We start from the raw sequence: 140,716 nt of genomic DNA on the forward strand, positions 1-140,716 counted from the left end.
GAATCAGGAATGCCTTAATTTGGTCATTTCGTGTGATTTGGCAGTTTATTATGGGAAGTTTGATATGCATAGAAGAGGCTTCTAATCAACTCCTAGAAGAACGATGAAGATGAAACATAAGTAATGAGTAGGAGTTAGCAACAGAACAGGAGCAAGTAGGGAAAAATGTGTTCTAGGCAGCAGGACTGGCCTGTGCAGAGGCCCAGAGGGGGAAGAGGGGATGAAGTATCTGGGGCGGCACAGGGTTTATGGGTGGTACAGAAATAGCGATGACAAGAGAAGCAACCCTTTCAAGAGTTTATCTGGAAGAAGGGTGAGAGCTAAGGCAGCAGCTGCAAAGACTGTGCTATCAGTGGGATGCTTTTATTTTCACTATACGTAGGAAGACACTAGTATTTAATGATTGGATGCCAATTAGAGATTAAAGAGTTAAGGATAAAAATATGAGAAAGATAAAATAAGCAGGGGCTACAGAAACAGACTGGAGAAAGGAGACTTTTTTTGTTGGACATTTATTTCAAAAAGGAAGGGATGGGGTGGATGTAGGATAGTTAGTAGGTTTGAAATTTGAAAGTTGGGGTACGAAATGTGTCTGATAGATTCTATTTTCAATTAGGGGGAGGGGTGAGGCACCTGTCAAGAGTGGAAACGAGGACTTCCCTGGTGGTCCAATGGCTAAGACTCTATGCTCCCAGTGCAAGGGGCCCAGGTTCAACCCCTGGTCAGGGAACTAGATCCCACAGACCACAATTAAGAGCTCATTGCCAAATAAATAAATATTTAAAACAAAAAGAGTGGAAACAAGGAGGTGGGCAAGAGGTTTAAAAAAAGAAAGAAAAAAGCAAGATAATGCACAGTGTAAATAAGAAAATAATATGAACCCATTTTTTTGTAAAACAATGACGTGTTTTGTAAAACACACATATATAAATATATTATAGATATACATGTGTGTATGTTTACATGTGACTTTACAAGCTGAGCCCTGAGAATGACTTGGAACGGCACATGATAAGATTATACACATGGGCTAGCTAGGGGTGGAAGCTGACACAGGTCAGGAAAGGTTTCGGTTCAGTTCAGTTCAGTTCAGTCGCTCAGTCGTGTCCGACTCTCTGCAACCTCATGAATCGCAGCACGCCAGGCCTCCCTGTCCATCACAAACTCCCGGAGTTTACTCAAACTCATGCCCATCAAGTCGGTGATGCCATCCAGCCATCTCATCCTCTGTCGTCCCCTTCTCCTCCTGCCCCCAACCCCTTCCAGCATCAGGGTCTTTTCCAATGAGTCAACTCTTCGCGTGAGGTGGCCAAAGTATTGGAGTTTCAGCTTCAGCATCAGTCCTTCCAATGAACACCCAGGACTTATCTCCTTCAGGATGGACTGGGTGGATCTCCTTGCAGTCCAAGGGTAGGTAAGGGCAAATAAAGAAAAAATATTTCGCTTAAAAAAAGGTATTATGATATGACCCAATGTATAGATTTTATGAAATGATTCAAATGCTTGTATTTCGCATGTATAAAGAAAATTGTTTTTAGTCTTAAAAATCAGCAAAAGTAGCTCACATTTCTGAAACTCGACTGTTTTCCTGGTAGCTGCAGTAAAGCTCTGCAAGGCTGCCTGTACAGTGAACAAGAGCAAACGAGGACCCTTAGTAACAACATATGTGAGCTGAGGCGAGGCAAATAGAAACGGGTGTATGGTAGGGTCTGGGAGATGCGGGGCTGGCTGGAAACCAGTATGTCCGAAATGCACTGAACACCGTGGGGTGGTCAGGGGTGGCAAAGAAACAAAAGGAAATGTCAGTTGAGCATATAAGAGAGAATGAGTATCTTTTTCAGACCCCAGGTATCAGGCAAAATGTACACAAGCACCAGGCAGTCGCGGGGCAGAGGAAAAGCGCTGATCCGGAATCAGAGGTCTGTGTACCAACCTCGGCCACCTACCAACTGTACGCATTACCTTGGAAAAGAAACATGACCTCCTGGCCTCGGTTTCTACAATGTAAAACGGACAAGAAAAAAATAACATCTCACTTATGATGATCAGGTGGGTAATACACATAGATTTTACCATGTGCTTTAAAAAGCACTTTATTTTCAAAATGCTGCACATAAGAAAATGTCAAAAGAGATCACTGACTGCCCCACACACATACATGCACACCTTACCATTCACATATACATTCATACATGGAAATATATACCATTAACATATAGAAATGCTGTATATATGCAAGTATACAACTCTTCTCCCAAATTATAGATGAGAAAACCAAGCCTTAAAGATCTTAAAAAGCTAATCCACACTGTAGTCCACTATAATTATTTTGAGATCCAGCAAAGACAGGTATTTTTAAAGTCTTATTCATAGCTGATAAATAATATTTCTGATCTGGAAAGGGATTTGTAATCCCTGATCTGGAAAACTTCTAAAACCAGGTGTTATGGCTGAATTATGTCCCACTAGAATTCATATGTTGAAGCCCTAACCTCCAATGTGATGGTATCTGGAGAAAGCACCTTTGGGAGGTAATCAGGTTTAGATGAGGTCATGAGGAGGAGGCCCTCATGGTGGGATTCGTGCCGTTAGAGGAAGAGACATGAGAGCGGTTGCCCTTTCTCTCCTACGTGGGGACACGAGAAGGCAGGCATCTACAAGCCAGAGGAGAACGTGCTCACTGGAAAACAAACTCTGGCCAAGCCTGATCTTGGACTGTCCAGCTGTTCCAGAACTTTGAGAAAATGAATCTCTGTTGTTTAACAACCACCCCCCAACCTATGCTGTTTTGTTATGGCAGCCTGAACAGACTAAGACATCAGGTCAGGAGTCTTTACATCATATCTTTACAATATCCTAAACTCCCTATATCTTGGACTTCCTGGTGGCTCAGTGGTAAAGAATTCACCTGCCAATGCAGGAGATACAAATTCAATCACTGGGTCAGGAAGATTCCCTAGAGAAGGAAATGGCAACCCATTCCAGTATTCTTGCCTGGGAAATCCCAGGGACAGAGAAGGCTGGCAAGCTAGTCCATGGGGTCACAAAAGAGTCCAACATGACTTAGTGACTAAAAAACAACAACAAACCCTGTATCTCATCACTTTGGATTGTTAGTGCCACTTCTGGCCATGTGACCTTGGATAAGTTTAGGACTTTCCCACATCTCAGTGTAATGATTAAGTGATTTAATATATGACCTCACCTAGAATAACATCTGGCAAATAGTAAGCATCTAATAAGTATGAAAAACTGATTTTGTCACTCACTGTATTGTCATGGGACTACCTGGCTAAATTATAAACTCCATAAGGGCCTATGGACTTTGATTATGCCTAAGAATGAACATAGTAACACAGCACGTAAATAAATATTTGCTAAATGAATGGCCAGATGATGAGAAAGGAGAGAGTGATTAGGAGAGAGGAAACATTTTCAGGTGGTATATACCACACCTATAAATAGAAACAAGAGCTCTTTTCTCAGAGATTTTAAGCAGAAATTTATAAGTTGCAATTTAATTGATTCATCACACAGCCAAAAAGATGAGGAAAGAATAGTATAATACTCTCAGAACAACTGTCTTGTGCATAATATAATACCCACTGTAGAATTGTTGAGGGTGTGCTCTATCCTAAAACCCATTTAGGCTGCTGGAACAACCATTGTGAAGGTTTTGGTTTTTCATTTAATTTTAATAAAATATTTTACTGGAGGAAAGTTTGGGGTGTGATAGCAATGAAGTGCGTCTACTGCTTTAGGTGACATGTCATTTCTGGACACCTGTGGAGATGAATACACTAATCCCAATGCCTGGGAATTTTGGTTGCTGGTAATCCAAAAATGAAATGTCATGTAACTTATTTTTTATTGTTTAATATCCAGCTGTCTGCCCAGCAAATCAGAATGACAAAAAATAATAGCTATTTCTGTGGCACTACATGCATTACAGAAAATACATCTCCTTTGGAACTTCAGTCCTATTCTTGATGAAAGATCTATGAAACATGAACTTTAAAATATTCCTCATTACCCCCTGAATAAGGGTGATTATGATCCTTTAATTTTGTTTTGACTGAAAGTAAAAAGCAAAAACATGGCTATATTGCACAGTTGCAGCCATACCATATGCATAAACAATCCATATCTCTAGGCAAACCTTTTATAGCCTAAATAAGTCTAGAAGACAATGAGAGCAGTAAGTTAGATTTAAATGCAAGATGTTGATCTGTAGCTCACGGAAGCCAGAGCAGACAGAGAGCCTATTCATTCCAGCATAATTCCCATCTTGGAGTAACTTGTCTGAACAAATTTAGCATTACTCTGCTCCTCTGAAGACCAAATAAGTTGCATAATTGCATAATTTAATGTCCCCAAAACAAGGAGAGAAGAAAATTCTCTTTTGGTCCATTCTCCAGCCTTCAGGGATAATGCCAAGACAAAGCTTCCCAGAGATTTCTAACCTAACTGTTTGTGTTGAATAAAATCCATGAGTCCTCTCTGTCAGAATACCCCACATCAATCCCTATGGGAAAGAAGGAAAGAATCAATATTCATGAAATCCTTGTGTACATTTGTTTGGGAAGGTCACATCATGTTTGGAGAGAGAGTCAAGAAAATCTATTTCTCCTCCTTTGGAAATCTACAGAGACCATCACTGTTTCCATGCACCAAACTACCCACTGACAAGAGCAAGAGGTAAGCTAATTAAAAAAAGTTTGGAACATGCTGCTTAATTTCTTCACGAAAAGGACCTCCCTTGTTTTGTGTATTCTTGTTCAAAGGAATTACCTTGCAGCTCTGACTATGCCACATTGGTAACTGCTTCAAAAGATGTATTTCTTTCTCTTGTCTAATGATTCTTCACTCTTTCCCTGGGCACTAGCATCTGGTCATGCGATTTTCAGTATTATTTGTATGCTGATGATGCCCAAGCTTATATCGCCATCCCTGATTTTTGTTTGAGTTTCAGACCTTTATATGCAACTTCCCACTTGATGTATTCATTAGGATGAAGAGTAGAAATCTCAAACATAAATCTTTTAATCATAACTCAATTTCCATCCCATACCTATTTCTCTCACAGGCATCTGCTCACTTGCTCAAACCCCAGATCTAGGATTCATCCTTGATTATTTCTTTCCTTCTTCATCAGCATCTCCTGTCAGACTGGCCTCCAAAATAAATAATGAACAAGTATAAACTTAAATTAATTAACAGTGATAAGTGTCATGAAGACTATGAATCAGGATGATATGAGAGGAAGTAGTGGGATGTACTTTTGGTAGGGTCGTCAGGGTAGGCCTTTTTAGGAAGGTGGCAATTCTGTCATCTGGACATCGGATGGAGACATTTCCAGGCAGAAACAACTACTCTTAAGAAAAAGAAAGAAGGCTGTCTTGACTGAGGGAGGAAGTACCATGATCTCTGGCTGCAAAGGGAGAAAGGGGTCAACTCATATAGGACACTTTAAGCCAAAATAAGGACTTTGAAGTATTTACCCAAGCACAATAGCAAGTCATCAGCAGGTTTTAACCTGGGGATAACAAGATATATTTTATTTTTAGAAGATCACTCAAGATCAAGATCCTTGGGCAACATGAACTGAATTCAGTTGCATCCTTCTACTACCATTGCCTCCACACAGAGATACTATTGATCCAACTGAATACAACAGGAATGCTGGGTAAAAGCACAGAGCAATAAAATAGAATACATACTCAATTCAGAAGAAGGGAAGGAGGGAGAGGAGGAAAGAAGGGAGAAAGGGAGAGAAAAACCTTAAGAAACCAAGATGAAAAAAGAACTCAAACACTGTGTGGTAATGCTGACACCTGTTGAGAGAGAAGCCCAAGATGGCCTGGGTATGCGTATCAGCCCTGAATGCTAGAGTGGGGAGCAGGGTCGGGGTGGGGGTTGGTGGGGTGGTGTATTCTACCTTGCAGGTGGAAAAGGGGGATAGGGCCTGGGGGCAGTGTGAGGCAGGAGAAGAATCCTGCAGAGGATGAAGTTCCTGAAAGGATTTCCCTGTCTAGATAAAGAAGATTAGAAAAAGCTTACCCATCAACTCCAGGAAGAGGAAAGGAAGGCTTGCAAATTGCTGGGAATCTTGAGTGGAAAACAAAGCCTTTCATGAAACTGAAACCCTATAACAGAAACGGCATCAGAAGTTACAATGCCCAGGGAGTGTAATAAACTCAAGTCAAGAGGATATTACGAAAACTCTTCTAGCACTAGTGAATCCCTGAAGTCCAAGCAAAAGTAAACGCAAAATTGAGCACCAGGGAGTGTCTGATTTACATGGAGAAAACAACAAGAGCTCACAACAAAAAAATTGCAAAACACACAAGAAATGAAACCATCTGAAGGAGAAGAGCAGATACAACCATTAACAGATGTAATACCAATATTCTACAGTAGTTGACAAAATCTGAAAGAGATTATAAAATAAGAATGGAAACTAAAATCAAAGAGCTTACTCTAAGGAAAAAGAAGACACAAGTTGAAAACAAAAACAAAACACATATTGCTTTAAACATTAAAAAAAGTATTTATTCCAAAATAATCTTAAGAACAAAGCTGGATGCCTCACACTTCCAGACTTCAAGACATGTTACAAAACTACAGTAATTGAAACAGTATGGTCCTGATAGAAAGACAGACATATAAACAGATGGAACAGAACAGCTCAGAAATAAACCTATGCATATATGGTCAAATGATCTTTGACAAGAGTGCCAAGACTACACAATGAGGAAAGGATAAGTTTCGTCAACAAATGTGCCTGGGGACTTCCCTGATGGTCCAGTGGCTAAGACTCTGCACTCCCAATGCATGGGGCCTAGGTTCAATCCCTGGTCAGCTAACTAGATCCCACCGGCCACAGCTAAAGATCCCACATGTCACAACAAAGATTGAAGATCCTATGTGCTGCAACTAAAATCCAGCAGAGCCAAATATTTTTAAAGGACCAAAAACAAAAAAACCCCAAAAACCCCACAAATATGCCTGGAAAACTAAATATCCATGGGCAAAAGAATAAAACTGGACCCTTACTCTATACCATGCCCCAAAATAAATTCAAAATAGAATAAAGATTTAAATGCATGACCCAAAAGTATAAAACTCTTAGAATAAAACAAGGGGAAGGCTTCATAACATTGGTCTTGGCAATGATTTCTTGGATATGGTAACAAAAGTAAAAATAGACAAGTGGAACTACATAACTAAAAAGCTTTTGTGCCGCAAAGGACCATCAACAGAGTATACAAAACAATCCACAGAATGAGAGAAAATATTTGTAAGCTATATATCTGAGGAGCTAATATCCAAAAATATATAAGAACTCCAACAAGTCAATAACAAAAAAATTTTTTTTTAATGGGCAAAGGACTTAAATAGACATGTCTCCAAAAAACACACACATGTACCCATAGGTACATAAAAAGATATTCAACATCACTCATCATCAAGGAAATGTAGATCAAAACCACAATGCAGTATCACCTGACACCTGCTTGTGTGGCCTTCCTCAAAAAACAAAACAACCAAAAAATTCCAAGTCTTGGTGAGGATGTGGAGAAAAGCTGAAATGTTGTGCACTGTTGGAGGGAATGTAAATTGGCAAGGCCACTAGGGAAAACAGAATGGAAGTTCCTCAAGAAATTAAAATACAACAGTGCATGATCAAGCAATCCCATTTAAAAAAAAAAAAAATGCAATTAGGATCTCAAAGAAGCATCTGCACTCCCAAGTTCACAGCAGTATTATCCACAATAGCCAAGAGGTAGTATCAACCTACCTATCTATGAACAAATGGATGAATAAAGAAAATATGGTATATACATACAATGGAGTATTAGACTAAAAAGAAAGAAATCTTATCATGTGCTACAACATGGATGAACTTTGAGGATATAATGTTAAAGTCACTGGCATTTTAACATAATGTTAAAGCCATTTGGGGACATAATGAAAAAGCCAATCAGCATGAAGGCAAATACTGCATAATTCCAACCATGTGACATATCTGAAGTAGTCAAACTCATGGAAGCAGAAAGTAGAATGGTGGTTGCCAGTGGTTGGGGGTGGGAAGGGGAGAAATGAGGAGTTATTGTTCAGTGGGTATAGAGTTTCAGTCTATAAGAAAGTTGATGAAAGATGAAAAAGTTCTAGAGATCTACTGTATAACATTGTACATAAAACTAAAATACTGTGCTGTATGCTTAAAAATTTGCTGAGGAGATTTCATATTATGTGTTTTTTTTAGCACAATAAAATATATGAGGGATATATCTTAATGAAGTATTTTATATTCAAGAAATTATTCATTAAATTTTTAAAACTCAATGAATATAGCAGATGAGAACCAGCTCAAGACAAAATTAGTTGACTCCAAGTATATTTGAGGAAATTACACGAAATTCAGCACAAATACAAAGGAATACACAATCTGTAGGAGGGAGTAAGAAAGGTAAAGACGAAGAAAAGTTTCAACATGTATCCACCAGGATAATAATAAAGAATACTGGAAAAGCAATATTTAGGTCGGGGTCATCACAGGACTCTAATCACCTGGGCATAAAGTCTGATCCAAGGGTGAACATATGTCCAAACATGCCCAAAGAGAATACCTCTTTACAAAAGATATACGATGCTGAGAGATTTAATAACTTGCCACTGGGTTGCAAGATATAATGTCAGAAGCAGTGTACTATGCTTTGGGTGGTGGACTTAGACATGGGATGGGGCAGCATGAGCCGGAAGACTTTTACAGTTCCTGGACTTTATTCCATACCTATTTTATTCTTTCTTTACACCAGCTACATCTGGGGTGGGGGGGACCGTAAAAACAAAGGCACACACCTGAGCATACACTGTGAACCCCACACTTTCCTAGGCAGTGGGAATGAGCAAGATCCGATCCATGGAGAACCAGAACGCCTGGGGCTGGAAGGGACAGAAGGTAGCCTCCTTGTGTCACGTCCAGAGCTCCTCTGCTGTGTCTTCCTCCCTCACAATTCTAGAGCACTGTGCACCAGGCAAGATAATGACTGAGAGCTAAATAAAGGTACTTTAACCTCCTCTCGACTCTGGTCTGAGTTCATAACGAAACAAAATGCACCAGCCTCCCTCACTCTTGCCACACTCTTCGGGCAGAAGCATCTCATTTGAAACAGCTTGGGCTCCCTGGGCTCTTTGCAAGGATTGGTGGGGATGAATTTCGATGTTTGACAATTGTTGTGAAAAATCCTCTGCTCACAGCCTGAGGGAGAGCAAGGCCATGCGTAGAGTGGGGACCAAATCGCCGGGCACCAGGCACGCTGGAACCTGAAACCAGATGACTCCAGATGGCAGTGGGGCCTGCTGAGTGATCAGGATGGGGAAGCAGGTAAGACCAAACAGGGGCTGCTGAAAATGAGGTAAGATACCGCAAACTACGAAGCACTGCGGTACTACACTCTAGCCAAAATGGATTAAATAATCAATGTAAATCCTTTTCCATTTGAGCGAAAATCCAAGTGAAAATTCCAGTAAGTCAGCTCAAAAGATTTCTGAATCAGCAGCTTACCTTCAAGGTGGTTAAAGGCAGTTTTCACTTATATCTGTTATGTCAGGTTTATCTCTTTCAGCATTGGTTCAGGATTTTTTTTTAACAAAGTATTATTATTATTATTATTATTATTATTATTATTATTGGGCTTCCCCTGTGGCTCAGCTGTAAAGAATCCGCCTGCAATGTGGGAGACTTGGGTTCGATCCCTGGGTTGGGAAGATCCCCAGGAGAAGGAAAAGGTTCCAGTATTCTGGCCTGGAGAATTCCATGGACCGTATAGGCCATGGGGTCGCAAAGAGCTATTAGTGGTAGTAGCAGTATCACTATAATTATTATTCACATTAAAGTCAGCCAGGGCTCAGTAGACTTGCAGTGAGACGCTCTAATGTGTCCCTCAGAATTCCTGGGTGTGCCAAGTTGTTTCAGTCGTATCTGACTCTGTGCTACTCTACGGACTGTAGCCCACCAGGCTCCTCTGTCCATGCGATTCTCCAGGCAAGAATACTGGCGTGAATTGCCATGCCCACCTTCAGGGGATCTTCCCAACCCAGGGATCGAACCCGCGTCTCCTGTGGCTCCTGCATTGCAGGCTGATTCTTTACCACTGAACCACCAGGGAAGCCCTCTCAGAAACCCCATCAGAACTGAAAGATTTCCACAACTGCCAAGAGGGCTTCTGGCAGAAATCCCCGTGAGGTGTCCTTCCCAGGACACTTATGCCCAATGGCTGATTTATGTGAAAGTATAAATGTCTGGTCCCCTCCACTAACTTCAGAGCTCCTTATGGGGCTGGTCTATGCTGAAGCTATCTCCCAAGCCAGCTTCTCCTACTGCCTAATCCTTTTGTCTTTTAGCTGGAGCTATGAATCCCGAGAACACTCCCTCACAAACTGCGGCACACTGATCTCCATCTCAGCAGGCCATGGCCTCTGACAATCACCATCTGGTGCTTTCACGTCCTACCATGGACTTGTCCAGTAGTGTATGAGATACAGATAGAGTGTTCTCACTCCGATGAGATCAAAGGATGCTGAAATAACATATCTCACTTTGCCCGATCTTATTCAGACACAACACTTGGTGGACAAAGTGATTGCCTGGATGCCTCTTCAAAGAAGGACTTGCTGCCCAGCTGTGGGCACTGCAGTGAGCAAGGTGGCCTTCAGCTGTCACCCTCTTCGGGGTGTGCCTCAACTGCAGAGAGTGGCCCCAGCAAACGTCATGCCCCTTCTAGGGACAGCCCAGACCTGGTGACCAGGTGATCTAGTGACCAGGTGAGTTTTAGTTGCTCAGTCTTGTCTGACTCTTTGCGACCCCATGGACTGTAGCCCGCCAGGCTCCTCTGTCCATGGGATTCTCCAGGCAAGAAAGCTGGAGTGGGTAGCCGTTCCCTTCTCCAGGGGATGTTCCCAACCCACGGATCGAACCCAGGTCTCTTTCATTGCAGACAGATTCTTTACAATCAGAGCCGCCAGGGAAGTCTGACCAGGTGAGGTGTGCATATGAATATCCAGCCCACTTGGACCCAACAGGGGACACTCTGATGGGCCACACTTGTTCCAGAACTCCCAATCAGGTGATCCAAGGCCTTGGCAAGCCTGCATTCCGGTTGGACAGCTCCCTCTACCCAGTCCTGCTTTCCCCTCGTCCTCTCATGGGTGCTGTTCCCAAATAAACATCTTGAGCCCCAAACTTCCTCTCAGCAGCTGCTTCTGGATAATACAACCTGCGATACAGCTTAACATTTCTCTTTCCAGGACAGCTTATGAGGTGTTCACTTAACAACAACAACAACAACAGAAAGTGTGTTAGGGAACTGGCAGATAGGAACAGCTCCTTCTCATCTAGGAAATGGAGAAATAATTGATGTTGCTGCCTCCCCTGGCCCCATGGGATACCAGCCAGTTGTGAGGTGACCTTTGTCTGAATTTGAGAGATGCCAGCTGTCAGCAGGCCACCATTTGTGCAGTCAGTGGAAAACAAGGCCAGGTGTATGTGAAATATTTATGGAAAATAAAGACTGAGTGGTCCTCTGTCACAGAGAAAACAGAAAGGACTCTAACTCCTCTTGCTATGGTGTTTTTATCAATAACATTAATGATACCCCGCATAAATCCGCAACTATTATGTGTTTACATGGTAATACTTTTAAAATTGGCAAAAAATATATTGCTATTAATGGGCTCTAAAAATGAAAAGGATTGCTTAATCAAAAATCAAATACTTCATTCATGAGAAAGTTGATGACAAACTTATAAATTTCAAAATATTTATCAAAATTGACCACCTCCCATGGGGACTATATGATAGCATTGATCCCACAAAAATCAGAAGATACAAATATGCTAAGGCATCAATATCAACTCCCAAAGATTTTGCCTGAAGACAATGACCCAACATATACAGTTGGGCAATATATGCAGCAAAACAAGAATTTTAGGTGAAAAAACTGCTCCTCTACATTAACTCTCTAACATTAACTTTCTTCCATTTTTCTTGTGCACATACCTAAAGTGAAGGTAGCTATTAATGCACTGGCTCCAATGCAGAAAAATGTTTCAAACAATTAAATGATGCAATTTTTACATGAGTATAATCAGATGCTATGGGGCTTCCCAGGTGGCTCAGTGATAAAGAATCTGCCTGCCAGTGCAGGAGACCAGGGTTCCATCCCTGGGTTGGAAAAAATCTCCTAGAGAAGGAAATGGCAACCCACTCCAGTATTCTTGCCTGAAAAATCCCATGGACAGAGGATGCTGATGGGCTACAGTGCACAGGGTGGCCAAAGAGTCAGACACAACTTAGCAACTAAACAACAATCAAACACTATATATTGGAAAATGACTGTTTTTTAATAACTATTTAATTTTCAAATGGAATTCACAGTACCAAAGTAAAACATTCGGAATTTCACCCTGTTGAGAGTAAAACATTTGACATTACTAGAGCAAGATGCCATTATAAACTCAGTTAAATGAATCACTGCTACTGTAAATTCAGTGTTTAAAAAGTTCATACTAACATTATCCTCACATAATAATATAAATACAGATTTTGATGGAGAACAATGCCATGGCAAAACCATGTTCTTTCTAAAGAAATTTATGGAGTAGAAATGTGCTTGGAATTAGGTGTGGTACAACATAATTTATCCTGCACTCAAGTTGTCAAACGGTAGCAGTAGCTCTAGAAATTTATAAATATTATATAATATACATAGTATACATAGTAAGAATAACTGAACCACACTTTTTTGTGAAAAATCTGATTTTGAATACAAAGCAGTATGTGTTTTTCTCTTTTCTGGCAGCCATAAGTAGGATTTTAGACATATTTAAGCCTTTGAAGAAATATTTTGTAAATCAATCTAAGTGCCTGACAATGGTGTTAAATTCTTTATAAGTGAGCCTTCTAAATTTGGTCCATATTTTTTCAAAATAGTTTTAGAAAATTTATCAACATCACCAATGAATGGAAGACCAAAAAGTTTCAGTTTTTCAGACTTCCAATTATTGATAACAAGGTATAAAGACAGCAAGACACTAAAATTTGTCCCCACAAAAGAACTAAACAAATTAAATGATTTGTTCTGAACAAATCAAATGATGCACAAGATTTAACTTTGAAATTATATAACTGCACTTCAGGATATCTCAAATTGCAGACACTTTTATTTAATAAAGCTCCTATTTTTTCTGTTTCAGACTAGAGTAAAATTGGGAACTGAAATTTGCAAAATATAAACTTGGCAAGATAAAGAGAACTAATTTGACAAGCTTCGCCTTGTAAAAATACTCTCTGAAGAAAGGTACTCAGAATGGAGGCAAAAAGTAGCCTTGAAAATACATAAGAATTGAGAATATCATCCACTTAGAATTTGTTTTGATCCTATTAAGTATGCTAGAGACAGTACATTCTGCAACATAATATGGTCTTTAGAGAAGCTCAATTGAAGGTTCATTTCAAATTTATTAGCCTTAAAATGCAACTTTAAAGAAAATTTCAAGTAATTTTCTTCAAAAAAGTAACACAGCAAGACCACATGGGGGAAAAACATATTCTTCAGAAAAATACAGTAGCATGTTATTTGAGATACATGTGTTTTAAGAAACTGATTAAAGGGGGTGAATTAAAGGGTTGGGGGTAGGAGTCTTTCAGTTCTGATGGGGATTCTGAGAGGGTTTCCCTACCAGCTCACCAGCAAAGAATCTGCTGCAATGCAGGAGCCTCAGGAGAACTGGGTTTGATCCTTGGGTCAGGAAGATCCCCTGGAGAAGGAAGGAATGTCAACCCACTCCAGTATTCTTGCCTCAAGAATCCCATGCACAGAGGAGCCTGGTGGGCTACAGTCTAAACGGTGGCAAAGAGTCAGACACAACTGAAGCAACTAACGCAATTACTCTGATTCTTTTCTGAAGTTTATTTTTCACTATAAAAAGTATTTTTTAATTAACTTTATTATAGTTGCTTTACAATGCTGTGTTGGTTTCTGCAGTAGAGAAAAGTGAATCAGCTATATGTTTACATACATCCCTTTTTTCCTTTTTGGATTTCCTTCCCATTTAGGCCACCATAGATCATTAGGTACAGTTCCTTGTGCTACACAGTAGGTTCTTATTAGTTATCTTTCTGATTTCACTCTGTACGACAGACTCTAGGTCCATCCACATCCCTACAGATGACCCAACTTTCTTCCCTTTTATGGCTGAGGAATATTCCACTGTATATATGTACCACGTCTTTATCTGTTCACCTCTTGATGGACATATAGGTGGCTTCCGTTCCCTGGCTACTGCGAAGAGTGCTGCAATTAGCATTGGCGGCGGGGGGCGGTGGGGGGAGCATGTATCTTTTCGAATTACGTTTTTTTTTCTGGGTATATATACTTCCTAACAGGATTGCTGGGTTATTGCAGTTTTTAAGTTTACCTTGAAGTCCATGGATGGATGGATGGAGTCGAAGTGATGTCCCACCAGAAAGGCCTAGGCCACGTCAGAGGACAGAGACAACCCCGAGGCTAACCCGGGCGCTCTTTTTCTGCGCGGGGCCAGATCCTCGCGCCTTGCGACCCCGACCCTCCCCGGGGTCCTCGGACACAGCGGACACTCTCGCGAGGCCTAGTCAGCATGTGTCTCGCGAGAAATCCTCCGCGAAGTGGGCTTTGGGGCTGGAGGTTTCTTTGGTGCGTGAGCACGTCCCGGCTGGCCCTGGGCGGTGACTGGGAGCGCTCCACGTCCGGCCTGAGGGGCTTGAGGCCGAGTAGGGCATTGTCCTCAGTTCCCAGCGAGGAGCCCCTCAGGTCCCCACAGCCACGATGCTTCCAGTGAGCAAGCTTTCTCAGGGGTCGAGAAGGTAAGGGAAGCGCGGCCGTCCCCCTGGGGTGGGGGCAGCGGGTAGCCGCCTCATGGGGTGGTCCTCACTGACTCCAGAGAGGGAGGGCGGCCTGAGTATGAGAGCCTCCACCTGCCTAGGTGAGGTAGCTGAGGAGACTCACGTGCACGTTTTCTCCAGAGTCCGGCACTGTCATCCTTCAGAACCAGCGACTTCGGCGCACTTGCAAGCCTCTGCCGGGCTCCAGAAATCCTAGAAGGATGCAGTCGCTTCCCCCCGCCAAGATCCCCGCTGCTCCCATGCTACCGTGGAAGTGAGGTGCAGGAGACAGGAGGACCAGGCAGTTCTCTGTGACAGTGGTCTCTTTAAGACACACCGAGGGGCCAGGTCAGCTGTGTGGCAATAATTTGAAAGTGGGCGATTGCTCGAGACATTGTGGAAGTCGAACTGATTAAGTCTTGGCAATGAGTCATGCCTGGATGAGAGAGAGGGGAAAAGACTCGCGAGTCCGTGGTGTCTGTAAGTCAAGGGTATCCTGTAGAATGGTGATAAGGTAAGGGAGGAAGAAGACTGAAAGTCTGAACCTTGAAAGCCTCTTTATGGTTAACACTAATTTAGCATCTGCCATTCCCTCACCTTATCCCCTTATTTACCTTTTAAGAGCATTTAGCCCACCAGGGTTGTGCAGAGACTATCCTGTGAGGTAAATATGGAGCTAAGACACTTGTCCAACATTAGCAGCTGACACAGCTAGACTCTCAGGTCTCCTGCAGCCCAGCAGTCCTCCTTTCTTTTTCCAGATGCTTCAGCTCATGGCTAATGATCTGTATGTAGACATTAAAAAACCGGCATCACCAGCAACCTTGCTGAATTACAAATAGACAAAGCCAGCACTGCTTTGTGCCAGCAGCTGCCAGTGGCAGGGGCTGAACTGACTAGCTTAGTCTGATAGCCTGGTCCCAAGAATCTTTCCAAACTTTGACTGCCACACCTGGGGTTGGTCAGTTAGCTATGAGACATCCCAAAACATCAAAAGAAACTCTCTTGAGAAGTTTTCTTCTCTCCTCATTCCGATCTTCCCACTTCCTTTCACACTGAGCAACAACTGTATGAACCCCCAAGGTAGCTCCCCTTCTCTCTCTCTCTCTCTCTCTCTCTGCACCCAATCCTCCACCAACCACCATGATATTTATTTCTCTTAATCTCTGAAAATCCTACTCCTCCATCAAATCCATTCATCTACCAAATTCTCCCTGTTATGTGCTAGGCACCTTTCAAGGCACTGGGAGTACAGCACTAAACAAGACAAAGTCCCTGAGCTCACCAAGTTTAAGTCTACAGTCTTTAAAACTCTTTATTGACTACATCAGGGCTCCCCATCTTCTGAAATACCATGCATTTTGTCTCTGTGGTTACATCACTACCAGCACATTTACCCAGGCTAGAAATATGTTCTTGGGTGGGAGATGAGCTCCATGTCCTCTTACTCTGCCATCTTCATCTCTCTCTCCTTAACTAGAGACCTAGGCTACAGATACAAAACTCATCTCTCACTTGTCATTCTCACGTCTACATTCGAGTCACTCACAAAGTGCTGGTTTTTTAAAAATTACAGATGCCTATCCTGTGCTCCCCATCTCTAGTCAGTGCTCTGGCTTAGGATTTTAATTATGGATCATTTGGACTCTAACTGATTGCTCTGCCTCTGGTCTTGCCTCCCTCAAATCTATCTTCCATGAGATCTCTCATGATTTATTTAAAACAAAGTCGAATCAGGTCCATTCCCTGCTCATAACCCTTCAAAAGCCTGAACCACTCGATATGGTACACAAAGCCCTCTGATATCCATCATGTCTTACACTTCTTGCCTCATTGCTTTACATAGTTGCTAACTCATTTTTTCTAAGTTCTCTGTATGTGTGTGTCTGTATCTTTGTACATTTTGTAGTTTCCATACCCAGCAAAGTGCTTGGCATATAGTAGTCCCTTAATCAATTTTGAACTGCACAGGGCTTCTGCCATCATTTTGCATTTATATGTATGTCTTAAGTTTTTATGGCTTCCCTGGTGGCTCAGAGGTTAAAGTGTCTGCCTGCAGTGTGGGAGACCTGGGTTCGATCCCTGGGTTGGGAAGATTCCCTGGAGAAGAAAATGGCAACCCACTCCAGTATTCTTGCCTGGAGAATCTCATGGACAAAGGAGCCTGGTGGGTTACAGTCCACAGGGTCACAAATCTTACAGTGCATTTTGAGGGGTATTCATTAGAATTATTTACAATGTTCCTGTTCTTTTCCTCCTTCTGGGAATATTGCAGAATTATATTTCCCACTCCCTTAAAAGTTGGGCATAGTCATGTGATTTGTTCTCTCCAATAACATATGAGCAATAATAGCGTGCACCACTTCCTGAGAAAGCATTTAATTACCCATGCAAGACACAGCTACTGTCTCTTTCTCTTACATGAGGAAATGGAAGCTTCATCAGCTTGGTTCCTTGAGGGACAAAGGTGAGCAGAGCCTCCTGCTGACCTATGCTTGAAATATAATGTAGTCAAGAAACATATTACCAGTCCACTAAGATGTGGGGATTTACTATGGTCACATAACCTTGTCTGTCCTCACCACTTCATTCCCTCAGGACAGGAACAGTACCATTTATCTTTGGGTCTTCATGGTGCCATAGTCAAATCAGACTAGAATGTAAGTATTATATTTAAACTCTGATTTCTGATTTTTTCTTAATTCACAGTGTCCCATTTTAAAGATTCCTCTCTCATCTGTTTCTGCCTTCTCATTACTTTAGTACTTTCTGCTCCATTTTAGCACCATTCTGGCTTCTAAAATGCGAAAGTTAAAAATTCTAATCAGCTCATAATTCGGTGTTGATCACCATGTAACATCTTGTAGAGAATAAGATGGCCACCCTCTGATGACTGAGTGAACAGTTTCTCCAGCTCAGCCGTAGCAGTGCTCTTCGGGGAAGGAAAGGAGTCTGGCACACAGGCATGCAGCTCTGAGGGATGAAAGTCATCAGCTTACAAGGGGATGTGAGTGTTATAGCACAGGTCGCCGTGTATCCTCTGCCCAAGCAGATGGCACAATGACATGGTGATACATGTAATAAAAGTTTTCCTCCATTTGCCTTTATATGCCTTTAAAAACCCTCAGCTTTGAGTATATGATTCTGTGAGGAAAAAAAAAATCCTCTTTCTATGATCCTTTTTAAATGCCACTGTTAAACAATGGACTATCCAAAAAGAAAAGGCTTCCAACACAGACAGTCTCTACCTGAAAGAAATGCCTAACATTTACTTATTCTCTCTATAATCCTTACAGTAACTTAAAAGGCATATTTTTTTCTTGCTCATGTAAGTGTATTATACATTACTCCAGTCATTTCCTGGACATCAGTACGGAGCTGCCTACTATATGCATTAGTTCATAGGGTTAAAAGCAAAAGACCCACAGCCTTCTTAATATTTTCTTCTATCTATTAACAGTTCTAACACAGTATCTATTACCTCCTCCAGCATCCACAGCTCCAAATATGCCCTTTCATAGGAAAAGGTCCAGCTCATTACAGACCATCTGTTGAATATTCTGGAAGTTAAAATTAAGCCTGTAGGCACTGTCTCTATGATTTATGTTTCCTAAAGTCAATTACAAATTTTCAGCCAGAGGTATCAAAACTTTGAATTTAACTTGAAGTTTTCATTTTTACAAATGCCAACTGCTTTATTTTAGAGGGAAATATTTCTATGTTTACTAAAACTATTCAGTTCAGTTGCTCAGTCGTGTCCGACTCTTTGCGACCCCGTGAATCGCAGCACGCTAGGCCTCCCTGTCCAACACCAAAACTAAAACTATTAATATAATGTAATTTCCTATAGATACTTTCTGAAAGACAAACAAATCTTCAGGTTTAAAAAACAGCTTAGAGAATTTTATCATGTTTAACAAAATCAATCTGTGGAAGGAATCTAGGTTTTTTCAAGCTAACAAAGTGTTTAGGGACCACAGGAAATATATCTTTAGTGTTAAAAATACATAAATCTGTGAGCTCAGGTCTGTGCTATGAATGGAATAAGATCTTCTGCCCCATATCACTCACAACCATACCCAGGAGAAGTCCTGCATTTTCTTATGATGGGTCATTGGGTGGGTTTCTGCCTTTAAAATCTATCAACATAACAGCAAGAAGAAGCCACAAAGGAAAAAGATTAATAGGTTCCCATACACAAATGTTTAAACTCCAATACTAAAATAATGATAAAATATTTATAAAAATTTAGGTATTTCCAACATAATATCTCAGCACAGAGAGATCTTTTATAAATCAACTATACACACACACAAGAAGATAAAAAATGACCAGTAGACCTAAGGAAAGAAAAGAGGGATTAAGCTCTCCAAATGAAATTTTTTACTCAGCTTATAAGCAAAGATTTTTTTTTAAATAGTAATAGGATTAAGGAGAGTATAGAGCATACTTTTGGTGCCAATAGATATTGAAGTCAACTTTTGGGAAAGTAATTTAACTACATATATTAAAATACCAGTAAATGTAGATTCCCTTAAATCACCAGTTCTAATTAAAAGTGTTTGTCCTCATCCAGTCACTAGACAAGTATCTGTAAGGATTTTTATTGCAGGGAGTTTGATACACATGTTGATAATATCTTGATGGATGCATACCAAAATATTAAGCTGTGAAGATCAACAAATTAAATCCGAAAAAGTCACTAGTTTTTTTTTCTTCTTCTTATAATTTACTCATCTGTATGTCTAAAGTTTCTGTAACAAATACCTATTACTTTTGTAACAGTCTGTCTCATTTTTATTCTCTTTTACAGAAATGTAATTTAAAAGCATAGAAAGGGTGATTGGAACTTTGGAATTCTCATCCAGGGTTACTCATAAGTCAAATTGTATTCCAATCAAGAGCAGATTAAGTGTGAAAAACAAAATAGTAGACTCCCTTACACAGCAACTCTTGTTTCTTTTCTGGTTACTTCTACCTGCATAGAGAATTGTTTAAGGAAGATGTTTATGATCCTATATGTAGTCTAGAAAATTTTGGCCATAAAGTCACAATCTTCTATACTTGCACAATAACTTTTTAACAAGACCAGATACCTGAACAAAATCTTTAGGAATGCAGGCTATGGCAGGCAGTAGAAGAGAAATTGACACCAATTTTCCTGAGAGTCCTTTTGGGGACTTTGGTGTGAAAGCCTCTCTTTCCCCTGTATTGAGTCCTGGCTACACATGGGAAAACAGAAGCAAATGAGAATGCCAAGCCTAGACAGAAGAACCAGAGCATGACCATGGACTGTGAGGTAGCCAGGCTGGCAGGTGTAGGCCTGAAATGGCTGCAGTAAAACGCCTGCAACAGTCACACATTTACAGTCAGTTTGGCGGTGTTTCCAGGCCAGGCCGAGGGATTTCATTGTCCCCATATTAGGCAATGACAAAGATTTCAAATGGACCGAACATTTTACATTACTGTCAACAGCACTAACGTAGATTTGGCTGGCAGAGGAGAGGGAAACCAAGAGTGTCTGCATTATTGACTCCAGAGGAACGCTGAGTACCATCTGCTCTCAACCACCGTCACCACCACCCAGCGCAGCTCTTTCTGCACCACACCCTCACCCCATTTCTGTGAGCCCTCCCCCACCAGTCCTGGTCCAAGAACCTGAAATCCCAGTGTTTCTCCAAATACACATTTGGAAAGTCATTTTCAATGCAGCAGTTGGTAACACAGGAGAGCTCTTAATGTTGCATGATATTGTCTGCTCTTGTCCAGTTCCAAAAATTATCTACTCTTCCAACTTTCATTCTAAGACTAAATGCAATGCTGCAGTGCTTCTCTTATATAATGTGGGAGGAGAGGAGTGGCCAGACCATACGGTGTGGAAAACCAGTAATTCCCACACCAGGGTCTATAAACTGGTTCAGGGTCATAAAAGAATAGGAAAGCCTACTGAATTAGTCATAGGATCTGGGTTGCATGAGCAAAGACAAGTTTCTAAAACACCTACAAACCACACGTGGTATCGACATTTGTGTCCAGCTGATTTTTTATGACCTTTCAGAAAATGAACTGTCCCACTCTCAAAAACTAGAGGAACAGTATTAATAAGTAAGTCAAAACCAAAGCCAAATCCAGTAGTGATTATAGTACTACATTTGATCTCTATGGACTATAAAGAATATAGAAACAAGAGAGAAAAACTCAAGAGCTTTTCATTGAAAACAAACACAAACCATTTATACAGAAGCAGTTCAAATTTTATTTATAGATTTGTTTAAAAGCATATAAAGGATTTTTCTTTTGCTCACATTTGTAGCCTGAATTAAGAAAACAGGGATAGAAATCTAAAGGTGCCAGAGCTTCCCCAAACCTGATCTGAGAAGCAGAAAAAAATTAGCTGTTTAGAGACAGGCAGGCAGCACCCACAGTTCTCACTAACCTGAAACAATCAAATGACTCCCTGCTATTCTAGCGTACTAACATGGCTGTAATTTTACTTCCAATAAGAGGCAAAAACAATTAGAAAAATAATGCAACATTTCACTAGCAGTAGAGATTAAATATGAGTTCAGTAATCTGTGCCTACAAATATGCATAAATAATGACAGGGAGAAGAAACCAGTCATCCTCAGCCGCTCAGCTGAGTGAGTGGGCAGTTGGAGTCAAGGTAAAACACAGTGAGGCTGAACAAAGCTGCAAGAAAGAAAAACATCTCGTGTGGTTTTTCAAGGTCAGTTGACAAAGGCCAGACATAAGCAAATATTTCTCATGTATCCTGGAAGAAAAAGAAAATGAAAATTAGCACCAGCAACAAAACAGAATTCAAAGCCTTTGCAAATCCAAAATGAAGTTCCTCCAAAAAACACTCTTGACTATATGACTATTTTTTTAATGATTTAAAGTCCCAGTGAAATGATTTAATTTTCAAGTTCCATTTCGACTCACTAAATGGTCTCTGTCAACAATGTATTGGCTTATTGAGTGACAGCTCATCAGCTGTGTTCTGAGAGATAGGCTAACACGGGTGACAACTAATAGTGTTCACAAATATTGTCACCCACCTCCATAGTTAGAGCAAGGACAGGGCAAATACCATATGGAGCAGAGCCACTTAAATGGAAATGTGTGGAGTAGAAGCACAGTGTATTATACAGCAGGAAGGTGGCGTCTAAGGGGGCCTTGAGGAAAGGAGATAGACTTAAATGAGTTCCCTCCCCCCACCACGTGCAAACAGTCATGTCACCTCGATCAAGCCTCCCAGACTACCAGGCCAAGGTACACCAAGGTTTCAGACTACTGGCTCTAACATTCTGGGAAACTAAAATATCGGGTTGCCTCATGGATCATGGCAAATGCTTAACTGCCCTTGAAGACACAGGATTCAGAGTTTCCACAGCATCTCAAAGGGTCTCACCTGCTAGTATCAGGGAAATTATCATTTGAACTGATTCTTTAAATATCCTACCTTAGATACATCTTATATGTGATTTCAAAGAAAAGCTTTGGATGTGCTTTTATTATAGATTTTTGATCCCTTGTATTAGATAAATTTATTTTCTATACCTAGTTTGCTAGAGACTTTTACCATAAATGAGTATTGAAATTTATCAAATGCTTTCTCTGTATCTATTGAGATGTTTCTTCTATAATCTATAGGTGTTTCTCCTATAATTTATGTGGTAAATTATCTTGGCTTTTTTTTTGGTTCTATTTATTTGTGATGAGCCAAACTTACATTTCTGAGATAAGTATATACTATGCTTTTTTAAAAAATTCATTGTTAAATCTGTCAAAACTTTGTTGTGATTTTTTTTATCTATGTTTATGAGTGAGACTGGCCTATGATTTTTTTTCTGTATAGTCTTTGATTTTGATTCTACATTTACCTGCTTAATCCTTTGGAAGAATACTCCCTTCTTTTCATTTATCTGGAAAACATTCTGGACATTTGGAATAATCTGTTTCTTGAACATTTAGTAAAACTTTTCTGTAATATGTGTAGGCCTGGTTTTTATTTTATGGGAAAACAGTACCTAATCTAGATATAATTTAAATCATTTTGAATCCTACCTACAAAGTGTAAAAGAAACTGTCTCCCCTGTCTTGAAAACAGAGCATGTTGTCAATCTCTTGTGTTTTGCCAAATAATAGATAAGAAGTGACATTTTGGTTTAGTTCAATTTGTATTCCTTTTGTTATAAATTCATTGGGTGCTTTAATTTCAAAGATTATAATTTTTTATTCCTAGAAGTTCTATTTTGCTCTCTTTCAGTCTTCCTTGTTGTCTTTGTCTCTTGTTTTTGCTTATCATTTTAAACTCAATATTTATTCCAAATGTTTTATACATAGATATCTTAAATTCAATATCTAATCATTTAAGTATATCAAATTATTTGGTTCTAAATTTTGTTTTGGTGACCCTCACCCACAGCTGTTTCCTGTCCTTGTGGTAAGTTCCAGTCACTGTGTTATACTTAGGATATATCAGTGAACAAAACAGTCAAAGAGCCCTGCTCTGATGGAATAGGGAACGCAAATTATCACAAGGAGAGAATAATAGTAATTGATCAACAAAACATCTAAGAAAATGATGTTAGAAAATTAGACCAGAGGTTGCAGAGTGTTATAGAAAAAAGAAATGGAGCCTGGAAAGAGAATTGCAGGAGTCTGGTGGCAGCATTAAATGGATGGCCAAGGAATCCTTGGAACTTAAGAAAATACTTAAAAGAGAACAAATCATTTGGATGTTTTGGAGGAGAGTATAGAGGGAGCAGCCAGTTCTTAAGTATTCAAAGACCAGCCAAAGACAGCTGGTGCGGCTGAGAGGAATGAGGAAGCGCGGCAGTCGGAGGAGAGTGCCCGAGAAGTAGCGTGGGCTCTAGGGCTTGAAGCACCTGTAGGATGAGTAATAGACATCTGTGCTTTTACTGTGAAGACTTTGGCTTTTACTCTGGAGAGTCGTCAGAGCCACTGGAGGGCTTTGGGCCAAGGAGTGACAGCAGATGACTTGTTTTTCAGTCTCATGTTGAGACCAGACCCTAGGTGGAAGTGTGGAAGCAAGGACACCATCTAGAAGATGGTTTCAAGAACTGAAATGAGCAATGATGGCGGTTGGAATCAGGATAATAGTGGTGAAGGTGGATGAAGCTGCGAGACTGGATACATTTTGAAGGAAGAGTCAAGGAGACTTGCTGATGCATCAGCGGTAGAGGTGTAAGAGTCAGTCATGCAAACATGAAAAAGTGCAGACAGAGAAGTGGGGTGAAGGGCATCAAAGGTGAAGTTTTAGACATGTTAAGGTTGAAATGTCTACCAGACACACAAGTAGTGATGTTGGGTAGAAAAATGGATCTGCAAGTTTAGAGGAAGAGATCGAGGCAAGAAGTTGAAATTTGGGACTAAAAAGTATATTGGTATTTAATTTCATGGGAATGAATGAGGCCATGAAGGTAATAAGTGAACGTAAAGAAGGTAGTCCAAGATGTATCCCTGAGGCACTCTAATGTCAGAGAGGACAGAAAGCTAGAGGGGATTCAGCAAAGGAGAATGGAAAGCAGTGGTTACTGAAATAAAACTCAGGAGAGTACAGAAGCCAAGTAAACAAAGAGTTTCAAAGAGGAGGCAGTGATTTACCATGACAAATGATGCTAATCAGTCAAAAGATGAAGACTGAGAAATAACCACTCGATTTTGCAATGTAGATAATGTTAGTGACCACGAGAAGAACTTTGTGGTTAGATGGTCTAAATTCTGATTAGAGGGGGTTTAAGAGAAAAGGGAATAAAGAAATTGGAGACAGGACAAATACCTCAAAGTTCTTCTCTAAAGGGAAACAAAGAAATAGGACATAGGCAAGAGGAAAATGGGCATCAATATAATTTAATATTTACATTTTCTGCGGATGAGAATTTTCTAGTCGAGATGACATGTGACAGTTTGGAAGAGAGGGAGGAGCATTGTTAGAACAAAGTCCCCCAGCAGATGGAGAAGACAGAATCTGTGCCATAATGAAAAGCAGACACAGAGGAAGGGATATCTGTAGTAAAGTGAGGTGGAGATGAGAACCTGGGCAAGTCTTTGCCTCTGTGTCACTGCTTCTTTCACACAAGTGAAAAGCCAGTGACCACGCTGGACTTGGGTATGCCTGTCTTAGTAAGGAATCATCAGTCATCCTCACTCACATCATATCCTGAGAAAGTGATGTTTCTCTCTTTCTATCTGTGAGGAACCCAAGTGGAGATTCATAGCTTATTACCTAAGACCTACCAACAGTCAGGGGTAAGCAAGACTCCCACATGAATACACATGAATGAGTATTCATTTAGTCTCTCCTGTCATCCTCTCTTCAACCCCAGGTATTTTTCTCTGTATGTGTGCTTAGTCTCTCAGTCGTGTCCAACTCTTTGCGACCCCATGGACTGTAGCCCGCCAGGCTCCTCTGTCCCCAGGATACTCCATGCCCTCCTCCAGGGGATCTTCCCAACCCAGGGATTAAACCCAGGTCTCCTGCACTGCAGGCAGATTCTTTACTATCAGAGCCACCAGGGAAGCCCTTTCTATGTATATGCACCTTCTAAATTGGGGTTATTAAGTACAGGAGAAAATGTACAGCAAGGTTCCAAGTCCTGTCCAAAATCTGAGTTTCAATCACATTTCACTACTTATAAATTCTATAAACTTGGATAGTGTCTTAAAATCACAATGCCCTATTTTCCACATGACTCCTACTCACATATTCTTTTAAGTCAATAATTTGTCAATTTCATACACAATGCAAAGATACTGTTTTGATTCTTTTCTATCTTTGTACATGGTCTCTACTCTGAATGCCTTAGTGATACACAGGAACATACATTATAAATAGACACATCCACTATGCATTCTCTACAATTTGCCTACATTTAATTATCTTCAATATATATTGAGAGAGATTGTGAGATCTCTCCATAAATTTTAACCACTAGATGCATTCCAAGAAATCATGCATAGCAAATCTCTAACAGATTATTTTCTCAAAAATGATCTTTTGTCCACCAAGTATTTATTAAGGGGTGATCTCCTCTGGAGTTACCAGGTCAGCAAGTACTTGATTATTTTCTCATATTTTACCAGTTTAAAGATTTCTGTCTGTTCCTTTTTTTTTTTTTAATAAGTACAGATACACTTGGGCTTCAATTGAATTGTAAAACCCACTGTGGTTAGTTTTAATTCTGTACACATTGCAAACCCCACAACCCCATACATTCCAAAGCTTTGGTGCTGTTTAAATAATCTACTGTGCACACAAAACACATTACATACATATTACAACATAGTCGCAAGGCTTTCTTCCCCAAAATCTGTAAGAACATTTCATTTTCAAAAAGTGCCTTTTGCCATAGGGTTTTTTTAAAAATCATTTTGTAGTGAAAAATTAAATACTGATTTCTTTGATGTGCTAGTTTCACTGAAAGAATATGTTACAAGAGAATGCTTACTATTTTTAGAACCATATTTCACTGAAAATCTTCCTGGAAAAAAAAATGTTCCTTGGTTTTTATTGTAGGCCTGGGCAAAGGGTGATTTAAAAAAAAAAAAAAAAAAGCCTTGCAGTCCAGGCAATCACACAGCAAACAAAGGGCAGGTGTCATTTTTTATTGTGATTGGCATTGGGCTAGAGCTGAAAGCCGGACTTTCTCCATCTCTCAGAAGCTATGGTGGAATTTACAGTAATCACCCCACCTGCCTGCCCACTACACAGCTGAATGGCACACACAAAAAATATTTATCTGGAGAGAAGGCCACAACATATTTTTTAAATTCTCTTTGTTTTTATTCTTCAACTTGGAAATATTTAGTTTTTGAGAAAAAAAAATAATAAAACTCACCCAGCTGTTACCACTATTCATATTCCAATAACCACCGAAGTGCTGGAGGCCACCTGGTTGACTTTCGCCTTGGAGTCGGTCCAGAAAAGCATTATTTACCCTTTAAAATAATGAAAAGTGTGGGTGAGTGGAAAGCTTGATGCAGGGCTGAGAGATTTCTGAGAACCTAATGTGCTGTCTGAATGGACTGTGGGGCTCTCTGCCCCCATTCAACTCAGAAGAAATCTACAGACACTTCTGTTCACATTAACCACATGACGTGTTGTGAACAGTCCTTTGGTGGAGTTGGTGGCGGTCTTGGCTCAGTCCCAAAGAGGCATAAATTCTTCCCTCCAGAGTTTCACTCACCCACCTCTACTAGTTCTACAAGAGTCGTGGTCACCCAAACAACCATACTCCTCAGGGCCATGCCAGGCGTGAACCCCAGAGGAGGTAGAAAGATGGAAGCTTCAGCAAGAACTAAAACATGAAGAGAAACCAAACACAGTTCTGCGGTGCCGTTAATAGTATTACAAGATAAATGTCTCTCCCATACACCCTGTACCCCATTGCCAGTCTTTCTAAGGTAAATCCCACTAGTGAAAAGTAGAAAGAAAACAGGAAGAGAGTGTGAGAAAAGGGAAACACCTGAAGAAGGAAGCCCAAGCTTTCAAAAGAAGGGGTACATCTTTCCCTGATGTCTGATCATACTGGCAGCAACCAATTTCAGAAATAAAGTCAAACATATAAGAGGTAAAACTAAAAAGAAAGGCAAGAAGTGATTATCCTAACAGTCAAGGTAGGGTTACCTGTAGGATGATGGTTATTTTGTGTCACTGGAGCTGGCTCCCTGGGTGTCCATTTTACAATTAATCACCCTAAATATCCTTTTCATGGACTTGTGTGTGTTATGTCTTAGAGTTTTTAAGTTTAAAAAGGAAAAAGGCCACAGCATGCTCTGAGTTGCCCGTGTGTGGCTGAGCAGAGTCAGAGACCTGGCAGCTGGAGAAATAGCATGGCAATAGGTTCCCTATGATGTGAATGGATTATTGAGGAACAGCAGTGTGAAGGCCATATGCTTCTCAACAGAGACACAGTGCCTGGAGCCCAGAAACCCTTCAATCCATGCTTGTGGGAGAGGGGTTAGGCAGGACCTAGTGAGGTGAGCCTCCTTTTCAGTCATGAGGTTTAGCGAATGTGGTCATCATGGGTGGCTCTAAGTCAACATCTGTGTAAGATTTGGGAACTTGGAGGATAATGACTGCTGAGTGGCAGAGTCAGAGGCTGGGGGTTTTGCCTATTGGTCTTACTCAGTGTGTTAAGCTAAAATGCCAACTGCATGTTGACTCAGGTTAGTCTCTGATTTATGGTTGCTGTTTTCAACTTCAAGCCCCATTTGGCAGTGGTTACATCTTAGTTATTAGAAAGCTTTTTCTTTTTTTTTAAAATCTCTCATCATAAAATCTACCAAGGTGTCATCTTCTGGTCCGCCTCGTGGTGGTAGTTTAGTTGCTAAGTCGTGTCTGACTCTTTCAATCCTGTGGACTGTAGCCTAGCAGGCTCCTCTGTCCATGGGATTATCCAGGCAAGAATACTGCAGTGGGTTGCCATTTCCTTCTCCACTGGTCAGCCTAGTTCACTTCAGGACTGAATGTTTACACTGCCTTTTCTAAACCTCTCAACATGCAGATTGAAATAAGATACCTGAGCTGGAAACTTGAATATTAAGGAAGAAGGAACTGGCCTTGATTCCCCTAAAACTATACAACCAATGGTATTGTACATACGCCTGTACTGTCCAACTATGTGTTGGACAGTCCATACACCTGGGGCTGTTTTTATCCAGTCTCTGTCCGTAACAAAGATGGACGTTCCCTCAATATCCCTCATCCCACCTCACATCCAATCCACTAGAATCCTTGTTGGCTCCACCCACTAAACACATCCTGAATTTACCTTTTATTTCCATGGCCACCATTCTAGTCCAAATCCCTATCTTCTCTCATTTGCCTCTCTTTCCACTCCTGCCCTCTGCAATCCATTCTCCACACAACCACTTGAATAAGTTATAAAAGGGACCAGGCCTTCCTTTTGTTTAAAACCCTCCCACGACTTATTAGTCTTAGAATAAAATAATTGACTTACAAAATCTTCTATTTCCTGTCTATCTTTCTTTTCTCATTTTGTAGTAGTCTCTTTCTCACCATCTATAAGCAAATCATTTGGGACTCAGGAAGTTCAAGCTTATTCCCGATTTAGGGCCTTTGTGTTTGTTGCTATGCTTGATAAGACGGGACATCCCATTGTAATGTCTTGCCCCCTTCCCACCTCTGTGTGACTGACCCTTGTTCTTGGATGTCACCTCTTCACTGAGGAACTATTGCCTGTAATCTCTCCCTTAGTGTCGCTTTGTGATGTGGTCCTCATGCTGTGCATTGCTATCTGAAATAACCTTGCTGCTAAATTGTTACCTTCTGTTCATCTCCTCCAGACTGCAAATCCCATGCGGCCAGGGACCTTCTCTGCCTTGTTTGCACCTATTCCTAGTGCCTAGAACAAAGCACAGGGTATGCCCTGATTCCTAAGAGGTGAATGGATGAATTGTCCAGGTGCATGGTCCATGCATTAGCCTCTTTCTGTGACTGCAGCTGCATTGTAAAATTAGCCATGGTAGTGAGAGTACTTCATTGCCCACTGCCCTCCATTCACTTAACACTTTGAAGATGGATGACTTTGTCATGTACACAAGGTGATGTGATTCACTTTTGAGCTTGTTACTAACAGGACAGCAGTCTGGGTCAACTAGAGATCACGGGTGGTAAAGAGATTACTTTTTCAATTTCTATCAAGAATTTGTAATAGGGAAGAATCTTTTGTATTCTATTACAAGTTAATCACCAGGGGGATGTTGCCTATAAGCTTAAATTATACATAATGGCCCATCTCTTAGAACCCTGCTTCTCAGATAATGAGCATTAAGCTAAAATACCTTTGTTTAGCTTGCAGGAAACATCCTGACCAGGCCCTCTATTAATGACTGCAGGAAAGAAGAAACTAACATATAAACCCCAGTGACTGACTGGAACCAGGAAATGTTTGACTTTACTCCTTCCCCTTTTAGTAGAAAAGAAGCCTGAATTCTAATTCAGGCAAGACTGGTTCTTTGAGACACACGTCTACCATCTTTTGCCGGCTGTCCAATAATGTTGCTATTCTTTGTCCCAACAACTCATCTCTCAATTTATTGGCCTGTCATGGGACGAAAAGTGCGAGCTTGGACTCAGTAACAAATTCAAATGGGGGGAAAAGTTCCAGTTTATATTTTTGTTTACTAGTTTTAGAAAATACATATATTTCATTGCTGTCAAGCTAATGCTTAGGGTTTTCTTCAAAGGCTTAACTTGGATAAAAACTGTTGTTCAAAGATGATTCATGTTTCAATAAATCAGTTCAGTTCATTCCAATTTCCAGATTGCAGCCCAGTTCTAGTCCTTCACCCCCAGTGCTCTGTTTTTTCCTTTGAAGTTTTAACTTTCTTCTCTTCCTCAGAAAGTTACACTGGGTCAGGTTCAGATGCCATTAGGTTCAATCGTTACAGGATTGGTTGTAAAGCTTGTTAGGAATCTGCATGATTTCTATTATAAAACTCAGGGCTGCATTTTCTGCTATGTGAACTTCCAAACAGTAGAAAACACATGGTCTTCTTGTCTGCAATAAAATTATGTCCTTGGAGAAAACATAACTTAACGACCCCTTTACCCAAACCACAAAGCTTGTATTGCAACCCTCAGCAGGAGTGGACAAAACTATTTTATTCATTAAGTGACAACTGAATGAGTATTTTCATATGAAAAGATCGAAAAGCTCACTGTAAACACCAAAGGACAATACAAACATGAGCTTTTATCAAAAACTGATAGTATAAATAAAATATGTGTAAAGACTTGATCAATTATTTCAAAACTGGTTACTGAGTTTATTATCCAGAGAGATTTCCTATTGGATTAAATTGGGATCTATATTTAACTAGAATCAATAGAAAGAATAGACGGTGGAGGAAAGAAATAGTGCCATCAGTATTTAGGTATTCAGCAATAAGGAAATAAAGGTCAAAGTTCCATAACAAAAAGTAATCTTTTTGACCTCTAATCAAATAATGCATTTTTATTGGGTGCCCACTGAAGATTAATTTCTTCGCAGTGAGCCCTATTAATGTGACATATCACTATCTTTAAAATGCCTAAAGCTTTATAATCCAATTAATCCTCAGAAATCCAGAGAAATACTGGCTACTAATAACTAGTGTTATAGAAATATCAGGTTTTTTAATAGACTTTTAAAGAGAAAAAGTGAAAGATTAATTTATGACCTAATTTATTAAAAAAAAAAAAAAGTAGCAGTAAATGTTATATGGCAGCCTGAATGGCGAGGGCAGTTTGGGGGAGAATCAGTTCGGTTCAGTTCAGTTGCTCAGTTGTGTCCGACTCTGCGACCCCATGGACTGCAGCACACCAGGCCTCCCTGTCCATCACCAGCTCCCACGGTTTATCCAAACTCATGTCCATTGAGTCAGTGATGCCATCCAACCACCTCATCCTCTGTCGTCCTCTTCTCCTCCAGCCTTCAATCTATCCCAGCATCAGGGTCTTTTCAGATGAATTAGTTCTTCGCATCAGGTGGCCAAAGTATTGAAGTTTCAACTTCACATCAGTCCTTCCAATGAATATTCAGGACTGATTTCCTTTAGGATGGACTGGTTGGATCTCCTTGCAGTCCAAGGGACTCTTAAGAGTCTTCTCCAATACCACAGTTCAAAAGCATCAATCCTTTGGCGCTCAGCTTTCTTTATAGTCCAACTCTCACATCCATACATGACTACTGGAAAAACCATAGCTTTGATAGACGGACCTTTGTTGGCAAAGGTCCAACTGTGGGGGAGAATGGATACATGTATATATGTGTGTGGCTGAGTCCCTTTCATGTTCAACTGAAACTATCACAGCATTGTTTGTTAACTGGCTATATTCCAATACAAATTAAAAAGTTTTTAAAATGAAAAATAAAAACAAAAGAAAAAATAGGTAGTAATAATGTTTCCCCTTTATCCAACAAAATAGTCTAACCAGTGTATCAGAATTTTGATGTTTCCTTACAACCAGAGAGGGGCTTCCCTGGTGGCTCAGACAGTAAAGAATCTGCCTGTAATGTAGCAGACCCAGATTCAATCCCTGGGTCAGGAAGATCCCCTGGAAAAAGAAATGGCAACCCACTCCAGTAATTTTTCCCAGAGAATCTCATGAACAGAGGACCCTGGTGGGCTATAGTCTATGGGGTCGCAAAGAGTCAGACATAATTGAGTGACTAACACTTTCACTTTTTCACTTTATAACCAGAGAAAAACATATAAATTTGCATTTAACATTTTAAAACTATCTTGACCATGGAAGCAGAATAATCCATTCAAAATAATATGAATGCACAGCCACAGTTGGCAGGTACAGCAGAATTAGGAACTTCCATTAACACTTTCTAAAGTCTCATTTACAAAATGAAACCACCACAATTTAAAAGTATGCCTTAGCGATAGTGGGAAGGTTAAACACATAAATGAAACCAGTCAGTTTTGAAAGAATTTTCTCCTTTAAATCATGAAAGCCTTTATATTAAATTCTTCTCCTGAGACACTCAATCACTTGGCAATAAACTCAAATAACCCAACTGCTCCCTAGGAAAATCTAGAATAATGATAGATAAGGTAATTATTAGCACTGACCCAATATCAACATGATATTCTGGGCACTCTTAATGTCTGACATTAGAAATAAGATAATGACTATTTCCACTATTAAAAATTACTTACTGATTCTAAAAATTTTTCCCTAATATATTAGTCAACATAAAATAACTAATGGTAGTTCTTGTCTGAGCTTTTATATTCAGGTATGAGCATCTAACCATCTATACTAGTTCAGTTATTATAAAGTAGTGTACAAATGGTAAGGATTATATAAAAGGATTACCACGCTTTGTCTTATGGGAGGGAGATTAAGTATAACCTAAACAAACATATAGCTTGACAGCTGAGTCCACTTTCTAGGGTCAATTTATGCTGCCAATTCAGAAAAATTAGATATTGTTTGTATGTATGTGTGTACATGTGCACATACCACACCCCAATAATATAATGATTAAAAAACTAATATAGATTCCAAAATCCTGTTCAGTATTACTGTGTTTTCCTAAAACATTGCAAAAACTTTATAGGTAATTGTTTTAACCAAGGATGCTTATTTTAGTGGTTTATACCTCCTGTGTTCAGCTTGGTGGCTTTTGGTTCTTTCTTCCTCCTGTTGCTGTCGTTTAAATTCCAGTAATTCACCCTAGAAACATTAAAATATGGTTTTCAGTTAACATGGTTGTACAGAAGACACCCAAATCAATTACATATTTAACCTTAGCTAGGACAATATTTCATTTTTGAAATTTTTACTTAAGTGCCATTTCCATGTGAAATTGTTTTCTTATATAACTAGGTAGCAAAAATAATTGTGCCTTAGCCAAATAATAACTGTGAGTGTAAAATTGTGAGATTAAAAAGGCAATGTGCATGTTCAAGCTATTAGACCACTAGGTACAACATACACAGGAGAAAACACAATGTGAGCCAAACTCACCTGTGTCTTACAAAGAAAAACAAATCAAATTAGTTTCCTTAAGGAATGTTACACAATGCTATTTCTTGGTAATTTCTTGAGCTTCTTTTTCCCAACAAGTTCACAGCTGCTTACAAATATATATTGGACTCAATTCTGTAGAGCAGTTCCATTAGAAACACATTTTGCATCCTGGAGAATAATCACACAGCTATCATTGACTAGTTATTTCTAAAACTAGCAGAACACGGGAGTGGATGCTTTGCTTCAAATAGGAGGTCATATTACTCCAACTAAATCTCCAGCTTCTGACATTCTACCTTCTTGGAAGAGTCAGCAACTTCCACATCCCGTTACTGTGCTCACAGTATCAAACCAAGCAACTAGGTTGCCAGAGAATCTCAACACTCAACTGCCTACACCTTAGGCAGACCAAGTTATAACCTCATGTCCCAGGCAGAAAAAGGCAGAGGGAAGTTATCAGGCCCCTGTCAGGGGTTAGTGCCGGAGTTAAAGAGGTTTTCTGAGAGAGAAACTACAGTCACCTCTTGATAAACACATAGCAGCTTGTGTATTTTTTTAACCCGCAAACTTCCATGATGAAAAGTATAAAATAAGTTCAAAATTCAGATTGACATTTTATTCTTTTAATTTTATTCTAAGGCCTTCCAACATTTTATAGCCTACAAAATAAGGACTGGTTTCTTATACTGTGATAATCCAAGTAAGCTACACATTAATCCCTAAAGCACAATATTTAATCCTAATTTCTCCTGAGCACCAATGACAAGGGAAAAAAAGTACTCATTCAGTCACTTCACAAGTATTAAATGCTGAGGCTTGTGCTAGAGACTTACTTTTTCACAGTGGCATAAAGTCTTTCACTTTAATTTCTGCCACTGTATAAGCATATATTAAAAATCTACCAAGCAACAGTACTACTTACACTAGGCTTATATTAAAATTAAGGAAGTCCCAGTCTTCCCCCACACCCATACAGTCATGTTCAGTTTTTGTGTGTGGTTTCATCTGTCAATTGCCTTGTTTAAAGCATGAATATTCTTCTGTTTCTTAATTAAAAAAAAAAAATAGCATTAACATTTGGCCTCCTACCATGGAGATGTACATCTCTATTACTACCTCCATCCCAATGCCCACTTCCCTTCCCGGTATACCACCATCCTCATCCTTCATCCTGACAACTTTGTTTAAGTTTCACTGTGGTGAGGGAAGAGTCCTAGGGGTCTTACCACTCCTCAGCTAGATTTCCAAGTCACCCTTTTATCAACTCTAGCCCTCCAAGGTACCAGGTGCGTCTAATTCCACATCTATATCAGGACTGCTTCAATATCAGTATTACGTGTCTTGAAAATGAGTTCTGCCTTCTCCTGCTCTTCCTACCAGCTTCCAAAATTGTGCTGATAACGTTTTTTGCTGCAGCCTCCTGGTCTGCACTTTTGTTCTACATACTGGCTTATGCCTTTTTAGAAAACATTTCCTTTGTTGTCTTTTTAGGGGATCTAGGGAAAGAGGGACTGGAGTTAAGCAAATGAAATGTTTTGAAAGTGCAGTGTTTAACCAGACCTTAATATGCTGAAGCAAAAATTATACCAGAATTCTGTTACCTGATCCTCACAACAATTCTCAAAGGTAGGCAGATAGCATTTTTTGATGAATGAATGGATAAACATTATTACACTTGTTTTATAGAAGAGGAAACAAAGGATCAGAGACTCAGTTTAAATGTTTTGTCAGGGGCTAAATGGCTCCTAAGTAACAAAATAAAGACGAGAGCTTAGACATTTTTGTATCTAATCTGTAAAAATGCATCCAGTATAGGCGGTGGAGATGAAGGATAACTTGTCACTAGTTAATCATACTCAAGAATAAACAGCCAGGCTGGATGCATGAGACAAGTGCTCGGGCCTGGTGCACCGGGAAGACCCAGAGGGATCAGGTAGAGAGGGAGGTTGGGGGGGGGGGGTTGTCGGGATGGGGAATACATGTAAATCCATGGCTGATTCATGTCAATGTATGACAAAAACCACTATAATATTATAAAGTAATTAGCCTCCAATTAATAAAAAAAGGGGGGGAAATAAACAGCCATATCTAGAACTGTAGAGCCCATTTACACTCAAAAATTCTAGCAGAATCTATCTAATCTAAGTTCAAACCTAAATCCCTCTTGTCAAAGGATGCTAATTCTTCCCACTTATATTAACGCATTTCTCCAAGGAGCAACTTCTATATCCAGCCATTCCAAGTTTGATAACATGAACCCTGGACAAACTAAATTAGGACATCAATCCTAGATATGAGACAAAAGAGTTTTTAAAAACCTTTGAAACATATATTTTATAGATGTGTATTACCACATATTTCCTTAAAATAATTTTTAAGATAATTTTTTCAGCCTTGGCAAAAATGATCCTGAAACTTATCTGGTAAAAGATATATTAGCAAATAGCAATAAAAAAATTCCTGAAAAAAAGAAATGAGTGAGAACCAGCTTTCCCAAATATTAAAACATATCATGAAACTGCAGTAATTAAAACAATTTGAGTTCAGGAAAAGACTTACTACATGGAAGCACAGCTTACCATAAGTTGTTTTGCTAAACCCTCACAGGAGAGAGAGTTCAGTGAATGATGATGGACTAGCTGACTACTGTGAGAAAAAAATCAGAACAAGATCCTTTATTTTTACATCAAAATAAATTATACAGAGCCCCAGGACTTGAACTTAAAAGATGGAACCATAGAAGTTTCCAAAGGAGGCATGGGTAAATGTATTTATAAACTTGGAATGAGGAAGCTACAGACTCATGAAATAAAAGGATTAATAAATTTGGCTACATCCAAATTCAAAACTTCAACTGGGATAAAAACTTAAAAAGATGTTTATGACACACATAGGCTAATTCACTTATTCTTCCATTCAGTCATTCAACAATATCTGAGTGCATATTGTGAGGCAGGCTTGCATCTATGTGATGGGGATACAATAACAAGACAGATGAGATCCTTGCTTCTTGAGAGTTTATATTCTAAAAAAAGAGAAGGCCATGAATAAGTGAGAAAAATATCCACTGATAATCCTATGCAGAGGATTAAACATGCTGTTGTGAGGCTCAGTGGCTCAGTCCTTATTTTAGGTGGAGGCTCAGGGAAGGCCTGAGGAGGAAGCTAAAGACCTTATATAAACCAATAAAGAAAACACAGCCACCAAACAGAAAAAGGGCCAAGCAAAGGAGGAGGAAGCTGGCAGCTAAACCATGGAATGCCTGTAAATTTAAAAATAGTCATCATTTTCACACATAGTCAAAAGAATATAATTCAAAACAATGAGATAAAGTTTTTCTTCTGTTGACAAAAACTAGAAAAGTTTGATAGAGAATCAGGTACATTCCAGCACTTCGGTGGAGTGTCTAATTTAATAAAAAATTAGTTTTTGGAGTGCAGTAACCATAAATATTTAAAATGTACACATCCTTTGCAGAATGTTCAAAGATGTGTAAAAGGAGAGGCACATCTGAATTACTGAAACAGTTAAAGAGGAAGACTTCATGCACATTTACAAGGACCTGGCACAGTAAAGTATGGCATCATCCATACAATGGAATATTATGTAACAGCTCCGAAGAATCAGATAGATGGCAGAGAGGGGGTGCCTATGATAAGATCTCTAAGATACATTAAATGATAAAAGTAATGTTCAGAGCAGTTTGGAGGGTATGAAAAGATACACATATATCCATTTTTAACTTTTATATGCTGGTATACATATCTTAGACATTTTTATGTAAAACACATACAAAAATGTTAACTGTAACTATCATTGGCGCTCAAAGCATGGCAGGTAGGTAGGCAGAGGAAGGAAACTTTAATATCATAAGTAGTGTTTGTTGTTTTAATCTTTGAACCATGTGAACATTGCTTCCTCAAACTATCCAGAAAGGTTTATATCTGTGTGGGAGACCATTTCTGTTTCTTTCTGCTTTCCTTTATTTAAAAATCCCAATGGATATCTAGTTTTTAATACACAAAAATGTAAAAGAGCAAAACAGTACATCATGAAGCCAAGAACTGTCAGGGAAGGCAAAAAAAGAGGACAGGGAGAGACTAGCACAAAGCGTCCTGTTACAGAGGCGAGGACAGGGGAGGGGGAGACACAGAGCAGGAGGGAGGCAGGAGGCGAGTAGACGCGCACGCCACGCAGAGCCACGACTCCAGGTGGCAGAAGAGGGTGCTCGAGTTCCGCTGCACTCAGGGTTTTTATTCTACAAGCAGCAGAGCGTGTTTACTAGGGAGAGGCTGGTTTTCCTTTGGTGCCACGAAGGATAATTTCAACTAATTAATTTCTTCTGCTGAGCTGACAGCCACTGCAGATGCATCTGCATGCTTTATAAGCCTATTCCTGGCTAATTGATGCGGTTCTCACCCAGAAGTGCAACACCTCCTTGGACAGATACAAAACAAGTCGTTCCTGTCCCAAGGACTGAGCTTTGGACACTAAGAAAATAAAAATGCTCTCCAAGTCGGAGGGACATGACACACAGCATCTGAGACACTGTCAAATCTCATCTCACTCAACACATATTTGTGAAGCACCAACCATTTTCCAGACACCTGGATTCAGGCTGAAGGTACAGATGCAAAGAAGACCCATCTCCAACCTGAAGGAAATCACAGAATAATGAGGAAGACAGACCTGGGAAACAACTGTGACACAAAACAGAAGGAAAGGCATCGCTGGACACAAGTTCAAGCAACATGACAAGAGAAGAAGAAGGAAGGGATGCAGACGAGAGACAAGGAGCAAATGTTCCAGGACACTCGACACTTTAAATGCACCCACGAAGGCTCCCAGGGGAGAGAGCATGTGTCTTCTCACCGCTCTGCTTGCCTCCCTGCGTTCAGATGGAGCTCCATACAGAGAAGGTACTTAAGTCCTCTGATAAACAAAATCTCATTTTGGAGGTGCCAAAGCAGAACCTCCTGTAAACACTGGCCAAGTCAGATATGTGTGTTAGTCGCCCAGTTGTGTCCGACTCTTTGTGACCCCATGGACTATACAGTCCATGGAATTTCCCAGGCAAGAACACTGGAGTGCCATTCCCTTCTCCAGGGGATTTTCCCGACCCAGGGATTGAACCCAGGTCTCCCGCATTGCAGGAAGATTCTTTACCAACTAAGCCACCAAGTAAGTGTTTAGTAAATGAGGACAGCACTGCAAATGGTGCCACAGTCTGTGCCCGTCCTGCTGGGACTGCTCTTGCTGGAGGAAGGGCTGTGATGGAGCAGTGCTGGGGGCCCAAGCTAATGGCAAGAAGTAAAAGGGTCACCATTTCCTGCCAGAGGTTACAGAAATCACTTCTCTGAGTTGCATTCTACCAAAGGCTCGACTAAACAAACAGGTGTGTACAAGGCTGGCTGCATGAGAAAGCTGATGAGTTCAAAGGCATGTTCCAAAGCAAGGCTGTGGTAATTGGAGACTAGGACAGGGTCATTTTAAAATCATGTTCGAATTCCAGTGGGGTGTGTTCTGACATGGTTCAGCTTGACTGCATTATATGTAAACATTAAAGTGTCATCACCAGGGCAGACATGCTGCTCCCAGGAGAGAATGTTCTCTCAACTCAACAAGGGAAAAAGGATAGTGGAAGTGGGAGAGTTGATGCCATGAACTTCAAGAACCCCTACTTTTGGATGTTTAAAAAAACAACAAAAATAAGGAGAAGAGTTTGGGGCTGGGGATAGCTTAGAGGAGCCTTTGTTCTGCAGCTCCCCACAATAATGCCTTTCCTCAGAATAAAGATGGCGTTGGCTATGAGAAAAAGTGGAAATGAGCTCAAATTATTGAGAGGAAACCAACCAAATCCAAGGAAATACATACTCATGGGTAAAGTAGGAGAGTGAAAAGATAGCATTAATAATGTGTACTCCTCTCTTACTGTGCTGTGCTAAATCGCTTCACTCATGTCTGACTCTACAATCCTATGGAACATAGCCCGCCAGGCTCCCCTGTCCATGGGATTCTCCAGGCAAGAATACTGGAGTGGGTTGCCATGCCCTTCTCCAGGAGATCTTGCCGACCCAGGGATCGAACCCAGGTCTCTTACATCTCCTCAGGTGGCAAGCGGGTTCTTTACCACTAGTGTCACCTGGGAAGCCCCCTCTCTTATTAGTTACTGTTAATCCTGTCATTATTTAATATAAAGAAATGGACTTTCAGCTACAATAGTCATTGAGTTCTCTATCTCCCACCCAGAAATACTTCCTATCAAATTTCTTCCAACTTACAAAAAATATTTTTTTATCATAAAACTTGCTTTTATATGGTGGAAAATGTAAGAAGTATAGAAATTACAAAGAAAATTATAATAATCACTCATAAAAACTCTCCACCCAGAGATAAGCTCCTTCAACATGTCAGTATATTTTCTTCATTTCTTGATTTACATGTATACAGAGGTTGTAACTGCTTCTCACCACCTCGGAGCACATTTGCAGGTTTACCACACGCCAGGCATTAAGCTAAATTCTCCATGTGCTCGCTCTCATGTAATCTCAGCAGTGTCATGAGGTAAACAGCATGACTATCATCTATAACAGAAGAGGTTTAGAAAGAGAAAGTAATCCGTACAAAGTACAACAAGAGAAGAGGTAGGCTTCAAGACTCACCCAGACTCTATTTTATAATCACTTTTTTTTTTCATTTTCACATAGATAAGCATATTCTTACATCATTGAAGCATAGTAGTAACTGTTGCATGGTATTCCAGACTTCAAAATCCTCAACTTCTCTACTGCTGAAAAATTATTTTAAACCTCCCATTAAGCTGATTTTAAATATAAACTATCCTATCCATACAGCTTGCATGCATTTCTGATTATTTCCTCAGAATAGATGTATACCTTTTAGATCTAAGACTTTTATTTTAGGAAACTCTTTAGAATTCGATATTGTCAGAGATTCCTTTGGTGCCCCTCTTATCAGCAGCAGTATGAGGGAGTCTGTAATTTTTTTAATAGCTAATAATGTAAACCCTCCTCACCCCAGCAAACGCACAAATTATTTCTTATTTAATCTTGTGATTATTCTCTCAGTTGAAGTGTAGATATGGTTTTTCAAACTACCTCAAATTCCACTGAAATTTTTACTGGAATTGCATTAAACTCATTAATTCATTTGGACAGAACTGAAGTTATTACAGTATTGAATTTTACTACTCAGGAGCATCAGCCCTCCCTACTTTATTCAAATTGATGTTAGTGGATTACAGGAAAGTTCTCAGGTATTCTGGGGCTTTTTTAGGTTTGGGGGTTTTGGATGTGTTTTTTTTTTAGGGATTGAGCAATTTTTTATATTGTTGCTTTTCCATGAAATCTTTCTATCCCCTATTTTCTCATTAATTTTTACTAATATTTGAGGGTGTTATTGATTCTTACATATGTTTTATGCTATGCTTAGTTGCTCAGTCGTGTCCGACTCTTTTTGACCCCATGGACTGGAGCCCACCAGGCTCCTCTGTCCAAGGGGGATTCTCCAGGCAAGAATACTTGAGTGGGTTGACATGCCCTCCTCCAGGGAATCGTCCCAACCCAGGGACTGAGCCCAGGTCACCCGCACTGCAGGCGAATTCTTTACCATCTGAGCAAAAGGGAAGCCCAAGAATACTAGAGTAGGTAGCCTATCCCATTCATTCTGCAGGGGATCTTCCTGACCCAGGAATCAAAACAGGGTCTCCTACATTGCAGGTGGATTCTTTACCAGCTGAGCTACCAGAGAAGCCCTAAAAAATATGCAACACTTCATGAATTTGCACGTCATATATATATGAAGTGAAGTGAAGTGAAAGTCACTCAGTTGTGTCCAACTCTTTGCGACCCCATGGACGATACAGTTCATGGAATTCTCCAGGTCAGTATACTGGAGTGGGTTGGCCTTTCCCTTCTCCAGGGGATCTTCCCAACCCAGGGATTGAACCCAGGTCTCCTGCATTGCAGGCGGATTCTTTACCAGCTGAGCCACAGGGGAAGCCTATATATATATACACACACATATATATACATATATATGTATATATATAAAATCAACTCATTTAATTCCATTTGTTCTAAGCACTTTTCAGTTGATTCTCTTGGGTTGTACAAGCAGATTGCTCTCATCCATAAATAATAACTTTTATTTCCAATAATTAGATAAAACTCCTTTTCTATTTTTGTCCTATCAAGTTAGCTAAAACAGTTCTCAAACCTTGTCCCATGCAATACTGAAGGTTTCTTCCCCTTCACTAGAAAAGAGTTTTTCATCAAATAACACTAAAAAGCATTAGGTTAGAATTTCTAGAACAAATACTAGTTGGTGGGAGGGGTTGCAGATACCCTTATGTTGTTCACTGTTCTAATATTTTACCATTGAGATTAATGTTGGTTATTGGTTTCAAAGACTATATGAATGTTAAGGGAAAAAAATTTTTATCTCTAGCTTACTATGTTTTTTTTTTTTAATTGATAGATTTTAACCTACCAGTGCCCATTTTTTGGCAGCTACAGAGGTAGTCAAATTCTTTTTCTCTCATGATCTCTTTTTCTCTCATATTTTGGGCTTCCCTTGTGGCTCAGCTGGTAAAGAATCCACCTGCAATGCAGGAGACCTGGGTTCGATCCCTGGGTTGGGAAGATCCCCTGGAGAAGGGAAAGGCTACCCACTCTAGTATTCTGGCCTGGAGAATTCCTTGGGGTCACAAAGAGTTGGACACAACTGAGCAACTTTCACTATCATATTGCAGTGATATAAGAAGTTATAATATATAGGTAGTCATCTTTGCACTCCTAGAATAAACTTAACTGTCTTTGTAAATGATATGAGAAAAAAATCCCATTAGCTAGAATTTTCTTTCAGATGTTAATCTCTATAAATCCGTGTGTGTGTGTGTGTGTGTGTGTGTGTCCCTTTACCAGGCTGTGACATCATGAGAATGACAGTTAATACTAATTCTAAATTATTTCATCTTTTTCCTTGCTCTGAAACAACTTGTAGAACACAGGGAAGAAAACGTGTTCCTTGAAAATTCTAATGAACCTACCTGTAAATTTATCCAAATTTAACTTGTTAAGGGAAAGTAATTCTCAGAAAACTTCAAAATCACCTGCATTTTTGTCTTTATTTTAATTCTTTGAGTCAGTTTAGAGTTTTACATTTTCTCATAAAGCCATTCACTTAATCTTTTCTAAAACTATGGTTCTAGCCCCTCATTTATACTGTTGTGTATTTGCATTTTTACTAATATTTTCTTGATTAGACTTACCAGAGATTTGTTCATTTTGTTGACCTTATCAAAGAAGAAGCTGTTGGATTTTTATAACGGCTGTTTCTTCGTGGTTTTTTTTTATTAATTTCTGTTCTTATCTTAATTACTTCCTTCAGTATTGTTTATTGTTCTTGTTTTAAATTCTTAGGTTGGATACTTTAATTTGTTTCTGTTTTGAGTACTGGTTGAATTTAAAGTTGTGATTTTTCTTTTTCTGAGTACAGCTTTGCGAGGATTCCCTATAAGCTGCTCTCACCATAATTTCTAACGTAGTCTACAATCATTTTCTCTGTCATTGAATAATTTAAGTATGTTTTCGTGTTTTGGTTTGTTTTTACTTTCCAAATGACTATATAAAATCAACAACCATGCAAAATCACTAAGTGCACTCAATGTATCAGAAAAATTTTAAATTCGTTGTAGGTAGAAAAGGGATAAAATAACTCATATGGAGAAACAAGTATGCAGGATCACCTGGGTCTGAGTTAGCTGTGTTTCTGAAGCAGATCTGAGAGAAACTAAAGATGACCAGTTGGAGACGTGCTTTGAGAGGAGCTCGACAGTGGGTCTTCCTCTCCCACCCTGGCACACACAGCCGCTTCACTGACACAGTCCCTGAGTCACGCAGAGTGGAGGAGGGGTGCTGAGCTCAGAGGAGCAGGACAGTGTCCCAGGACATGCTGACCGCAGGAGAACAAGAGGCTGCCACATGCAGAAGATCGGCTTCTGTATATCTTAGCTTGGCCAGGGGCTTCCTTGGTGGCTCAGATGGTAAAGAATCTGCCCCAGGTGCAGGAGATCGGGGTTCAGTCCCTGGGTTGGGAAGATCCCCTGGTAAAGGGAATGGCAACCCACTCCAGTTTTCTTGCCTAGAGAATCCCATGGACAGAGGAGCCTGGTGGGCTACAGTCCATGGGGTTTCAAAGAGTCGGACACGGCTGAGCAGCTAATACATTCACTTTCACGTGTCCAAAGAAACATGAGGAGATAACCAAGAATCACCAAACATTTGAGAGAGAAAACTACATGAGATAAAACTTACATCACAGAGGGAAAAAATACTGTTAAAATAGTAAGTAGAAAATGTTAATGATTGTATAACTACCATTAATGAAGAGATCAGAAAGGATATTGCACTTATAAAGCAGAACACTGCTATGAAGAAGTCAGCCAGCAACACTGGTAACTAAACAAATTCAATGCATGGGCCAAATAAGCAGAATGACAAAATGATTTTAGGAGCAAGATGATCTAGCAAAAGGTTTCTCCCAGAATGCAATGGAAAAGGCCAGACAGGAAGTATAAGACAAATGGTTAAGAGAGACAGAGGAGAGGTCTAGCTAGAATTTCCAAAGCTACTTGATACATATCCAAGAAACAGGGAGTAGGGATGATAATAGGGAAGAAGTGTGAAAAGAAAATAGAAATTTCTCAGAACTACAGTAAGACATATCTTGAGCTTAAACAGGCCAACAAAAGGTAATACAAAATTAAAATAAAAACCACTAAGAAATTTCTTATGATAGGGAGGAAAGGAGAGGAGAGAAAAGAGGAAAAGTAAATAAACAAGACAGAAAATTCAGAGTCAAGAAAATAAAGAATGGAAAACAAAAAATAAATTATGTAGAAGAAAATGGGCAAATACACTTGTAATCACAATAAATGAGAATATATTAAAAAGAGATTATGATTATCGTTACCATCTTTCTAAATTCCATATATATGCATAACAATAACGCTATACGCAAGACAGAAAAAGGGACACAAATGTATAGAACAGACTTTTGGACTCTATGGGAGAAGGCGAGGGTGGGGTGATCTGAGAGAACAGCATCAAAACATGTATATTATCAAGTGTGAAACAGATCGCCAGTCCAGGTTGGATGCATGAGACAAGTGCTCGGGGCTGGTGCACTGGGATGACCCCGAGGGATGGGATGGGGAGGGAGGGGGGAGGGGGGCTCAGGATGGGGAACACATGTAAATCCATGGCTGATTCATGTCAGTGTATGGCAAAAACCACTACAGTATTGTAAAGTAATTAGCCTCCAACTAATAAAAATAATTGGGAACAAAAAATAAAGAGCTGAAATAAAAAAATAAATAAATAAAAAGATTATGAAATTGGGTAAAGAAAAATCAGCCATTTTTGTTACTAGAAATCTAATTTAAGCCAAATGACACAGAGATGTTAAAATTAAGTAATGGAAAAAGAAATTGCCACATAAGTTCTAACAAGAAGGATGGCAAAATAATAGGATCAGATAAAATTAAGACCAAGAACCATCAAGGTGAAAATCACCAAATGAGAAGAGTAGTCCATTTCATGTTGATAAAATCCTGTACTGAAAGGCTGGCTTCCCATAAGTCATGTTGGTTGGAACTACTTCCCATATCAAAGGCTGAACCAATCACAGTCAATGAGAATAGAATTCCCATGATCAGTTAGACCATTTGCAAATGCATCCCTGGGCTGACTTCTTCTGACTTTTCTGAAACAGGCCATGCTAAGTAGGATGAATACATGAAGGGGAAAAAAAAAATGGGGTTTTAGGAGAGAAGTAGGTAATCAACACTATTTGCTACACCACTCTGAAGTTATCACAACACACAATTTTTCTTGTGCAGTATTACTACCAAGTGATTATTCACTATAAAATAAAAGTACAGTGTTTTATTTGTCTTCTTTTAATAGTTCATCTCCTCCACAAAAAAGTAAACTTTAGGAGAGAAGGGGCCTTGTCTATCCTGTTTCTAGTTGGAACTTCAGTATCTTCCAGAAGGCTCAGTACATAATAGGAGCTCAGTCCCTGTTGTTGACAGAATAGATGGATGGATGGATGGATGGATGGATCAGTGGATGAATACTGGGATGGATTACTCCAAGATAGAATAATATCAGAATAATAGAGTAAAAAAAAAGCCATAAAAGCTTTAAATGGTATAAATAATGTCAGAGTTACAGGGACACAGGGATTGCAAAAAGACCACTGAACCACTGAACTGAATGTTCAGAAGGGATTTTATCTTTAGAGAGCAGTTTCAGTAAGAGCATTTATGAATATAAACCAGAACGTAAAGCATTAAGGACAAAGTGGGCAATAAAGATGTGATTATACTAATACTACCTTTGTCTTTTTTTTTTTTTTTCTTCTTGGTAGAAGCAGAAAAGGTGATAGTCCTGAGGATAGCAGAATCAAGGAAGAAGCAGGCTGGCTTATTTATTTTACTATGGCAAGAGTCAGCATGCTTGCTGACAAAAAGTATACTAGTCAACAGAAAATACACTGAAAGTATAGGATGAAGATGATGCTTTTGAACTGTGGTGTTGGAGAAGACTCTTGGGAGTCCCTTGGCCTGCAAGGAGATCCAACCAGTCCTCCTAAAGCAGATCAGTCCTGGGTGTTCATTGGAAGGACTGATGTTGAAGCTGAAACTCCAATACGTTGGCCACCTGATGTAAAGAGCTGACTCATTTGAAACGACTGATGCTGGGAAAGACTGGGGACAGGAGGAGAAGGGGACGACAGAGGATGAGATGGTTGGATGGCATCACTGACTCGATGGACATGGGTTTGGGTGGACTCTAGGAGTTAGTGATGGACAGGGAGGCCTGGCGTGCTGCGATTCATGGGGTCACAAAGAGTCAGACATGACTGAGCAACTGAACTGAACTGATAGGGTGAAAAACTGAAATGAGAAAGTATTAGCCAGTCAGTCGTGTGTGACTCTTTGCGATCTCATGAACTGTAGCCCACCAGGTTCCTCAGTCCACAGAATTCTCCAAACAAGAATACTGGAGTGGGTTCCTATTTCCTACTCCAGGGGATCTTCCCAACCCAGGGATCAAACCCAGATCTCCTGCACTGCAGGCAAATTCTTTACCACCTGAGCCACCAGGGAAGCCAAGGGAATTACAAATAAAGTTTTGGGAGTGGGAATTGAATCAAATGTAAAATACTGAGAAGTTAAAATTAAGGAAGAACCTACTGTCCCCAAAGACCAGAGTCATGGGAGAATGTGAGAGTCAGGGATGGACGGAGCAGATCAACATGCGGTCTCCTCAATTCAACTTAGAGAATCTACTCTCCAATTTCTCCACAGTAGGTGTTCATCAAATACTTGTTGAATCAAGGGAACAAGTAAACACATGAATGTGTGTGTTAGTTCATGAGTCGTGTCTGACTCTTCGCGACCCCATGGACTATAGCTCACCAGACTCCTCTCTCCATGGAATTCTCCAGGCAAGAATACTGGAGTGGGTTGCCATTTCCTTCTCCAGGGGATCTTCCTGACCCAGGGATCGAACCCAGGTCTCCCACACTGCAGGCAGATGCTTTACCATCTGGGCTACTAGGTGAAATCAAACACATGAAAAGATGTGATGATACAAATGTGTTATGTCTCCCTACCATAAACATGATTCTTCTCGTTTTCTTAAGCAAAACCACTGAAGTGATAATGAGTGACAGACTCTAATGGCCAGGGAACCTTCCAGTGGACATTTTTTAACAATAGACTGAGCAAAAAGGGAGAGAAGCAAAAATAAGGTAAATGTCCTTATGTATTCTACCATTATTGAAGTCCCTAGTGATGGAACTATCTATACACTCATTATTCACTTTACTGAAAGCTTCAGTAAGTAAAAGGGAATAATTTATGTAAAAAGAAAATGTTTAATCAATAACCAGAAAAATATATATGTATCAATATTTGTCTGACTCCAGAAGAAAAACAAGATTAAGAAATAAAAAGCTTAATTCACTGTTTAAAATAACTGCTCAACCTGAAAATTAAATAGCAAATCTGATTTTCTAATCTGTTGAGCATGCTCTTTGTAAAATGTTCTACATTTAAAGGTTTTCACATTCTAAATATACCAAACTTTATAAAACAGTATTTAAGATTCACTAGTAGTTATTTTAAAATATATCATGTCTACACTGATTTGTAACACTCCCCTTAGTATCTGAGTACCTCAGGATGTGGTAATAAGTCTAAAGATCACAGAAAAATATTAATACTTCCATGTCATTTGATGGACATCATTGAAAATATAACTTAAATATATACTAGATTCAGTTTCTACTTGCTAATTACTAGACTCTTACATTAACACTGCTTATTTAACTGTGGATTTCAATATGAAGACTTTGTCAAAGCCTTAAAAATAATTTTTTTTTTAAAACACCAAGAGATGAAAATGCTTCGTGGCTTCTTTATTGCTTATCATGCTTGTATTCAGTCGCTAAGTCATGTCCAAGTCTTTGCTACCCCATGGACTGTAGCCCATCAGACGCCTATGTCCATGGGATTCTCCAGGGGACCTTTCAGACCCGGGATCAGACCCACATCTCCTGCAGGCAGGCTCCTTAGCACTGAGCCACCAGAGGCACCTCAATGGCACTTGGCTGAGTAATTAAGCCTGGTAAGTGGCTTAATGACTAAACTGACAACTTAATTATTTCTTTCAGCAGTTTAACAGTTGAACCGCACATGGAACAATGGACTGGATCCAAATTGGGAAAAGAGTACGTTAAGGCTGTATATTGTTACCCTGCTTATTTAACTTATATGCAGAGTACATCATGTGAAATGCTGGGCTGGATGAAGCACAAACTGGAATCAAGATTGCCGGGAGAAATATCAATAACCTCAGATATGCAGATGACACCACCCTTATGGCAGAAAGTGAAGAAGAACTAAAGAGCCTCTTGATGAAAGTGAAAGAGGAGAGTGAAAAAGCTGCTTGAAACTCAGCATTCAAAAAACTAAGTTCATGGCATCTGGTCCCATCACCTCATGGCAAATAGATGGGGAAACAATGGAAACAGAGACTTTATTTTCTTGAGCTTCAGAATCACGGCAGATGGTGACTGCAGTCATGAAATTAAAAGACATTCGATCCTTGGAAGAAAAGCTCTGAGCAACCTAGACAGCATATTAAAAAGCAGAGACATTACTGACAAAGGTCCATCTAGTCAAAGCTATGTTTTTTCCAGTAGTCATGTATGGATGTGAGAGTTGGACCATAAAGAAAGCTGAATGCTAAAGAATTGATGTTTCTGAACTATGGTGTTGGAGAAGACTCTTGAGAGTCCCTCGGGGTGCAAGGAGATCAAGCCAGTCCATCCTCAAAGAAATCAGTCCTGAATATTCACTGGAAGGACTGATGCTGAAGCTGAAGCCCTAATACTTTGGCCACCTGATGCAAAGAACTGACTCATTGGAAAAGACCCTGATGCTGGGAAAGGTTGAAGGCAGGAGGAGAAGGGGATGACAGAGGATGAGATGGTTGGATGGCATCACCAACTCGATGAACATGAGTTTGAGCAAGCTCCAGGAGTTGGTGGTGATGGACAGGGAGGCCTGGTGTGCTGCAGTGTGTGGGGTCATAAAGAGTCAGACATGACTGAGTGACTGAACTGAACTAAACGGATGCACAAAACAACTCAGTGACAACCACTTATTTTGTATGTTGGATGAAACTATGAGAAAGTAAGGGCTTGACCTCTGTTGGGAGGAGGGTAGCACTCAAAGGGTCAGTTATAACAACAAAAATTAGTACACATTTCATAATATGAATATGTTATAATATGATTTCCACACTCAATTGCTATAATAAGTTACCTTGTGGAGCAAAGACATAAGGGGAAAAATCACACCAAATTAAGGAAATCAGAATGGGTGTTAGAATTCAAAGTAACTGAATAATTGAAGAAACAGACTTGAGGGATATCCTGGAAGAAATGACAGGATATATTAAGTACAAATAGAGCAAGAAAAAAGTTGCAAAATAAATATGGGGAAGATAATGGTCTCCCACTAGCTGAACAAATTTTTTTTGCTTTTTTAAAGGACCTGAAATAAAGTGGCCCCTTGGAGCTGACTCCCATCTCTCTCATCACTCCCATCCTTGGTTGAGGAGTCTCTGAGCCTGTGAATCAAAGGCAGGTATGACCATCAAGTCACAATACTGTTTTCAGTTACCCTGTCAGAAATTTCCTATTATAATAAGTACTTTTCTCAGTGTTCATTTCCCTGATTTCTATTGCTCATTTTATTTGGAATACTGTGATTTTTTTGAAACACCTCACATATTTGTATATGTGTAGAGTATGCATTGTTTCATTCTTTGGGTATTTTTAGATGAACATTTAAGCCAGTGTCACGATTTTGTGTGCCTGCTTTTTTTTTTCATTATGCATTATCGTGGTCTCTGGACATTATTTGCAATATCATATATCTTTAATTTAAAAAATGGCAGTGGCATTTGTTATATTTTGTATACCAGAGGTTCCCAAGTGTCCTGGAACTCCACTTAATATTCTGCAACAACATAACTGGGAAAAGAATTTGAAAAAGTATAGATACATGTTTATGCGTGTAACTGAATCACTTTGTTATATACCTGAAACTAACACATTTTTAATCAACTATACTCCAATACAAAATAAAAAGTTAAAAAAAAAGAAGTTCCCAAGTGTTCTGTCATCTTCTCCCTGAACCGGTGGCACCAACTACAGCAGATACACTGTAGCCCTCTGAGGCTAAGCAAGTAGCAGGAGCCAAGAAGTAGCTGAACAGAAGCCGCCATCACACCACCATACTCTTAAAGCATGCTCACATCTCACCATTTCTAACACCTGTGGTGTTTTGTTTTGTTTTTAGGATTTTCATGTATGTAAATATTTCTGTTCTCAAGCCCTTCAACATTATCTAGTACCACAACTAAATACTAATATGGTCTTTGAATACCTTCTGGTGCTGTTCTTCCTTCATCTTTTGCAATTTTTGATTTTCTTCTTCCTTTAGAGTATCCACATAAGCCCGTCTTCTGGCCTGTAATGGTATAGAAAAAAAAGAATCATGAGAAAAAGCATCACCACAATGTCTGATGCCTACTGTGGGTCCAGTTCTAACAGCTCGACCTGAGCATACAGCAGGCTCTCCATGTACACTTGCTTAAAATTGAGTGATTTATGCATACGTCTGCAGATGCCCCTTGGGATGTACAGGAAGAGACGAGTATAAGCACAACCATCCAGCACACTTTAAAGGATGCTCTAAACGTTTGTTTAATTAGGCTTTAAAAAATATCCCCTCAGAGATAATCAACATAGTTTATTCCTTCTCGTTAGAAGGATTTGAAGCAGAGGAAAGTTAAATATATTTTTTCAAGACTATTTCAACAAGCTGATGAATATCAGAGGCAAGCAGTGGTGACACTGACCGCAGAAGCACAGACGTGTCTGCTGCTCATTAATGCGGTCCTGTTGATGCTGTGTGATTCCAGAGACGAATTTCTCTCCCGGTCTCTGTGTCCCTAATCTGTACCTGGAGTTCATTTCTGTGCCTGAGAGGGAAAGCAAAGTCCGTTCAGGAGCACAGAAGCCATCATTTCTGGCTGAATTAGGACCTTGAGGGGGAAGCTCGGAAGAGTCAGCACACACAGTAAGGCGTCCTTCAGTCCCAGTGACCCTCCATGTCAGGGTCCCCCCACCCCTCCATGGGCACAGAGACCACATGTGCTGGAATTGATGAGATTTCAAGTATTCCGTCTGTTCCTTTGTCATGCCCTTTCTCTCCCTCACACTGATTTGCAGCCCACCCTCAGGAAGGCAGAGAGGGCAGCCTGATAAGCTAACACGTGGGAAATCCATTATTCTCATAAAACTACCCGCAGCATCATGGCAGCAGCGACATATTTCAGGCCCTAGTTCTTTGGACTAATAATCCATAAAGCTTCTGTAGCCTGGTCCCCCCTTTTCCCTTACTATAATTTTTCTCAAGTACTTCTTAATTCATTCCTCCATCTCTGTCACTATAAAGCCCATCTTCCAGCAAATACGAAGCACTCGCCGGAAAGAGAGATTCTCAGGATGCCTCAGCTGTAGCACTACTAAGTAGAACTGCGGCACTCCAGATGTGTCCAGTGTGTTCAGAAAGCCCACATATATCCAAACCCTGCCATGTTAGACAGGCACACGCATCCTAGGACTTTATCCATATCCTGAATACAAGGGGACTGTGATAAGATATAAACGGTAGGGAATCATTCTCTAGTGACCCTTTATTTTTATATGAGAAGGTCTGAAAGGAGGGAAGAGAGGCTGGTAGCACATTCTCTATTCAAGGGAGTAAAAGGAGGAATAAGAGATTTAGTTAAAGCAGATAAGATGACTTAAGTGAGGAACCTATTTGTATACCTTCCTTTTAAACTCAACCTGTTGAGTTTCTTATCAGAATATGGGTCCTGGGCTTCCCAGGTGGTGCAGTGTTAAAGAATCCATCTGCCAATGCAGGAGACACAACAGATGGGGGTTTTATCCCTGGGTCGGGAAGATTCTCTAGAGTAGGAAGTGGCAACCCACTCCAGGATTCTTGGATGGAAATTCCACGTCAGAGGAGTCTGGCAGGCTACAGTCTGTGGGGTCAAGAAGAGTTGGAAGTGACTGAGTACACATGGGCACAGCACACAATATTTGACTTATAAAAAAGTGGTTAGACACATAAAGTGTCAATGAAAAAGCCACAGAATCTGGGCAGTTCACAAGGCATCTCAACTACGAAGAGTTCAAAGTTACTTGCAGGCCCAATGCTTGCTTACCCAGCTGTGATCCCTAGGCAGGACAGGAAGTTCTCTTCAAAAATACGGGCAACGACTCTTGATCACTGGTTTTCTTTATTTTTATTATCACAATGAGATTTTAATCTTGACTGTTGTGTGTGCGTGTATGGGTATCACTAGCTTTCTTAAAGTCTCAGAAATTTATATGTAATTATATTCATATAATTTTTCTATCAAAAAGTATTAACATATTAATGATAAATTTATTACTCAACTACATTTGTGCTTATCCTCCCCCACAAGCTATACTAATAATATATTCATTCAATAAGCAATGTTTCAACCTCCTATGCACAATCCCTGAGGTCAGATAGGACCCCCGGCCTCAAGTACTTATAGCCTAGTGTGGAAGTCAGACAGAAAGATTAATAAGATTAATGATTACAGTATAGCATGAGAGGTATTGTGATAAGGGATGCTAAAAAGAAGGGCATTGAATTAAAGCAGATCAAGGACACCTTCTCAAAGCGGGAGACATCAGGTTGTGTTTTAAAAAGTAGGAATCAGACTAAGCAGGGGCGGGACATTGTGTGAATAAATGAAAAATGACATTGTATTATACTAGGTTGTTCGGGCTGTCATAACAAAGAACCACAGACCGGGTGGCTTAAACAACAGATGTTTATTGCCTCACATGGAAGCTAAAAGTCTAAAATCAAGGTGTCTACAAAGTTGGCTTCTTTCTTTTAAAATTTTTATTGGAGTATAGTTGCTTTACAATGTGATGTCAGGTTCTACTGTACTGTGAATCAGCTATATGAATACACATATCCCCTTTTCTGGACGTCCTTCCCATTTAGGTCACCACAGAACACAGAAGAGAGTTTCCTGCACTATACAGTAGGTCCTCAGTTATCTATTTTATACGCAGTGTCAGTAGTGTATGTATGTTTCTTCTGATGGCTGCAAGGGAGGGATCTATGCCTCCCTCCTTGCTTACAGATGACAGTCTTCTCACGTCTCTTCACATCATCCCCCCTCTATACATGTCTGCTCCTGTGACCTTTCCTAGTGGATTAGATCTCATTTTAACTTAACGTCCTCTGTAAAGACCCTGTCTCCAAGTAAGCGCACATGCTGAGGTACTGGCAGTTACGACTTCAGCATATAAATTTTGAGGGGACACAATTCAATCCATAATAAGCACTGCGTTCCCATTTCAGATGGTGAAGTGAATATGTTTCTGCTCCATGGTTTTCTCAGAAGTTACCCTAAACAGAGGAGGAACTGAAACAAACATAAGCCCTAGTTTCAAAAACCCAAGAGAAACCAGTGTTCTCCGACAAAAGATCCATGAGGACAAAGTAGATGAAGAAACACTAAGTGGCCAGGAGAGCAAAGAGCAAATCTAAAGCCTTGCTGCAGCGGGTGGTGAAGCTGGGGGAGTGATGCAGGAGCCACAGGAAGGCAGCTTGCCCCACAGAGCAATGTGAGGGCCCCAGAGATAGATGTACCAGCGACCAGGAAGGTGGAGGGATGAGAGGAAGGCGCCCACGTCTGCTTCCACCCAGACAATTCGGGTGCTAATGCTCCCAGCCTGACAGGAAATCAAAAGTGTATCCTCTGGATCAACTAAACCAGACAGGCCTAGAACAGAAGGCAGCCATGTTCAGATCCCAGGGTGAGAATGAAAGGATTGTGTAAACTCCTGCATACCAGGCTGTGAGCCTCTGGGCACCCTTCTTTGAACTTTTATACTGCTCCCTGCACTGTTTCCTCTGAGACATAGAGGGTGATATTTTATCCATGAAACAAGAACAGGTTGCTGGTTTTTTGTTTTTAATGCAACAAAGAAAAGGAGCTCTTAGAAATTAAAAATATCTCCTCTTCCCCACAAAAAGACAAACAAGTAAAATATTTAGAAGATAAAGTCAATAAAATGTGTGAGATAACAGAAAAAATTATGTATACTTAAAAATGTTATATACATTTTGTATATAGCGTATATGGCAGGCTGTTGTTGTTCAGGCACTAAGTCATGTCTGACTCTTTACAGCCCCATTGACTGCAGCACGCCAGGCTTCCCTGTCCTTTACTATCTCCCAGAGTTTGCTCAGATTCCTGTCCATTGAGTCAGTGATGCTATCTAACCAACTCATCCTCTGCTGTCCTCTTCTCCTTTTGTCTTCAATCTTTCCTAGCATCAGAGTCGTTCCAAAACATAAATACAGCAGATATATATATATATATATATATATATATATATATATAGAGAGAGAGAGAGAGAGAGAGAGAGAGAGAGAGAGAGAGAGAGAGAGAGAGATAACTGCCCTAAGTTCCTGGTACAGAGCTCAGAGCTCCTGAAACCTTTATAATTTCCTAAATGATAAGAGCTTTCAGAGCATCTCTTGTTCCATCTTTGGTCTTTGACCCCATCTCTGACTCAGGGCTCCTAAAACCCTATAATTTCCTAAGTGATCAGACCACGAGGAATGCCTTTTGTTCTACTGAGGCAACTCCATGTGGGCTCCTGAATGATTCCTGCATGGGGCCTGGTCACCAGAAGAACCAAGTCATGGTTAGATGTTTGGAATTTTCAGTCTCAAACGTCCATCCTCCAGAGAAGAAAAAAAGCTGGAAATGGAATTAATAACTGATCATGCCTATAAGAGGAAGCCTCCATAAAAGTCCCAGAAATATAGGGGTTCAAGGAACTGTTGAGTAGATGCACATACCCGTATATAAATATCCACCAGGAGGGTGGCCACATCCCAACCCCACAGGGACAGAAGCTGCATAGAACCCTCCCTGGCCGTTCCCTGTATCTTTCCTCATCTGGCTGTTCATCTGTATCCTTTATCATACCCTTTAATAAACTGGTAAACATAAGTAAGTATAGAGTAGAATGAGTTCTGTGAGTGGCTCTAGCAAATTAATTAAATCCCAAGTGCAGGTCATGGGAACTTCTTTTTTGGCTGTACTCCATGGCATGCAGGATCCTAGTTCCCCAACCATGGGTTGAACCTGAATCCTCTCAATGGAAATGTGGAGTTTTAACCACTGGACTGAGCACCAGGGAAGCCCCTTGTGGATACTTTGGATTTAGAAGCTCTGGGTCCCCTTGGGACCAATCACTTGTGACTGGCATCTGAAGTGGGGAGCAGTCCTGTGGGACTGAGTCCTTAGCCTGTGAGATCTGATGCTATCTCCAGGCAGAGAGTGTCAGAACTGAGTTAAATTGTGGGACACTTAGCTGATGTTGCAGAACTGCTTGGTGGGGAAAACACGACACACGTTTTGTATCAGAAGTGCTGTGTGTGTGTGTGTGTGAGAGAGAGAGAGAGCATGCACACGAGGTAGTGTAGGAGTTAAGGATACACTTAGGAGGGAAAAGATTAGAGTTTTTTCTAATTCAGTATGCCAGGAAGCAAGTGACTAACACACACACACAAGGGGGCGGGGGGAGTAGTCAAAGATAAATTAGAGGGGAAAAAATACTTTTTTATGAAAAAGTTAGAAGATAAATCAAGGAAGCCTAAGATTTGAATAATAAGAATCCCATAAAGAGAAAATGAAAGGAAATAAATCAAAGAAATAACACAAGAAAATCATCTAAAACTAGAGATAGATTTCCAGACTGAAAATGAATAAAAATGACCCTCACACTAAGGCACATCATTATGCAATTACAGAATACCAGAAAAAAATAAAACAGAAGGAGATACAGAAATATTTCCAGGGGAAGCAAGGGAAAGCCCCCACATAAGTACTAAATTCAGATAGCCTTGCATTCCTTAGGAACGAATAACTCAAAGTCAGAAGAGCAATGCCTTCAAAATGGTAAAGGAAAATTATTTGCAATTTGGAATACTTACTGGAAAATTGCAAGCTGAGTATGAGGGTTGAATAAAGATAGTTTCAGACATGTAAGGACTTGAACATACATCTTCTCTTGGGAAGCTACTACTAAATAATATGCCCCACCAACACAAAGAAATAAAGCAAAAAAGAAAAAAAGAAGAAGAAATGCGACCCAGAAATCAGGGAACCCAACACAGGAAAGCAATAAAAGCAATTCCCTGGATGATTTTAAAGCCCTGATTCTCATCCTTGGCTGCACACTAGAATCATCTGGGGAGCTTTAAAAACCTAACGCCCAGGCCACAATACAGCAGGAGCCCTGGGGGCGTGACCCAGGCATCAGGGAGCTTTAAAGTCCCCCCACCCATATGATTCCAGTGAATGGCTGAGGTTGGGAACTATTCCTTGAAAGGACAGTCCCAGAACAATAACGCTGTAGGAGGCTTCAAAATCAACCAGCCCAGGTGAAGTGAGGAGGGAGGTTTGCAAAAGGGAAAGAAACCCAGAATTGACAAGTTAATCTGACAGTCACAAAGTGGAAAATTGTATGGAAATTTGCATCAAGAGGCACTTTGTAGAACACTCACAAAAGCTAAAGGAAGGCAGTCAGATATTCTAAGGAAACAAAGAAAATGAAAAATAAAATGAAAGATTTCCAAAGTTATAAAAGAGAGAAAATGTAAATTATAACTGGCTTGGCAGTGAAAACTATTTGCAGAGTCATAATAAAGGAAAGCCTGAGATACTGAATGATTAGATGGGGAGAATCAGGGGAAAAAATTCATAAGATTTAAAATAGATGAATCAACAGATAGCCATATACTTTACTAACATCAGTTCAGTTCAGTTCAGTCGCTCAGTCGTGTCCAACTCTTTACGACCCCATGGACTGCAGCGCTCCAGGCCTCCCTGTCCATCACCAACTCCCAGAGTTTACTCAAACTCATGTCCATTGAGTCGGTGATGCCATCCAGCCATCTCATCCTCTGTCGTCCCCTTCTCCTCCTGCCCCAATCTCTCCCAGCATCAGGGTCTTTTCCAGTGAGTCAGTTCTTCACATCAGGTGGCCAAAGTATTGGAGTTTCAGCTTCAGCATCAGTCCTCGCAATGAATATTCAGGACTGATTTCCTTTAGGATGAACTCATTGGATCTCCTAGCAGTCCAAGGGCATCTCAAGAATCTTCTCCAACACCACAGTTCAAAAGCATCAATTCTTTGGCACTCAGCTTTCTTTATAGAAAACTTAATTAACATATTCAGAGCCAAATAACAAAAGACAGCTAAGGGAGTGTGGCTGGATGAATAACGGCCCCCTCAAAGAGCTCCACATCCTAACCCCTGCACACTGTCTGTGAAAGTGTTAGTCGCTCAGTCTTGTCCGATTCTTTGCAACCCCATGGACTGTAGTCCACCAGGCTTCTCAGTCCATGGAATTCTCCAGACAAGAATACTGGAGTGGGTAGCCATTCCCTTCCCCAGGGGATCTTCCCGACCCAGGGATTGAACCCAGGTCTCCTGTGTTGCAGGCAGATTCTTTACCATCTGAGTCACCAGGGAAGCCTCAGAAGCTGTCAGTGTTACCTTATATGACAAAAGGGACTTTGTAGAAATCAAGAATCGGGACACAGAGAGAGGCACCTGTGTGGTACAGGTAGAACCAATAGAATCACAGTGGTCCCTATAAGAGGAAGGCAAGAAGGTCAGAGTAGAGAGGAGGTGATATGATGATGAGATTAGAGTGAGCAACAGGTCAAGGAAGGGGCTTCCCAGGTGGCTCAGTAGTAAAGAATCTGCCTGCCAATGCAGGAGACACAAGAGACGCAGGTACCATCCCTGGGTAGGGAAGATCCCCTGGAAGAGGAAATGGCAACCCACTCCAGTATTCTTGCCTGGAGAATTCCATGGACACAGGAGCCTGGTGGGCTGCAGTCCGTGGGGTCACAAAGAGTTGGACACAACTGAGCAGATAACACACACACACACACACACACACACACACACACACACACACACACACACACACACACACACACACACACACGGGTTAAGGAAACAAAGAATGGCAGCAGCAGCCAAGAGATACTGGGAGAGGCAAAGAGCAGATTCCTCCTCAAGCCTCCAGAAGAAATCAGCCCTACTGACACCCTGAATTCAGTCCCTTCCTCCTCACATCTGACTTCTGACCTCCAGAACTGCAGAGATTCCATTTGTGTTTGAAGCCCCTAAAATGGCAAAAATTCACTACAGCAGCAAAGGAAATGTTTTACTAAGAATGTAAAGAACTGGAATAGAAGTGGGTTTGAATGGCATGTGAGGGACCTGTGCCTTTCAGTGTTGACTTTTTAAAGGACTTGTGACACACGGATGGAAATTAAAGCAACCTGCAGTAAGTGTCCAGAGTGGTGGCCGTGAGAGTGGTGGCAGTAGTGGCCAGAAAGGCATGAACTAGAGAGCAGTGCTCCTCAAACGTAAACGTGCACACACGTCAGCTATGCCCATGTTAAACTCTAGGTGTTGATTCAAGTCTGGAGCATCATTCGGGCACCGCCTCTACTGCTGGGCCATGGCCCACACCCGGAGCAGCAGAGACCTAGACTGCAGGACCACAGAGAGGTGGGTTGTGGGGGGAGAAGGTGGAGGGACAGAGGCACAGATAGGGCTTTGTGTATAAGCTAAGGCATTTTGACTTGACTTTTGAGGACAGGGGGAGCCATGGGACTACAGGATGAGGTGGTATTTTTCTCAAAGGATTAATCTCGGTAGAAGAGGCAGGGGGAAGCCAACCAGAGACTGGCTGTAAACTGATGGTGCAACTGGAAACATTCTATGATATGACTCGGGGCGGGGGGGTATGATGCTGCTGGTACATCTGCTTCCACACCCAGTATTAGAGAACTACATCCGTCCATGTGTGAGTGAACACTGTGAATTCCTCCTCTCTGACGTTCTGACCTACAGGAATTTCCTTGTTTTTTACATTGGCATCATATATAGTATTTATTAAATTCCCATCTGCCATGGTAGCCCCACATTTAAAGAAGTGGGAAGAACAACCATTTTCTCAGGAAAGTTGCATTATGTAGTAAAACTGAAATAGCTTAAAAAAAAAATTGAAACCTTGCAGCTCCTCACACCCCACATATTTGGGTATCACGCAGTGTCACCTTCTGCACATTGACCATAGTTAAAGCAAACTGCAGGTGTCTTCCTTTAAATTCAGAGGTGTAGTGTGCATATTTGATTTTCCTAAAGCATTAAAAAAATGGTTCTGCAATGCATTCTCTGATGAATTGTATGCATATGGATTAGATAGTATGAGAAGACTATAATATGGGTAACAAGTCAGTAAATATATTGAACACCCACAAAATATTAATACTTTGGTGTCAAAATGGGAGCAGCTGTTGAATGCTGTTGGTGAGGAGCTATCCTGTGTGCAATCCTGCCCCATATTTTCTATTAACAGCCTGAGGATCTTATGACTAAGGCACTAATCAATCCACAGGAAATGCAGCTCTGGGAGAGATTACTAATGCTTGGACAACAATATTGAAATTCCAGGAGGATCTTGTTCAATTGAAGAAATGAGCCAAAATCAATAGTGCAAGCACATAGGTGTTTCAGTCATAGGATTCAAGACCCTTCAAACAGAAATCAAGACCATCCTGCCAGCCAAACACCCAGGTGGTAAAGCTATCCAATGCCTGTCTTGCCTCCCCTCCTCCATCATGAAAAGGCCGTGTAGACACATGTCAAAGAACATCTCTACACGGGATTAATCCTACTACCTACAGCTCCTCAAAACTTCTTCCTCCAGTACCCTGCAATGAGAGGGACGATGGATTTGATATGACTGGTGGAGCCCACATTTAGCAAATCTGGACTTTGGAACACCGTGATCTTCAATGCAGGGGAAAAATAAGAAGCAATGAGAGGTTTCTGGTAAGAGTAGAATGACCTTTTCCCAAGGAGCATCATAGTATCTTCCTGACATTTTAAAATGCAGTCACTAAAGAGAAGGAGGGCTGGGGGAAGAGGACAATCAGACATATCTAACAGCCTCTCATTTACCTACCCAGACCCTGAAAAGCTGTCTTTCTAAAACCTAAAACAACCTTTTCTTTCAATTACAACCCTTTCCCATGGTCATCCTTGCCCCCACTTGGTCAGTCAGTAACCAAGCTCTTCCCTTTTCACCTCCTAAGCGTTCCTCTGACCTACACTCTCATCTCCATCCTCTCACCCACCACTCTACTTCAGACCTTCATCATTGCTCGCTGAGTCTAATACGGAAGCCTCAGAAACCTCTCTGTTATTTCAGACCCATCCTTCACCTGGTTACCGGTGTGATCCAGCAGCCAAAATGCAAATGTGACCTTGAAGCTTCCCTGTTTAAAACATCTCAGTACCTTCAGGACTCACAGAATGAAATTCAAGTTCGTTCAGGTGGGCAGTGGTGTTCCACCACGGGCACCAGGAGCTTCCTGTATATGGCATCTCTGAAGCCTCAAAGTCTAGGAGATGCTTCTAGTATCTTCTGCCCCGGGTGTCAGGGCTGCTACACATCCTGCAGTACCCAGGACAGCCCACCCAGTGGACCACCCCACCCAGACTGCTACAGCTGAGGAACTCTCCCCAGGGCTTCTGACTTCTCCAGGCTCCTCGCTTGCCCTTCTCAACTGCAGCTACACAAAAGTCATCCATGCTTTTCCTTGCCATTGTACCTTCATTCTTTCTTCTAATTCCTGAAACCTGGAATTATACTCTCTTGTGACTCATCTTTTAAGCTTCAGCTTTCCAATGGTTTATATCCAATATACTCACCACTCTGCTCTACACCTAGTTCTCCTCTTCACTTAACTTAGGTCCTTCTAGGCAGAAATTGTATGTGCCCGGTCCTTGTTAGTATAGTGGTGACTATCCCTGCCTGTCACGCGGGAGTCCGGGGTTTGATTCCCCAATGGGGAGGCAATACGCCCTTTTTTTGGGCTTTCCCAGGTGGTGCTACTGGTAAAGAACCTGCCTGCCAATGCAGGAGACACAAGAGATGTGGGTTTGATCCCTGGATCAGGAATATACCCTCGAGAAGGGCATAGAAACCCACTCCAGTATTCTTGCCTGGAGAATCCCATGGACAGAGGAGCCTGGCAGGCTACAGTCCATGGAGTCGCAAAGAGTCAGACACGACTAAGCAACTTCGCATGCATGACAGAACTTACATAAACACTCAAATCTGAGGGGTGGGTGACTGGCTGAGAGCAGAGGTTTCTCAGGGGCTGCTGCTCGTCCCAGCGCCCATGATGCCGGCAACAGGTACAAGCGTTGTTTTACAGCTGAGACGATAGCTGAGGTCAGGGTTTCACCTCAGATCAGCTCTGCCTTTAGTTCCAAAATTCTATGCTGTAGAAGTCACTCTCTGGCCCTAATCTTCACCCACTTTAAAAAGTGCCCCACGGCACCCTGCATGATATTCCACTCACCCAAGCTGAAGACTGTGGATTGTGACCAGCAGCTGAACGGGCTCCTCCGAGTGGCACGTTGGCCTCAAACCTTCTTAAGAACTCAGCGGTTTTGCTAGCAGGAAGACAAACAGGTGTTAGCGCCCTCATAACAGAAGAAATATCCCTCTTTATCATGCCTTCGGATACTAGCCTAGACTTCCATCGGGGATGACGAAAAGTGTCCTCGATAGAACAAAAGCTGAGTTTGTGGGCATGGTAGGAGTACAAGATCAAAGCAAAATGCTATTGCAAGATTGCACCTCACAGTTTGAAAAATACAATACTAGGCTTGTGGAATGTGAACCTACCGTTTCATTTTCTTCTGCTTCATGTCCTTTGACATGGAGATAAATGCCCTATCAGATTCCACAGTATGGGCGCTAATTTCCTATCTGAACACTTAAAGCTTTACGACTCAGACTTCAGTGCAGGGCTGTAGAATGAACATCCCTCCCCTGGTATGGTGTCCCTCACACCTTGCTGGTGCCACGTCAGGCCCTTCACCCTCCAGGGGTCTCTCTTCCAGTCATCTCACTGCCCCCGTGGCTTGGACTACCCTCAGGATACACAGAGCCGCTAAGCCCGTCACTCTTAACCATTTACAGGTCATGGGCCCCTTTGGAATTCTGAAAGCAGAAATGGCCCCTCTCCTTATACATATACACACCCCTTTGCATTTAATTTGCACCTTCCATGGAAGAAAGATGTGCTGCCAGTTCTGATCTGTATCTCTTTTTAGCTCTGAGAGATTGTGAAAGGTGTACCAAGACATAGCCTCAGTGTTTTTAATATTTTATTGATTTATTTGATTGCCAGGTCTTAGATGCAGCATGCAGGATCTTGTAGTTGCAACACATGGAATCTTTAGTTGTTGCATGCTAACTTAACTGTAGCATGTGGGATCTAGTTTCCCAACTGGAGATCAAACCCAGATCCCTGTATTGGGAGCATGAAGTCTTAGCCAATGGACCACCAGGGAAGTACCCTCAGTTTTAATAAGTTGATTTTCCCTTAAAAATCCAAACCATCACCCCAATTTCTCCCTCCAGTGTGTTAAGCATAGAATGCTGGAATTGTTTCCTAGTCCTTACTTTTAACAACTGCCCCATTCTGCCTCCCGCTGATGAATTTTTATTGCTTTGTCCTTTCCCCATGTAATTGGTGGAACTTTGACCCCCTTACTCTGTATTCACAATCAAATAGCTCAGCGAGGCCTGGTTTATACCGCACGAGACCCTGGCAGCATGCTCTCCTTCTGTCTTTTCCTTCTGTCATGCCTCTGTTCCCCCTCATATTTTAGGCCTGATGCTAAGATCCAATTTATCAAGCACTTAGGGCATGGGCATCAAAGGAGACACAAATGGTCTGGTAAAAATAAATGGTATCCAGTGAGGGCAGGAATCAAAATAAGGAATTAGAAGTTAAACAGAGATGCCAACATCACTTCAAATAATTACTTAGGTAGAACATGGCATCTGAACAAGGTCAGAATCTTCAGCTGGGAAAGGAAGAGCTGAAAGTTAAGCGATGAACATAACCCAAAGAAACACAAGGCTTCAGCAGCTGAGACGAGCAGCCTTTCCATTTGTCTAGGGTTGCTTATCTTGCCCAGAGTAGACAAGGAGACTAATGATGTCGCAGAAGCTGGAAGCTGCCTCATTGTCTGAGGCTTTATGAAGCCATCAGTCACAAGTGTAAAAAGAAGAGTGTTGCCAGAAGTTTGGTTGAGATTTCTCAATATCCTTAGCTGAGAGCAGACTATGGGAGCAAGCAGCAGAAAAGAAGCACTGTGATAAACAAGTAAGGAGCTTCAGACCAGGTCGCCTGCAGCCCCGCACTGTGTTCTAAGGGATGTTTCTTACCTGCCAACGCCAAGCACAGAGCCGGCTGGCTAGGTAACCAGCAGCCATGGCCTTTGTGCCCATGATCACTGCCCCATTCATGCTACAAGATCAGAGCACAGTGACAGGGACACAGGACTGCCAGAGGCATACCAGTAGGGGCCTGTGAAGAATGTGGATTACTCCCAAGTGATTAACTTTACAAACAGGAGAAGTTCCAAGTTACCAGGCTAACTGGCATTTTTCTATTATCAATACAGTAAATTCCATAGATTGGCTGAACTGGATTGGAATGCTTGCAGGTAATTATGGTCAAATTCAATAAAAATAAATAAAGAACCTCCTTGAGGCTCAAAAGGATGAACATCTACTGGAGGGGAAGTCCAACAAAACTAAGAACCCTCGACTCCAGCACTGAGTCACCTTTTTGTTGGGGTTCCTTCTTTGCCATGACTCTGACTCTGTCATCTAATGAGGGGGCTGATCCTCTCCCACGTTAGCACTTTAACCCAGGCACAAATACAGGATCCCTTCCTTTATTCTCCAGAGAACACCTGAGAATGGACCACCAATAACAGACTGGTTTTGAAGATTTAGTTAACTTTAATTCATCTCCAACTTAGGACGCTTAAGCATCTTTCCTACTTGTCCTTAGGGTGGTGCCTGTGGCTTATCCTAAAAGGCCTCTTCAGGGTAACATCTGCTGCTGCTGCTGCTGCTTCTAAGTCGCTTCAGTCGTGTCCAACTCTGTGCGACTCCGTAGACGGCAGCCTACCAGGCTCCCCATCCCTGGGATTCTCCGAGCAAGAACACTGGAGTGGGTTGCCATTTCCTTCTCCAATGCATGAAAGTGAAAAGTGAAAGTGAAGTCGCTCAGTCATGTCCATCTCTTAGTGACCCCATGGACTGTAGCCTACCAGGCTCCTCTGCCCATGGGATTTTCCAAGCAAGAGTACTGGAGCGGGGTGCCACTGCCTTCTCCATCTGTTGTAGCAGATACTTCTAAACATCCATCAAAATGAAAGTTCTCTTCTAGTCATATAACCCGACCATATTTCCTAGCTTTCCATGCAGCTAAGGTTGGCCACGTGGATGTTCTGACCAAAAAAATGAAGAAGGAAGTAATGCACACCACTTCAAGGATGAGCTGATAATAAGCTTCCCATGCATGAATCTCCATATATTTCTCTCCTCCTTCTGGAGGTCTGTAATAGGGACAAGCCCTAGCACAAACCTGGAAGTCATTTGTGTATTGAAAGTGGGAGAACCACTGTTTTTGGTGTCTGAATATCTGCATGGAGGGGGCCTCTTCTCATACCTGTTCTCCCATGTCTTACATAAAAAAATAGGGCTCAAATAATTATTTTATTTTGAGGTTTGTTGATTACAGCAATGAGCCAACCCTACTAATACAACTAATCCAAAATCACTGCAGAAGGTGATTGCAGCCATGAAATTAAAAGACACTTACTCCTTGGAAGGAAAGTTATGACCTACCTAGATAGCATATTAAAAAGCAGAGACATTACTTTGCCAACAGAGGTCCGTGTAGTCAAGGCTATGGTTTTTCCAGTGGTCATGTATGGATGTGAGAGTTGGACTGTGAAGAAAGCTGAGTGCCAAAGAATTGATGCTTTTGAACTGTGGTATTGGAAAAGACTCTTGAGAGTCCCTTGGACTGCAAGGAGATCCAACCAGTCCACCTAAAGATCAGTCCTGGGTGTTCATTGGAAGGACTGATACTGAAGCTGAAACTCCAATACTTTGGCCACCTCATGCGAAGAGTTGACCCGTTGGAAAAGACCTTGATGCTGGGAGGGATTGGGGGCAGGAGGAGAAGGGGACGACAGAGGATGAGATGGCTGAATGACATCACCGACTCGATAGACATGAGTTTGAGTAAACTCTGGGAGTTGGTGATGGACAGGGAGGCCTTGGTGTGCTGCGATTCATGGGGTCACAAAGAGTCAGACATGACTGAGCGACTGAACTGAACTGAACTGAACTATACAACATAATATACACCATAATATACAACTGAGAATCACTTCTCAGTTTAGGTTATCAGTTACACCAGGACATGAGGAGAGGCCAAGAAGGGCTGAGGAACAGTAGAAAAAATAAAATTCTCAAGGGTTAAGCTCATCATCTTAGTTATTTCAGAACCTTAGGGGAGGAGAAGGTGAGAAAGGGGAGGAAACCACCAGTCCTTAAGGCTGTCTCGGTGTCAGGTCTAGCAGCTGCCTAGGCCCATAGTGTAAAAGTGAATAGGCATTTATCTCAGTACCACTAAGATTTGTCTGGTTTGAGGACAAGTGGGGGTTTGGAAGGAGAAACTGGAGGGCGAGCAAGTCAGGGAAGGAGAGGGATATGGCTGGTTATATTGCAATATGATGGAATATTAATGTTAATGGCGATTCATCAATCAAAAAGTTCTTGACCTTTTTGAAAGGATAAGATATATGGGAAAGATCACAGAGAGTGAAATGTGTATGTGTTGGCTCATTTAAATAGGTCAGAAAGACAAAGATAATTCCTATAAGGCTTTTTAAAAAAAAAAAATTGTTAGAAAAGACAACCAGCATCTCTAACGTTCAAGGAAGAATCAGTTTATATAAAAAAAACTTATAATAGTTACCAAAGGGGAAGGGGGTGGGGGTGGGGGGATAACTTGGGAATACGGGATCAACAGATGCACAGTACCATACATTAAAAAGATAAACAACAAGGATTTTTTTTAAAACAGTCAGTTTAAAAACATTTACTGAGATCTGTCAGAGCTCATGAGTCAGGCACCTGCCACCCGTTACACCACAGGCTACAAGGCGTGCCATGCACCTTCCTCTGCCTGGTTGCCCACATCCAACGCTGGACCATGACAGATAAGGAGGTGCTAATAAAAACGTTAAAGGACCCATTTTAACCCTCAAGAGTCATAATTAGGAAGGCACGCCCCCTGAAAAAGTAGCAGTGATAAGTCTCTCTTTTTGCCTTGCGGGGTGGATGGAGTAGTTTTTCCTTCTCTCATCACCTATCAGTTGATACACAAACTCCAATCCCTGCAGAGCGCAGACAGTGAGGTAAACGAGTGAGGGGCGCCTAGACAGAGGGCGGCCAAGGGAACACCTCTCAGTAATATTCACAGTACACACACCAGGAATGTGCTAACCTAGTACAGTGCTTGACATGTACCCGGTGCGTGAGTGTGTTAGTCGCTCGGTCTTGTCCAAGGCTTTGTGACCCCATGGACTGTAGCTCACAAAACTCCCCTGTTCATGCAGTTCTCCAGGCAAGAATACTGGAGTGGGCGGCCATTCCCTTCTCCCGGGGATGCTCCCAACCCAGGGATCAAACCCAGGTCTCCTGTTCTGCAGACAAATTCTTTACCATCTGAGCCACCAGGGAAGCCCATACATACCAGGTACAGTACAAACTGTTGAATATATGAAAGCACATTTCCTGTGAGATGCTATCAATGCATTTATATTTTTACCAGTGAAACAAAAATTTTATTTGTGTTTCTCAAATATTTTTTTGTTTATATTTGTTCTCTTTGGACTATGTGTTTCAGTCCCTTTGCCAGTTTTTCTAGAGTTGCCTTTTTCTTATTAATTTGTAAGAGTTCTTTGTGAAATGAAGCCTTTATTATTTTTGAAGCAAATAGCTTCTCCTAGACCATCACTTACTTGTAACATAGCTCGCTATGTCACCTAGCCTAAGTTTTTCCTGTAGTCCAATCTGTATTTTTTTTCTTATGGATTCTAAGTTGCACATACAGCATAGAAAGGCGTTTCACCACAGAATTCTAAAGCATTCTTCACTACAGTCTGTTGAGTTAATACAGTGTGCCAGATTATCTGTCCTCTTGACAATGGTTTGAAAAAATACTTGTACCAACAGCTAAAGTACCCTGGTGCTGGGAAAGACTGAGGGCAGAAGAAGGGCACGACAGAGGATGAGATGGTTAGATGGCATCATCGACTCAATGGACATGAATCTGAGCAAACTTCAGGAAATAATGAAGTCCAGGGAAGCCTGGGGTGCTGCAGTCCATGGGGTCACAAAGAGTCGGACATGATTGAGAGAATGGTAGACTCTCTTCCATTCACTGTTAACTGCAATGCCAATAACACTTTGTTATTATTACCATACCTATGCTGTATATGATTCATGTCACCAGCTTCTCCCTTGTCCCTTCAAGTTTTCAAGTCTATTTTTTAATATTTTTCTCTTTAAAATTGGTTTATCATATTTCATAAAAGGTCCTGTTTCATTTATATTTGAATAAGAGTAGAATTATCTTTACAATGTTGATTTTTTCCTCCCATAGTAAATAGATATTCTATATTTATTTTCATCTTATGTATTTTTTAATATATAAAAGTCCATTAGACTTACATTCACCTGTTTTACAATGTAAATAGATATTATAAATGAAATTTTTCTTTTAATTATATTTTATAATGGACTTTTGATGGTGTGTCTGATGGTGTGAAGAAGGAAGTATTTACATATTGATTTTAGATTCATTCATGATAGCCAAACTTTGATTAATTCTAACAATTTTTTAGTTAAGTCCCTTGAGGATTCTTTAGTTAAGTCCCTTGAGAGGTTTTAGATAAACAATCAGAGTCACTTATCTCTTCCTTTCCAATATTTAAGTTCTCTCTTTGTTAGAAACAAATTCTAATTTCCTATCTAAAAATCAGTATCAGTTGTAAATAGCAAATACTCTTGTCATCCTGTTCCTGATTTTATTGAAAAAGTTGCCTTCTTTTTCTGTTTTCAAACCAGTTGGACCTAGTGTCTTTTTTAAGATGAGATCAAACTACATTTTCTCTTCCACTTAGAGTTTTTATTCTATTCAGGTTTCAAGTCTAATGGCATACTTTTTCCTAGGAAATTTGAGTTTAAAAAAATTAACAGAAGTAGGACATAGTATTTCTCTTCTAGAATTTTGGCTATATGTCCTTTCTTATCCTTGGAGTTATTCCTTATTCCTTACTCAGACAAGTCAAAAGTTTATCCATTTTATCAGAGTTTTACAAAAAACTTAGGTTTTGGTTTATCAATGATAAATTTTTCTATTCATCAGTTTTCTCCCTTTAATTATTCCTCCTTTCTGTTTTTTTTTTTGCAGTTCTTTTATGTGCTTAGTTATTTTATTTCCATTTTTCTAAAAGCCTTTAAACTTCTACATTTTAGAAATAATTTTGTAGTCACGTTCCATAGATTTTTAATGTGGAATACTTTAAACATTATATTCTCTTATCCTAAAGTAATTTGTAATTTCAGTTTTGGTTTCAAAATTTTTTATCCTAATAGTCTCCCACATCCTCCCAGGAAACCTGAATCTTTATTTTTTAATTGAATAGTAATTAACATATGATATTCGTTTCAGGTATAGTGACTTGATATTTTTATGCATTATGAAATGGTCACCACAATAAATTCAGTATGGTGACAGATGGTAACCTAACATTTAAAAGGTAATTAGAAAAAAATTTTAAGTGGATAGACTTTAAAATTTCTTATTGCTTAATTTCTGATTTTATTACATTTTTTTCCCTTAGGAATGGTGACTTTATAGACTTTGGGAGTATTTGGGGAATTTACTGAGAGTCTTTGAGTCATTTTGTTGTTTAGTCACTTCAGTCATGTCCGACTCTTTGTGACTCCATGGACTGTAGCCCTCCAGGCTCCTCTGTCCACGGGATTTTTCCAGGCAAGAATACTGGAGTGGGTTGATATTTCCTACTCCAGGGCTTTGAGTCATGGCCAATGGTCATTAAGTCATATTTGTAAAGGATAGATATTTTCATAAACTAGGCACAGTATGTCTATATAATCATGCCAAGTCATTGTTATTCATATCCTCTATGCCTTCTGAAATTTTTTTGGCTCACATGATGACCTATTAATTTCTATGGAGAATTAGTTAAATAAAAGGAAAATTTGACAAATCCATAATCTACATACAGACTTCAGCAGTTTCTGTTTCATACATTACACATCTCTATTGGTATTTATAGCTCATATTATCTTTTAGATTACATATTTTATCTGCATAAAATATTCTTTATCCTACTGAATGCTTTCATCTTGAATTCAGTTGTGTCTCATATTAATATTGCTACATTTGCCTTTTTTATCAGCATTTATGGATATATGTTCCATGCCTTTATTTTTAGTTGTGTAGATATCTCTAATAGTAACATACACCTAGATTTTTGGGGTTTTTTTGCAATCCAAAAGGTTTTAATAAGGAAATTTACCTATGTAACCTTTTACTGTGATTGCTGTCTTATTGCTTACAAAACTTCCACACCCTTTTCTGCCTTTTGTTGTAATTATCAATTTTTCATTTGATTTTTTCTTATGTTTTTGTTATATATCCTAGTTGTACATGTAATACAATTAAATATATGATAAAAACATAATTACCTATTTTTTCTATTAATATCTGGAATTCACTAGCATTCACTCATACAAAAAATACTTGTTTTACTTCCTATCCTTCTCTCTTCCATTCATATGCCTCTCCTAGCACTGAAGCCCTCCATGATTTTAATTCGATCATGTTGATTCTTAATTATGGAAAAGAAAAAAGTTAATCATGTATTTGACTATAAATGTCATTGTCTTCTTTATTCACAATTGTTCTGATATCTCTTCCTCTTTCTTGAATCCCTTATTTGTTTGACCAGAGTTCATTTTGTGGTGACATTTTTAAGTAAATATCTTAGAATTCATAGAGAAGTGAAAAATAGACAGAGTGCCTGATGAACTATGGACGGAGCTTCGTGACATTGTATAGGAGACAGAGTTCAAGACCATCCCCATGGAAAAGAAATGCAAAAAGGCAAAATGGTTGTCTGAGGAGGCCTTACAAATAGCTGTGAAAAGAAAAAAAGCAAAGGAGAAAAGGTAAGATATACCCATTTGAATGTAGAGTTCCAAAGAATAGCAAGGAGAAATAAGAAAGTCTTCCTCAGTGATCGAAGCAAAGAAATAGATGAAAACAACAGAATGGGAAAGACTAGAGATCTCTTCAATAAAGTTAGAGATACCAAAGGAACGTTTCATGCAAAGATGGGTTAGATAAAGGAAAGAAATGGTATGGACCTAACAGAAGCAGAAGATATTAAGAAGAGGTGGCAACAATACACAGAAGAACTGTACAAAAAAGATCTTCATGACCCAGATAATCACGATGGTGTGATCACTCACCTAGAGCCAGACATCCTGGAATGTGAAGTCAAGTGGGCCTTAGAAAGCATCACTACAAACAAAGCTAGTGGAGGTGATGGAATTCCAGTTGAGCTATTTCAAATCCTGAAAGATGATGCTGTGAAAGTGCTGCACTCAATATGCCATCAAATTTGGAAAACTCAGCAGTGGCCACAGGACTGGAAAAGGTCAGTTTTCATCCCAATCCCAAAGAAACGCAATGCCAAAGAATGCTCAAACTACCGCACAATTGTACTCATCTCACACGCTAGCAAAGTAATGCTCAAAATTCTCCAAGCCAGGCTTCAACAATATGTGAACCTTGAACTTCCAGATGTTCAAGCTGGTTTTAGAAAAGGCAGAGGAACCAGAGATCAAATTGTCAACATCCGCTGGATCATTGAAAAAGCAAGAGAGTTCCAGAAAAACATCTATTTCTGCTTTATTGACTATGCCAAAGCCTTTAACTGTGTTGATCACAATAAACTGTGGAAAATTCTGAAAGAGATGGGAATACCAGACCACCTGACCTGCCTCTTGAGAAACCTGTATGGAACAACAGACTGGTTCCAAATAGGAAAAGGAGTACGTCAAGGCTGTATCTTATCACCCTGCTTATTTAACTTCTATGCAGAGTACATCATGAGAAATGCTGGGCTGGAAGAAGCACAAGCTGGAATCAAGATTGCTGGGAGGAATATCAATAACCTCAGATATGCAGATGACACCACCCTTATGGCAGAAATTGAAGAGGAACTAAAAAGTCTCTTGATGAAAGTGAAAGAGGAGAGTGAAAAAGTTGGCTTAAAGCTCAACATTCAGAAAACTAAGATCATGGCATCTGGTCCCATCACTTCATGAGAAATAGATGGGGAAACAGTGGAAACAGTGTCAGACTTTATTTTTTTGGGCTCCAAAATCACTGCAGATGGTGATTGCAGCCATGAAATTAAAAGACGCTTACTCCTTGGAAGGAAAGTTGTGACCAACCTAGATAGCATATTAAAAAGCAGAGACATTACTTTGCCAACAAAGGTCCGTCTAGTCAAGGCTATGGTTTTTCCAGTGGTCATGTATGGATGTGAGAGTTGGACTATAAAGAAAGCTGAGTGCCAAAGAATTGATGCTTTTGAACTGTGGTGTTGGAGAAGACTCTTGAGAGTCCCTTGGACTGCAAGGAGATCCAACCAGTCCATCCGGAAGGAGATCAGTCCTGAGTGTTCATTGGAAAGACTGATGCTGAAGCTGAAACTCCAATGCTTTGGCCACCTCGTGCGGAGAGTTGACTCACTGGAAAAGACCCTGATGCTGGGAGGGATTGGGGGCAGGAGGAGAAGGGGACGACAGAGGATGAGATGGCTGAATGACATCGCCGACTCGATGGACATGAGTTTGGGCAAACTCCGGGAGTTGGTGATGGACAGGGAGGCCTGGTGTGCTGCGATTCATGGGGTCACAAAGAGTCAGACATGACTGAGTGACTGAACTGAACTGAACTGATGCAGGTAGCTTGTCTCCAGGATAGGGTTGGGGGTGGTGCATATCCCCCCAGGCATAGTATGTTTACCAGGAGCTCTTTCCAGGCCCTGGGGCCTTCTTAGTGCATCTCTTGTTTAGAAGTTGTTAGACTTACCCTTGGAGGTAAAGGCCAGAGTTAGCTGGTCTCTCTCTTCTTCCTCTGCTGTCCTTGTTTCCCGTTCCTTTATACTGCACCTTCTCCCTCCAAGTACAGTGTCTGATTTCTTACATGGTTTATACTGATTAATCTTCTTTTGATTTAGCAAATATTAGCCCCACCCCATTGCTATATATGAGGAAACCGAGGCTCAAAGAGGTGAAACAGGAATTTCCTGTTAGTACAGTAGTTAAGACTTGGTGCTTCCACTGCAGGGGGACGGGATTCAATCTCTAGTTGGGGAACCAAGATCCCACATGCCTTGCAGCCAAAAAAATAAATAAATAAAGCAGAGAGATTAAAAATGTTAGGAGAGAAGTTAAATTTTGAGACCAGGCAGGCAGTCTGGTCCCGGATATACCCTCCCAAGAAGGGAACAGTGATGGTATGATGTTCCAGTGATGAGATACTTAAGTGAAACTATTTTGTAAGTGGCCAGTCAACTTTTTTTTTTTTTTACCAATTATTAATCACATCCTAAGAAAGACAGAAACTGTTTCTGACATCCAGGAGCTGGCCTGGCACTCATAGCTAAGCCTTGGTCTTCTCCTACTGAAAGTAATTTCATACAACATCAGTCTCAGAGGAGGTCACTTTATGGCTTATGAAAAAATAAGACTGCTCCATGACATGGCTAAACAAAGAAAAATGTATGAAACTTGTCTAAACTATAAAAATGACTATTAAACTAAACCCCCAATGTTTTGGAAAATGATAGAGACTGCTGCTTATTAATCAATTACAGTATTAATCTCACTCTGATCTTCCTTCCTTTTAAATAACATATCTGATACCTACTTTGCTATACCCCTGGAATTAACACAACATTGTTAATCAACTGTACTCCAATATAAAATAAAAAGTTTTTTAAAAGATACTCGATACCTAATCACTGTTACTCTTGCTTGCTGATAGCAGCCAACCCAGAAGAAAGCCTTGTCTTCTCAAACCCTCTCCCACATCACCCAACACAGGCCCAAATCCTATCTGTCTTTTGGTATCTATAAGTTCACCTCATTAGCATAAGACAGAAAGTTATGAATAGGATGACTTTTGGTTCACCTTACTCGGATTATAAAATGTGAGGCTGGATGTAAGCCTACCATATGGATAAGGGATCACTGTGGCCCTTAAGTGTCTTTTAGAAGCTCCCATGAAGGGCATTAGAAGTTTTGTGAGCATATTAGAAGACAAACTTGGAACCTAAGTATGCATATTCAGCAGACCTGCCTGGATCCCTGGCTCTTCGAAACTAAAACAGATGAAGATGTGCCTCCTAGGAACTAATCACAATATCATTCAAATGGAAGTAAAAGAGATGCATGGCTCCAATGGCGGAAATGAAGAGAACTCCCAATATTACCATCGGCAGGTAGAGTGCATGGTGATGCTTAGCTGTGTAGGACAAAGAAGATCCTATTTGGGAAGGAGCTTGGTTCCAAACGCTTTTCCAACTAAGGTTTTAAGAACTGAGCCCTGGGCTTGCCTGGTGGTCCAGTGGTTAAGAATCCACCTGCCAGTGCAGGGGACATGGTTCAGTCCCCAGCCTGGGAAGACGTCACATGCTGTGGAGCAGCTAAGCCCGTGTGCCACTGCTGCTGGGCCTGTGCTCCAGAGCCCGGGGCACGCAGCTCCTGAAGCCTGCAGGCCCTAGGCCCTGTGCCCCACAACAAGAGAGGCCACCACAAGGAGGAACCTGCAGCTGGACCCCCTGCTTGTGCAACTGCAGAAAGTCAGCACACAGCCCCGAAGACCCAGTGCAGCCAAAAATAAAAAATAAACAAACAAAAAAAGAAGGAACCGAGCCCCTTCTCCCCTAGGAATATTAAATATTGAGTCCACCCAGGAGAGTTCACAAAAGCCCATGTACCCTACAGTAAGCTTAACTGTGGAATTAATCTCATGTGCAATCTGGAGGAGGATGTCATTCACGTGTGAGGAAAATCAGAGAAAGCAGGCATAATTCCTTGGTTTTTCTTTTGCCTCCTATGGGCAAAATTTAGATCTTCCTTGGAAGAATCAGAAGTCAATTTTGCCCAAGTCTTTATCTCTGAACTGACCTATAGTCTTCTCCACAGCACCCCTACCCAATGCCATGGAGCTACAGTACTTATCACCCACCCCTAGCCAGATGTTCCTGACCACACCTCTAAAATACTCATTTTCCCTAGCCCCCCCAATTTCAGGACCAAGATCAGACTGCATCATTCACTGCATCTGTGACTTTGGGGGCAGACTCAAATTTCACAGTGGAGAGTCAGTTCTAGGATTCTTGAGCATGAAAGTGAAGGGTAGAATTTAAATTACACAATCCCTCCACCTGTAAAATAAAGATGATATATCTCTAATAGGATTGATCTAAAAATTAAATGAAAAATGTATATAATATGCCTAACATGGCTGAAATACCATAAGTTCTCAATAGTATAGCAGCTTATTACTTTGAAATAGCATTTTAAAAGAACCAAGCACTTTCTATATTTTTAAAACTATACAAATGTATAATCTATTATATTAAATGAGTATTAGATAGGAATTAAAATCATAAATGCTTAAAACACACACAATTCTCATTTCTCCAGCAAATCCTTACAAGAGCACTGTTTTTCCTAACACCTGCACCCAAAATGCATCTGATTGCCCCATTCACACCTTACCCTAGCCCCCATAATTCATTATGTAGTCTCCAAATTCAAACCTGTCTTGACATCCATCCAAAAGCCACATGGTTAGAAAGATGACTGTGACTCAAAATAAATTACCATTTAAATTAAAAATGTTGAAATTTGAAAAATGTAAATCACAACATCCTTTCTATGATTATAACAACACACACACAGGTTTATTAACTGCTACTTCAAATCCTTAAATCTACCAGTATTATTGACTCATAAAAAAAATCCTGAAAAATCACATTTCACCCTTTATAAACAGTAAAGAATGACAGAGTAAAATAATGATGAAAACTATGCCAAGTTTAGAAGCCTATTTCTACCCTTCACTTTCATGCTCAAGAATCCTAGAACTAACTCTCCACCATGAAATTTGAGTCTGTCCCCAGCCAAAGTAGCAGACTTAATGCACCATTAATCTGGTCTGTTCTCAGCCGCCAATTGAAATAGTCACAGTCATTCAATTGTTAAGGAAAAGACAGTACTGCAGAAGTACATTCCAGAGGTCCTTTCATAAAAGCCATCCCGTGTGCTCCATCTGCATGTGCAATCTGCTTGTGTATTTTCAGCCAGCTTGCATGGGCAGATTAATGTGTACAATTAGAAAGCAACCTCACAGGCATTCAATAAACTGCCTTCATTATTACACTCAGGAGAGTCCCTTTGGATGTCAATAAAAGCCTAGTTTTCTGCCTGTTAGCTAAATAATTGACAACACTAAAAATAATCAGAAGCAAATGAACAAGCCTGGAACAAGGTGGTAAGAAAGAGCACATTAAGATTCCCATGGTGGTGCCCCAGGACACTATTAGGAGCTTTTTCTCCAGCAACTTGGAGTTACAGTCTGCTCAAGTCCATGGTTGCCCTTCTCTACAGAAAACAAAACAAAGAACACCACTCCCAGTCTGATATTTGAATTACACATATTATGGCATTGAAAATATTTCTTATTTGTGTTTCTATTTTGTGATCCTTCATTTGAACACCTTCAGAAGAATCTAACTTTGGGATGAGAGGATGGAATAACAGCCTGATTGGTCTAGTGAAAACTTTGTGCTGTTAAAATTCTAACAGCTCAGGGGAGACTTCCCTGGTGGTCCAGTGGCTAAGACTCCATGCTCCCAATGCAGGGGGCCCAGGTTTGATCTCTGGTGAGGGAACGAAGATCCCACATGCTGCAACTAAAGATCCTGTGTGCCACCAAGGAGGTCAAAAATTCCCTGTGCTGCAGTGAAGACCTGGTGCAGCTAAATAAATATTAAAAAAAAAAAAAATTCTAACAGCTCTCCTATTCAGTTTCTCCACCATAAATTGATCCTAAGAAAATATGATAAAGGCTTGTTATACAGAGGATCCATCTTTTCCAAGAAGTTTTCTTTCATATTTCTAGCTATATAATGGTCATTTATTTCATTAGCTACTAGTCTTTTAATTTTGAAAGCACTTCAAAACAAAATATACTTAAAACACACACACATATACTTCTTCTTGTGTTTCTCAATAGGCTTTAAAAATCAATTTGAGATACTTCTCATTTTCAGCCAACTTCTCTTTTTCCTGGTTAACTGGGACTTTTACGATAAGCAGAAGAAAGCAAGAGTGAAATGTGCATGAAATTGAATTCAGCTCCACTGATAGTGTGTGAGGTGGCTGAGGGTAGAATTCTTTTTTCTTTACAGAAAAAGGATGATCTCTAATATTTAGTAAAACACAAACTCAAGAAGCTGGAGGACTAGGAAAAATAAAAAAGGTTTGATGACACAATCTCCCACATCCTCTAAAACTCTAAGAATCTTATCCTTCACCTTACCGGGTTAAAACTTCACAGAGGATGGGCTTGTTTTCCTAGTCTTGTACCTAAGACTCCTCACAGTGAGAAGGTCTTCCCTGTCCAGTGTAAAAGGAGGATGCCACAGGATAAATACATTTTATTATGTATTACAATATATTACAATACTAAAATACTATCTTATTGTCTCCAGGCGACATGCCCCCATGGAATCCCTGTGTCTCCTTCAACTCCTCTGATTGGCCAAGAAATCAACTCTCATCCATTATCTACCAAAGAAGGCAGAGGCAACAATACATTAACCCAAATCTATTGCCTGTCTCCCTCAATCTCTAGGAGAGTCAACTTCTCCTGGTGTTTAGCTTAACACCAGCTTCCTTACTGCATACCTGCCTTAAAACAAAAGTGGGGAAAGATAACGCCATTCATTAGCACTTCCACCCAACCCCATTCCATCTCCCACTTTTTACCTGGCCTGGGTAGCAGAGGCAAAGTACCCCACTTGGGAAGGGGCAAAGTGAAATATTGAGAAACATATTTTGCATTCCAACCTGAGTCTTAAAGCAAGGAGTTGTTGCTTACAACAGAGGCAGGAAAATTTCAGTGGTATGAGAAAACCAGAGAGGGCTGTACTTAGAAGAGGAATATAGTTTAGGGTGTCACATATGCTCAAACCAACATGCCAATAAGCTTAAATTCTGCAAATGAGGTATAATGATGGAAATAGATAAGGGGAAGCAGTCAGAACAATCCATCTGAAAGTGGAAGGCCAATGTCTAGCTCTGGTGCAACCAAAAATCTATACAGTCCCTACAAAATGTGTTTTCTGATCCCATTCAACAAGAACCTCTCTCTGTATGTAGTTACTTATCAAATCCCCATAAAATGAAATCACTTGTATTCCATTTATATATTTTATTTAATCCTTACAAATGTCTGATGGGATATTACCAATCCTATTAGGAAAAAAAAAAAAAAACTACTGAGGTTTCAAGAAGTTTAGTAGTTTGTCCAAGGTCACAGCTGGAGAATGGAGCTAGGATTTTGAACCCAGATCTGCTTGGTTTTAATTCTACAATATTTGGTATTAATCTAGGGACAGAAATACAGTTCTTCAATTTTGTCTATTCTTTTAGGTGGTGGTACTTAGAGCTGGGACACAAACTTATGGTAAAGCACATTTGGTTGCCCTATACACGTGGGCTGCTGTGATTCCCAAGTCACACTGGAAAAAGTACCTTGATGTATGACCATCAATTGGAGCTTTGCTGATAGCTATGAAATTATTTCTCAAATCTTGTTTACAAAAATATAAGTCCTCAGTCCATTAGCTAAATCCCTAGTTAGATTCTGCTTGGGTACTTCTTTTCAAACAGCATCTTGCTTATATTGATGTTTCAGAAGTTTTCGTAATCAAAACTAACCTGGATTACCAAAAAGTCAAGCCCTCCAAGTTATTTAGAATAAGGAATTTCTCAATTTTAGCATTATTCTTTCTAATCTGTTGTCTACTAACCACGACTTTGGTGAGTATAGATGTCTCCAAACTTGGAACCTCACTTGTAGAGTTCAGTTACATAATTAATAGCCAAGAATTCATTACCAGATATTTTAAATAGTTACCATCACCTGGACTTTAAAAGCACAATGAACAATATTTCTGTAAAAGGTACAAAGTTCTGAAAACAAACTTACTATTGCTGATGCTCTCTGAAAGTTTCTCTCCTGAGGTTTTCTTGAAGTCTTTTTTTCTCCTCTAATTTGTTGCTCTGAAATTGCAAGTAACAAAATATCTTTTAAGGAAGCTTTACGTGAAAATGTTGACTTAAAACTCAACATTCAGAAAACTAACATCATGGCATCTGGTCCCATCACTTCATGGCAAATAGATGGAGAAACAATAGAAACGGTGAGAGACTATGTTTTGGGCTCCAAAATCACTGAAGATGGTGACTGCAGCAATGAAATTAAAAGACGCTTGCTCCTTGGAAGGAAAGTTATGACAAACCTAGACAGCATATTAAAAAGCAGAGACAGGACACCTTATCTTTGACAAAGGAGGCAAGGATATACAATGGAAAAAAGACAACCTCTTTAACAAGTGGTGCTGGGAAAACTGGTCAACCACTTGTAAAAGAATGAAACTAGAACACTTTCTAACACCATACACAAAAATAAACTCAAAATGGATTAAAGATCTAAATGTAAGACCAGAAACTATAAAACTCCTAGAGGAGAACATAGGCAAAACACTCTCCGACATAAATCACAGCAAGATCCTCTATGACCCACTTCCCAGAATATTGGAAATAAAAGCAAAACTAAACAAATGGGACCTAATGAAACTTAAAAGCTTTTGCACTACAAAGGAAACTATAACTAAGGTGAAAAGACAGCCCTCAGATTGGGAGAAAATAATAGCAAATGAAGAAACAGACAAAGGATTAATCTCAAAAATATACAAGCAACTCCTGCAGCTCAATTCCAGAAAAATAAATGACCCAATCAAAAAATGGGCCAAAGAACTAAACAGACATTTCTCCAAAGAAGACATACAGATGGCTAACAAACACATGAAAAGATGCTCAACATCACTCATTATTAGAGAAATGCAAATCAAAACCACAATGAGGTACCATTACACACCAGTCAGGATGGCTGCTATCCAAAAGTCTACAAGCAATAAATGCTGGAGAGGGTGTGGAGAAAAGGGAACCCTCTTACACTGTTGGTGGGAATGCAAACTAGTACAGCCGCTATGGAAAACAGTGTGGAGATTCCTTAAAAAACTGGAAATAGAACTGCCATATGACCCAGCAATCCCACTTCTGGGCATACACACTGAGGAAACCAGATCTGAAAGAGACACGTGCACCCCAATGTTCATCGCAGCACTGTTTATAATAGCCAGGACATGGAAGCAACCTAGATGCCCATCAGCAGATGAATGGATAAGGAAGCTGTGGTACATATACACCATGGAATATTACTCAGCCATTAAAAAGAATTCATTTGAACCAGTCCTAATGAGATGGATGAAGCTGGAGCCCCTTATACAGAGTGAAGTAAGCCAGAAAGATAAAGAACATTACAGCATACTGACACATGTATATGGAATTTAGAAAGGTGATAATGATAACCTTATATGCAGAACAGAAAAAGAGACACAGAAATACAGAACAGACTTTTGAACTTTGTGGGAGAATGTGAGGGTGGGATATTTCAAAAGAACAGCATGTATACTATCTATGGTGAAACAGATCACCAGCCCAGGTGGGATGCACGAGACAAGTGCTCCGGCCTGGTGCACTGGGAAGACCCAGAGGAATCGGGTGGAGAGGGAGGTGGGAGGGGGGATCGGGATTGGGAATACATGTAAATCCATGGCTGATTCATATCAATGTATGACAAAACCCACTGGAAAAAAAAAAATAATAATAATAAAAAAAAAAAAAAAAGAAAAAAAAAAAAGCAGAGACATTACTATGCCAACAAAGGCCCAGCTAGTCAAAGCTATGGATTTTCCAGTAGTCATGTATGGATGTGAGAGTCGGACTATAAAGAAAGCTGAGCACCAAAGAATTGATGCTTTTGAACTGTGGTGTTGGAGAAGACTCTTGAGATGCCCTTGGACTTCAAGTAGATCAAACCAGTCCATCCTAAAGGAAATTGGTCCTGAATATGCATTGGAAAGACTGATGCTGAAGCGGAAACTCCAATACTTTGACCACCTGATGTGAAGAACTGACTCATTTGAAAATACCCTGATGCTGGGAAAGATTGAAGGCGGGAGGAGAAAGGGACAACAGAGGATGAGATGGTTGGATGGCATCACCGACTCAATGGAGATGAGTTTGAGTAAACTCCCGGAGTTGGCAATGGACAGGGAGGCCTGATGTGCTGCAGTCCATGGGGTCGCAAAGAGTCGGACATGACTGAATGACTGAACAGAACTGAACTGAGCAGAATCATGATGTTAAAATTAACCAAGGTCCAAAATCTTTAGGTTCAAGTGGCCTCCATAATCCATTATGGTGCTTAGCAGGGCTTTGAAGATGATACGCCTCTCTCAACTCTTGGGCCCTACACTGAAAGCCAGAAGCCCTGAGTTCTTTCCATGGTCCCCCTCTCCCAGCTTGATGGGCATAATTGCAAAAATCAGTATTTCATATTTTTAATCTTAGTTCAGATGATAGCAATATTTCTATCTTAAGCAATGTCTTCAAAATGTTCTAGGGAAAACATAAAATTTCCATATCAACCATGTTAAATGAAAATGATGATAAATGGTTTAATAGTCAATATATATATATGGTTAAATATACTATATACATATATATATATTTGTATATATATGTACATGTTTATATATTTGTATATATACTACATATACTACATACATATTTATACTACATATATGTGTGTGTGTGTGTGTGTGTATATACATGTATCACTCTATATCCTGATAAAGCATTCAGGAAACAATTTTCAATAATCCAGTTCAATTCCCTTCTGACTTAGAATCAGACACTAAAAGCTGTTGGGAGACAGAACAGCCAATGTCCAAAATAAGCCATCGCTTAAATACTCTTCTCCTTTTTTTTTTTTTAATTAATTGTTTGGAGAGTCTAAAGAATTTCACATTTGATATTACTGTGATATTGCATTTCTTCCCTTGTGGCTCAGCTGGTAAAGAATCTACGTGCAATGCAGGAGACCTGGGTTCAATCCCTGGGTTGGGAAGATCCCATGGAGAAGGAATGGCTACCTACTCCAGTATTCTGGCCTGGAGAATTCCATGGTTTATATAGTCCATGGGTTTGCAAAGAGTCTGACACAACTGAGCAACTTTCACTGATGCTTCCCTGGTGGCTCAGACGGTAAAGCATCTGCCTGCGATGCAGGAGACCCGGGTTCGATCCCTGGATAGGGAAGATCCCCTGGAGACGGAAATGGCAGCCCACTCCAGTATTCCTGCCTGGAGAATCCCATGGACAGAGGAGCCTGGCGGGCCACAGTCCACGGGGTCGCTACTGTCACCATGGCTCTGACATATTTTAATCCAACTTAATAACCCAGAAACACTTGCTTTTTTTTTTTTTTTTTTTTTTTTACTATGATACAACTGTCATTTTTAAAATTTGCTTACGAAAAACAAGTAGACTTCCTAAACGGCAAATTTAATGGGGAGTTGAGACAAATTCCACAACACAGAAGAGATTTGAAGTTTTAATGTCAAGCATCTTTTATTTGCTTTAATAAAAAAAAAAATGGACTTGTCCACTGGGAAGACCTGTGAAAAGGGAATATGGAAATCATCGCTTCCAGACTCTAACATAAATTTAGTTCCATTTTCCAAAGAGGGAAAAAATTGTTCATTTCCGTGGAAGTCTTCATTCACATAGAACTATTTACTTATCCCATCTTGAAAGGTAAAATGAATGATTTCAGTTTCAGGAAAAAAAAAAAATAAGGAAAACTTACTATAATCTGAAAGCATAAATTATAATAGAAGGCAAGGGGGTTATTAATGAAAACAGTTCGAGGAAGCAAACTGAATAAACATGATCTCAATCTAGAAAAAAAATCCTGACTCATGAGACCAAAAGTGGTCAATGTTGATGAGCTCCCCACATCTCCAGGGGAAGGAAAGGGGGCCAAGAGTTAAAAGACAGCAAGCAAGCAGCAGGTATTGATCAACCCAGAATTAGGAATGCTACTGAGAGAACAGTGAGAAAGCCACACAGGCATCTAGAGACCAAGGCTGGGTTCCTTCAGCAAGGTCAGAAATTGGAACATGGACTCTCATCTCTTCACTAACAGATTGTCACTGTACTTAGCTCACAAAAATAGTTACCCAGTAGCTATATCCTATCCAACAAAGGCCTGTTTATCCCTGAAGAGTTGATGGAGAATCGTTTTTCAGAATTCTAGAGTATTTGAGTGTTCAACACCTACCACCGTGGTGGTGGTTTCCATTGTTTCGTGTTGTTCAGTCACCAAGTCGGGTCCGACTCTCTGTGACCCCTGGACTGTAGCCCGCCAGGCTCCTCTGTCTATGGGATTCTCCAGGCAAGAATACTGGAGTGGGTTGCCATTTCCTTCTCCAGGAGATCATCCCAACCCAGGGACCGAACCCATGTCTCCTGCTTGGCAGGCAGATTCTGTGCCACTGAGCCACCTGGGAAGCCTAATTATTTCAGCACACTAATCCAAATACTTAGATTTAGTCAGACTGTTTCTTTCTTTCCATTTAGCAGTGAGTTAAGGAGTCATCCAACCATACTTACACATGCATATACAAAAGCAGAATGTAAAATACCTAAGACCATGAGGTCCAGAAGAAAACACTGCAGTCGGTTCTAGGTTCACTATCACTGAGTGACCTTAAGCAAATCATTTACTATCACTGAATCCCATGCACTCAGTAAACATTCATCACATGCCTATTATATGCTCCATACTGTGTTCTGTTAGATGCTGGGACTACAGGTATAAACAGAGCAGAGCCTACCCTGGAAAATTCGAGAAGCTAGCTGGGACCATAGACAAGAAAGCCATGATGGCAAAGTGTAAAATATATTAGGGAATAGAGGTTTGCAGATCTGTAGTATGAACATAAAGAAAAAAGCACAGAAGTGGCCTGTTGGAGAAATGCTGTCAACAGGTCCCATAAACATTCATTTAGTGCCTTCCATGTGCCAGGCCCCATCTTGGGTTGGGGTAGAGTCAGGGTTAGCCAAAATTTGAATAACTTTTGGAACGTGGTTTCTAACCTTGGGTTCATGAATTAAGTGTCTGTTAGGAGTATGCTCAGTTTTAAGGTGAATGGGTTCATAGCTTGCTTGCTTCAGATTTCCCTAGGGGTGGATGACCAAATAAAAGGATAAGAACCATGGGTCTAGTGAGAGATAGACATTCTAGATGGAGACCAATATTAAGCAAGAACTCCGCAGGAGGAAAAGGGGGTGATGGGAGCAGGATACTGCATTCCACTGTGTGAGTCTCTCACGGCCCAGGGCCTAGCAGAGAGGTCCACAGGGCTAAAATAGAGCAGCATTCAGCTCCCCAAGCTTTGCAGCCCAGCACAGGGGCCTTCAGCACGGCAGGGGTATCTTTCTCTGTTTCTCACAAAGGTACCATCTCTCACCTTTGTGACGATCTGAGCACCCACAGAACTGACTGCCTGGATGACGCATCTGTTTCTAATTTGCACAAAAGCCATGATGGGCTAGTTATGGCCCTGAATAGGAAAAGGGCATTTTTATAACATGTATTTTCAATACCTAAAGGCAGAAGAGAATATATCAGTTCAGGAAACCCCAAGAAGCTTATGTATAAATTCAAAGGGGTTTGTATGAGATGGGTGGAAGATAAGATTGAGAGAGCAGGAAGGGGCAATTATAAAGAAATGTATATGCCAAGTAAAGGAGTTTGGACTTCATTAAAGGCAATGATGAGCCACTGTGTTATTTTAAGCAGGATAGTAAGCAGTTAATCCTGAAAGCAGCATGAAGGATAAGCTGCAGAAAGGATCACAAATATAAAAACCAGTGGTGTGGTTCTCACAAGCCACATCATAAAATTATGAGTCCCAAATTAAGACAACACAGACATTAAAGAAAGGACAAACTCTGAGAAAATGTAGGGGACAGAAATAAGAGGAGAGTAAAGAGGAAACAGTGGGAGGCGGGCTATATTAATGTGTGTGTGTGTGCGCATGCGTGCTCAGTCATGTCAGATTCTTTGCAACCTCATGGACTGCAGCCTGCCTGGCTGCTCCGTCCATGGAAATTTTCAGGCAAGAATACTGGAGTGGGTTGCCATTTTCTTCTCCAGGGGATCTTCCCCACCCAGGGATCAAACTCACATCTCTCGCACCTCCTGCACTGGCAGGCAGATTCTTTACCACTGTGCCACCTGGGGAATCCATATTAGTATAGGATGAGTCAAAAAAAGGGGGGAGATTACAGGTGACTGTGATTTAAGAGCATCAGAATGAAAATGAGGTCGCTTTTGAACCTGTTAGAGGTATGCTCATTTGTATCTGAGATATACTGTGGCACCTCTAGAAAGGAATAGCAAGCATACAGTAAAATACAGTAAAACAGATGTTCTGCGATTCAGGAATACGGTCTGGAGATGTGGCTTTCACACATCATCTGCACAAGCAAAATCCAGACATGGAAAGGTGGGGGCTTTCACCTAGGAATATGGCAGCACAGGCAATGAGAAGATGAATGGAAGGGACCTGATAGAACATCAGTAATAGAAAAACAAGCAGAGAACAGGGTCCAGAGGAAATCCAGAAGGGGAGAATTTGAAGGACAGAGTGCTCAATAGATACAATATTACAAACAGTTAAAATAAATTAGGAGCTGAAGAGTCTCCACTGGATTTTTCAACTAAGCTCCACTGGTGATCTTAGCTAGATCCATGTCAATGATTTATTAGAGACAGAAGTCAAATTTGGCCCACCAAGGAGCAAGTAAAGATGAGGACTCAAAGAAGGTGAGTTCCTAAAAGCCAGCTGAGTTCACCAAATCACCTGGGGAGCATCACTTAAAACAGATTTTGGAAGGGAGCAGTTCAGATGATTGATAGGAGTTGGTCTACAGACTAGCATGTGGGAATCCAGTGGGGAAGAAAAGACTTTCAAGAAGCTGAGCTGTGATGCTTGGGAGGAAGGAGTGGAAAGCAAGCCAGCATAGAGACAATTTGTTTTTAAGGTGAGAGATTTGAGTATGATTATACCCCAAGAGAGAAAAACGAACAAGAAAGCTACAGAAGAAATGGAGCCTTAACCAATGGAGCAACAAGGTTCCTGACGAGGATGGAGGAAAGATGGGATGGGATGGGAAGCACAGGTGGGAGAATCCATCACGGCAACACGGAAAAGCAGTTTCTTATTCCTCCCAAGATGAGGTGGGTGTAGCAGCAGCAAAGAAAGAGTAAGAAAACAGAAAAATATAGACTTTCAGCCTTGTGGTCTTTATCTCCGAGACGGTGGGAAATGAGGTCATGTGCTGAAAATGAAAAATGAGGATAAGGGAGAAAGATGTTGATAATTAGAGATGAGCCTAGACTGCAAAGGAAAATACTGTGCCCTGGGGATGATTAAAGACCCAGCTGAGAGGGAAGCCCAACAAGTTCCGTGAGAAGAGGAGCCAAGTGTGTTTTTTCCTCCAGCAGCCCAGTTCACGTGAGCTTAGTGAAAATGAAATAATTAAGCTGATCCAATTCGTGTGTAAAATAAAAATCCTGTCTGCCGTCCACACAAGAGGTTGATATAGTAATAGAGGCAGGGACTTACCAGATGGTCCAGGGGTTAAGACGCTGCCTTGCAATTCAGGCGACTGTGGGTTCAATCCCTGACTGGAGAACTAAGATCCTATCTGCCTCGGAGCGACTAAGCCCAGGCGCCGCAACTCCTGAGCCCCCACACCACAACCAGCGTCCGTGCACGGCAACGGGAGACCCCACGTGCCGCAACTAAGACCCAGCTCAGCCAAACAAATAAATATTTTGAAAAATAATAAGAGTCAAATCAGATAGAGTGCTCGTTTACAAATATAGTTAATTAGGTCAGGGCACCTTATTCAGTGCTTACTTAGCACCGTCCATGGTATTCAATACAAAGGGATTTGCATGTATTGCATCCTTTAATCCTACCCCCATTTTACAGATAGTGGCTTCCCCGATGGCTCAGCGGGTAAAGAATCTGCCTGCAATGCAGAGGACACTGGAGACGCGAGTTGGATGCCTGGGTCAGGAAGATCCTCTGGAGGAGGAAATGGCAACCCACTCCAGTATTCTTGCCTGGAAAATCCCGTGGACAGAGGAGCCTGCTGGCCTACAGTCCATGGGTTGCAAAGGGTCGGTGGGACACAACTGAGTGACTAACACAGACACACACACTTTATTACAGATAAGGAAAGTGAAGCATAAATAAACGAACAGCTTGCACTTTTAGTCCTGTACCTGCATTTCAGAGATATTAAATCCCAACACTATGTGTTAATTAATGGGGCCAATTAACGGGACCCTACTGCATTTCAACAATCAGAGGCTTAATGCCCACGCTGGGTCATGCATAAAGAAATGCATGATGTAGGAACCATATTTCTGGGGAAAACTTGAAAGTTTTGTTCCTTGAAAGTTTTCAGAAATGGAAACTTTTCCCAATTTTTAAAAGCAGTATTGGAATAATTACCTTGATGTTGAGTTTTTACCCTAGAATTGTTCTAAAGTCATTAGCCCTGCTACTATTTGTTTCCTAGGAATAAGCAACAAATGTGATTCCTTAAAAACATGTATGTGGATGCACCTCTGCACCTAATATGCAGACCTTGTTTTCTACGCTAATAGAAAATGAAGTAGGTATGAAGTAGTTCCTACCTCACTTTTAGCATTAAAACTAACTAATGATGCTTTTTGGTGTTTATAAAAAATACCATTACCTCTAGGGCTCCACATAACTTCATCAGCTTTATGACTTTATAGTTTATTGGAAAGAGCAAAGAAAGGTTTTGTTTGCCACTCAGATTTCTAGCTGGTTTCTTGCTCTCTCTGACGTCCTGATGCTCTAAGAAGTTGGGAGAATCAAATGAAAATATTCATAAACTATATAGCACTATATATTATTTCAAACATGTGTTGACCAAAAGCAGAATAAGATAAATCCAAGAGGTAAAGAAGGTCTTTGACGTGGACTTGGAGATTTTTATTTTTTAAGTTTGTGGGCATTATGAAAGTCTGAAAAAAAATCAAATTATTACTTAATTCATCAATGTGATTATGACGGGAAAGTGTGGTGGAGGTTTATTTCCATGGCACTGCATTTGGGTGAAAGGCTTGCTATGATGATTCCTGAAAACTTGTCTACCATGCTGAGATCCAGTGACAAAGCAAGTACTTGCATGTGTTATGCTGTTGTTTTATTTTTTTCAAGAACTTTATTTTACTGATGCACTAATATTTTAGAGATATTTTCTCTTCCATATATATTTCCAAGAAGAGAAATTAATACACTATATAACCACATGGATTGTATTAGCTTTCTGTTGGTGCTATACCAACCATAAACTTAGTGGCTTAAAACAATATAAATTTGTTAATAATCTTACAGTTCTGGAGTTCAGAAGTCCAAAATGGGTTTCATGGGGCTCAGACAATATACTGAGGTTGAGGGAAATTAGCAGATTCCAGTACCAGCTGTCATGTCCACAAGGCTTTCAGGTAGCTAGCAATATGAGTGCCCTCCAAAGACTACAGCTGAGTTTTTACTTCTTTCTACCCCTACGATAAGAACTGTTTTTCCAGAAATCACATCTATTTGTATGTTCTGCTATCCTAAGTGCCAGTCATCTGTTTGGTCAGTGTAGAGTTAGGGGTACCATAGTTATGGTTTTGTAGCTCCTACCTATAGGTTTAATCTTTTATCCAGTGGCCTTGTTCTAGCTTCAAGCCAACAATGGTAGGCTAAATCTTTCTCCTGCTCCATATCTTTATGCCCTCAATTTTCTGTGTCCTTCTCCCCAATTTAAGGAACCTCATGATTACACTGGACACACCTGAATAATGCAGGCTGTTCTCCCTATTTGAATGTAAGCTCATTAGTAACCTAATTCCAGCTGCAAACTGAATTCTCTTTGCCACATAACATCACATCTTCCTAGGTGCTAGGGATTCAAATGTGGAAGAGCAGGGGAGGGGGCGTTATTCTGCCTGGAATCCACTTTTAAATCAGATATGTAACATGCCAGATAATTCACGGAATCTTTGCCCCCCAACCAGCCCTCTGAGGCTTGGTTTTAAAATGGGAGAGAGGGAGGGAGGTCTTATTTCCTTTAGGGCGAAGCAGTGGTGTGCTGATAAATGTAACACCTAGCTCTAGCAAGGAGGGGAAGGGTGTTTGATTTGTAGCATTTACCAATTCCAGTGGTGAAAATACCCCCTTGTGGTCAGTTTCCATCTACCAACATGAAGTCAACTAACTCATAAAAATATAACAATCCACTGTCATGAGCTGGTACAAGGAGGTCCCAGTACACCACTGGGAGAGCACACATCATCAACATCCCCTAGTTTAGGGAATCCAAGTTTACCTGAAGCACCCCGGTGCCCTCTCCTAAGTTCCCCTGAGCCCACAGGATTAACTCCTCCCGGACGCCAACGACATGACCAGATGCTAAAGGACTGGCTGCCTTTCACACCTTTGTGCTTATTAAGGATACAGGGAATGCAGTTTACTCTCCCCTCACTCACACACAGGTGGTGACCAATCAGAAAGAGACCCGGTGTTCCTGGGTGACCCTCCTGTGTGCATGTGTGCTAAGTCGCTTCAGCCATGTCTGACTCTTTGCAACCCCATGGACTGTAGCCCACCAGGCTCCTCTGTCCATGGGACTTCCCAGGCAAGAACACTGGAGAGGGTTGCCATTCTCTCCTCCCGGGGATCTTCCCAACCCAGGGACCAAACCTGCATCTCTCACGTCTCCTGCATTGGCAGACAGGTTCTGTGCTGGTGCAGGTTCCCACTGGTGCCACCTGGGAAGCCCTGTGACCCTCCCTGGAGAGGACAAGATAAAGGCCAAGGCGGTGTTAAGACCACTGGGCCACGCTGGACATCCTCGGGTGGCCACAGGCTGCTTGGGTTCTCCTTGGTTTGTGGTTCCTGGATAGCAGCCTGGGGAGGAGGGGGGGTTTGTACGCCGGTGTCCATGTGTGCGTCTGCTGTGCATTTTAAAGAATAAATGCTCCATAAGCACAGCCATTATCGCTTCCCTTGGCCATTTTCACACTGGCAATATGAAGCATGCCATTTCGAGATGGCTAATGTCCATTTTTCTTTCATCTGACACAAGCTACTAAATAGGCTCACATTTAGTATGAAAGCCACAGATTTATATACAGTAGGAAAAACTAGGTCAGGGTGGCAGTCCAAGCCAATTAGCCAGAGAAATCAAGTTTGTGGAAGGGCCAAAGTGGGCGGCCCCATCTCTCTCAAGGCAGTTTAGATGAAGGCTCCTCAAACCAGGATGTGCACGAGAATCACCTGGGGAGCTTGTTAAAATAACAGGTGTGTTTCAGGAGGTCTGGGGTGGGGTTTGAGATTCTGCATTTCTTTTTTTTTAATATTTATTTCTTTGGCTGCATCGGGTCTTAGTTGCAGCATCAGGACCTCATTGCAGTGAACAGCATCTCTAGTTATGGCACCCGGGCTCAGCTGCTCTGTGGCACGTGGGATCTCCGTTATCCTATATGCACACTCAGTCACTTCACTCGGGTCCGACTCTTTGCAACCCCATGGACTGTAGCCCGCCAGGGCTCCTCTGTCCGTGGTATTCTGCAGGCAACAATACTGGAGTGGGTTCCCATGCCCTCCTCCACAGGATCTTCTCGACCCAGGGACTGAACCCGAGTCTCCTGTATTGCAGGCAGATTCTTTACTGCTGAGCCACCAGGAAAGCCCCTTAATTATCCTACCAGGAATCAAATCTTCGTCGTGTCCATTGCAAGGCAGATTGTTAACCACTGGACCACCAAGGAAGTTCCTGAATTTCTAATAAGTGATGTTCCAAAGCTGCTGGTTCAAAAACTGCGTTTTGAATGGGAAGGATCTATATATCAACTCTCTCTCCCCATCTGTTACTCTTAGACAAATTTATACCAATAATCATTATAGTTATCATTTTAGAAAGGCCAATGCAGTTAAGATTTGTGTAGTAAATGATGGCTGTACAACTAGTGGTATGGTCTAACTTAGGAAGGAGGGCATGCTGCTTTCACTCAGCGTTAAAGAAAACTGTCTTGGCCACTAACATTTCTAAATAGTATATAGTACATTATTTGAACCATGAAGAAATGACCTATGAATAACCCACAAGCCAGCCAGTTATGGGTATTAAATGACAACTCGTAAATCACTTTTAGGATAAGAGTTCACAACACAATTCTTCAGGATCTGCAAGCCTCTTAATTAGTTCCTGGTGATTATTTGATGATTTTCTGAGTTCCACCTGAAATGCAGAAAGTCTATGCTATATAAAGGGAATACCGCCTTTACAATCTTGAGACTGAAGGGTAAACCATCCTCTAAAGGAGGAAATGGGGTGGCAGGGGTGGGGGGGGCTTGAAGGGAAACGAGTGAGGACTAGAGAGGAAGAGAGAGATGGGTTTTAAAAAGAATTATTATGAGAATCTTTTCAGTGAAGGTGTAATAGCTAATGACTTGGAAGTGAATTGCTGAATCAAATTTAGTAAACAAAGTGCCTATACTTTTTTTAATACCACCAGCATTTCATTTCAATTCCTCGTGTATATGTCCAATCTTATCTCTACCCCACAGCCTACATCTCTACAGATGTAGCATTTCTATATCTACACATATTCCTGGCCTTGGGAACAGAGAAGGTGGAGCTTACAGACTCATTTTACAGTAACAGTTCAGAGAGGGGTAGGGGCCTGTCCAAGGTCACACAATGCAAGAGGACACCTTCCAAGAAATATACCTCTCCAGCCAGGTATAGAGCTCCCTGGTGAAAGAAGACTCACATTCTTGTGCATACTGTAAGCCATCAGCTTTGGGCTTTGTTAACTCTAACTAGTAAAGATATCTATTGCTTGGTAACTAGGTTAAAGTTTTGAACAACACCCAATCTTTAAGAGGAAAAAAAGAGAGAGGGAGAAAGAGAAAGAGAGAGAGAGAGACAGCAGGAAAAAGAATTGTGTTTTCATGACTTATACATATAGCAGATATCTTACTTGGTCACTAGTATCATCAGTCAACCTCTTTTCCCCAAACCTCCAACACTTAAAACCTATGACAGCTTAGGACTTCAAGGGGCATGGGAGAAGGAGAAGGCAGATAGAAGAACTGTACATTCTTCCTTCTCTGGCGAAAGAGCATCTTCAAGAGACTTTCCCCCGCAAGCCCCAGAAAGAAGATCAAAACTAAAAACATTACTTTGAGATTTAAACTAGATCATATCACTAATACTGAAATGCAAATGCATGCTTTTTCTTTTACCAGTGAGAAGGATATGTTCACCTATTTAACATTCAGCCTGGAACGTTCAATATTTGTACGTAAGCCTGATGGGGCACCACTGGCGGCCACTGTCACTAGTAGCTGTGCCTTCTGGCCAAATACACAGCTGCTCTTTTGATCACCCGCCTGAGGAGGTGAGACAGTGTGAAGATAATGAATTCCAGACCTGGGACTTCCCTGGTGGTCCAGTGGTTAAACCTCCATGCTTCTAATGCAGGGGGCATGAGTTTGATTCCTGGTTGGGCAACTAAGATCCCATATGCCGTGTGGTACGGCTGATAAAGAAAATAAAATTACTTAAAAAAATAATAATAACACTAGCTCTGAGACCAGTCAGCCTGGATTTGAATCCTACTTCTTCTTTTTACTGGCTGTGAGTCCTTGGGCAAGTTATCTGATCCTCTGTCCATGGGGTCACAAAAAGTCAGATATGACTGAGCAACTGAACTGTCAGTTTCATTTGCAAACTTGGACAACAAGAATAGTATATACCTCACAGGCTCTTGTGAGGATTAGACACTTTATATATGAACCGTGTGGGAACCTGGCACATCAGAAGCCCTAGGTCAATGTTAGCTTACCATCTTCTCCAGTTCCTACCTTCTCTCTCTGAGCTGCCCTCATTTTTTGGACTTCAGCTTCTTCAGCTTCCTTCTTGATTCTTAGACATTCTTCTCTTTTTAGCTAAATTGTATTGAGATTACAGAGGACAAAAAGCAGTTACTATTTTTCCGCCTGAACCCCTGGAACACAAAATTATGATGAAAGGCAAATTACAGTATTGTTTGTGCTATGGCACACCATGATTATAGGTTGGTTCTGCAGGCTACTTAGATCACAGAAAATGGTCAAGCTGTATCTGCTGCCCATGAAATTTATCTGTGTTTCTACCTTGGTATCTGTTTCTCTGTCTCCACAGGCCCCAAACCACCCCCACCACCAGCCCAGGTTAGGGAGAAGAAAGGGCAGGTAATTTTTCCTTAGTATTTAACTCAGACTTCAGGGACCTCCTTGGCAGTCCAGTGGTTAAGAGTCTGCCTTGCAATGCAGGGAACGTGGGTTCAGTCCCTGGTTGGGGAACTATATGCTGCCTGGTACAACCAAAAACCAGAAAAAAAACCAACCTGAGTTCCTTGTTAAAAAAAAAAAAAAAAATCATTGGTTTTTTCGTACTACTATCATGCTTTCATGACTGGAATGGAGTAAACAAATCTATGCTCCTGGAATCAAATATTCCAACCATAGTAGAGACTTACACTGGGGTTGCGGTGGAGGAAATTCCCTTACCAAGGTCCCACTGACTGATACACAGCTTGGGTGGAGAAGTCACAGTATTTATCCCTTCGCTTCTCACATCGGGATTTCTCTGATTTTTGAGATTTTCTTTTGCAATTTGTTTCAAGGTTTTATGCTTTTTGGTAAAGTTACTGTGTTATTTCATGGTTATTTTGAAAGTGCTGGTACTCTAATTTCTTGCCAAATTTAAGCTAAAAGAGATGGATTCTGACCTTCTTCTGGTATTTAGATTGTATCAGTTGAAGCTGTTGTCTCCGCCTGACTTCAGCCTCTGATTGGCTTCCCCCTAAGGAAAAAAGTCACAAAGGTGAAACATGAATGTTAAACTGAAATGTCAGCCATCAAAGACTAATTAAATACATGATAAGTCTACACCACGTGTTTCTTTAACATTTTCACACCACTGAAAATAAGGGCCTAACTGAAATTGAGTCCCCCTAAAACCTAGTTCCTCTGCTGAGTTTATAATTAACCACTCCATTCAAAATATTATTCCCTTTTTTGTCCAACACCTGTTTTCCCCAAGCTTAAGGAGTCTCAAAGAAAAGTGGGAAACTGTAACTGGGCAAGACCCCCTCATATCCTCATATCCTCTACTTTAGCTCCTCTCTGAAGTACAATATCATATCTGATGTACATTTTCCTGAGTTGTTTTATAGATGCTAAAAATGGAAGAAGTTAACTATGTGATTACAGCATGTAGCCCCCAAGCCCACTGAAGCCTAAGGATTGATAATGTTAACCCCTGTGATACAGTCCTAGGATCTCACCATCAACCAGTCAGAATTGTGCACAATCCGATCATATACTCTGTGACTCCCCCTCCCTCACATGGCCTTTAGAAATGCTGTCTTGAAGCCCATCAGGGAGTTAAGTTTTCTAAGCACTATTTGTCTCCAACTCCTTGGCTGATGCCTTATAATAAACACTGCACTTGACTTCACAAAGCAGGATCAGTAGACTAGCTTTACTGCACAGGGGCAAGCAGACCCAAATTTGATTCGGTAACTTAACCAATTTTTTCAAGTGAGATATTAAACAACAGTAATTGCATCAAAGAAAGATAAGGCCACATTCCCCCATAAGAGGACAGTGCTACGAGGGTTTTTCAAGCATGTAGGTATTCAAGCTTTTACATAGACTGAAATCACACCTGAAGGTCCATGCTAAATAAGAAATAGTGCTTCAGAAATTCTAGAACATTCTTCCTGCTAGAGTATGACCATTTCTTAACCTAATAAAGATGATAATCAATGATGTTTCCAATGTTTTTCTTCTTTTGATTCTACTGCCCTGTATTCAAGTAGCAAAAATCAGGAAATCCTGAGAGGTCTTGCCATAAGACAAGTATACAGTCTTTATAACCAAGTTTTTAAGTACAATGGGAATATTCTAGGTAAAATTAATGGTCAATCCATACTATTTATTGTTCTTTCTTTAGGTATTCAAGAGAAAAAATATGGATGTTAGATTATTCATCTGCTCTTTCTTAAACCTATAACAACCGGGGGCCAGAAATCCTTGCAGCTTGACAGGCATCTAAGAATTACTGTTTAGGGAGTTCTCAGTGTTTATGCAAGCTTGGCGTGCATATTTTAAAGATTCCTTTGAAATAATTCTCTGGAGCTTTGGTCACTGAAAGTGTCAGTTCTCTGAAAGATTCACTTACACAGAAGATGCATTAAAACAATTTGCATTCATCATAGTTTTTATAATTGAACAGTTAAAGACACCATAGAGACTTCTGAGTCCCAAAAGATCTATAATACCTGTTTGGTCCTGGCCCTAAGGAAAGAAACAGTGAGGCCTAATGAAGCTTTTATCTAATGTTACAGCTACTTTTAGTATCTCCTAGAACCATTCCAACATTTTAAGGGGTAGAGGAATAGAGGAGGAGTTGAGAATTTAAAACATGGAGAAAATCAGATGTCTAAGCATTTACAGGTTTTCCTTTAAAACTCATCTCAAAGTTTAATACATCCTAGAACTCTTTTCTACTCTGTGCCCTCTTTCTCTTGACCATTCCTAGATATACCACATACCAGAACTCCTGATCATTTTTGGTTAAGACCCCAAGACAATAGACATCAACATCTCCAAACACCCAAGGCAAGTGCTTGGCTCCCTAAACAGGATCTGCAAGGGGGTAACTTAAAACCAGTTTGGGGAACATCAACTGGCAACCACTTTCAGCCTATAAAAGAGGTTAGCTAGGTCAAAGGGAGGTAGAAATCAGAGAAAAGATACCTTTGTGAATTTCATCTTCTCTGAGTATATATTTGGGGAAGGAAGAATCTTCACATCTTCAATGTGAGTAAGAAAGATTTAATAAAATTCATTTGAAGACCTCAAGCTGTGTCCCCAAAAGACTGAGGGACCCATGCTTAGGAAAGACAGTGCCAGAAGGCACATGGCTGCCCGCAGGTGGCTCCTCAGACTGGTCATCAAGAAGTGGCCACAGGGCAAATGGCCTGTATTCTCAGAGTTTGTGGGAAGAGTGCACAAGTGTTTCCCACACTCCCAATCTGGTTGTCATGGAAGAGAATGCCAATCTAAAGCCACCTTAAAAGGGACTTGCAAAAAAAAAAAAAAAGGGACTTGCCCATGTGGACAACTCCATAGGCACAGTGGAGCTCTACAGAGATAGTCTAGCTACCAGGAGCCAACAGTGAAGCCAAGTACTACCAGCAGGAAAGTATCGTCTGTATCAGGGAAAGCCAGGTGAGAGATGGACGGCAGGCAAAAGGGGGACTCTGAAGAACTTCAAGGACCCCAGGGCTGAGATGCACAGCAAACACACCCCAAAACTTGAGGAAACTGGGATCGGTGCAAGAGAGACCATAACCTCCTCTTATTCCTTTGACCCACAAGGAGGAGGAATCAATAAGAGAAACAGGAGTCAACAGAGAAAAATTCAGTCACACTCATTTGCTTTGCCAACTTTCTATCCAAAAATAGGCCCGGGCTGGGAATTCCCTGATGGTCTAGCGGTTAGGACTCTACGCTTCCACTGCAGAGGGCAGAGGTTCGACCCCCGGTGGGGAACTAGATTCCACATGCCATGTGGTCTGGCAAAAAAAGGAAAGCAGGCCCAGGCTGGAACAGGGAAGAAGCTTTAATCTCTATTAGAAATAGAGTTGTGACCAGTATTTGGGGCTGAACTTACTGAAAAGACAGTTTTATGCCTAGAATTAGCTGGACAACTTTATTATTTGAGAAAGACCAAAAAGATCTAATTTCATCCAAAGAACATAGGGAAAAAACAGACCTAGATAATTAGTGTGAGGGGGCCAGTTAGGAAGGACAGAGCTGTCCTCCAGGTTGCACCCCTCAAATGCAGTTTATTCAGCATAAAGGTGACATGAGATGAACCCTGTTCATGAAATACAGTGGGATGATCATGATAATGCTATTGCTTGTACATAATCACCAAATGAGCTTATTTTTACCAATATCTTGGAAAAAGTACTTCCTGCAAACTACTGTGAGAGTCAGTGGCCCCTGATTCTACCACATTTGTGCGAACTAAACCTGTGGGAACTGTGAGTCCAGCCCTTTAAGCTCCCAGCTGCTGCTGGCAGAAAGATGTGAACGCTTCGCATGAGAGGACTTCCGTGTTGAGTGAGTCAAACACCAGGCAGCAGTAGCCCAGGCAATTTATCATACTGCCATGTGCTCCAGAGGCCCAAAAAGTCTCTATTTGCAAATGAAAACACAGGTGATATTTATTATCTTTATACCTACCCTATGTCCCCAGCCCACTGACATCTTACTGTTGGAACTGACCCTCCAATTTTTTCTCCCGTAACCAGTTAACTGCCATGATTAAAATGCTTGTGATAACACTAATTAGGATGGGAGTGAAAGCTATGACGGGGCATATGCGACGCCCCAGGTAAGATTTCTTCAGAGCTGATCAACTAAGAGGCTGTAAATTACTTGGCAGTTAAGCCATCTTCTTATTCCCCTATAACTGTGGCATCATCTGTTTGCTACTTGCAGAGAGTCAGAAACAACAGTCTACCTGCATACTTTTGACCCTAAATGTATGTTTTGACTTTAAATGCGTTTCATTTCAAGCAGCACAATGACTCAAAGACCTATAACAGACATTGAAAGACAGATGTGGGCAAGGTGCTACGCGGATCGCTGGGCGGCCCTGTCCTCCTGCATTCAAGCAACTGGCTTGGTGGCTTACCTAGCGTCATGGGCGGCAGGTTAATGGACTTCACCCTTTGTTGTTTCTTCCACCTTTCCAGCTCCTCCAGCTCTTTTGCAGCCACTAAGTCAGGTGAGAGATATTAAATCATCAATTATTAGAGTGTGAAAAGGAAACGGCTCCCTTGAGGTGGACATTTAACTACATGTGGGCATGAGTGGGTGAAATATCCAGGAAAGGAAGCCACCACCCAGTCCTAACCCCTTGGGGTCACCCTAAGGCACCTTCTCTCCAAGAGTTGGCACAGAAGTACAAATGTGAAAACAACTTGAACTCCTGCTAAATAAAGAAGTTTAGTTTTTCCTCCCATTCTGGCATTTTTCAAACTCTACATCATTTAATCCTGGAGAAGGAAATGGCAACCCACTCCAGTATTCTTGCCCAGAGAATTCCATGGACAGAGGAGTCTGGCAGGCCATGGTCCATAGGGTCGCAGAGAGTTGGACACGACTAAAGTGACTAAGCGCACATCATTTAATGTTAAAAGTTTCCTATAGGGTGTATGCAAAACATTCATGTGGCAATAAGAACTTTGCACACACAGTAAACATAAACCCCCATAGAATTCTGATGCCTGTATCCACTGCATTTTAAATATTCCCCAAGATTACTGTAACCATGAGGAATGAGGGCTCTCCGATTCCTAGTACCTGGGCCCATTAAGCCGAGCCTGCTCCCTGTGGAGCAGTGCCTAATTCCCCAAGATATACTCTGACTGGCAGCAGGGGGCGCCAGAGACACTAGTTCTGTTTTTTCCAAAGTACCTCATGAGACGTGATTATTTCAAACATCCATTTATATTTTTTAATTAATAGAGGGGAAACAAAAACTTCTGAAACATCTCAAAAATCCAGACCACACTGAAGCTTAAATTCCTGCTGACCATTTAAATAAAAAACTTGTAAGATGCCAGAATCTTTGGGATTCCATTGGTCAACTGCAGGCAGTACCCACAGTCACCATGTCCGCGCAACTGTGACTGTCATGTTCTGCACAGACTCAGATATACCACCCGGGAGGCTACTTGTCCAGTGGAGACCTTTAGAGAGCTGCCTTCCTGTCGTGCCCTTATGTTCATCAATCAATACAAAATCAAATTTCCTAGTAAGGTCAGGAAAGGAGAGCATAGGATCTCAGTGCTAGCCCCATAGCTGACTTGAACAAGCCTCAGAAACTTCTTTGTGAATGAAATGAACTTTAGTTCTCCTAACTCGAAAATATAATGTTGTCACTTAAAACAGCAGCACTTATTTTACCGTAACATTAATACGACATTAATCGTGTTATATGTCTGCTAGGTACAAGGAGCAGAAAAACAAGCGGAATGCGGCCCTGCCCTCAGAGAGCTTATAGTCTAGAGAAGGAAAGTGCAGTCACCAATAAAAACAGCTGAGGTTAGACTCTGCTGGCTACAAAATTACAGGAGCAGAGAAACTAAAGAAAAATTTCATTAAGAAGGAATGGGACACATCCAGGAAAAAGACAGATTACCTTATAATCTATTTCATGTATCACTTGTCCCTCTCAAAAGTGTTCCTAGTCCTGTAAAGATACCTGAAGTGAGCCCAATTTTGCAGGAACTCGATAGGTCTATTGGCAATAGGTGTGAAATTGTTTAACTGCAACAGAAACCTCAGATTTATGATTGTGCAATGAGTTCTGCTATTAGCATAGAGAAACAAATTTAGAAGCATTAACAATAAAATAGTTTTAAAAGGTATAATTAAAATTGCCAAAATTTAAAAAGGAAAAAAATGAGCTCTAGTGAGTCTGTACAGATCAGAAACTAAAAATTCTTCAGACCAATGCAAGCCAATTCTACTCTGTAAGAAAATGAGCAGTATTTTGAGTGTTAAATGATATACATACTCTGTTGCATCTCATTTCTTCGTTTTTCATTTGGTGCTATCAAGGTATATGCACCTGTGCTGGAAAGAAGAGAAAAAAATCAACTATCAGGAGAAATTATTTTTTTAAATACTTATTTATTTGGCTGCATCAGAACTTAGTTGCAGCATGTGGGATCTAGTTTCCTGATCAGAGATCAAACCCAGGCTCCCTGCATTGGGAGCACAGAGTCTTAGCCACTGGACCACCAGAGAAGTCCCCGTGAGAAATTATTAATGCATATAAACCACCAGATATTCTTTCTGATAATGTACTGTATTTATGATCATCACCATCACATAGGTAGTATGAAAGATAATCTTCCTCTAAAGACCCAAGTGTTTTCTCTAGGAGCTTACAATCTAGTTGTCAAAGTAAAACCAGAACACATGGCCAAATATGGAAATATAAAGCAGTTGGTGAAGCTTGACAAGTGACTACTTCACCATTAGCTCTCGGTAAACCATAGGGGTCCACTGTTCCCCTCGTGGGCACATCCACTTGAGATGACTGGCATTCTCCCACGTCACCCACACTGGGAATACAGGAAACACTCCTTTTTTGTTGCCGCAAACTGGGTGTAGGGGCCGTTTGCAATGCAGAGACCTCTTCTTAATGACCCATTTGAGTGGCCACATGGCCACAGTCTTGGGTTTTGGGGCTTTGACTTCCAGGCAGGTACCACTGGGCCCCTCATTCTCCTGGGGACACAGGTTGAGCATAATCAGGAGCTCAGAGGAGCAAAGAGTCACTTCAGTTCACTGGCACAGGATGAGCGGGTGGGGAGGGAGTGGGAATTAGGGGAAACTTCATTTCGGCAAAAACATTCAACACTGAGATACAAGAAGTTGTTCAAATATTGCGAGCTTTTGCAGGCAGAAACTCCACTTGATTGATCTGTATGTGCCCAGCCCCTGGCACAAAGTAGCTGCTTGATGAATGTGGACGGAATTGAAATGAAGTGATACCACAGACCCCCGTCTGTGAGTCTGTGCTGCGGTGGCTCTTCTTTGTCATGATGCATGTAATCCCACAAAAGTATGAATACTTCATACAGCAAAAATATAACACAGCAACCAACTGCAGCATACATATGGGTACAGTGTGAGGGGAAATGTTATGGAATAAATACAATCAGCTTATAAATGTAGGCCTTAAAAAAAAAAATCCCCGATACTCTTAGAAGTCTCTGTCCAACACAGAATGTACCGTTTCAAAGGACAAATTAGCAAAGATTGAACAGTAGAGGCCAAAAGTCCTGATTAACAGAAGCCGTTTCTTCCTTATCTCATTATTTTCCTAGCAGTGAGCCTTCAAGCCAGCTTCAAACTGAGCTTTAATTTTAGACTTGTACACGGGAGGTGCGCAACCCCCTCTGCATGCAAATGTGGCTACTGGGTGCCCAACTTCCTAACGGATATCAGCAGACGTTGCCTGTGTAGCCTCACATAAGTAGAACGTGATGAATACAAAATTAGGAGGCTGCCACTGGAGATTAATCCCTTGTCCATTGCATATTTTTGTTCACCCTCAGAAAGATTTTGCACTCAAGTGCCCACACTTGATAGAAGCTTGAGAGCTGCAGTTCTGTGGATTGTACCTGCAGACTTGAATATGATGCAACAGTGAGCCATTCGGCAGGGCCTTAAAGATGAAACATAAGGTGCTGGATTTAAATGCCAAGGATGAAATGACTGCAGAAGCCTCAAGGTCCCCTCACATTGTGGTATGGAGCTTCTCAACATACCAGGGGTTTGACTACACCGCAAATCAGTAGTTCTTAAACTTTAGCATGCATCGGAATCACCTGGAGGGTTTATAAAATGTTGAGTTTCTCATTCAACCAGTATGTGGGGGAGGGAGGAGCCTATAACTTGCATTTTGAACAATTCCCAGATGATGATGATGTTCTGGATCTGGGGACCACACTTTGAGAAGCAGGGATGTAGATCAATCAAACTGTCTTCAAATATTTGGACTAAAAGGGAACTGTGCATGCATGCTCAGTCGCTCAGTCGTGTCTGACTCTTTGCGACCCTATGGACTGTAGCCTACCAGGCTCCTCTCTCCGTGAAATTTCCCAGGCAAGAATGCTGGAGTGGGTTGCCATTTCCTCCTCCAGGTGATCTTCCTGGCCCAGGGATTGAAATCACATCTCTTGAAGCTCCTGCATTGGCAGGCAGATTCTTTACCACTAAGCCACCTGGGAAGCCCCAAAAGGGAATTGAAGGATTCATAAATATTGATCAAGACATAGAGGTTAAATCATATGCCAAAGATCATAAGGTTTTTTTAAGCAATTGTGTTGAAACTCAAACCTAGTGCTTTTGACTTAAACCAGGGGGGTTGTCTGGAGCTAAATATTCATCTCAAAGTAGAAAACATAAAATATGACTGTCCTTAACTTCCGCCTCTTGCTAGACTTCCAAGCAAAGCAAATAAATGTAACTGAGCACCCACTATGGTCTTGTGTGTTAGGGGCTTATGAGAAGAGAGGAGAGATACCAAAAAACAGATACAACCCCTTTAACAGAGCTTACACCTGCCAGTGAGGGGACTTATGAGAGACTCTGGTTCAATCCCTGGATCAGGAAGATCACCTGGAGAAGGAAATGGCAACCCACTCCAGTGCTCTTGCCTGGAGAATCCCAAGGACAGAGGAGCCTGGAGGGCTACAGCCCGTGGGGTCATAAAGAGTTGGACACAATTGAGTGATTGAGCATGCACACTTAGGAACAAGTCATGAAACCATCAGAGCAGACCACAAGGATGTTTGCTAAGAGAAGCTGCATAGAGAATTTTCCAAATTCCATGAATCTCTCTTATGAAATTTTCAGGAAAGGTTTGAAAAGAAAAAAATGGTTTGTAAGAGATTCTATTCTACAATATCTAATTAAGTTTAAGTGTGACAACATCACACTAGAATCTTTAATCTTAGGATTAAATAGGACTCTGGTCAATCTATGGCCAACATACCCAGACTCAGAACAGGGCCATGAGAAAAGGAGAATTCTCTAGCCTTGAAATCAGAGGCTTTTAACAGAAAACATTTAAATATAACTCTGGGCTCAAGGACAGTGGTCCCAGTAGTAAATGTTTTATGTTAAAGAATTCCATAGCAACATTCTTAGCAGTATTTTATTGGCTGAAAATGTCAAAGCTGAAACATAATATTCAGAAGAAAGCATTGGCCAAGTAATGAATCCTCTATTCCTCTTCCTTCCTGTAGGAAGAGGTGCTTAAGTTTAAGGATTGGCTTTTTATTTTTTAATATCCTGTGGCACAGCCTAATGCCTGGGTAGACACAAATATTCATCTCTGCTCTCTTAGCTTTTCCTTGACATGAATAACAAGGATAACTTATTCATGTTTTCAGCCAATTAGTTTCCACCCACAGCAAGGGCCTCTGCTGTTTTAACCTCCATGTCGTCCCTTTCAACAGCCTGACTCTCAAAGCTGCTGATGGAGACGAGCCCAACCTAACTATATTTAGTATTCCAGTCATTTCCTGATTAAGCAACATTCAAAAGCCACTGAAATAAATGTATATCTTTGAAAATGAGTTTCCTTAATTACCTCATTGAAATTTAATGAAACATCTCCATTTGTAAGATTATTCTCACTTTCCAACAGCCCACATCCATGAGATATAGTAAGGGAGAATGTATAAAGATTAGCATGTGACAAGGGAGAAGTGTTTTTCTGTACCATTAAAATATATATTTAAGAATTCTTTGCCTTGTGAGCGCTCTCCTAAGCTACACAACTGTCTCTCTTGTGCACGTTCTTGCATGTTTTTTATAAGGTCTCATCAATAAGCATTCTATGAAAAAATGTTATGTTGAAGTTATGAAGAATATCTTGGCTGGATAAAAGTATTACATAAATATATCCCCTGGTGTGTATAAACCACAGCAGATGTAATTTAAATTTCTAATTAGGAACAACGCTGATTTGACTGAAAAAGGAATGTAGTCACAAGCAAAAATTCAGAAAGAGATTACATTACAAACAGATAAAGCAGAATAGTAGACACAAAGTTTACTGTCCTATAAAAAGTTGGTTTGAAGTTTTCATAGTTCAAGAAAATCTTACCTTTGGGGGAAACTGAAACAAAAAAATTTTTGGTTAATCAAACGTAGTGGATAGGGTTTCCCTGGTGGCTCAGTGGTAAGGAAGCCACCTGCTAATGCAGAAGACACAGGTTCGATCCCTGGTCTGGGAAGATCCCACGTGCCTCGGAGCAACTAAGCCCATGAGCCCCAGCTACCGAAGCCTGTGCATCCAGAGCCCAACAAGAGAAGCCAAGGCAACGAGAAGTCCATGCAGCACAGCTAGAGAAAAAGCCCGCATGACAACGAAGACCCAGCACGGCCAAAAAGAAACAAATAGAATTATACAAAGGCACTGGATATTTTATTTCTAGATATAGTTTTCCATATTGGTTTTTAAAACATGGTTTTCAGCACAGGAGTCTGAAGCATATGTTTTTAACCAATGTAAGTCACCTTATAGGGCATTCAGGTTTTCAAGAGTTCTTTTGTAAAGAGACCATATTCCTAAGTTAAAAAAAAAAAAAATGACAAGATCAGGCTGAGTAAATCAACCTTGACCCCTAGCCTGTCACACCAGTCATGACCCATATTCCACATCCCTGGTGTGGAAGGACTAATGAATTCTCTTTAGTCTCAGAGTCTGAAGAGCCCAGGACTTTGTCTGCACACCCAAGAGGCTGACGCAAGGCTGGTTAGTTCTATAACTCATAGCTTCTGATGGAGGGCTGAACAGATATCCAGAAGGCTGGCTACATAGACACCCAGAGAGAAAAGATAAGAAGAGACCATCAAGACACCAGGGCCTTTGTTCATAAGACACCTTTATGGAAAATAGAAAGAGGGACACACACACATATCTCCATCCAGGATCCTCATGTAGACCCATGGCTTAGTGAGAGGTGCTAAACTGACGCAAATCAGAAAAAAGTGCCCCTTCTGTCAGGCGGAGGTAACCCCACCTGATTAGGGCACGTGATTTGGTATGTATTCCAGCTTCAAGTTACTATCTTATCCAGATAATCATATAGCATAGAGCTGAAAGATGTGATGCTTCTTCACTTAAAACACACATAACATTATAGAGACTCGCTGTCATTAAGAGACCAAACACCAGTGATGGAAGTAGAGATGAGGACCAACTGGTAAGAATACTTGCAAAATGTTTTAAATTGCTTCCTCAGTAAAAAAAACTACAAGAAATTCACATTTCCAGAACACAGAGATGTCAGGTCTGGGATGTGACTGGAGCCTACCTGTAAGCAAATCTTTGCCTAACAGGCTATTACTATGTCATGGATGCTGGCAGAAGACAAAACTCCTGAGTCAGAGACAAAGGACTGTATTACTCACAGCACAGCATCAGCATCAGCATATTTATGTCTAGTCTCTCTCTCTCTCTTTTCAGGTTAACATGATGGATGTTGCACACACCAAGTGTTTGCATTGCAGCTGAGGAACACTGAATTGTGGAATCCACCATTTTTAAAGCAGGTAGTAAGCAAGCCTGGTCTTTTCTCTGGGGAAAATGTACCTCATCTCTCAAGGTTCCCAGCTACATAACAACCCTGAGAGATAGTCCAGGTTAAAGTGTAGTCTGGTATGCAATCTTGGCACACCCAGCAAGACATCTAGAATGCAAGAAACCCAAGGAGGACTATCTTTTCCAACAAAAGAATATTTAAGAGTGACTTAGAGACAATAAAAAATGGCATCTGCATAAAAAACACTTATCAAATTGTTATACACTTTCTATGATTATTGTTATCATCACCATCATCATTATCATTAGACTAAGCTCTGATTATGTCCCCATAATCAGATCTAAAGCATTGCTCATCCGGGTCATCTATAACTTAAAGGAGAAAACTAGAGATGCAAGACATAAGGTATTTATATCTAAATATCTGCATAGAATATTTAAAAATGAAATTCATCCTGATTTTGAAATAAACATACACTCATATAAGAAAAAGGAGAAACTTATCTTTAAGACATTTAAAAGTCACTCATAACTCTACTCCTCAGAGATCTCAATGACAGTTTTATTTGGGTCAATTTCAGTTCAATCTATATTCTATACATATTACACAGATGTAGTCATATCTTAAGTCGAATTTTATCTGCTGCTTTCACTTCTAAGTGGTTTTTCCAATTATGCACATAAGAAGCTTCATATTAAATGGTTACATATTTCACAACATCGATGCATCATTAATGTAACCACTCGCTTAACCATTTCAGTTGTTTCAGTTGTTCACTATTATAATCCTGCAGGATGTACAAAGCATAAAACAAAGATTGCACAGAACACATCCAGAAGAAAACCTTTAATAGTTCTCTAAAATCAATACTCAACAGTAATGTGGACTACATTTAAATTTTTCTTCCTTAGATATCCCATTTGCATTTTCCAAAGTTCCTGCAATAGTTTGATCATATGATTGATTTCTGCTCATATGCTTGATTCTCCTCAATGCCTAAACCAGACAAGATGCTGGCCTACCTACCCATTCATTCTCACTGCCTCCTTACTAAAAGCACTCCTGTATTATTCAGGTTAACAATGTGCCCAGTAAAGACTATAGTCTCCAAACTTCTTTGTAGTCAAACATGATGTGTGATTGTTTAGCAAACTGAGATATAAGGGGAAGCCATTGAGAAGGATTTCTAGAAAAGCTCCATTAAGTGAAGACAGACAGATGGACAGGAAAGGTATTTCGTTGCCTTCCCCCCTTCCTGGATGGTTGAAGTGATAGCTGGTGCTCAAGCAACTTGGTCAGTGAGGCAACTTGGATATAGATGACATGCCTCAGAAATAGCAGAGCAGAAAGAAGTAATCTGGTGCCCTGTAACTGTAAAACCACCACACTAGTGGTAATCTATTGCCAAACTGCCTGGCTTTGAACCCTAATTCTGTTACTTCCTAGCTATAACTTTGAGCAAATTACCTAGTGTTTCTATTCTTTCACCTGTAAAATGGAGATAAAAAATATCCATCTCTTAGAGAATAAAGCATTTAGAACAAGGCTAGGAAATAACCAAGTTCTATTACGGTTGCCTATTATTTGTACTATTATCAGCCCTAGACTACGCACCTTCAGAATTATTCTTACAGGAGAGAAACAAAGCCACCAATGCTTAAGACACCTATTTAGAGATATCTATTTTATGTAATTATAATAATTATATATAAGACATTATTTTTCTCACCTTCAATTGGCAGTAGAAATTGAAGGGCATAATGGCTCTAAGACTTTCTAATTGGCATAAAAAGTGAAAAAGCACAACCTATACTTTAAAGAGGTCCTTACATCAAACAGCTTGTTTATTTCTGAGGTTCTGAATTGCAAGAGATTTTTCCTTTCTGTATTAGTTTAGTAATGTTTAGTTTTTTGTTCTGGGGTTGGGGGAGGGGATGGTCTTTATTTTTCTGGCTGTACCACATAGCTTGTGGGATCTGGGTTCCAGGATTGGGAACTGAACCTGGGACACAGGAGTGAAAGTGCTCAGTCCTAACCACTGGACTGTCAGGGAATTCCTGATATAGTTTAGATTTTTACAACAAGCAGATATAACTTCACTTTTACAGGCATGAAAAAATATTCCAAGGATTTTTAAATGAGAAAATATTTAAAGATTTCTTAAAGCAGGGGTTCAGATTTTCTTACAAGCCTAGGTAGCCCAGGATTTCTGCTCTCACTGGTTCCCTAGTAAAACAAACACTGGGCAATACTAGCCCGTGAGTTTTAAAGATGGCAAATGTCTTCAGTTTTGTCAGTTCAGTCGCTCAGTCGTGTCCGACTCTTTGCAACCCCATGGACTGCAGCACGCCAGACCTCCCTGTCTATCACCAACTCCCACAGTTTACTCAAACTTATGTCCATTGAGTTGGTGATGCCATCCAACCATCTCATCCTTTGTCAACCCCTTCTCCTCCTGCCTTCAATCTTTCCCAGCATCAGGGTCTTTTCAAATAAGTCAGTTCTTCCTATCAGGTGGCCAACGTATTAAGAGTTTCAGCTTCAGCATCAGTCCTTGCAATGAATATTCAAGACTGATTTCCTTTAGGATGGACTGGTTGGATCTCCTTGCAGTCCCTTGGACTCTCAAGACTCTCAAGAGTCTTCTCCAACACCACAGTTCAGAAGCATCAATTCTTTGGCGCTCAGCTTTCTTTATAGTAATGTTTTCTTTCTTTATAGTCCAACTCTCATATCCATACATGACTACTGGAAAAACCATAGTTTTGCCTAGATGGACCTTTGTTGGCAAAGTAATGTCTCTGCTTTTTAATATGCTGTCTAGGTCAGTCATAACTTGTCTTCCAAGGAGCAAGCGTATTCTAATTTCATGGCTGCAGTCACCATTTGCAATGATTTTGGAGCCCAAGAAAATAAAGTCTGTCACTGTTTCCACTGTTCGCCATCTATTTGCCATGAAGTGATGGGACCAGATGCCATGATCTTAGTTTTCTGAATGTTGAGCTTTAAGCCAACTTTTTCACTCTCCTCTTTCTTTCATCAAGAAGCTCTTTAATTCTTCGCTTTCTGCCATAAGGGTGATGTCATCTGCATGTCTGAGGTTATTGATATTTCTCCCAGCAATCTTGATTCCAGCTTGTGCTTCATCCAGCCCAGCATTTTTCATGATGTACTCTGCATATAAGTTAAATAAGGAGGTGACAACATATAGCCTTGACGTACTCCTTTTCCAATTTGAAACCAGTCTGTTATTCCATGTCTAGTTCTAACTGTTGCTTCCTGACCTATATACAGATTTCTCAGGAAGCAGGTCAGGTGGTCTGGTATTCCCATCTCTTTCAGAATTTTCCTCAGTTTGTTGTGATCCACACAGTCAAAGACTTTGGCATAGTCGATAAAGCAGATGTTTTTCTGGAACTCTCTTGCTTTTTCGATGATCCAGCAGATGTTGGCAATTTGATCTCTGGTTCCTCTGCCTTTTCTAAATCTAGCTTGAACATCAGGAAGTTCATGGTTCGCATATTGTTGAAGCCTGGCTTGGAGAATTTTGAGCATTACTTTACTAGCATGTGAGATGTGTGCAATTGTGCAGTAGTTTGAGCATTCTTTGGCATTGCCTTTCTTTGGGATTGGAATGAAAACTGACCTTTTCCAATCCTGTGGCCACTGCTGAGTTTTCCAAATTTGCTGACATTGAGTGCAGCACTTTCACAGCATCATCTTTCAGGATTGGAAACAGCTCAACTGGAATTCCATCGCCTCCACTAGCTTTGTTTGTAGTGATGCTTTCTAAGGCCCACTTGACTTCACATTCCAGGATGTCTGGCTCTAGGTGAGTGATCACACCATCATGATTATCTGGGTCGTGAACATCTTTTTTGTACAGTTCTTCTGTGTATTGTTGCCACCTCTTCTTAATATCTTCTGCTTCTGTTAGGTCCATACCATTTCTGTCCTTTATTGTGCCATCTTTGCATGAAATGTTCCCTTGGCATCTCTGATTTTCTTGAAGAGATCTCTAGTCTCTCCTATTCTGTTGTTTTCCTCTATTTCTTTGCATTGATCGCTGAGGAAGGCTTTCTTCTCTCTCCTTGCTATTCTTTGGAACTCTACATTCAAATGGGTATATCTTTTCTCCTTTGCCTTTCACTTCTCTTCTTTGCACGGCTATTTGTAAGGCCTCCTCAGACAGCCATTTTGCCTTTTTGCATTTCTTTTCCATGGGGATGGTCTTGATCCCTGCCTCCTGTACAATGTCATGAACCTCCATCCATAGTTCTTCAGGCACTCTGTCTATGAGATCTAATCCCTTGAATCTATTTGACTTTCACTGTATAATCATAAAGGATTTGATTTAGGTCATACCTGAATGGTCAGTTTTTGTTCCGGACTTTAATAAATTGGCTTTTAAGTATTTATGGGGGGGTGAGGGGGTGGTTACAAACATTGCAGAACAAAGGAATCATCATTGGCTGATTCTCTGATACAGAACAGACCCTTCAAATACAGTCTTCTCCCTTTGATGATTTTCTTTCCTGTTAAGCTTTTGTTTCAGATTCAAATGCATTCTGAATAGATGCGATTAACCTTAACAATATGTATAACCTTACAACACTCTGCTGACTTTGAAGTAAGTAACCTTACTGTGTAATTGAACTAAGTTTCTTCCCCCCCCCCCTCATTTCTGCTAAGCTTCTACTGATTATTATAGGTATTATGTGTTTGCAGGCTTTCATCATACTGCTGATTTATTGTTTCACTGTTTCAGCTGTCAAAAGACTTTCTGAGACATTCCCACTCACTTTTGATACTATATTTGAACAAAAATGATTGCTCCCCAAGACCTGGCAGAATGCAAATACATATCATACTGAGGAGTGGAGTCTAGTGCAGAAAAGTTGGAAATTCATCCTAAATAGGATCATAATTCCTCCCCTCCTGTATAAACCGGAAGGTAAATTTGACCTAATCAAACCAAAGTGTCTTTTCTTTCCATCCACTCGAATAATCTCTTCTGCCATGCACAGAACAACACTTTGCTCTTCACTCTGTGGGTGATAACCCACTAGTGGACTATGAAATCAATTTACTGGGTTTATTTTTAATGAATTAGAATAGAAAATGTCAAAGTCATCACATATAGTAAGTAAGGGCAAGAATTATTTTCAATTGACTTTTTTTCAATTATCTATAAATTCACATATCCCATGCATGTACTAGGTCATGAATGTCAAATGCATTGCTAACTTTAGGCTATGATCAGAAGTCTGAAAGATTACTGGAAGGCAGTATGTCGTTTAGGTTGCTCAGAAACTGTGACAGTGAGAAAACTGTTGTAATGCAAGCCAACCAAGCTGTCATGAGGAAATGCCGCAGAGAACAGAGCATCCCCACAGCAAGGTTGCTCTGATAAACCACTTCTCTATCCACATCATGTTAAAGCTGCAAATAAATGTCACATTGCTGATTCTATATAGTACCACTCTCTTTAGCCTATAGAAATTCTATTTTCTTATGTGGATAGAGGACCATTGATAGGAAATTCATGAGTTGCGCGGTCATTCCCTCCTTCAGCTCCATCATGTTCAGGATCCAGACTCTGGTAGATAGACTCAGGTTTGACTGCTGGTTCTGTGACTTAAAGCCATGAGACCTTAGGAAATCATATACTCGCTCAAGACTCAGTCTCTTCAACTAAAATGGGGCAAAGTGTTCACTGTGAAGAGAAAAATGAATTACATGATGTGTGTAGCACAGCATTACATGTTTGAGACATCAGAGTTCCAGCTATCGATTGGCATTTTGGTTTTCAGTCCCTCAGAGTACCCAATTTAAATATTCTAGATCACAACTAATTTCCTTTCCACCACCGCAGTGTTGCAATGCTTTGTCACATTTCTCCTGTCTAAACTCAGTCAAAGAGCAGAGCTCTACTGATTAGTTTCATGCTAGAATCCGGTCATCATTGAGACACCTACCCAGCTCATTAAGTTGTATAGTTATCATTGAGTTTAATACTATCTGTTGTTTCACAAACTTTCTGAATGCTTATGAGCCCTGCCTGGAGACTGAGTTAAATAGTTCCCTAATGAATAGCTACCCTTACTGAGCCATCAAGAAGATTACTCATTAGAATCAATCATAGATTTTCTTTTCATATGTACCATTATCTCAGAGCACTAAAAGGAACTCTAGCATTATTTGGTTCTCCATCTCCAGGGAGAAGTAACAGCCTGATGCTTTCATGCCACTTAACACCTACAGGCAAAAGCTTATTTTCTCACAGTCATAACAGGAGACAGAAGAGAAATCTGGGACATTCGCAGTGAAGAAATAGTAAAAGCAGTTCCTATAAGTGTCATAAGTTTGTAAAAACTTGCATTTCATTTAAGACTATTTTATGTGGCTACTTCGGATTCAAATGAGCTGAATCAAGAATGACTTAAGTTTTTTTCATGGTCTGTTTTAGGCGTAAAGTATACATCAGGATTAAGAGTATACTCAACAATGATTAAATAGTGATGTTTATAAAAATGGGACCAACACTATAACTTAATGACTATGTTATCATCTAGCCCATCTTATATTTCACCTTACATTTACAAAATGTTTAATATTAATGTAACACCATGTTCTTTAAGAGAGAAAAATCAGGAATTGGTCATTAATCAGTGGGCTTACCAAGCCATTCTTTATTCTCCCTTCACTCTCCCTTGAGATTTTGCAGATGAAGAAGAAAAGAAGTATTAATCACCGGGGTTACTTTCATCCCTGGAGCACAAGAAGCTGGAGAAAGCATTGAGGTTGGACTAAGAAACTAGAGAATGTCCCCTGAGCCCCAAAGGAGGAAATAAGGAAAAGGAGAGTCTTCCCACAGAACACAGGGCACTCCCACAGCCACAGTGTCTCAGCTGCTATGGTTGGGAGTAGGGTGTATCTTAAAGGCTGAGTCAGTTTGGGTCCTCCCAGGAGCAGACATCAAGATGAGGTTAGACAAGCAAGAGATCTGCTGAGAGAAAGACTTGTGAAGGATAAAGGGAGCACACAGGAGTAGGCAGGGAAAGCCTTGAGAACGTGAGCAGGTCTGACTCCTGTGAAAGGAGAAAGGGAAGGAGGATTAGTAGGAAAAGCCTTGGACTGGTATACAGCACTGGGAAAATCTTGGGTAGGTTCATGGGGAGTCCTCTGGCAAAAGCTGCCCCATAGAGAAGTCGCACACTGGGATGCTTGGCCCCTGGTGGAAAGAGGGCAGAATAAATGTGCTGTCACAGCAAAGGGTGCAGGGGAGTCAAAGAACAGCCTCTAGAGCTATCAGCTGGCTGTGGTCCCCGCATTAAGTTGTCTTCAAGATCTGAAGAGCAGGCTTCCCTGGCTGCCACAGAGGCTATTTAAACAATGCTGGTATAATGAGGTTTAAGTATTCGATCACTGTCCCTGGTTCCTGGCTCAGAGCTCCTTAAAATCCTTGGAATTCTGAGTTATAAGGGTATCAATCATATGTTAAAGTAATGATTTCTGGTGGGGGCCCTAGATAGGTTCAGGATTGGAGATGTTTTCCATTAAAAAAAAAAAAAAAAAAAAACACCCTGTGATTAGAGGGTTAGAAATTTCAGGTCTACTCCTTCCCCAGCTCTGAGGAGGGGAGAGGGGCTGGAGATTGAATTCAGTCACCAATGGCCAACAGTTTAATCAGTTATGCTTTTATGATAAAGCCTTAATAAACATCCTCAAACAGTGAGTTTAGGGCACTTCCAAGTTAGTGAACACATCTAGGTGCCAGGAGGGTGACCCACCCAGAAAGGGTGTGGAAGCGCGGTGCAACGTCCATCCCCATATCTTCCATTTGGCAGTTCCAGCGCTGTATCCTTTATAATAAAGCTGTAATTGTAAGCATAGGGGTTTCCATGAGTGCTGGGAGTCATTCTGCTGCTGCTGCTGCTGCTAAGTCACTTCAGTCGTGTCCGACTCTTAGCGACCCCATGGACTGCAGCCTACCAGGCTCCTCCGTCCATGGGATTTTTCAGGCAAGAGTACTGGAGTGCGGTGCCATTGCCTTCACCCGGGAGTTATTCTAGTGAACTACTAAACTTTGGCAGAGGGGAGGTCATGAGAAAGTCAAATTTGTAGTCAGAAATGTGGGTAGCCTGCAGTCCCCCTTATTGGCTTACTCCTAAAGTGGGGGCAGATTTGTGGGACTAAGCCCTTAACTTGTGGTGTCTATATCAACTCTGAGTACTGTCCGAACTGAATTAGAAACAATCAGTGTTAGAACATATTTGTCAGAAACAAAACAAAAAATACAATTCCTAATCTATCCGGTAGATTACAACTCAAACATTCTCTCTTTTCATGGAAGCAATTCTCCTACTCCCAGGGCTAGCTCAGGTGCTGGCTCTGCTTCATGGAGCATATAAAGAGCTGCTCATGTAATTCTCTGATAACTGTCTGCCCCGTTAATTAGACCATAAGCTTCATAAGGGCTTGTCTTTTTGTCGAGTAGGTATTTGTTCCTGTATTTCTAATTAAACATCAGAGCTAGAGACCCTGTCTTACTACAAGGTTGTTGTGAAGAATCAGGGTTAATATTTGTAATGCACTTTAACATACATACGTTAAATACACAAGTGTTTGCCATAATTTTTGCTAATCTTTGTTTCTACACTTCTCACTATAAAATTAAGTAAGTAAAGTCACTCAGTCATGTCCGACTCTTTGCGACCCCATAGACAATAGCCTACCAGGCTCCTTCGTCCATGGGATCTTCCAGGCAAGAGTACTGGAGTGGGTTGTCATTTCCTTCTCCAAAATTGGCCACAAATAAACTGAGTTTGTATACAAATTAGGTTCAAGTTAACTGTATAGTAAAATTCCACATGATGGATTCATTTTCTTTTTAGCATCAAGCTAAAGGACCACTTCTATAGATGGTTATAGACCAGTATCTGAACAAAGTGAACCTTGCCTGTATTATTGTCATAGGCAAAGAGCCTTTTGGGTAAAATGCCCTTCCAGAAAAACCCATGTCTTAGTCTTATATTTATATTTATCTAGAGTTTGGGGAAAGGGTAAAGGATTACTTTCATTAGAAGTTTGCGCTATTTACTTGGCTTCGCCACACACACACACACACACACACACAACTGGTTGTGGATCTTAGTTTCCCCCACCAGGGATCAAACCCGTGTCCCCGCCAGTGGAAGCACAGAGTCGTAACCACAGGACTGCCAGGGAAGTCCCCATTTTTTCCTCTTTAAATCTGTATAAATAGCTTACAATATTTAAGGCCAAGATAAAATCACCAACTAAAAATAATTAGCAAAGCTATTATTTATTAGTAAACACTTCTAATTACCTAAATCCAAATAGAATTGAGGGCTTAGCTTTGCCTTAGAGTCTATTAGAGGACCTCGGGAATCTTTCTAACAACATGCCTTAAAGTCTTTTTATATGTAAGTCAGTGTTTTAAACCGGTATGCTTTTACAAGGAATAAACACTCCAGGGTGACAGCACAGTACCTGGTCAGTAAACATTTGTGAAATGAACTCAAGGATGTCAGCACCCAACATTTACTGGATGTTTGCCTTCTACCAGGCCTGAAACTGTTTTATGCATACATGTATTCACACACACAGACACACACAGACCCTGAGAGGCTGGTATTATCCCACTTCACGTAATGAAGACACTAAGAGATAAAGTAGCTAAAACCTTCTTGAAGTGCAGAGACTAAGAAATGGCAGAATCAGAACTTGAACCCAAGTTCTTTAATCAAAGCTCCTGCTCCTCTGCCCAGATTGGGGCTTGCTTAGTGAGTAGTGGAAGGATGCATACAAAACAAGGTCAAAGTTCAGCCCTTTATCCTATAAATAAGCTCACACTGAAAGAGAACAAGTGAGGTTTCACTATTAAGCACTCAACTCTATCCTTCCTTTTTCTTAATTTTCCATCAGAAAATGCTTCTAATTTCTCCCCAAGAAAATAAATCTTAATGGCTTTTTGTCAGTTTTATTGAGCTGTTATTAGTATCTGCCATTCAACCAGTTTCCTTAGTTTCCTACTTCCATTAAAGGAGACAAGCAAGTATAAACAGCAGATATAAGTGACTAATGGAGACGTAAGAAGAGTTCAGAGTGGTCAAAGCAGGATCTTACACGTTAGATCCTTAGGAGGAAATGTATCTTATACTGTTCTGCTTACTGTAGCTGGTTCGCATGAAAACGATGAGCTCTGTGAAGCACATCTGAACCCTCCCATGTACTCTCTAACATCTACTGGCAAATTAGAAACTACAAAATGGTATGTAGTGAGGTCTTCAGATACCGAGGTCTGGAAAATTATTTAGAAAACTACCTCTTTCTGAATAATTCAGTCCAGCAAGATTCTGAGGGTAATTTACTGGTACAATTAATTTACAAATAAGAAAACAGATACCACTGCTAATGTTTATGTGATGTTATGAGCTTGCAATTAAATAATTATGTCTAAGTAGATGCTGTATAATAGAAAAAAGGCATAGAGGGTATTTATTATCAACATGAAACCATACATCCATGACCTCTGTTTTATCAAATGCTACAGTTTATAGAGCTGGAAGTTACTCAAAATTAATGGACTTCCATTATTACCAGATAACCCTCCTTTTTTTTTTTTTTTTTTTTGCCACTATGCTCAGCTTGTGGAACCTTATTGACCCAGCAGAGATGAAACTCCAGGCCCAGGCGGTGAGAGCACTGAGTCCTAACACTGGACTGCAGTGGCGGGGGGCGGCGGGGGCGGGGCAGTGCAGGGGGGCGGGAATCTGTGAGGAATTCCCCCACCACCAGCTACTTTGAGTTGGAGACAAATGCAGCAATTTCTAATTGAAATCACCCAGATCATCCACCCCATCTAAGGCCAACTCTAAGTTCAGTTCAGTTCAGTTGCTTAGCTGTGTCCGACTCTTTGCGACCCCATGGACTGCAGCACGCCGGGCCTCCCTGTCCATCACCAACTCCCAGAGTTTACTCAAACTCATGTCCACTGAGTTGGTGATGCCATCCAATCATCTCATCCTCTGTCATCCCCTTCTCCTCCTGCCCTCAGTCTTTCCCAGCATCAGGGTCTTATTAAATGAGTCAGCTCTTCGCATCAGGTGGCCAAAGGATTGGAGTTTCGGCTTCAACATCAGTCCTTCCAATGAGAATTCAAGACTGATTTCCTTTAGGATGGACTGGTTGGATCTCCTTGCAGTCCAAGGGACTCTCAAGAGTCTTCTCCAACACCACAGTTCAAAAGCATCAATTCTTCAGTGCTCAGCTTTCTTTATAGTCCAACTCTCACATCCATACATGACCACTGGAAAAACCATAGCCTTGACTAGACAGACCTTTGTTGGCAAAGTAATATCTCTGCTTTTTAATATGCTGTCTAGGTTGGTCATAACTTGTCTTCCAAGGAGCAAGCGTCTTTGAATTTCATGGCTGCAGTCACCATCTGCAGTGATTTTGGAGCCCAAAAAATAAAGTCAGCCACTGTTTCCCCATCTACTTGCCATGAAGTGATGGGACTGGATGCCATGATCTTAGTTTTCTGAATGTTGAGCTTTAAGCCAACTTTTTCACTCTCCTGTTCCACTTTCATCAAGAAGCTCTTTAGTTCCTCTTCACTTTCTGCCATAAAGGTGGTGTCATCTGCATATCTGAGGTTATTGATATTTCTCCCGGCAATCTTGATTCCAGCTTGTGCTTCTTCCAGCCCAGGATTTCTCATGAGTTACTCTGCATGTAAGTTAAATAAGCAGGGTAACAATATACACCCTTGACGTCCTCCTTTCCTGATTTGAAACCAATCTGTTGTTCCATGTCCAGTTCTAACTGTTGCTTCCTGACCTGCATACAGATTTCTCAGGAAGCAGGTCAGGTGGTCTGGTACTCCCATCACTTTCAGAATTTTCCAGTTTGTGGTGATCCACACAGTCAAAGGCTTTGGCATAGTTAATAAAGCAGAAATAGATGTTTTTCTGGAACTCTCTTGCTTTTTCGATGATCCAGTGGATATTGGCAATTTGATCTCTGGTTCCTCTGCCTTTTCTAAAACCAGTTTGAACATCTGGAAGTTCATGGTTCACGTACTGTTGAAGCCTGGCTTGGAGAATTTTGAGCATTACTTTACTGGTGTGTGAGGTGAGTGCAATTGTGTGGTAGTTTAAGCATTCTTTGGCATTGCCTTTCTTTGGGATTGGAATGAAAATTGACCTTTTCCAGTCCAGTGGCCACTGCTGAGTTTTCCAAATTTGCTGGCATATTGAGTGCAGCACTTTGATAGCATCATCATTTAGGATTGGAAATAGCTCAACTGGAATTCCATCACTTCCTCTAGCTTTGTTCGTAGTGATGCTTCCTAAGGCCCACTTGACTTCATATTCCACTCTAAGTTCAATAATATTAAAAGCCTGGTACTTATGAATTCTTTCAAAAGTTAAGGGATGAAATAAAATCTGTTTATTGGTCATAAGTTTATATATTGTTCCTGAGGAACCAACATTTGTCTTTCATGTAACTAAAAGTTGATGAGAAGGGAGAACTGAAAAGGAAACCACCTATCAATAGAAAGTTCAGTTCAAACAGAGGCAGCTCTTCAAAAGCAGTAATGTCTTTACAAACCTTATTGTTGGCTTAATAAAGTAGCTTACCCATTGGCGGGAAAGAAAGGGTCACTGACATTTTACATGATAAATGTTTCCAGGATCATAACTGTAGTCCCTGAACCAAAGACCAGGAATAAATGCTACCTGGCTGTTGATAAACGTAGAGCACTTCTCAAAACCGGAGACAAGAAACATCGCAGGGTTTCCCTGGTGGCCCAGTGGTTAATAATCTGCCTTGCAGTGCAAGGGGCACCGGTTCAATCCCAGGTCCAGGATGACCCCACATGCCACAGAGCAACTAAGCTCGTGCTCCACAACTACTGAGCTCTCACTGTAGAGCCCATGAGCTGCAACTACTGAAACCCCCACACCTAGCACCTGTGCTCCACAAGAGAAGCCTACACATAGGCAACTAGGAGGCGGCCATGCGCAGCAACAAAGACCCACCACAGTAAAAATAATAATAATAATAAACTCTTAAACACTGCAGCCACTCACATCCTCTCTGACTCAGTCCTCTGGTGCTGAGGCTATTATTTTGTTGTTGGGCTGCAAACTCCTAGAGGCAATATTTGCATCTTCTACCCCATAACACATTCCCTCTTCACCCTTACCCTGGCAGCTGATGTGAAAATACTATTTAGGGCATTGATTTTTTTTTTTTTTAAGAAAGGAAATTTTAAAATATTTTCATATTATTTAAGGGCTTCCCTGATGGCTCAGTTGGTAAACAGCCTGTCTGCAATGCAGGAGACCAGGGTTCGATCCCTGAGTTGGGAAGATACTCTGGAGAAGAGAATGGCAACCCACTCCGGTGTTCTTCTCTAGAGAATCCCCATGGACAGAGGAATCTGGCAGGCTACAGTCCATGGGGTCGCAAAGAATCGCACACGACTGGGAGACTAACACACAAGAGCGTGAGTTCTGGAGATACCTGGAAAATTCGCGAGAAGCCTAGGCAGTCACTACACACGCATGTCTTTCAGTCCTGGAGCCAGTCACAAGAATCAGTAAAGGACCCCGGACTGGCACTCAATTTATACTGTAATTCACGGTTGTTGCTGTTTAGACAAGTGAACCTTCCTTCTCCCAGGAACCCTGACTGGGCCCGCGTGTTTCACACTCCAAAGATCAGGGAAGAACCTGTGGGTCTGCTCGGGAAAGACTTGCTGGGCCGCCGCCACCCCGGACAGGTGGTTAAATACTTACAACCTCGGGCGCGCGCGCTCCGTGCTCTCCCGCGAAGGGCTCTCGGGAGTCGCCTCCAAATCCCTCCTGGGAGCCTGCGGTGGGCCCAGCTCCCCGCGCCAGGCAGGGGGGTCCTGGGTCGGGCGGGAGGCGGCGGGGGCTCCGAAGCCGGAGCCCTGCAGCCTAGTGCGGGTGTACATGGTTCAGAGCCCGCGGGGCCCCGGCCGACGCCGCTGCAGGACGGATGCGGGCGGCGCTGGGATTCGTGGCGGGTCTCGAGACTGCGACTCCGAAGAGCTGCGGCAGCGGTTTTTTAACAGCTGAGTTTCGGTTTCTCGCTCCCAGCAGCGGACAGCACCGCCCCTCAGGACTTCCCGGACCTCGCTCCTCTTTGGCGCCCTCTGACCTGATCGCAGGAGACCGCCTTCCCGCCCAGCCAGGGATATGGAGCGAACCTGGCCGGCTCCAGGTGAGTCGGTTTGAGGATCTCACAACCACCTTAAATGGTGATTAAAATCTGTCTACGATTAGCCACGACACCTCGTGTCAGCACGGAGTAGCCATCAGGTAACTGAAATTCCTGAAAGACGCCTTGGGGAGAGTTTAACTGGTCACCCGAATATGAGGTTCCCGCAGACTATTTGAGACTGTGAACAATGCATTAACCTTCAGATGCCAGAGATTAGGTCAATAGTTAAAATCATCTAGACACAGTTTGGCCTTTCATCAGTAAAGGCTGCTGTTTGGCTTTTGCCACGTAAGCTCAAGATAGAGGAAATGGAAAATGAAATCAAAGAAAAAGCAAAAGTGGAGAGAAGCAAGCCAAGGGAAGGCAGAGATGACTCCACAGCTAAGTGATTGATCAGACAGTCAAGAAATTTTGATGAAATACCTGCTCTGTGCAAGACATTGGGCAATAATTCAACCATGGTATGGGAATAGTTTAAAATATGGATTTGCAAGATTCTGTAGGTCTGGGGACTAGTGCCCCCATCCATATGTTTAAAAAGCTCCTGGATGGTTCTGAAGTGTGCTGGGTTGATCACCATTGTCCTAAAGCTGGCTGTACAACCATGAAAGAAGTCTCTTCCTTCACCTAACCTGTACCCTAAGACAGCGGTCCCCAACAGTTTTGGCACCAGGGACTGATTTCCTGGAAGAATGACTGCTGGAGAGGCATAGTTTCAGGCTAACTCAAGTGCATTACATTTATCGTGCCCTTTGTTTCTGTTATTACTACATCAGCTCCACCTCAGATCCCAGAGGTTGGGAATCAGAGAAACTAGGGTTTAACCCCTCTGAGTGATTCAAGGGGACATTTGGGAACGAGCCACAAAAGTCAAGAAGTTCACCAGGAAGAAGGAGGCTTGTGGCTTAAACTGACAAGGTGTGTACCTAACTCCAGGTGGGGCAGGATGGTGGGGCACCCCAGCCTGTAGTCAGGGAGTCACCAAGGAGCCCAGTTGTTTTGCTTGTCTTATGGGTACTTGGCTCAGTCTGTAAAGAATCTGCCTGCAAGGCAGGAGACCGCCTGCAATACAGGAGACTAGGGTTGGATCCCTGGTTCGGGAAGATCCGCTGGAGAAGGAAATGGCAACCCCTTCCAGTATTCTTGCCTGCAGAATCCCATGGACAGAGGAGCCTGGCGGCCTACAGTTGCAAAAGAGGGTTGCAAAAGAGTTGAATACAACTTAGCAACTAAACCACACACTGGTACTTAGAAAAGGAAGACAAACACATGTTTGATAGCTAGTGAAAGAATTAAAGGAAGGGCAGGCAGTGGGTAGAGGGGGACAAGAGAGGAGAAGGTAGTGACAAGGTACTTGTCAGGAAAGGAAGTCAAGGTTTCTAGGCCACCCTGCAGCGTTAGAGGTCTGTCAAGTAGACTTGGGTTCTTGAACTTCAGAGAGCATCAGAACCACCTGGAGAGTGTGTTGAAACAGTCTCCTGGCCCCTAATCCTTGTGTCTGAGATTCAGTAGGTCTGGGGTGGGATCCTGTGGGGTATTTTGAGGATTTATAAATAATCCACACCAGTGGTTCTCAAATGGAGTTGATTTTGCCTCCCGCAGACATTTGGCGATGCCTAGAGGTAATTATTGTGGAGCCTGGAAGTTGCTGGAGGTGGGACTACTGGCATCTAGTGGAGGCCAGGGAAGCTGCTAAACCCCCTACAGTGCGCAGGACAAGCCTCCCCACACAGAAAATCATCCTGCCCCAAACATCAACAGATCAAGTTAAAAGCTTTTGAACAGCAAAGGAAACCATAAACAAGATGAAAAGACAACCCTCAGAATGGGAGAAAATAGTTGCAAATGAAGCAACTGGCAATGGATTAATCTCCAAAATATGCAAGCAGCTCAGGCAGCTCAATATCAGAAAAACAAACAACCCAATCAAAAAATGGACTGAAGACCTAAAATGGCATTTCTCCAAAGAAGACATACAGACAGCCAACAAACACATGAAAAGATGCTCCACATCACTCATTATTAGAGAAATGCAAAGCAAAACTACAATATGGTATCATCTCACAGCGGTCAGAATGGCCCTCATCAAAAAATCAACAGACAAATACTGGAGAGGATGTGGAGAAGAGACAACCCTCTTGCATTATTGGTGGGAATGTAAATTGATCCAGCCACTTTGGAGAACAGTATGGAGATTTCTTTAAAAACTAGGAATAAAACTACCATATGACCCAGAAATCCCACTACTGGGCATGTAACCTGAGAAAACCACAGTTCTTAAAGACACATATACCCCAGTGCATTGCAGCACTATTTACAATAGCCAGGACATGGAAGCCACCACAGTGTCTATAGACGGATGAAGGGATAAAGAAGTGGTGGTACATATATACAAGGGTATATTATTCAGCTATAAAAATGAACAAATTTGAGTCAGTCCTAGTGAGTTGGATTAACTTAGAGCTGTTACACAGAATGAAGTAAGTCGGAAAGAGAAAGATATCACATATTAATGCATACATATGGAATCTAGAGAAATGGTAGTGATGAACCTATTTGTAGGGCAGCAATGGAGATGCAGACATGGAGAACGGATTTGTGGACATAACGAGGGAAGGAGAGGGTGGGACGGACGGAGAAAGTAGCACTGAAATATACACATCACTATATGTTAAACGACAGCCAGTGGGCGTCCTCTGTGTGACACAGGGAGCTCAGCCCGGTGCTCTGTGACAACCTACAGGGGTAGGATGGGGTGGGCGGGGGAAGGAGCTTAGAGGAGAGGACAGACGTATACCTGTGGCCGATTCATGGTGACGCATGGCAGAAACCAGCACTACATTGTAAAGCAACTATCCTCCAATTAAAAATAAATAAATTAGGAAAAGGAAACGACAACCCACACCTATATTCTTGCCTGGGAAATCCCACAGACAGCGGAGCCTGATGGGCTACAGTTCGTGGGGTCACAAGAGTTAGAGACGATTTACTGACTAGACAACAGCAAAGAGCCAGAGTCATTTAATGGTTGCAGTTTTATGGTGACTTTAAGGCTTTAGATTTGTAAGTGGGTAAGTGGTACAACCATTCATAATTAATCAGGCGGAAGGTGAGAGAATTTGATTTGAGACTGGGCGGGCTGGAGGTGCCTGCAAGGTGAGAGACATGCTTACTACCATGGATCTGGGTGGTCTTTCTGGGGGTGATGAGCTTCAGAATCTCTTCCCCTGGGAAAACACCATAGGAACTTTTGTTTCGGAAGAGAAAGCAGTTGTTTTTGGCGGTTAGATTACATTGAAATTTTGAGTAAGGGAAAGCCCATTAGGGGAAAACCAGTTCTGTTAAAGGTAATATTAGAACTGACTTTAGGAATGCACTTAGTTGACCATGTTTATTTTACCAAACAACCGTGCAACACACCCATGTTTCAAATGTAAGATAGAAATAGAAGATAATGGTCAAAATCTAAATTGTTTATTCTATTAATGTTCGCTACTCTCAGCTACATTCTCAAAGTGTTTTTAAAAATGTGAATATGATTTGTGATTACAATAGACATCTACAAGCTTCTTCAGGGTGCTTAAGAGTGAGTCATCTACTGCCTTATCACCCATTGTTTCACCTTAGTCTGTTAGTCACTCAGTCGGGTTGGACTCTTTGCCATCCATGGACTGTGACCGAGTCCAAGCCCAGTCTGCTCACCACACAAGAGGCCAATGAAAGAGACCAGGTGTTGAGGCAAGGAAAACTACTTTATTCTGAAAACCAGCTGACCGAGAAGATGGCAGGCTAGTTGCCTCAAAATAACTATCGTATTGGGGGTCTGGACGCCCAGCTCTTTTATAGATCAGAGGTGGAGGGGGAGGTGAGGAAGCAAAGTAAAAAGGACATTAATCTTGCAAACGTCTCCCAGAACAGGCAAGCATCAGGCAGGGAATCTATAGGTGGACAGAGTCCTGAACAAAGGCACTTAGTTTAACAGTCAGGCAGAGAGGCAGGATTCTCTGAGGAAGGCCATTCTGTATGATTATGATAACAATAGCAACAAAAAGCAAGTCAAAGAAACAGTTCCAACATGGAGTCAGAACTGGCTTCTTCTCTGCAACAGGACTGCCGCTGTCCAGACTCCTTCGTCCATGGACTTCTCCAGGCAAGAATACTGGAGTGGGCTGCCACTTCCTCCTCCAGGGGATCTTCCCGACCCAGGGGTCATCCCAGGTCTCCTGCACTGCAGGCACATTCTTTACCGTCTGAGCCACCAGACAAGCCCACCTTATGTGTGTGCACTCGTATGAGAAGATGAGCTGGCCTTTTGCATGGGTTGTCCTGAGGTGTGTGCCTCTGTGGCATCGCTGGTGGGGAGGGGCAGGGCAAGGGGCAAGATTCTGGACCTCCATCCCTGCTCCCACGGGAGTCTTCTAGCCCTCATCTCTTCTATACAGTGGACTGCTGCCTGATTTCTGTTTGAAGCAAGAGTTCTATGGCTTTAAAAGTTTGTAGCACCACTGTACTAGACAGTTGTTTATATGTTTTAAGACAGCAGTGCCCAACCTTTTTGACACCTGGGACCTGTTTCATAGAAGACAATTTTTCCACAGATCTGGGCACTGGGGAGTAGTTTTGGGATGTTTCAAGCATATTACGGTGAAGTGAAAGTCGCTCAGTCGTGTCCAACTCTTTGAGACCCCATGGGCTATACAGTCCATGGAATTCTCCAGGCTGGAATCCTGGAGTGGGTAGCCTTTCCCTTCTCCAGGGGATCTTCCCAACCCAGGGATTGAACCAGGGTCTCCTGCATCACAGGCAGATTCTTTATCAACTGAGCCACAAGGGAAGCCCGACTTGGATGGCATCACTGACTCAATGGACATGAGTTTGAGCAAGGTCCAGGAGTTGGTGATGGACAGGGAAGCCTGGCGTGTTGCAGTCCATGGGGTTGCGAAGAGCTGGACACGACTGAGCAGCTGAACTGAACTGAAGCACATTATGTTTACTGTGCATTTTATTATTATTACATCAACTCTACCTCAGATCATCAGGCATTAGATCCTAGAGGATGGGGATGCCTGTTTTAGAGACCAGGGGAATAGCTGAAGCCTAGTGAGATAGATAAATTGCCTGAAATGTGGCCAATTAGAGATTTGTTTAGGAAACGGTTTTCTTTTAAAATAGAACTGCCTCCGGGAAATAATCATTATTCATTCCTTTAGGTAAAGGAGTTTAATCTGAGCAAAAGATATTTTGATGGGGGAAGAGGGAAGCTGAGGGAAAAGAGGAGGATTTCAAAAAGCTGTGCAAAGGAAAATGCTGTTTAAATGAGACCTTGTTGAGAAATGGCAATTCATGGCTCAATGAGCAGGTTTAGCCAGCACCATGAGCAAAGATTGCAGCAAAAAGAACCTTCACCAATTTGGTCAAATGCTAAAATATCCAGGTGTGTCTTTATTTTCTGAGGAAATAAATGGAAACATATAAAAACGTATCTGATTTTTAAATCAGTTGCCTTAGATATTCCTTCATTAGTGTGAATAAATAAATATAAATAGATATACATTGTTGTTGTTTAGTCGCTAAAGTGAAAGTGTTAGTCACTTGGTCGTGACTCTCACCTCATGGTCTGTCCATGGAATTTTTCAGGCAAGAGTACTGGAGTGGATGGGTTTCCGTTTCCTTCTTCAGGAGATCTTCCCAACTCAGGGATGGAACCTGGGTCTCCTACATTGCAGGCGGATTCTTTACCGATGAACCACCAGAGAAGCCCAAATACAGATACATAGACTTGGCTTTTTCTTGTCATTAAGTGTCCCATGAAGGGCTTCCCTAGTGGCTCAGCTGATAAAGAATCCGCCTGCAATGCGGGAGACCTGGGTTTGATCCCTGGGTTGGGAAGATCCCCTGGAGAAGGGACAGGATACCCACTCCAGTATTCTGGCCTGGAGAATTCCATGACTGTATTGTCCATGGGTTCACAAAGAGTTAGACATGACTGAGAACTTTCACTTTCAAGTGTCCCATGAAAACAGTTGAAAATTCTAAAAAGTCTCACTTCCTTAAATTTGATTCTACAGCGAAAAGTTAGATTAGACAACAGTTAAAGATTTTTTTTTTCTCTTGTAACAAAGGAACTACTTGAAACACCTAATATTTGGCATAGCCTCATTTTATGTATGTGTGTGTGTGTGTGTGTGTGTGTGTGTGTGTGAATGTGTGTGAGAAAGAATGAGCATATTTATATCATGACAATTTCATATTCTTTAGAAATTCTTCAGATTTGTAGCATAACATCATGGAATGCTGCAGTAATAAGTCACCTTAAATTCTTGGAAGAAATCTTTATTTAATGTTAAGCATATACCATCTACTCTGTCAACCCCGGATGCTATGGTGGGGAACAGACAGAACCTTGTTATTCCAGCTCCAAGTTTAAAATTATCTAACTACCACCTTATTTTAGGAAACAGAAAGTTAGAGAGGTAAAGTGATGTCAGCATTATGTAACAAATCCATGGCAGAACCAGAACTTGATTTAGGTCTTTGAGTCCAAGTCTAGGTTTTAACATTTTGAAAGATGATTGTGACAAAATACATTTTTGACAAAGTTTGAAATTTGGAACATTTCTCAATTATTATAATTTTTCCAGAGAGCAGCTGTATATTATTTTTCCAAAACAGTTGTGTCAAAGCTTCTAAACCTATCAGAACACCTCCCTATAATTACATGATCAAATGATCTATATCATGACAGTACTTTTTGCAACAAGTCATATTTGCAGCAAAACATGCTCACTTTAGCTCAAATTCCTGTTCTTTAACAGTGTTAAAATAATTAACTTTATAGTGTAGCACAGAGACTTCTACTTAAGAATGGAAAGATGTACATTTTCTCCCTCTGTTTTTCTGTTGACAATGTGTCCTGTCACTTGGGAAAATAGGAAATGTAGAAACGTGCTTTTGATGATATTTCCTGTCTTCTGGAAGGTGGCTGAATTTGTCTGTACATTTGAATCCGAGGACGACATGATTGCTCCCGTCTCTGGCTTCTAACACCGTGTGGCAGCTGTCACAGGACCTCTACTGGAGCTTCTGTGGTGGTCTGGTGGTTGGGAATCTGCCTGCCATTGCAAGGGATATAGGTTCAATCCCTGGTCTGGGAAGAGCCCACATGCCACGGGAAAGCCAAGCCTGTGTGCCTCAACTATTGAGCCCGGGTGATCTAGAGCCCGTGCCCTGCAACAAGAGACGCCACTGCAATGAGGAGCCCTCGCACCACAGCCAGGGAGTAGCCTAGCAACTAGAGAAAGACTGAGAGCGGCAACAAAGACTCAGCACAACCAAAAATAAATAAATCTTAAAAAAAAAAAAAAAAAAAAAAAAGACCTCTACTGGCTGCAGGGAGAAAGGAATCTCCCTTAACTTCGGAAAAACTTCTGAAGACTCGGTCAGCGGCTTGGGAGATTCCCCTGAACTGGTTCTTTAGCTGCGATAGATGAATCAGACAGAAACTACAGAACACGGTCAGTTTTTCACTCACTGACTGTGCTTTTTCCACAAGTGCCCCCTCTTTGGGAACTCCTCATTGTTGTGATGTGTTAACTCTTGGCCAACTCTTTTGTGAGCATCCACAGTCCTTTGTAAATATGGCCAAGTCAGTAAGAGAAAGTGTGTTGCTAGAGACGTGGGGGCAAGGGGAAGTTAGGCAGAAAGACTCGACCTTGAGATGTGGCAGTGCCATTTAAGAGTTTTTGACCTCAGGCAACCACTGAAACTCTCTGAACTTTGGCTGCTTCATTTGTAAGATGGAAATATGAATCATAATAATACCACCTGTCCGATCTACCTTTAGGGATTTGCGAGGACCAAATGAGATAACATGTGAAAGTGGTTCATAAATTGCCCCTTGATGCCATATAAATGGAAGTTATTTTTTTGAGCTGTCAAAACAAGAGCTTTATATATGTTTTCTAATAATACTTAAATTTGTCCTCATAGAGTTCTTAACTTCAGTTCCCACAGTTCTTGACTTTCAATTGCTAAAACAATACAGAGCTATATCCTCAGTGTGTTTTATTTTGAAATCCCTTTCAGAATAGAAATAAAGCAGTATATACATTTACTTACCAACATATAAATGCCTGGCACAGACATGGAGTCGCCAGTGAAGCTGAAACTCTGTTGGCATAACTGGAAGACACTGGGCACTTCATAGACATTTTGTGACACTCTTCTATCCCTATTGCCTTCTGGAAGCTTGCAAGAGTTTCATTTCTATGGATAAAACCTAGGGTTCTCCTGTTTGACTTGACTTGAAGGAGTCATATTAGAAATTCCCATGGCCTTTCAGTAATTCCAGGAGTGTGACTTGTGGTTGGGTTCCCCATAGGCATACCACACAGGTTGAAGTTGAAGTCTCCTCTGAGTGGTCCTCAGCAGTCCAACTAGGTGGCTCCTTTCCTTGAGGTACCAGTAAGACAATTCCTGAAAATGGTTCAGATAATCAAGTTACATGTAGCCCCAGGAAAGGGAATGCTTCCTATATTGGCTACCAAGGTTTGCTGTTCAAATTATAGACTATGGATCTGTGTTTAGATCTTGGCTCCACCATTTACAACTGAGAGGTTTTGGATGAATTATTGAATATCCAGAGGCTTCGTTTCTTCAACGGTTAAATGGGAATAAGAGTCACGCTGCTGCTAAGTCGCTTCAGTCGTGTCTGACTCTGTGCAACCCCGTAGACAGCAGCCCACCTGGCTCCTCTGTCCCTGGGATTCTCCAGGCAAGAACACTGGAGTGGGTTGCCATTTCCTTCTCCAATGCATGCATGCATGCTAATTCGCTTCATTCGTGACTGACTCTGCGACCCCATGGACAGCAGCCCACCAGGCTGCTCTGCACAGGGGATTCTCTAAGCAAGAATCCTGGAGTAGGTTGCCATTTCCTTCTCCAGAATAAGAGTCATAAGACCAACTAAATAATGTTGTATGAATTAGGTGGCTTCCCTGGTGGCTCAGTGGTAAAGAATCTGCCTGCCAATACAGGAGACACAGGTTAGATCCCTGGGTTGGGATGATCCCCTGGAGAAGGACACGGAAACCCGCTTCAGTTTTCTTGCCAGGGAAATCCCATGGACAAAGGAGCCTGGTGCGCTACAGTCCATGGGGTCACAAAAGAGTCAGACATGACTTAGTGACTAAACAATCACAGTGCTTACTACCATATATCCAACCTAGTATACTCAATAAATAAATGCAGTGATCATTTTTTTAAACCCAAAAACTGAAACAAACTGGGCAATATACTTGAATAAACACTTTATACAAAAGAAGATATCCAAATAGCTAACAAAGAAATGAAAAGGAGCTCCACTTCATTTGTCTTGGGGAAAATGCAAATTGAAATTACAATGATATACCTCCATGCACACAAGAGAAGGGCTAAAATTAAAGAGAAGACTATTGTGAGCAAGGATGTGAAACAACTAGAAGTCTCTTGCTCAGCTAATGGGCTTGTAAACTAGCATTACAACTTGTTTGGAAAACTGTTTGGCAGAATCTTCTAAGGCTGAATAGTTTCATATCCAGCCATCCCACTGTACCTGTGTTTTCTTAAGTCATGTGCAAGAATGTTTACATGAGTATGTTTCAGGGGAGTAGAAAACTAGAAACTGCTCACAAGTCTATCAACAACAGATTAATAAATTGTAGTAAATTCCTCCAGGGTACTGCCATATAATAGTGGGTCTGTATTGATCATTATCTAAATACTAGTTGGCTTCCTGGTGGCTCAGCGGTAGAGAATCCACCTGCAATGCAGGAGATGTGGGTTCTATCCCTGAGTCGGGAAGATCCTCTGGAGAAGGAAATGGCAACCCTCTCCGGTATTCTTGCCTGGAAAATACTAATGGACAGAGGAGGCTAGCAGGTTGCAGTTTATGGGGTTGCAAAGAGTCTTAAAGGACTTTAGTGATTAAACAGCAAAATACTAGTTAACCATTGTATTACTTCCTCAGGCCATTTGCAGTCATCATTGTATTTCTGTCAAGCCCCTCCCCCTCCCGCCATGTAACTTCAGTTCAGTTGCTCGGTTGTGTCTGACTCTTTGTGACCCCATGAATCAAAGTACGCCAGGCCTCCCTGTCCATCACAAACTCCCGGAGTTTACTCAAACTCATGCCCATCGAGTGGGTGATGCCATCCAGCCATCTCATCCTTTGTTGTCCCCTTCTCCTCCTGCCCCCAACCCCTCCCAGCATCAGGGTCTTTTCCAATGAGTCAACTCTTCGCCATGTAACTTAGACTGAATAAACTTTAGGTCCAGCTGCAATAGTAGAGGCTCAAATTAACTGTGGTTTATTAAACAGCTTAGAAATTTGCTCTTAGGTACCAGTTGTGGCACCCGCAGGCTGTGGCCAGTATGGTAATTCTATGACGCCAAAGGTCTAGGCGCCTACTGTGTTGCTCTGCCTTCTCTAGGGTGTTTCCCTTATGTGCATCTAATGCATAAATCATCCAGCCAGTGAGGAGGGAGAGAAGGAAATCAGAGGGCAAGTCCATTCCTTTTAAGTGTACAACCCAGAGATTGCACGCATCACTTTTGCTCACACATTTAGTTAATTTAGTTAATAGGTCAAGTTTAGTTAATAGTCAAGCTCACTTGTAAGAGTGGCCGAGAAATGTAGTCTTAATTCAGTCATTCAGAACTTATTTCTTGAGTATGTAGTGTATACTAGGCATTGTTGGGGTTAGAGCAGTGAATCAGTCCGTTGAAAAGCCCTGCCATTCTAGAAAAGCCTTTCATTCTAGATGCGTGTGGCCATTTGTGCTCAGTTGCTTCAGTTGTGTCTGACTCTGTGAGACCCCATGGGCTGTAGCCCACCAGGCTCTTCTGTCCATGGGATTCTTCAGGCAAGAAGACTGCAGCGGGTTGCCATGCCCTCCTCCAGGGGATCTTCCCGACCCAGGGATGGAAACCAAGTCTCCAGTGTCTCCTGCATTGCAGGCAGATTCTTTACCACTGAGCCACAGGGGAAGCCTCATTCTAGATGGACAACTAACAAAAATAAGATATGTACTGTGTTAGATATTATTAAGAAATATGGTAGTAAGATTTCAAGGTGGCCTGCAGTAATTCTTGCTTCCTACTCCAAATTTGGGATAAAATGTAATGTAGCAGTAGGCAATTAATATAGATTTTAATACTTGAAAGTGTGGTGCAGTTTAACAAAAACTGAGAATATGGGCTTGGCTTTGGAATAGAGAGCAGTAGCTGAAAAGACTTTTAGGAAAAAGTGAAGTTTAGGACCATTAAAAAGACTCATTGGTGCAGGCACCTCCAGCACCTCAACAGACGAAGACATGGAGACAGAGGCTGTCAATGAGATCCTGCAAGACATCCCAGAACATGAAGAAGACTACCTTGACTCAACTCTGGAAGACGAAGAGATTATTATTGCAGAGTACTTATCCTATGTAGAGAACATAAAGTCAGTAGCAAAGAAAAACTAAGCGATGAACAGAAATAACTTTTAAGTTTCTGCTTATAAATATTCTATCTTTTTGAAGGTGTAAAAAAAAAAAAAAGACTTATTGGAAGTCTATACCCTCTAAGGAGGCTGCCAATGAAAGATGAGGGAAAATGTTATCAGGAAATGAAGAATAGGGATATTTGGTGTGCAGTGGTAGATAGTTTAGCAACATTGTTAGCTATGGTAATGTGGGCAGCAGAAAATATACTCAATAAGTTGAGTTATCTAGCTAAGGAAATTTCCAGGCAGAATGTTGAAGATCCTACCTAATTTATTCTTGCTGCTTATAATAAAATATGAGAAAGTGAAAGTGTTAGTCTCTCAATCATGTCTGACCCTTTGCAACCCCATGGACTATAGCCCACCAGGCTCCTCTGTCCATGGGCTTCTCTGTGCAACAATACTGGAGTGGGTTGCCATTACCTTCTCCAGGGGATCTTCCCAACTCAGGGATAGAACCTGCGTCTCCTGCATTGCAGGCAGATTCTTTACCATCTGAGCCAAAAATAGGAGGAGAGAGAGAGAACCTCAATGAAGGATTATTAAACAAAAAGGAGCCAGGACTTACTGGTTTTGGAAGCACCCTCTCAAATAGTAAACTAGGCTAAATTTAAGAAATGAGTTGTTGAAGGGATCAGATCACAGCACCATCCTGAAAACCTAATGGACAGAGGAAGCTGAGAGAGCTGCTGTTAATTCTTTTAAGACATCAGAATGACCTAAGGTTATAAATATCTCAGGAAATCATTCAGTCCAAGAATAAAAACTTTCAGAAACTCAAGAGTGTTGACCTTCAAAGTTTGTCCTTCATGGCAAAAAGCCAAGGTGGTGTTTTTTGTCCAATAGAATAAATCCAAATAAGATTCATTAAAAAAAAAAAAAAAAAACCTTCAGACATTTTAAGAGAATTTTATTTGTAGAAACACCACCAGTTTGGACTGAAAGAGATGTACATTAAAAAAATGAAAAAAAGTCTTAGACTGACAGGAATTGGGCTGAGAAAACCTCACAGCTATACCCCTGGCCTACCTTTCCTGGGGGAAAGGTAACTTAAAGGACCGAACTTAAAGCCCCACATGTAATCAAATGCCATAAAGAGTTATTCCTGGACTTCCCTGGTGGCCCTGTGGCTAAGAATCTGCCTGTTCACACAGAGGGCACGAGTTTGATCCCAGGTCCAGGAAGATTCCACCTGCCACGGAGCAACGAAGCCCATGCGCCTCAGTTACTGAACCCATGTTCCACGACAGAAAAAGCCACTGCAGTGAGAAGCCCGTGCACCTCAAGGAGGAGTAGCCCCTGCTCGCCACAACTAGAGGAAGCCCACGTGTAGCAGCAAGGACCCAGCGCCGACAGAAATAAAAATAAATGAATAAGAAGGTGTGAGTCCTTATCAAGGGAGTATCAGTCTGTGCCTCACTAAAGTTCAGAGTTGCCATAGCCCAGGGGGACCAGAGTATCTATATTGGATATGCTGGGGAAAGATAACTTGTCCCTTTACTTCTTACACATGTAAGGAGCCTCAGCTGTATCAGACCTGATTTAGATGACAAATTCTAGATTGGAGCTGGTGCTCTAATGGGATGAGACTTACAAGGGGGTAGAAGAAGGTGGGTGTATTGTGCATGTTGGAGAGATATGAGTCTTTGGGGACCCATGAGCATACTGTGGCAGCTAACCTCCAAGAGGGCTTCCAATGACTATTTAGGATGGACTGAAGGAAATCAAGGATGGAAGCAAGAAGGTGAGTTGAGAAGCTATTGCAGTAATCCAGATGAGAAATGGTGGCTTGGGCCAGCACAGTAGCCATAATGAGGTAATGAGAAATGGCAAGATTCTGGGATATATCTTAAAAGTATATTGAACATGATTTTGAAAGTAGGATTAATAAGAAAAGACTGGATGTGAGTTGTGCAGAAAGGATTCAAGATGATATATAAAGATTATTGGCAGGAAGGATGGAGTCTCACATCCTTTGGGGAAGGCTGTGAGAGAGACATGAGCTCACTTTCAGACTTGGTAAGTTTTAAAAGCCTACTTGATATCCAAGTGGAGAAAGTTACTGAAGTCCAAGTGTGAATTCAAGAGCTTGCTTGTGAAAGTTGCTCAGTCGTGTCTGACTCTTTGTGACCTCATGGACTATACAGTCCATGGAATTCTCCAGGCCAGAATACTGGAGTGGGTAGCCTTTCCCTTCTCCAGGGGATCTTCCCAACCCAGGGATTGAACCCAGGTCTCCCACATTGCAGGTGGATTCTTTATCAGCTGAGAGTTCAAGAGAGATATTCCCAAACTAAAGATAAAAATTTGGAACTCACCAGTAGGAAGATCCCCCGAGGAAGGCATGGAAATCCACTCCAGGATTCTTGCCTAGAGAATCCCATGGATAGAGGAGCTTGGCAGGCTCCAGTCCATGGGGTTGCAAAGAGTCAGACATGACTCAAGTGAGTTAGCGTGCACACAGCAGCAGATAGTATTTAAAGTCAAGTGATTGGATGAGATTACCCAGGGAGTGAGTTTACATAGAATAGGGAGTTTGGGTGTCTCCTCCCCTTGTTTTAAAATATAAAAGCAATTTTATAAAGTTCTAAAATTTTATGAAACTTTTAAATATAGAAGAGGAGGAGAAAAGATATCTAAAGAACTAGAATTCTCTCCCTGCTCGCTCCAGGCCCAGACTGGTTGGTCAGTACAAATGCACTGGGAATCCAGGAATGAACATTCATGAACCAGACTAATGTTCCATAGGTGTGGGGTCAACACTGAAATGTAAGAACAAACAGGCATATCTGAACCTCCAAATCTCAAGTTCAACCAGGAAATAGGGTAACAGACAAACTAGAAAAGCTGTTGCCTAGCAGTTGGTAAACCAGTTCTTTAGCTTCTAGCTCAGTGGTTCTCAATGTTGGCTACGCTTTGGAATCACTGAGGTTTGGGGTCCACCGCAGAAGTACCCCACTGATTTAACTGGTCAGGGGCACAGCCTGGACACTGGGAGTTCAATGTATAGCCGAGGTTGGGAAACAGCATGTAGATGAAGAACCCTCCAGCTAATATCATCATTCTCAGCACCTTTAGGAGCAGCTCTCAATTTGCTTTTTACCCAAAAAGGTTAGAGAGAAGTTGCTATACTGTAATAGAATGATGGCTTGAAAGGCTGAAAAATAGACAACATATAGGGAGACGTCCCGAACATTTATTTTAAATTGCTTCTGGGAAATCATTTCTCAGAACATTAGGCGAAGACCACAGGGCTGTGTGCAAGCAGAATGACAATTTGGGCTTTTTTGCAGCTTGTGATAGAGTAGGCGTTGTAGTGTATAGTAGAAGAATCATCAGCTGGTCCGTGAGGGAAGGATGATGAAGTATGTACACAGAATGCACTAAAACAGAGGCTCTGGGGGTGAATTTAATACCTGGCACTTTTCAGGGGAGTGTGGGAAGGGTAAAGATATAAAAAAGCATTGATATAAGAAACATCTAACTGTTGAGACAGTGCTTTTGGAACGCCTTCCAAACACGTATCTGTTGTGTCTGTCTGTGAGGGTATCATTTCTTTGGATCCTGTGTAGGTGACCCCAAAAGTTCACATTGTTCTTTCAGGTGGAGTATAGGGACATCACATCAATGGGATGGGTTTTGTGGCACCGTGTTGTAAAAAATGAAAATATTTTGAAGACCAAACCCACATTACCCTAAATCCCTTTTGCTTTCAATGAATTATCTTGGGGACTTCCCTGGTGGTCCAATGGTTAAGAATCAGCCTTCCAATACAGGGAATGCAAGTTCAATCCCTGGTTGAAGAATTAAGATCCCACTTGGCTCTGGGCAAGTGGGAGAAACCCCTGCATCACAACTAGAGAAACCGCACCCCCCCCCCCCATCACCTCAACCAGAGAAAGACCGAGCACTGCAACAAAGGCCCAGTACAGCCAAAATAAATAATTAAAAATAATAATAAATAAATTATCATGGCTATAATCTAGGAAGGACATGTAAAATGCAAGAAAAGTAGTACAGTTTGTACAATGTCAGTATTCAATATAGGTTTGAGGGCTCAATTTAGGTTAAAACAATCCAACAAACTTCTCAAAACCTCACATACTTATTCAGAATTTGGCCATAAGAATGAAGTCAAGACCCAAGCAAAACATGGTATTTTTCTATTTCCATGCTGTGTTTGTCAGCAATGCTTTTTCTAAGGCAAAAGACCTTGGGTTATCATGCTGTCATTCCCTTTCAGGGTGTATTTAATCCAAGAAATATGTGCTTCTGGCTTACGAAATTCTACAATTGAGTTTTAAATCCCTGAGAAAATAAATGAAGCAATCAATGTATCCTGTTATAAATAGTAATAGGCAGATTAGTTCTCAGTTACCATCCACAGTCTGTGCTTCAGACCAGATGTTTAATTCTGACCAGAATGCTAAGCTGTGTTCTAAGGAGATGACTGATACTGGTTATTTGGGGAATTTTAAACAAGCAAGTTCCCATATTGTCTCTTCTTCTTAAAGGGAACATGACCTTGAAATGAATTATGAGATTCCTGTGAACCTGTTTCATTTTCTGTAAAACCTCTCCTACTCATTTACTTTTACTCGATTTCAGAGCCAGATGTCATTATTCCACACAGGAAATCATAAGGTTTTTTTTTTTTTTTTTAATAATTGTTATGTAACTAGTGAACAATGACATACTGGATAATCTGGATCTACACAAAGAGATGGTAGCATTTTTATAGATAATATAAATTTGCTGTACAGGAGGGTTGAGAATTCTGAAAAGAAATTTTCCATTTATTATCTCATTATTTATCCCGACTACTTCTACTATGTGAAGAATGTTAGTTTCTTAGTTTTAAAGATGAAGTAAGCAACTCAGAATGAACACACACACACATACACAAATACACTGGGCTGCTAGGGCTTCCCTGGTGGCTCAGATGGTAAAGAATCTGCCTGAAGTATGGGAGACCCAGGTCCAGTCTTGGGGAAGATCCTCTGGAGAAGGGACTGGCAGCCCACTTCTGTATGTCAAACATTGTTAGGCACTGCGTTCATTCCTGTACTACATTAGTTCCAAAATCAGGCTTCAAATCTAATTCCTCTAACTCCCTACTGCTCTCTACACTCTCTAGATAACACTGGATATTTTAAAGAAGATACTATCCAGGAAATAAAGGAAATAAGGATTAAAGATACTGTCTTAATCTAGTCAAGCTGCAATAACAAATTACCACAGACTGGGTGGCTTATGAACATCAGAAATTCATTGCTCACAGTTCTGGAAGTCAGAAAGCCCAAGATTGGGACACCAGCTGAGCTGGGTGAGGACCCTCTTCTGGTTCATAGACTTTTTGTTGTAGCCTCACATGGCAGACTAGGCTAAGGTATTCTGAAGAATCTGTTTTATAAAGGCACTAACCCCATTCATGAGGGCTGCACCCTCATGACCTAATCACCTCCAAAAGACCCCACCTACTGATACCACCACCTTTGGGGTTTACCAAGGTTGCAATCAAAGTGTCAGCCAGGACAGCAATCTAATCTAAGGTTCAGGGTCCTCTTCCAAATCCACTGGTTGTTAGCAGAATTCAGTTATTTGTGATAAAAGGACAGAGGCCTTCATCTCTTAGAGGCCACTTACTATTTCCTGCCATGTGAGGAAGATGGTAGTTTGCTACTGCAAGGTCAATAAGAGAGCTTCCAATCTCTCTCATTTCAACGTTTTCTCAATTTGAATTTTCAAGGGCTCACTGAATTTGATCAGGCCTGACCAAGTTAATATCCGTTTTGATTAACCAAAAGTCAACTTATTAGGGACCTAAATTATATTTGCAAAATTCTTTCACCTTCACCATCTAACATAGGTTAATCATAGGAGTGAAATCTTCCATCATGTTCACAAGTCCCACCTACACTAAGGGGTGAGGAATATATAACATGGTGTATACCTGGGGGCGGCAATTAAAAAAAAAAGATTTAAACATATAAATTTGGGGAGGGTCACAGATATTCAGAAGATGAAGAGGTTGGTGGGTGGGGCTAAAAATTTCAAATTTCTAATCCCTTTGACCGTCCTCACCCTAAGGTTACCCAGGGTGTATGGGGTGTGTGTGTGCTGTCGCTCAGTCGTGTCCGACTCTTTGCGACCCCATGGACTGTAACCCACCAGGTTCCTCTGTCCGTGGGATTCTTCAGGCAGGAATACTAGAATGGGTTGCCATTTCCTTCTCCAGGGGATCTTCCTGACCCAGGGATCAAACCCACTTCTTTTATGTCTCCTGCATTTGCAGGCGGGTTCTCTACCACTAGGGCTACCTGGGAAGGCTACTGGGGGCCACACCCTAAATCACCTCATTAGCTTAAACTTAGAGGGGCTCAGAAGCAACTCCCTAGGGATAACAAAAGGTGCTTCTCACTGGAAATCTTAAATGTTTTAGGCGCATTGTGCCAGAGACCATGGACAGAGACCAGATACATTTCTTACCAGACCACAATTAGGAAGCTGTCTCCACACACTTCTCCTCCTTTGGGGACAGAGAGAGACAAGGGAAGGGCAGGATTTGGAAAAATGTAGAACACAATAAATTTTCATTATAATAGTGAGGTAATAACATAAAACTTGTTCTGTTGTCTTGTAGAAAAAGGCCTCCTCTCTCAACTATAAATTTGGCTGAGAGACAAGGAAAAAAATAATTATATATTCACCTCAGTCTTTCAACAAAGGCACAAAGAGCCTTCCATTTCAAATTTGTTTTGTTTTGTACCACATGTGGGTTAATTAGATAAAACCATGTCATGTGCCAGATTCAATCAGCCTGAAAATAATCAGAAAACTGGGTTTGGCATTGTTTATGCTGTTTTGGCTCAGCTAAACAAAAGCACAAAATGTAAATTGGATCCAGAAAATAACATATGGGTGCTGGTGCCAGGTTTTCTTTCATGGGATTATCTCTAGCTGGCACCTGAGCTGCAGATGCTGCTCGGGGGGACCATTAGACAAAACCACACGATGCTGATACCCATTTTCCATGATTAGACAGTGAACACCCCCATGAAGGGCACTTAGTTTATTGCCTTTGACATAGGCCAACCCCAGATGTTGGCAGTCAACTTGAAAATACATGTTGGAGTTACAAAATGAGAGCATGCTTTTGTTTGACTTATCACTAGTGATTTCCTTTAGATTCTTTTTTGTTGTTGTTGTTTTGTTGTTGTTTTCTAAAATCTGTAAGATAAGAAATACAGTCCTGAAATCACTCTTCAGCTGTGTTACAGATACTTCAGTGAATATCATTAAGGAGAAAGCAGTTCATTTCATCCTACTGAAGTTCTAAAGAATGAACATTTTAGCAAATATGCAAGGGATCACAAGAGTAACAAATAGTCATTTTAAAAACCTAATCATCTATTTGATGATAAAATCCAAATTAGCTAGTTTTCTCTTCTCTTCCTGCTACATAAACTGTCTGTTATCAACACAGAGAGACATAGGATTACACACTGCTCTCCTTATACCTTTTGTAAAAAGGATGTTCTGTAGAATATTCTAGAATGTGGTGTGGGTGGTGATGACAATCTCTTTAGTATGGGTGAAATTCTACCAACAACCACATTCAACTTGCCACATTCAACGGGCACATTTCTTTCCTTATCTGTGGGTACGTGGTATTTCTCATTATTTCAGCCCTTTTGAAATTTTCTTGGCTTTCATAACCCCACTCTCCCTGGCTTCCAGCTCTTCTCCCACTGGGGAGTTCAGGTTTTTTTTAGCATTAGCTGCCCATGCTCCTCGTCTCATGCCTTACAATAAACACCAGCCCTTTCCCTCACCACAACCCAGTGTTAGAAGATTGGTGAGGGGATCCAAGTTTGGTTTGGTAACAAAGGAACACAGAAAAAATGGGCTTCCCTTGTGGTGCTAGTGGTAGAGAATCTGCTTGGCAATGCAGGAGATGCAAGAGACACAGATTCAATCCTTGGGTCAGGAAGATCCCCTTGAGTAGGAAATGGAAACCCACTCCAGTATTCTTGCCTGGAAAATCCCATGGACAGAGGAGGCTGGCCGGCTACAGTCCATGGGGTCCCAAAGAGGCAGACACTATTGAGCGCCTGAGCACAAACACAGAAACAAGGGAAAAGTAGAAAAGCAACACTGCTTTTGTTAGGATAAGCCTAACACTGCTTTTAGGATAAGCCAGAGTCCTAGTTCTTCCTCAAGGGATACATACAACAGTATCTTTGAGTTCTTCTACAGGAACCAAGTCCCCTACCCAATGATTCCTAGAATACCACCCTTTTACGTCACTACTAACCAATCAGAAGAAAGTATCACACTGCAGCCCACCGGCCATTTTGCCTATCAAACCTCTTCCCCCGAGACTATCGGGGAGTTCAGATTTTTCGAATATAAGCCATCTGTAGTCCTTTCTTGGCCCTTGTCATAAACCTTTCTCTGCTCCAAACTCTGACATTTTGGTTTGTTTGGCTTCAGTGCACTGGGCACACAAAGTTGACACTTGACAGCAAGTGGTATGAAAAAAATGTTGGGAAAGGGATGTTTGTGATTCAGTTCAGTTCAGTTCAGTCACTCAGTCGAGTCCAACTCTTTGCGACCCCATGAACCGAGCACGCCAGGCCTCCCTGTCCATCACCAACTCCTGGAGTTCACCAAAACCCATGTCTGCTGTGTTGGTGATGCCATCCAACCATCTCATCCTCTGTTGTCCCCTTCTCCTCCTGCCCCCAATCCCTCCCAGCATCAGGGTCTTTTCCAATGAGTCAGCTCTTCGCATCAAGTGGCCAAAGTATTGGAGTTTCAGCTTCAACATCAGTCCTTCCAATGAACACCCAGGACTGATCTCCTTTAGGATGGACTGGTTGGATCTACTTGCAGTCCAAGGGACTCTCAAGAGTCTTCTCCAACACCACAGTTCAAAAGCATCAATTCTTCAGTGCTCAGCTTTCTTTATAGTCCAACTCTCACATCCATACATGACCACTGGAAAAACCATAGCCTTGACTAGATGGACTTTTGTTGGCAAAGTAATGTCTCTGCTTTTTAATATGCTGTCTAGGTTGGTCATAACTTTCCTTCCAAGGAGTAAGCGTCTTTTAATTTCATGGCTGCAGTCACCATCTGCAGTGATTTTGGAGCCCAGAAAAATAAAGTCAGCCACTGTTTCCCCATCTATTTGCCATGAAGTGATGGGACCGGATGCCATGATCTTAGTTTTCTGAATGCTGAGCTTTAAGCCAACTTTTTCACTCTCCTCTTTCACTTTCATCAAGAGGCTCTCTAGTTCTTCGCTTTCTGCCATAAATGTGGTGTCATCTGCATATCTGAGGTTATTGATATTTCTCCCAGCAATCTTGATTCCAGCTTGTGCTTCCTCCAGCCCAGCGTTTCTCGTAATGTGCTCTGCATATAAGTTAAATAAGCAGGGTGACAATATACAGCCTTGACATACTCCTTTTCCTATTTGGAACCAGTCTGTTGTTCCATGTCCAGTTCTAACTGTGGCTTCCTGACCTGCATACAGGTTTCTCAAGAGGCAGGTCAGGTGGTCTGGTATTCCCATCTCTTTCAGAATTTTCCACAGTTTATTGTGATCCACACAGTCTGTGAAGCTAACACAACACAAAAATCAACTGCTGTGTGTGGACTTTGTTTGGATCCAGACATCAAGAAATCAGCTATTTAAACATTTTTTTGGTAACACTGTGAAAAATTTAGATATGAACTAGATGACAAAAAAGTTATTAATTTTTATTGGAAGTCATAATGGTGTGATGTGTTAGAAAATATCTATATTTAGCAGGAACATATACTAAAATATTCAGAGTGAAATGAAATAGTATCTTAATTTGCTTTAAAATACTTCATCCAAAAAAGGAAAATAGAGAAGAGTATTGTGGCAGAATCTTGACAATTGTTTAATCTGGACTTAGGGGATGTGAGGTCTCATTATACTGTTCTTTCCACTCTTTAAATGCTTACATTTTAAAGTACAAAATTAAAGAGAAAGTAAAATAGGA

The 140,716-nt window shown here is 41.2% G+C and overlaps 1 protein-coding gene and 1 non-coding gene across 2 annotated transcripts; one reads left to right on the forward strand and one right to left on the reverse strand.

The window, feature by feature from the left end:
* Positions 1–21,158: 21,158 nt before the first annotated feature.
* Positions 21,159–119,009, reverse strand: EPSTI1 (epithelial stromal interaction 1). Its single transcript, XM_061133513.1, has 11 exons — positions 118,708–119,009; positions 99,319–99,377; positions 97,429–97,512; positions 93,443–93,516; positions 92,535–92,618; positions 78,578–78,651; positions 61,655–61,748; positions 50,500–50,583; positions 33,076–33,149; positions 26,791–26,890; positions 21,159–21,698 (listed from the first exon to the last, which is right to left on the reverse strand). The coding sequence occupies exons 1-11, from the start codon at positions 118,884–118,886 to the stop codon at positions 21,690–21,692; spliced, it is 915 nt and encodes a 304-aa protein (XP_060989496.1). The 5' UTR covers positions 118,887–119,009; the 3' UTR covers positions 21,159–21,689.
* TRNAR-GCG (transfer RNA arginine (anticodon GCG)) lies at positions 81,745–81,816 on the forward strand. The gene has a single exon. It is a non-coding gene; the product is annotated as a tRNA-Arg (tRNA).
* Positions 119,010–140,716: the final 21,707 nt, after the last annotated feature.

Source organism: Dama dama, chromosome 30, assembly GCF_033118175.1.
Source record: "Dama dama isolate Ldn47 chromosome 30, ASM3311817v1, whole genome shotgun sequence".
NCBI lineage: Eukaryota > Metazoa > Chordata > Mammalia > Artiodactyla > Cervidae > Dama > Dama dama.

Excerpts from the sequence above, each read along its gene's own strand:
- EPSTI1 (XM_061133513.1), bottom strand. The coding sequence starts at position 118,886 with ATGTACACCCGCACTAGGCTGCAGGGCTCCGGCTTCGGAGCCCCCGCC. Across the intron at positions 78,652-92,534 it reads GGGCAGCTCAGAGAGAGAAG|AGCAACAAATTAGAGGAGAA; the intron begins GTAGGAACTGGA and ends TTGCAATTTCAG. Across the intron at positions 33,150-50,499 it reads AGGAAGAACAGCACCAGAAG|GGTGAATTACTGGAATTTAA; the intron begins GTATTCAAAGAC and ends TAATGTTTCTAG.